The following is a 144,179-nucleotide window of genomic DNA, read 5'->3' as shown; positions in this document are numbered from 1 at the left end:
AAATCAGTAGTAATTAATACAGTAGTATTACATAGGTTGCATTGTCTATTCTTATTACACAAAAAATACACATTCAACCAATTTTTTTGCATGTCCTTCACACTGATTCCAAACATATTTAATGAGACATCTCCTGTCATTCAACCTAGCAGCTTTATACTGCTCTTCTAGTTATTTAAGACACTGTGCAAATTATAATAACCCAGATTTTCATACAGCAAAATAATCTTCTTAGTTGATTCTCCACAGGGTTTGTTTATTTATTTAGCCTTCTTTCCTAGGTCTTAAAATAATATAGATGGTAACCTCTTTTTCCACGTCCCTTCCACTGAAAATAAAAGGTATTATTTTCAAGAGACACTGAGTGCTGATCACAGAAAAATCCTTTCAGAAATGCTTATTGTTTATTCAGTTTTCAGATTCAGCATAGACACATAAGGTATTCAAATTGTGCTTTTTAATACTGATCAATCACTTTTAGAAGACTCTCTAATCTGTACAGTTATTAAGTATAATGGGATTTATTTCAATAAAGTTTAACACTAGGAATGAAAGTACATGTGGTAAATCCTATTTTAACTAAAAAGATGGGTTGCATTTCCCTGTTACTCTCTAATCTTCCTTTGTCAGGAACAACACATTTTCATTTGAGAGTGTTTGAGGGTTCTTTTCCTTGATGATCAATTTTAACGTTTGAAAGCAGAGTGAAGGTTGAACATCTCCCTTTGAAGTGAGCAAACAGGATTCCCATGAAGTTCAACAAAGGGAAGTTCAAAATCCTGTACCTGGGGATAAAAAAACCCGGGCAACATTACAGACTGGAGACCAACCAGCTGGAAAGCAGCTTTACAGAAAAGGACCTGGAAGTCCTGGCAGGCACAAAATTGAACATCAGCCAGCACTGCACCCTTGCAGCAGAAGAGGGCCAGGAGCATCTGAGGCTGCATTAAAGAAGCATTGCCAGCAGACTGAAGGCAGTCACCCTTCCCCTTCACTGAGGATGCTGAGACACACACGGAGTGTTGGATCCAATTCTGGGCTCCCCACTGCCACACAGACATGGAGCTACTGGAGTGAGCCAAGCAAAGGGCCAGGGAGATGGCAAAGGATTCACAGCAGCTGACATACATGAGAGGCTGACAGAGCTGGGACTGCTCACCCTGGGGAAGGCTCGGGGAGATCCTCTCCATCTGTATAAATACCTGATGGGGGCACCAAAGATGGAGCCTGGAACCTGGTGCCCGGTGACAGGATCAGAGACAATGGACACAAAGGGAAATGGAGGAAATTTCATATAGATATAGAAAAAAACTTCTGCTGGGAGGGGGCCTAGGCAGGTGGTGCTGGATCTACTTGCTGCCTCCCTTGGATCTACTCAAAACCCAACCAGAACTTGTCCCTGAGAAAACTACCCCAACTGCCCCGGAACTGAGAAGGTTGCTGGACTAGGTGATCTCCAAGAGGTGTCTTCCTCCAATCTCAGTGATTCTGTCACACTGTGAAATCATCCATTAACTGATCTCAGATCTAACCCCAGTCTTGCAGAATCTTACCCCATACAAAACTTCAAGACCAAGGCAATCATAGTGTGTCTCTACTAAAGAATATATTAGGATGATTTTTCAACAGCTTTAACTGACCAAAGATAGGTTCATTTTTATTAGAACTCTGCAGTATTGATGCTTCTTGTTCTATTAGACTTTCTGCACACACAGGGAAAAAAAGAAAAAAAAAAACAAAAGAGAAAAAAAGAAAAACAAAACAAAACAAACCACCAAAAAAAATAAAAGAGAAAAGAAAGAAAGAAGATAAGGAAGATAAGGGGAGGGAGGAAGGCAGGCAGAAAAGAAAGAAAAAGAAAGAAAGAAAGAAAGAAAGAAAGAAAGAAAGAAAGAAAGAAAGAAAGAAAGAAAGAAAGAAAGAAAGAAAGAAAGAAAGAAAGAAAGAAAGAAAGAAAGAAAGAAAGAAAGAAAGAAAGAAAGAAAGAAAGAAAGAAAGAAAGAAAGAAAGAAAGAAAGAAAGAAAGAAAGAAAGAAAGAAAGAAAGAAAGAAAGAAAGAAAGAAAGAAAGAAAGAAAGAAAGAAAGAAAGAAAGAAAGAAAGAAAGAAAGAAAGAAAGAAAGAAAGAAAGAAAGAAAGAAAGAAAGAAAGAAAGAAAGAAAGAAAGAAAGAAAGAAAGAAAGAAAGAAAGAAAGAAAGAAAGAAAGAAAGAAAGAAAGAAAGAAAGAAAGAAAGAAAGAAAGAAAGAAAGAAAGAAAGAAAGAAAAAGAAAGAAAAAGAAAAAGAAAGGAAGAAAGGAAGGAAGGAAAGAAAGGCATCACTTGAAAAAGAATTACAAACTTGGGCCACAAATCAGTGTTTGATGTTTACAAAGAGGCATCACAAATGTTGTTCAAGAAAATGAAAAACAACATGAAAAAAAGAAAAAACTAAACCCCAAGATGTTTCAAAGTTCTAGTTATGTTCACCAGTGGCAATTTTTCTTTTTAATGTTGGATCATTTATTCAGCCAATAGAGAGCTGATGAACAAAAATGCTGTCTCCTGGAAGGTTGGGAAAATAACTTCTTGGTGTCCTTTCAAAGGCAGGAAATTCAAAACCTCACTTCAATAGAAAGTGACACTTAATTAGGCAGCTTGTGTTCTTAGACACCAAAGAGAATAAAAGGTAATGTGAGATGTAAAGCTGAAAGTGAATCATGATGGAATTCATGTTTTTTAACACACCAGGAGGGATACAGGTCTTCAGCAGTGAATGCAATTTGCAATTTGTAGTTCCACAGTCTTCTTCAAATAAAGTTTTCAGTCTCAATTCTTACTTTTAGGCCAATGTGTCTGGGAACGCCATTACACCGATCCAGTTAGGTAAAAAACACCAAATACATCAAAATCTACAGCTATGCAACCACAACCCCTGCAGTTTTGAAAGGATACAGATGGGAGCACTTGTCTTACTGCAGATGATGTTCAGTGTATACCATTTGTTTACTGATGTATATTTCACAGACTGACAATTCTAAGTCAGTCTATAAAAATAAAAATAAAAATAAAATAAAAATAAAAATAAAAATAAAAATAAAAATAAAAATAAAAATAAAAATAAAAATAAAAATAAAAATAAAAATAAAAATAAAAATAAAAATAAAAATAAAAATTGCCATAAGTTAAGAATAAGGACATTTTTCTATTTCCTGACAATAGCATGTCCACAGCATCAATCCCTTCTAACTACTGACCATATTTTATAGATGCAATGATATCAGTGAGGTTATGTCATCCTATTAATCAGATTTTGATCTATGTAGTCCTTGTTTCAGTGCTTGGAGCATAGGAGTTGGCTCATGTAGGATTCAATCTGTATAACTTCAAACATTGTTAACAGTGGTTTTTAGACTTGTCAAAAGTAGTCTCTATTCATGGTGTGCTATCTATCTGTCCATCATGGTAACTATCACATAAATTAGCTTGCCTTTGGCTAAGCTTATAATATAACATATAATACAGCTTTTATATGGGCATCTTGAAACCTTCAAAAATTTTCCCTCTGTAAATATTAAATTAGTCAGAACATTGTTCCAAGATTGTACTTGATAATACTGGCTCCTCAGACAATTTTTTAGAAGAAATTAATGGAAAATATCAATGCATACATGAATAATGGATACAAATTACTTGAGAAGTAACTCATTTTGCAAAGAAATCATTTGACTCTTAGAGTGGAAATTGATAATTGTATGCAATACACAGTATCAGGAGAAAAAAATGAGCTAGTTCCACTAGCAATACAGAGACAAAATATTGCTTTTTTGTTCCTTCATGAAATTTGCTCCTGTGCTTCTGTCGACTTGAGAGAAGCTGACAGAAACCTCCTGTGAGCTGAGAGGCCTCAGAGAAGTTGGGCTCCTTCTGTTTTTAGCAGACGCTCCTGTTGAGCTGCATCTGGGAATTTTTTCCCTGGAAGGAACAAGGCACAGTCTCTGTCTGTAGCCCAGCCCACTATAGCTCTCCCTTTTCCTCCTGAAATCATCCACCTTGTCCCAGCCAGGCCCTTCTGGCAGACTCAAAATTTTGCATGGCAAATATCATGCACACTGGAGAACTGTGGTGATGGAAACTGTTTCTGCGGCCTACAGGTGGGGTGGCAATTCCTCCCTTGAGGTCTCACTTCACCTTTTCAGGATGAGATATGCAATTGAATTACTTCAGCTGCCCTTGAGACAGGCTTACTCTAAGCCAACATTTCTGTGGCGCTGATTGTGTCACCTTGGCAAAAATTAAATAGACATAATTAGTATGAAGAAAAGAAGTAAACCATGCTGAACTGTGACTTCCTCTCCAGACTCAGCTTTCAATCTGCATTATTAGATCCTGCACAAAAATGATAAAAGTAAATGGTTCTGCAGGATTTTCACATGGGAAACCATTCTGGTATTTTCTAAAGCATCAGGTTAAGATTACACACATTCTGCACTGAGGATTGTAACCTCCTGTTGCAAGGGAAAGAACTGTAATTATTTCTTCCAAGCCTGATTATTACATTCTGTGTGTCTGTGACTCATTAAGGAATACTGAGAGTAAGCTGCTACATATGCAAGACAGAATGTGTACACACATAGATATATACAGATATTGTTCAAACACATTTGTTACAGACATCTTTTGTGAAAAATCCTTTCTTTAGGATTTTTCCTTCTGGGAAGCTGAGGCCCCAGAAAAAGAATGTAAACACTGGTTATCTGCTGCTGTGAAATGCAACAGGCGCACCTGTGATTGGCCCATGTTGGATGTTTACAATTAAGCGCCAATCAAAGGCCAAGCTCTCTCTGGGACAGAATCAGAGAGAGCTCCTTTGTTTATTCATTCATTTTCTATTCTTAGCTTAGCAAGCTTCTGAGACTTTTCCTCTCTATTCCTAGTAGCATAGTAATAATGTAACATATATAGCATAAAATAATAAATCAAGCCTTCTGAACATGAGGTCAAGATTCTCGTCTATCTCTTCACCCCTGAAAGACCCTTGCAAGCCCTGTAACACACATTTACAAAGACATACAGTATATATGGAACAGGAACACAATGCTGCCAGTAGGAAAACTAGTGTTTTGCAGATTTTGTTTAATTTGCCTTTTAAATTGAAATCAGAGAGGCCACAGGTATGTATAGGTACCACTTACATTGCAATAGCTACCTCGATGAGGTAGCTATTAAAATTAAAATTAATTACTAAAACTAAAATTAGCAATAACACATACAATGTGGAATCTTAATTACTGTTCTGTAAAAAAAATCACTACATTAAAGAGCATGTTACTGTCATTATTCAGGAATTAATTTCACATGATAACATGTGGAAAACAGAGTGCAAAAGAGAGCAGGATGAGATAAGAAGCAGCAGCATTCCCTACACCACTATTCTGTTCTACTTCTGTTTTCTGTATGGCACATCAGGAAGTTTTCCCTGTATTTGTATGCTCTGTATGTAGCTCCCTCAGAATACCTACCTGGCTTTGGCTAATTGGAACATGAGAAAAGTGGAGTGCTTGACTTTGTGAATGGCAGTTGAAAATTGCTCAAAGGTAGTTTTTAACCAGTGACTCATTTCTGAATGGGCTTCAGGAGCTTGACCATCAAAGGAGGTCTTTATGTCTCATTTTATCATCCTGGGACTCTGAATACAAAGAGTTTTGCCTGTGCAAAGGCAGAATGACTGGTGAGACTGATGGTTTAATTTCTGTTCCTGCACCAGAAATACAGGTTGCTAACACACCAGGAACTTCTTCTCCTTTGCAATAATACTGGCATAATTTTGAGTGACAAGTAGAAACCATAATACTGCTACAAATCTCTCTGGGTTATTGAAGAGCACTAATCAGAAAATGACATTGCACAGCTGTTGCATTCCTGAAGTACTCTTCCCTGTTTACCCTGAGAACAGCTGTCATTATCTCCTGTTAGCAGAAACCCTACGCAAAGAGGGTCTTTAAGGCAGAAAACATCATGCCCAGCCTGATCTCTTGTTGTGGCAGCCACAGAACTTCCTTTGTGTGCTGAGAACACCTTACTCCTTTTGCCTCTTCCCACAGTATTCTGTGGAACACCCATATTCACTGGAGAGAAATTATTCACTATTATCAAACTGCTGGACACTTCTGAACCACGCTGTGGGTGGGGCTGCTCCCTCACAGCCGACTCACACACACACTGATGGTTTTTGTGTTGTCTGCACAACAGCAGGAGGCAATGACAACCAGCGAAATGGAACAACATAAAGCAAGCAAACAGGATATGAGTACAAATCCTACACCACACAAGATAACAGCATAGTTTGAGATAAAGCAGAGAAAATTCCCTATGGGTTCAACATTTTATATATGAGTAGAGGCATATTTAACTAATGAAACATTTAATAGGTTCATAAAATCATGGGGATTTGCTCTGAGCAAGACTGAAACACTTTACAATATTTTTCATTGTTCTTTTTATACATGCTGTTCTCTAGGTACAGTTCAAGATTTATCTTCACTCTCACTTTAAATCCATTATTTTAAAGGGAGGCCACTGACCATCCTAGGGGAAAACAAAAGAAAATCCCACCTGTTACTTTGGGCTATATGCTTTTAACACCGCCACTTGCTTCCTTACAAAAAAAAATATCCAGAATTTGCTATCGACCTATTTAAGATTAACTTTTCACAAAAAAATTCAAAATTATTGCATGATATCTGCTTGCAAATGTTCCAAGTCAGAGAAAAGGAGGTTCAGCAAAAACTCTTTGGTAGTTCAAAAGTCTCCAGTATCTAGGGCAAATTCAAGAAACAATTGCCTTGGAGGTTCTAGGTCAACCCTAAACAAAACCACATATTCACTCCCTTGTGTATTAAACTGGATTCTCAGGGATATTCACGTAGCTCCCTTTGGACTTTCAGATTCACCATTGTTGGGTCATGAAGATTCTCAAGAACCTTGGCCTGCTGTTAGCATGTCACAGAGGACAATTGACATGGCAAGGTTTATGCTCTCATCATTCATCACTGCTGAAGTAATTCAATTAATAAACAAAGACCCAAAGCAAGACAAAGCCAAAAGGCATTTATTTGTATAAAATCCCTGGATGTCATCAGTGGAAACTACCCTATTGTTTGGCAATGCTTTAAGCAGTAAATTTTAAAGTATTACTGGGTGCTCCTGGTGTTCCTGTCTCCCTTTCCATGACTGAGAGAAGTGAGATAGGTCCCATAGAGGATATGAACAGAAAAGGTATTTGGTATAACTGATCTGGCAGTCATATGATACAGTACTGCCTGCAAACACAGGATATTTTAGCTGTTCATAAATGTGAATGCATCCTAGGCTCTCAGAAAACCCCTAGGCTCTCAGAAAACCTGTGGTTACCTTTCTGTGTGAAAAATTGTTGGTTTGTTTGTCAGGTCTTTTTCCCCAGCACCAAATATCAATGATTTTCCTATTTGCCATGGCAAGCCTCTTAATCAATCTGGCACACTGCCTGCTTGAGATGGTCTTGAAGGTCTGGACTGGCAGATCTCTTTATGGCTGTGACCTGAGTGATTAATCATGTAGAGTGGCCATTTGCTGGGAGTGGGAAGCTTTTCATGATTGATGGAAATGGGCCAGGCTGGAGGAAGAAGCTGAGAAGGAACCAGATATTGGTTTGAAATCCCACTCATCCTGTATGAGTTAGAAATGCTAGTAATAAATTCCTCCTTCTCCTCTAGAATTTACTTGCAGTTCTACAGCAGGAGAAAGAGCAGTGAATGACAAATTAATATGGGCTAATGGACACAGCCTCTGAAGTTTCCTTATGAGGAGAGAAACTTCCATAAGCCTTCCTGTGGCCCTTGTACCAGGGCTGGAGCACAGAGATCCATCAGCAAAGAAATCACACCTGTATGTAAATACGAGCTCTTCTATGCATGGATTAGTTAGCCACAAGCATTACTTGGCTCTGTGCAGTTGCAAAGTCAGCTGTCAGAGGGAAGGTTTGAGGTGCTTTCCTGGCATAAGGGATATCCAACAGCAGACAGCTCAGAGCACATTCAGCTCTGCCTTTGGCGCCTGGGGAGTGAGGGGGCACTTCACAGAGAGATGCCAGGACATTGTTCCCATGGTCACCTGGAAGGCTGCAGAGCAAGCCCAGCATATCTCACCACGCTGTGGCACCCTATGAGGTGCCCATGGAACTGCAAGTGGCTGCTTGAAGCAGAGAAAGAAAGGTTAGATTATTCATGTCACACATACCCATCAATCAACCACAAAGGAAGCAGGGGTTGAACTTTCAGGTCCAATCCAATGATCATAGACAGTCACCCACAAGGTCCTGTGTTATTTAGCAGGTTGTGTCTCACCATCACAAGGAGCTGAGTTTTGCTTCTCTTCACTGCTTAGAGCCCTGGCTTAGGTATTGCCTCTGCCAATCGTGCACGCAATTTTCCTGATGTATCTTCAGCACATCCAAGTTTATCACCAGGTTCATCACCAGCATGTACTCCTGGTGTTCCTGGCATGCCTCTTGCTCTGTTTCTCATGTCTTAATCTAGTCCCCTCATTCCATCCAGTAAGCATGTTTTCCTGCCCCCACATCAAGCACCTAGAGCAGAGTTAGATTTTACATATTTCTTTCCTCAGAGGGCTTCTCCTCTGAAACTGTTTGTTATCACTGACCAAAGTCACAGTCCATAATTTCACACTGACTGGCCATATAACAGCATATCACCTTCCTGACCAGTTCCCACATCAGTTTCCTCAAAACCAGCAAAAAGTGGACAGGAAAACTGACACTGGCTCCCTCTAGCCCAAGCCTCCTTCAAGTCAGAGAGGTCCCACAATAGGAAAGGTGGTTCTCAAGCCTTTCTGTATTCATCATTTTCTGCAAACAGCAGCATAGCAGATGAATAACTGATGAGATGGGTACATATCAATAGCTGAGCACACGAATAAGTAAATAACAAGGCACATGCTTGCAAACCTCTGTCTGTCACTGCAAACATATCCTACCTGCAGAAGGTCACCTCCCCCCCATGCCTAAACACTATGCATTTCTCTGAAGTGGTTTAGAACTCTGCTCATCATACTGATTAGGTTTCTTGTCTCAGCACCAGATATCTCCCTAGACATCCTGGATGGTGAAGTTGGCAGAGATTTTCAACCAGGAATAGGAAACCTAAATACCTTTAATAATCTATTCTTGAAGATTTACATCAGACTTGGCTGTGAGCAAAGGAATTACACTTGAAATCTTGGTTTCAGAAAAAAATAAAGAAGATATTTTCATGTAGATCAGCATATAATTGATCCAACAGATATTGTATTTGGGGAACAAAAGTGACAGGCATACATTAGGACCTGTCACACCCTTTTATGTTCAGCCTCCCTTTTTCATGCCCCTTCCCTCTAGAGCTTCACCCCACTAATCACTATGCAATGCCACAGCTGTCTGGAAAAAGCATTGCCTGAATATAACAAGCAGACACATGAAAAATCAGTCTCAGTGGATGTTATTTGCTTTTGTGCTGCTTTTATTTGTGAAAATTCTCAGCTTTTAAACTCTGTACAGACTCTGTGACCTGGAGGCAGAGGAGAAATGGTAATGGAATAGGTCAACTTTTCTGTTGCTTTTAAGGAAAAGTTCTAGTGCTTATTGAACTGATGAAGTCTGGTTGCCTATGGTTATTCTTATCTTGTGGTTGATTGCAAGTTCTGATTAAAGCTTCTCCCAGGGAAGGGGCATGTTAAAGAGCTCTCTCCAGAGTAGACTCTCTTCTATATGAGTTCACTCTTCAGCCTTTAATCTGGATACTTCAAGAGTCTCCATCCTATCTGACTGGGTAATTTCAGAAAATTTATAAGAATTGAATTATCTTTGAATTCATTTATTTGTCTTTAAATCATCAAAAAATTCAAAATTTGTAGCTAACAACAGAGAAGCCCAGTATGATTAAATAAAGAGACTGGACTGAAATCCAGGCTCTCCTCCTTCCCTCTCTCATGCACCTGAACCTCATGCACATACACACATACACACAAAGAGGGAAGAAAATGTGTGTTTATGCCTTAACATATTTGATGAGAGAAACTAACCCTGACAGAGCAGGCTGTCCATCTATGCTATCACCACTGAGCTGCAGTGACCTCTGAAAATTTTCCTAACAACGTTCAAGATGGTGGGAATTCCTTTTGTTGCATCTTCCCCTCCAGTGACCTCTCCTCTGCCGCTTTCAAGCACAGGAAGGCTTTCCACTGCAAACATGACATCCACTACAAGCTCTGCTGGAGAAACCCCAGATGCCACCTGCAGCACCAAGCCCTCACGACCAGACCCACAAAGCTGAAGGATCCTCCTGTCAGGAAAAATACAATGTGACCTGGTGAAAGATAGAAAGGATCCTAAAAAGCTTTGCTTTATCTCCCTGTGTTTTTTGCTAGTCTGTGTCATTGATGCTTTATGTGATGGGAGAAATAGAATTTTTTTTTCAGCTAAATCTTGGATTTTCTTACCATAAAAATAGGTCAAGCTCAAATCTGGGGAGTGTGCCTTGGATACATTTGCTGCCATAAATCTAGCTGGTGTTCCACTGTTTGTAGTTGCAGTCTGCTAATTATTCAATCTCTTAAACGCAAGGCATTTCATTACAGTGCCAGTAGTAATTATTCACAAGAGTTGGAGTGCTGTCTCCATCCAGTGGTGAAATGTTAAAATGCTGCTTTCCAGGAGCTTCAGTTTTTCAGGCTTTTTTGCAAAGCATGAAACACATGATGTCTTGATTTTAAATTGCCTAGCTAGAAACTGGAAAACTTCCTTGAAAGACCCTCTATGAGACCTAAAAATGCACATTCCATATATTAAAAAAAACCTTTGTATTTTTACCATAAAAATCTCATCAGCAAATGCTGTGGATTTTAATTTTTATCCCCCTTGAGATTTCAGCTTTGTCTTTGAAAGCTGATGTTCTTCTGGCATTGTAACTGTTTCTAGAGACAAGAATGCAGATCTTCACCCACCTCCCTCGCCCCTTCCACCTCCAGTTTAATACAGCCACATCAATAACCTCCTCTTTGCTAATGTAAAAAAAGGCTTCTGGCAGTTCACATTTTTCATGTGTTGCAGCAGGAGAGCACTACTAAAGAGTGTGCAGGGTTAGAAGAATTAATGTGGCTTTGCCAGCAGAGACTCTGTAATTAGTCTCCTGGTTCTTTGCCTTTCTTATGCCACATTGATTTTAGCTGCCATGGACAGAAAAGAACAAAATGCAGGCAGATTTGGCTAGCAGCACCCAAAGGAGTGCCAGGTTTATTCCTCACTGTAGCAGCTTGTGCTTTAAGTCTTCCAAAGACAGGATGCCCCAGCCTGACTCTTACCTTGGCCTCCAAGAACACATTCTTGTTTTCCTTCTCTTTGTTTTTGGCCCAGCCTCAGGAAACATTCAGTCTCAGATTCTTCTCACAAAGAAGAGAAAAAATGTTGTTGTCTCAGCAGCACAACACCAATTTTATCAAAAAATGGTGTGAAAGGTTAATTCAGACAATAAATGGCCTGTGCCAAGCTCTCAGCAATATTACATTGACCTGCTTTTTGTTTTGTTTTGTTTTCCCTAATTGCTTTCAAGTATGCCAAGGCCTGGCTGATCTCCAGAAACCTGGAGCTGAAAAACTGTGCAAATCCATTTCTAACCCATCTCCTTGGACTACCCTCAAGGCAGAGCTGGCACAGTTCAGACTGTGGTTCTTTGTATTCTGAGGACACTATTGAAGCCTGTGAAGGTTCACTGTATGTGCTGTTTGTCTACAAAGCTGCAGTATGGGATTGGGAAGAAATCAATGTTGCCTTTCAGCATTTCAAACCCATGTATGGCCTATTTTCTTTTGAAGGTATGATAGCTCTGAAGTTGATAAAAAGGGTTGTCAGTAAAGCTGTGCCTGAGATATTTGGAGAGCCACTGCTGAATGCTCATTTGTTATTCCCTTCAGCTGCCAGGTAAACCCCTGATCCCAGAAAGTTTTGAAACAAGTATTTCCAGAAAGTTCACGAGTGTTTGGACCACCTCCTTGTTTTGGATCGCTTCCTAGATAACAGCATTCATTCAGATGGTCCTTCTAAACTGAACAGGACTGGTAAGGTACTACTAGCACACCAAGTTATGTATGAAAATATGCTGAAAATCTAGTTTTAATTTCTTGTTAGGTCAAAGTGCAAATCTGGAAGTACTGAGGATAATTCTCCTTTCATTATTGAAGTGCTAAGGAAAGATATTTGTTTTTACAAAAGGAAATCTATCTCAGGAAAATCCTTCATTTATTATAAAGCTAAGGTTTAAACAATCTCCCTTTTTATTTCACATGGATTTCTTTAAAATAGATTATGCAGTTTTTTGAAAAGATGTGACCTTTTGAAAAAATGTTCTCCAAGTCCCCGGGACTTTTCTCTGTCTCTTCCTGGCCAAGAGTACACCCCCACATACCAGCTCCCATCCTCAGGCTACATGTCAAGGAAAGCATGCAGGCTGGACTTGGATGGTTCCACTGGTCCTTTGAAGAAGACACTGAAGGACATCTGCATTCCCTAAACAGCCAGATGTTGAGAGTTGCCTCCTCTGCTTAGGAGCAGTTCTGCAAGCCTGGCAACCATGCTAATGGAGCCAGCCTGCCTCTGCATGGGGGCTCCTGCCCCTACTGCTGTTTAGACGAATCCCACATGAACCGTATTGCCTAAAGAAGATGCATATTGCAAAATAGTAATACAAAGTTATTGTCCCTGCCATTCAAAGATTAAAGCATGGTGCCAAGGAGGTGGTTTAACTCTTAATGAGAGCTATCAGCAAGTGCACATAGAGCACAGACTGCATACTGAACAGTGCATATTCAGTGGGGCTCTGAAGCAGGCTCTAGTCCCTCTCATCACATTTCATTTTTCACACTCACCTTCATTTTTCACCTTCTTTAACAGATGCATTCTCCTAAAAACTTGCTGTAAGAGTTACTTGTAATCACCGACCTGCATTTCTAGACAATGGGATTGTTCATAAATGTTGGACACTTGTTGATGAGACAGAGGCTGTCTATGACATTCAGTTGATTTCTCAGTTCCCAGCCTTGTACCCTGTGACTCACAAATCCCCTGGTCCCATCAGCCTGCAATGATCTGAGAGTTCTCCACCATACTTTACCTGGAAGTAACTCTGGCCAATTTACAACACCCCAGGGCAAAGGCCCTGAAGTGCCCAAACTCTCAAATAAGTCGCTCATATCTAAATCCTCTAGTCCATGGGATTACTCATGCACCCTTTGTCCAAGGAAAGAAAAATTAGATAATAGAAGTATTTTCATGGAAAGCTCCCTCTATCTGTTAAACTAAAACAAGTCATTTCTTCATTCTGGTTGAAGAGTTTCCAGACTCCCAGACTCCCACAGTTACTGTGGGAGTGCAGGGCTTTGCTTAAATCATACCAGTCTTGTTCTGAGTAACTGGAAGAATTGGCAGTGACCACAAATCACTGGATCCTTGTCTAGTTTTGTTTCTCAGATATGTCTCTTGCCCATCCCTGCAAATAACTCCAGGCTCAAGGTTAAGTGGAATTGAAGCTTTCCATGCTTATCCCCAGCACAGACTGCTGTGCTGACTGTCCCTCCAGGGATTCAGAAAGCTTTCTAATTCCTGCTAGAGAACCCCTCCAGAGGGATTTCTGTCCTTCCCTAGTCCAGATGACAGCTCTGAGGTAGGGTCTTGTAAATAGGTGGCAAAGAACAAGCAATAGCAACACTGAATGAACTTCCAAAGAATCCTCCCCCTGAACCTGTCTGCACATCTAAGGCAAAGTTTGCTGCCTGTCTTCAGGGTGCCTACTGTCGTCACTGTGCTGTTCTGTCCTAAGCAAAAATATGCTGAGCCTTTCCAGTATATCATTAGCTACAGGGTTGGTAAACATTGACTTTGCTCCTATGCCTGGGGGATTAACGTCTTACAATTGCAGCTTGTGATAAATAAATGAAACTTGAAGAGAAAAACAATGTGTTATCAGAAATCCTTGCTGTCAGGGCATTATTGTGCTGAGAGCTGGGATTTCTCCACCCCTGTTCCAGCATTTGCAGACTAGGACATATCTGTGTCTCTGGGAACTCGCTTCAGCATTGCTCTGCTGCTCTTTCAAAACAATCACTAATTCCAGATGGCTGGGGGACAGGACACCCTTTGGTCTGACAGCACTGCCATATCTCACAGCTGTGCACGGCTGTATCTGTGCTTACAGTTCTGCATCAGAGATAGTGACAGAGCACAGTGGTGCACAGTGCCTGGGAGGCCTGACAGCCACCACCAGCAGCACAAGGCACTCTGGTCTCTGTGTGTGTGTTCCATATTTTCCATACTCCTGAGTATAAACGTTTCTAGCAGACTGCAAAAAACGACCATAAGTAATGAAAATAGAACTCAATTTTCTCTACTGCTCATTCAAATATATTTGCCTTTCTTTTAACCCAATCTAATTCCTTCATTTTTCTCCTTAATCATAATCTATAGAATTTAGATTGTGCAACTTGCAGCTATCCATTGATTTTACAATCTAGCTGTCACAAGACCAGGCACAGTATCTCAGGTCATAAGAAATTGCCAATACGAGAGAAAAAAAGAGAACAAGACTAAAGTTCTTTCTTCTACTAAATAACATTAATGAATAACTCTAAGTGTGTAGTCAGAATTTGTTCTGAAAAATCACAGTACTAAAAGAGAATTAAGAGTGACAGAAGACAGACAGCTGTATCTGCCAGAAGACATCACATCAAGATGAGCATGAATATACCTGTAAAATTACACTTGCTAGAAGGCAGCTTACTAACAAGCTGGAAGGTGAGTACGAAAAACCCCAACAAAATTATTAATCAATTTAAAAATAGTATGGGATTTTAAGAGTCCTAAAACATTTGAATGGCTGCAGTAGCTCAAACCAAAGGTCTTTCAAGTCTAATAATCTTTTCTCAACTGTTCCATTAGCAAACCCCTTGGACAGTTAGCACAGGGTAAGCACATTTGCTGGTGTTCCCTTCTACTCCCCGTAGCTCCAAATATTTTCTGCTCAGGAAATTCCTGAGCTTGAAGAGATTTATACATTTATTAAACCCCAACAGAAAACTCTTCCAAGATTTGCCCAGTTTCAACTTGAACCTCTCTCATAGTCTTGTCATCACCCTATTTTTTGCAAATTCTGTAAGTCTACTACCTCTTGTATGAAGAACTGCCTACTTTCTTTATTTTCCTGGAACTGACTGGTCCTTGTAGCCCAAAAGACTATGAACAGTCAATGCCTATCCATGACCTCATTACCACTGATGGGGCCTGTGCATTACCCCATGGCCACTTCTCAAGGCTGAAGAAAGATAATCTACTCAGTCAAATCTCATACGCAAATTATTTCATCTAATTTTTCCTGCAGCTATTTTCCAAATGCCTTCCAGTCTTAACAGTGTCTTGCATATCAGGGGATCAGAACTGGCCAGAGTCAAAGGTTAGGTAAACCATGGATTTATATGGTGGCAAACTATGTTCTCTTCATTATTTACTCCTTCCTAAAATATGGTTTGCTTTGCTCATTTCTCCTAGACCCAGAGCTGATGTTTTCCTGAACCTGTGCCCTACAACCCCAAGGCCTTGCTAACAGTGATCATCACATCTAGGCTCATTAATTTTCATTTTACCCCATGAACATCCCCTTACATTCATCTACTTCAATCTCCACTTGCCACTTCATTGTTTAATCATCCAAGCCTCACTGGAAGTAACAATAATCACTGATATTGCTAATTTACTTATACAACAAATAAGTGTGAAGAGATCACCCTTACAGCTGTTCATTCCCATTTTTAATCCAACAAAATTCCAGAGGTGGAATTTCAAAAATTTCAAAATTTGTTCCCCTCTTACAGCAGCTATTTATAACAGTTTCAGGAAGAAGAAACACTGTCTCTCCAAAAAGATCAGCTTGTCAAATAATTATTTTTTTTTAATGAACAAAACAGTCAAAAAAATCAACAATTTTCTGGTCAGAATCACCTCGCATGTACATATAGGCTTGAAAAGGAGTAAAACCTCTAGGCATTTACAACAGAAACAAGCCTGTATTTCTAGAGTGTGTTAAGTGACTAATATATTTTCTGATCCTAATTTGTGTATTTGTTTGCCTGGAAAAGAATTGCATGCCTTAAAAAAAATGCACTAAAGATGGCTTGTTTCTTATTTCATAGAGGAGTGCTGCTGTGCCATGTAGCATTTCTGCGGTTCTTAGGCTTCATGGACAGCAAGTAAACAGATTTATGATATTGTTGGAATAGACTGTGGGTCTCATGAGGTGTGACAGCTGTTATTTTACAGTACTTAAGTCAGTGTGAAGTGACAGTCAGCCACCTACCGGAAATGCTACATACAGGCATAAATAATGTGTATCCACAGGAGTCCTGCAGCACATAAATGCAATGGTGCAGTCATATACCCTCTTTTAAATGCACTCTCCTTGGAAAATCAAGACCACTTACTGGGCAGCTGTGATCCTCCATGACAAATTTCCTATTCTCCATGCTTACCCCTTCTTTATGGCACAATCCACCGTTTTCAAAGATAGTCTTTTTGAGCTTGCAATTTATTCCATCCACATTCTTTTTAGTACACAGACCAATTAAATTACTGTAAATCCACAGATATGAAAATAACTACCTATGTCTTCTTCATTAAAGATCCATATATCAAAAATTACATTATTTTTAACATAAAACAGGGGTAGCTCCTGATCCACCTTCATCACAACAGAATAAAAAAGTTTTAAAAGAAGCACCTGGTACACACGACATGTCTTGTAACACAGCCAAAAACATTAGCTGAAGCAGTCTGTTAATTTGACACTGGTTCAGAAGGCAGGACCTGACTGAATAGAGTCAGAACAGCTTCATGATAAGAGTACAATGTAATGTATCAAGAAATCCAGCCTCTCCTCATGCTGTATATCAGATTATTTATGTAACTATGCACAACTCAGGTCAGGGCTCAAACGCATGACTGAATTATGAGCGTGCAATAAGCCACTGTGGGTCTAAGCAGCAATAACTCATGATAACTCCTTGCATTCTCATAGCCAGTGAAGGATACATAAGCTGATGCAAGTACTTTGAATCTTGGTAGATGCAAAACGTACCTAGAAAGTGAAAATAATACTCAGTTGTCAAGGGGATAACTTCATAAAGTGCCCTATGTTGATTTCATTAAGTGCCCATAAGTTGAAATAAATCTTTTTATTTTAGCAATCATAAATCTACCTGTGGAGGTATATCCAGCCACTTCCTTCCATTGTTTCTTACAGGTATTTATTTATCATTTGTTAAAAAGTCTGTTTCCCTCAACACAGAAGAGATTTTGTAAAACATTTACCCTGCTCAGGTCAACCTTCACACTCACCAAGGCACTGGTGTTGGGTTTGGTTGGGTGGGGTTTCAGGTTTGTTTCATCTTTAAGCTTCAAGGTTATCATGCTAAGAGCTGATTAGACCAACTTATTCTGCCAGGGATATTTTTTCCAACAATTTTTAGATTAAATTTATATCAGCAGATTTAAATGAAATACAATCTGTCAGCACCTGTCTCACTTTATGCCAAATTAGGTATCATTTGTCCTCCCACAGATGGAATAAAGCAGAAAACCAGTAAAAAACCTCATGTTACACATGAGGCTAACTCAACAGGATATGGGGAAAGACAGGAGGAAATTAAATGGTTTGCACTATTAAAAAAACCCCAAACCCATTTAAATTGGATTTGCAAAATAAGTTTTGTATGTATGGACTAAAGTCAATTGATAGAAATCTGTAAAGCAAGTAGAAACATTACTATAGCCACTGCCAAATGGGGAAAATACAGCAACTGGAGCAGAGTCATCAGTCATCAAAATCAGAAAAAAACCAGAGGGGAGTACATTGTAAGAAGAGGTGAAGAATATATGTGGTTTTGATAGCAATAACATTTCTACCAACAAGTCACAAGCTCTGCATTCAGCTCCCAGCAGAAGCAAGCTATATTTATGCTCCATCTGCAGAGGTAATGATTTAATTTATTTGTACACAAGAGATAACATCTGCACTCTGCTCCCAGCAACAGTCTGAGCCCTTCCTCTGCCCTGCCTCCCCACCTGTCTCCAAGTTTGAGCTACCAAGAGGTGGCAGAACCATCCACCCAAGCAGGCATTGGCTGTCTGACAGACTGAAGATCCATATTATTTTAAAACAAATTTCAATGCAAAAAATTACATATTAAAGCAGAAAGACTGAATCAAATTCATTGTTGGGATTCACTAAGCAATTTGGACAGAAAGCATCTTCTCCCTCAGCTGGAGCTCTGCGTGGTCAGCATTAAAGATCATGGTGCTGCAATGGATTCCCCAGCTTTAGCCAGGTGGAGTCTGGCAAACGCTGCTACCACACAGCTCCACTTTAAAATGTGAGTTCCCTGAAGTGCCCATTGCTGCACAGCAGAAGAGACAGGTATGGTACTACCGCCACGTGGGCATAACACACAACTTCTCATTTAGATCACCACCTAAAATCCTGCATATTGAAGGCTAAAAATCTTGCAAGTTCAACATCCTAAAGCAAAATGGGTTAAACTCTATTGCAACCTCCAGACAGCTCACTTCATCTTTCCTACATCAGTGGGAGATGAACAGATGATGGCAATAACATCCAACAAGTAACCACTAACACTTCATTTTCTTTCTTGTATCTAGATAAAATTTTAGTAATAAGTGGTGCTTAACAAGAGCATTCAGTGTGGAATTAGAAAAATCTTCATAAGACAGCAACACAAGTATAGCTTCAGGGTGTCTTGATGTATATTATTCAATATTCTATACTTCTGTTTCCTCTAAATCCAGCCTAACTATCTGGAGTAACAATAACAGTCTCTGCTTTTGTTTCTGGCTACCATAGGTACACTGGCCAGAATTCTTCAGCTTAATACATGAGATGTTACAGCCCACCTAAGACAGGTTCATGCTTTCAGCTCTTAACAGAGCCAGACACCAACACCACCAATCAACAGTGGTAAACAGTTCCACCACACCAGCACCACTGAGCCCACTGTCAGCACCCATTCCCAGCTGCCCATGGCTGGAGATCAGGTGTCAGGCTGAGCAAAGGTGTGTCTGACACCCCTCTCCCCTCATGGATGCCTTGGAGAGCAGCATCAGCTTTTGCCACACAACTCATATTCCCAAGAGACCAGCAACACAAGTCAACACAACCTCCAGCACAACCCCGTCCCTTTTTCAGCAAACACACAAAAAAATATGAACTAATACCAGAGTCACATTTATTCCTTGGTGGACAGTCCCAGAAGAGCTACTTGGACAAGACGGTCAGCCAGCTCCAGCTAACGTCTCAGAGTCTTGGCAGAATCCTGCAGCCATCCCTAGGGACCTGAGCATCTCCACACCATCGTTTGGCGCAACCACAACCTCAGCAGGAGCAACACAAGCAGTAATGTTCATTTCAGTGCCACTGTAGTTCATAAAACAGGTCCTGTTGAATCACACGCCACTGCATAACAGGTAACATGCCCCAAATTAAGCTCTGGAGTACATCACTTCAAAGCAGATTTCTTGGGCTTTGGTATTGTTTTTTTTATTATTGTGTCCATTTTTTGCTTGATTTTGGAAAAGGTTGTCGTTTTGAAAAACTTTTCAAAAAAAGGAACTGGAATCAAGGATGAAGCACTGCCATAGCCTAGAATTGATTCAGACCTGTACCAGGAGTGACTGACACTCAAGGGATATCACAACTGCAAAGGGGCCTGCACAGAGCTGGTCTCTGCCCATTCCTAAGGAACAGGTGCCCACAGGACTGAAGCCAGCAGCACGGCTGTGTGAATCACTCACTATCCGAGGGCAGACCAGTCAGCCTGAGCCACAACAGCTGCCAGAGCCACACAATCCTCTGAACAGCGTTTTATCCTGAAAGGAGCCCCATACATGGCACAGCCGATAAACTCTATGCGTGGCTTTTAAGTCCAACAGACACTTCTAATGAGTCTTCAATTTACAAATAATTTTTAAAAACCCCTAGATTCCTCACCATAAAAATATAATGCAGATCATACATTGTTTCTAACACTTTTAGTCCTCAAAATCTAGGCTTGCCTTATTAAGATGACAGTTTGCTGGGGTTCCAAGGAGGATGATTCTAATGAGAAATGGCCAGATGAAACAAACCAAATCCCGAAATTTTCACACCCTCCACCTTTTACAGATCAGACCCAGAAAACAAGAACTTTCAAGCACCCTTGTGAATTAGCACAACAGCAACTGATCTTGCCTTCAGAACCTGTGATTCCCTGTGGCACTCCAAGCCTCTAGCACTGGCCACACTGCCCTCACGCCCCTCAGCAGGGCAGAGCACAGACAGTGACCCATCAGCTCCAGGCAGAAGCTCTCAGCTCTTACAGCCACTGCTTCTCAGAAAAAAAGACTTTTGCACAGGCTTTTTTGCCTGCTTTGTTTAAAGGCATAATTTCTTAACTCCAAGCCATTCCAAACATGTCCAAAAAAATACAAATCAGGTGAAATTGACCAAATTTTTTTCAGCCCCACTCTCTGCTCTCTGACAACTCCACCACCTCATTCAGGGAAATTGCGGTAGTCAAAATGTTCCATAAAACACAAGCACCACATAAACCACTTCAATTTGGTTTCCCATCTATATCTTGAAGCAAAAGATAAAAAAAGAAAAAAGACACATCACACCATTAATTTTCACATGTTTAATGTAATGGCACTCTAATTAACTTTACAGTACTTTTATCTCCACTAGATATTGTGTTGCAAAAGTATAATGGGAAGAAAACAAACATAAAAAACCACTTTGATGGTAGTTTTAAAAACTAAATCATTTGGAGTTACATATGCATAAATTACTTTCAAAAATTGATCAGGATTTTATTTTTCACCCTTGTCTAACAAAAACTGATTTTGTTGAGTATTTTCGTAAGATTTGAAGAGAGATCAAAAATGGCACTTAAGAAACTCTGAAGTCAGGGATGTCATAAGGTTATACCAGGACTTCCGCTGGAGCCTGCCATGAAGCAAACACTATAAATAGGGAAAGAATGTGCAAGAGCTCCAAATAAGTGAGAAGCACAACATGTTTTGCAAGCTTGTATTCTGAGGGCCATGAAAGTGAAGACTCTTGGCTGAGGAAAGCCTGCCCGAATTTCCCCAGCTAAGGCCTATTCCAAGTAAACCCATCAACCACAGGGACAGCCATACACTGGTTTCTGCGGATTTGACCTTGGATCAACAACAAAAACAACCAGAAGGTGATTTGGAGAAGCCCATAGAAATAATAGAAAGCATTTGTTGTTTTTCCCATGACAAGTAATTAAGAGAAATAATATGAAAGCAAGTTAAAGTAGACTAGGCAGAAGTTTTTTTAAGGTGGATCAGCTATAAAAATAGCAACATTACTGGTTTTCTTATCAGTTTCATACTTACTTACACTTTAAAGAGATCAGGAAAACATGTACACTTTGTACTAACTTTGGAGCATTCTTAAAAGAGGGGAAACTAGTCCAGAAGCAGCCAGGACCCTTATTTTCACCCTTAAGTTCAGCCTGAAAGATTGTGGACTTTTATAGTCACTTAAATGACTTGAGTTTTGGGGGTGAAATGTGTTTCATACAATTGATAGTGTTCGTTTTAGCTTTCACTCCCTTTAATTCAGAGTTCAGGAAGGGACCTAAGTGAATTGCTCATTCTACTATTTCCTTTTTTTTTTTTTTTAATTAAGAAAATATTCAGTCAACTAAGAAAGGCATTAATATTTTACCTGTGCATCCCACTTCTAGAGTCGCCTCCCACCAAAGGACATTCACAAATACTCTCATGTTTAATACTTAATTTTTGTGAAAGAAAGTAATTCATAACTTCAAGTTAATAATTTGTTCACTTGGATGCCCATATGATATAAACAGATAGTTTAATGGGCAGATAGTTTAATGAATGCGCAGGACTAATGGAGTATGTTAAAGAAAATAAATGCAAAAATCTACAGAAAAGTACAACTTTTGCTTGAATCATATATTAATTGTACAGAAGAAACAAAAATCTCTACTTACACAGAAAAGGGTGAAAAAAACAAGCACACTCAATCCATCACTTTTCTTACTGTAAGAATATTGCACATTCCGATAATGTTGCACAAATTACTGGCTTTTAATAAAAGACCATATATGAGGTATTAGTCTATTAATAAATAAAGAAGAACACGGAAAAGGAAAAGCACTTAATATAGCGCAACAATCCATTCCAAGGATTAGGCAATGAAAACAAGTGATAATATGTACACTGGAGGGGAAGGCCAAAGTTCCTTAACAAATAGGCAGCTTTCAATATCTATCCAAGAAGCAAAGGGTTAAACCTCTTAATAAAGATTTTAAGAAGTCAAAGCCTATTTAGAACACTGCTAGTTAAAATGCTTATTTTGCTCATGCAATCAACCTGAAAGGTAAACTCTTACTTCCCAGTTCTAAATGGACAACCAATTTAACAAACTGAACCTGTATGACTAGTCAAACAGAAGATACTAGTTAAACTAAGCTACAACAGAACTCTTTGATTGGCATCAGCTGAAGTATTTGGGGATTTTGTTGTGCAGCATTTTCTGGTGGTTTTTTCTTCCTTTTTAGTTTGAAGTAGTTTATACCGGTTTTGAGTTTCCATGGTGCTAAAATCAATACCCATTAGTGCTGCCCTTATTAGAAGCTTCCAGCCCCACAAGGCATTGGACGAATACAAGGATTGCAATCTTCAGTTTTACTCTGCAGTTAGGCTAAGAATTTACCTCTCAAATCACAACACTGAAAAAATTCCTGCTGACAGGTAATCAATCTGCCAATCTAAACACTGTAGCTTTTACTAAAGCCCTTTCAGGAACACCATGAATCTGTAGACAAGCTTATCCTATTGAAGTTCCTAAGATCTCAGAGGGATATTTTAGTTCCATAAAGTGAGTTACAAAAAGTACATTGCACACATGTGGTAATATAGTAAGAATAAAACCAGAGTGTTTTGGGTGTGCCCTTCCAAATCTTGCCAGAGAGATATTTGTGTTGTGGAAGGAGTGGGAAAAAAAAAACAAAACAAAAACTTTGTGTGCACACAAACTTACATACATGAATATCCCTATGTTCCCTAAATAAGTCAAGGGTTATTCAAATCCTAAGATGGTTTCAGGCCAATTCAGAAATCAAACTAATTCCTACATCACTCACAGTCTTCACATATTCCCTTGCTATTTTTCCAACTTCAAAAAGCAAGGTTTTTACTAATACTTTTGCAATGCTAGAGAGAGTAACAAAGACCCAAGGAAGTTATATTTCTGCTGCTATTTTGTGTAAATTATGTAATTTGCACAGTAAATCTGCATCAGGTAAAAGCTGCAAGTGCAAAATTGGAAATAAATGATTAAAAAAAAAGCAGCACATCAAAATTAAAGTATCTCCTCGGCTTCAATCCACACACAAGTAATTCAATCAGTCCTGAACTGGCTTACATGAAAAAAATTATATTACATTTCTGAAATGAAAAATATATATCTTGTGTTCAAATTCAGGGAAAGTGTTTACTAATCTGAAATATATATATAATTTTTTCTGTCACATGAGATTATTTCTCTCCCATTCTAAGTAGTTGTTGACACATTTACTTCCCAACAGCATGTTGTTTCTATTCTGAAGATTAATTTCATCTACAACTTCTTTATAGCAGTTTAAGTGTTTTTTTAGAAAATACAGTTCAGAGAATTTCTTCCATGTTAGCACAAAACCAAGAAAGACTATGAAGATGCTGAGTAAAGAAGAAAAGTTTAGAAGAAAGGAAACATTATTGTCCAGAGCAGTCGGTGTATGTGGTAACCATGTTTCCTCGTCTCTGAGTGACAGTCCTGCAGTGCTTGCTGGATCCATGAAACCTGGCATCAGTTCGCACCGCGTGTCTGTGTGCATTTTCAAAGTCACTGAAGGAAAACATTTTCTCCATATTTTCAAACACATCATCAAACAGTCCACCTCCAAAAGAAAACTCTTGGAAAGAACGTCTTTGCCGGTTATGAGCCTCCCGATGGCCTCGGAAGTGATTTTCAAAGTGCTTTTTTGACCGCGAGTTTTGACTAAACAGGTCAAAGTCTTTGAAGAGATCGTCAAAGTTGAAATTAAATGACTGATGGAATGGACTTCCACTACTTCCTCTTCCTCCGTGACGACCAAGCTGATCATATTCTCTTCGTTTATTCTCATCTGACAATGTTTCGTATGCTATTTATGTTTAAAAAAACAAAAAAAGTTACAGTTCATTTCCATTCAAAACACCAGAAAAGAAAACCATACACAAACACAAAGAACAGCTTTCTCTCCCACTCTTCCTGAACCGAAGAAATTTCAAACAAGACTTTCATTCAATGTTCAAGCCCAATCAAGAGCTCTACATTTACTTACCTTTCTCCAAACCAAAATAAACTGCATCAAAATAGTTACTTACAATAACAAACACAGTTATATTATGAGGATAGGTTACACATAATACAACACAGTTTGACTACCAATACACATTGGCATTTAGATTTGAAACAAAATAACAGTGAGAGGTGGTGATCAGAAAGCCTGAAGGAGGAAGGATGAGTCAGATGTTCTAAGGACCTGCTGCACTCCTACCACAGAAACACAGGGCAACATCTGCAAAGCTACTTGCCAGCCAGCAAGTTCCAGATACACCAACAACATAAAAACTGAGGAAATAAAGAAAATTCATTTCACCGTGTGTCAATTCTTCATTTTTCATAAATTCACACAAGTTCAGCAATAAACCTAGATTTCATGACTGGATATACCCAAAATGAAATTAGATTTCTCTCCAATCTTTGGTTTAGAACTACAGCTACTGGTATTCCAAGGCAGAAACTCTGATAGAAAATACACCCATTCTGATAAGAAAATATTTTAAAAACTCATTTTCTTACCTGTCAAAGACATGCAATTATTCTATATAATTCAATATTTAGGAGTTCCTACTTCTTCCTGTAGTAGGTGCTAACAACTGCAGTGAGTATCTAACGAGGCTGTCACTCCCTTACATTATATCACTAACCACTTTTCTTTCAAAACAACTCCTCTGCAGACAAGAAGGTAAAAGCCAGATATCCCATTTAGCTTAGTTAAGAGAACTACACAAATAGATGGATGTTATACCTGAGTCTACAGGGAACAGAACTGGGTATACCTTATTTTTCAGGAGGTCTTTCTGTTCTTGATTATCCACTTGCACCATTTTATCACACAATACTTGTAAGTGTTATATTTGTAGGATCACAGACAGTTCAAGTTAGACATGACCTCCGTCTCTACTCTAACCTCCTGCTCTAAGTAGGGTCAGTTATGAGATCAGACTAGGTTAGTCAGTGCTTTACCCAATCATTCCTCAAAAGTGCCAAGGCTGGAGACTGCACAACCTCTCTAGGTACTCTGTTCTAACACTGGCCTGTAGAACAGATTCAGAGAATTGTTAAGATTGGAAAAGAACTCTGAGATCCTCAAATCCAACCATCATCCTCAAGGTGAAAAAGTTTCTCCCCATAACCACCTGAACCTCTTGCCCTGTTGTCTATGCTATTTCCACCATGACCCACTGAAGCACCCTGCTGTGTGTTTTCCAATAATCTCCCCACAGTAGCTGCAAGGTTGCTGTTAGGCCCTTCTGAAGCCCTGGTAGTAATCCTGAGCCACATCTTATGAAACAGATCCTAGGGCTAAAGCTGTCCTACTACCGAGCATTTTTTGTGAGAAGAAGAATATGCCAAAAGCCTAATAAGCAGAAACGTATAAACTGTGTAAAAGGCCTTCCTATGTGCAAGAACACAGAAACAACTCAGATTTTGATGCTTGATATCTGACAGCACTTAAGTGGAAATCAGAAAAAAAAAACGCTTTATACCTCTTATACCTAAAAATGCACTTAGGTTATAGATAAAATACATGTATCGAATTATGACCATAGATAGTATATATTACCTTCAGCAATTTCTCTAAATTTCGCTTCTGCTCCAGGACTCTTATTTTTGTCAGGGTGGTATTTCATAGCCAGCTTGTGAAATGCCTTCTTAATCTGGCGGTCAGATGCGTTTTTTGGAACTCCTAAGATATCATAATAGCTCTCTGTAGCCAGAATTAATTCCGTTATCATTAAAATGCAGAGAGCAAATGTGAAGACAGATTGTGTAGTGGCCATTTCTCCAGTTCCTAAAAAGAAAAGGAAATATACTTGAAGAACAAGTTGTTTTACATTCCAGAACAAGTTAGTTACAGCTGTAAGCTGGCAGAGGAAGACCAGCATGTTACAGGAGTCAGTGCCAGACTTGTAAGCACACTGCTTTACACCTGTCAAACTCCATTACACAATTTTCATATTCACAAAACACGTAAGGAAAATACTGCAAAGTGACATTTCATATACAGAGCAACCACTTTGGTGTTTGTCTTTGTTTTACATTTCACTCATCATTGTCATACAAAGTTGCAAAAGTAAATACACAGCACATTTCATTGCATCTAACATTTCACACTGCCATACCTGAACTAGCTGTACATTAATCTTGAGTTCTAGGACCCCAAACAGAGTAGCTCTGACCAGTAGTGACCCTGCTGGAAGAGCAAGTGACTGATTAGCTGGTGCAACAACAGGAGCATGAAAATACAACTGGCCTGGAGATGGCTGCGAGGTGCAGGAAGACAAGACTATCAGACACTCGTGCTCAGCTTCAGTTTGTTTAACCCACCTAAGGTGAACATGATAAAGAGCAGCTCATTCACTTCCAAAGTTCAGCCAAGTAAAGCACACTTTCCTCTATTTAACAACAGCCTGGCTTAGCTCATCTGCATATCAGATTGCTTTATAAAGAAAACACCTACCATATCTTTGATATCAAAGAATTCAGCTGATAAATACCACTGCATGGAAAGGTTTACATATGAAACCCTCAGTGTTAGAACTGAAGGCAAAAAATGTCTTTTATACAAGTATCTTCAACAATAATTAAAAGCTGTAATTCTTTTTCAACAACTCATGTGTCAAAAAAATATATTTTGAAACAAATATATGAGAACTTAGGGGAAAACTGTGGCATATATAATGACTTAAAGAAACAGTTCCATATTGCCACATGATGTCTCACGATTTCCATGAAGGACAGAATGAGCTGTTCCTACCAGAAGATGAGGACAGATAATATGCCTGTGCATATTATATTTAAAACACAGAGTGCAGAAAGGCAAATGTTCAAAGACAGAATGCTGGCTGAGACCTGACCAGAAGGATGTACAACAAGACCCTGAACATTCCAGATGTATCATGTCTCCCCCACCAGATTACACTGATTTAAATGTACTGTAAGAACAACTCAGAGACGATTGATGTTACTTTCCTGAAAGTTGAATAAACAAACTTACAGTCTGAGCACCATTAAAGTCAGAACACTTTTTCTAGCCAGCATGGGATCCAAAATTTGTAAGGTAGAATTCAAAACCTTTGAATACCTAATACATATGAAAATTAAACATTTATGTGAAAGTCAATTCCCTCTAAACAAAATTAAAAGCAAGAACCAAAAATGGAAAAAAGAATACCATTTCCAATAGGCAAGTCAGGGGCCTAAAATGAATGCTGTGAGACAAGAGCAAAAGGCCTGCAAGATTAATCTACCCATGCCCTCTTAAGCATTTATTTGGCCAGCAGCCTGCATGATATCAAGTGTTAAGGGGCAGCAGTTGAAACAAATTGTATTTTGATCAGTGCGCTTAGATACCAAAAGGATAGTTCGTTCCAGTATTCTTCATGCACAATATCAGACATATTTTTAGTACCAAGTTTTCCCACATACCTTCTCTCACCACTTCACTAACCTGAAATTTTATGACTTGGGCACTAAGAACCACACACATGTACATCCTTCCATGTACATGTACAGGCTTTCTTCCTGTTTGTGCTTTACAGATGCAGACTTATGTGTTCATCTCACACACGTGATTGTTTTAATTTACTTCATTAGCCCACACCTGCATCATGCTTGCATAATCACTGCTGCACTCTCCTAAGGTCAACCATCCTGCTTCTGCTACTGAACACTGAAGAGCTAAAAGGAACAGCTCATGTCCTCCTTAAGAAAGGGCAAACCCCTCTTTCATAACTCATGAGAGCTGGACATCATCAAGTTAGTCCTTCAGGCTTTCTGCTCTGGCTCACCATCTCAACTTGTATTAATTCTGATAACAAAACACACCTGAATTTTTCTTTTCTTACAGTTCTTTACGTAAGGAGTTCTGTAATGAAGTTCTTTGCTATATTTGATTTCTAAAGCATATTAAAAAAACAGGACTCAAGTTTCACAATTTTTTAAACTAGCAAACACAGATTTAATGCTGTCCTTGGACAAATCAATCAAACTCAAATTTAAGAATAAGATGTAAATAAAAACCAAATACAAATAAAACTACAGTATAAGCAGAATTTTAAACTTCACAGGGTTATCAGAGAGAGCAAGTGTAATATTTAGATACTGTCAATTATTCAATTCACTTTTTAGAAAACACCTATTTTATCTGCTGTCAGTATCTTAGCGTTGCTACTGCCAACGACTTCAGCATTGCCATTCCAAACTATTTTTACAAACCCTTTCAAAATAAAGTCTCTTAAATACTTTTTTTTGCTTATGTCTCTTCACCCTGTGTTTCTCAATCAAAAAGGGACATGTAAGTTGCACTTTCCAGGTCATACACTGCAGCTACTTAAGCCACCTTCCAAAATTCAATAAATTCTGTACACGTTAAGCTCATGCAATAATGAGCTCTTCTAATAATTATCTATGTACTTAATTTAGGTACATCTATCAATGAAGTAAGAGACCTTAGGCCACATAACAACTATTTAATTCTGTGGGGTGAGCAGGTACAGATCTCAACTACTATTCACCTTTGTATAAGAAGTGCACTGTCTAATGTTTATCCAAAGTACTGCAGAGGTAATAACAATCAGTTCTTCATTAGTTTATCAACATTATCAACAGCTGCACAATGAACGGATGTTTAGGGATGATGCACCTAGAATAAAACCTGTCAGATTTAGAAAATAAGAAACTACTTCATCTTTAACACAAATACCCTATTCCATCCTTCTTTGAAAGTAATTGACCAAAATCTTAGATAAATGCTTATATTCAAAGTCTCATGTACTCAGAAAACACAGAGCATCACTAGAGCTCTGCTACTGCTTTCACTACAGAATTGCGACACACTAACCTGTGGAATGCTCACGTCCTGTAATTATTTCTGCAAGCAATTTTCTAATAGTAATAAAGTTACCGAGGTCTTCCCTCGGTTCTCCTACCACGACTAATGTGATGAGTAAGCAAGTCTTCCAGTCCTCAAGCAGCTACGGGCAAGTCTGTCAAATAGAGGGGCTCGTACTTGTCTTGGCCTCTCCTATATTGACTCGAAAGCAAATACAGAAGAAGGTTCCTGAATCTTGCCCTGGAGCACAGGGAAACGAAGGAATCGACCTGACACCACCCTGCCTATCCAGACCCCAGAAGCCCTCGCTGGAGCCGGACGGCACCATCGGGTGGGGCCAGGCCAGAGCCGGGCAGCCGCTAACAGCCACATTCAGCGACGCTGTCCCACTCCAGTGCAGCCAGGCTGGGAAACACCAGGGCAGCGCGGCCCGGGGAGGCCCAAATTCCAAACGAAAGCTCCGCACGGCGCCTCAGCGGCCCCGCTCTGCGCTCCCCCGCCTAGCTTCCTACGCTACCCCCAAGCTTCCCAGCGCCCCTCTCCCGACCCGTCCGCGTTCGCCTTCACTCCACCCACTTCAGCAACCTTCCACATTCTCGGAGCCCTCAACCAGCGGCCCTTTCCCGCCGTGCCCACCTCAGCGCCGGCCGTGCTCACCTCAGCGCCGGCTCCGCGCCCCCGCCGCCCCTCAGCGCCGCCGCCGTCGTTCCCGCCCGCCCGCGCCCGGCGCTCGCGCAGTCCGGCCCCCCGCCGTTCCTACACGAAGCGCTGCGCCATTGGTCGCCGGGGCGCACGTGACGCGGTGCACGCGGCAGGTCGCAACCTCGGCGCCGCCGCCACCCGCCGCTGGGGGCGCTGTGGGGAGGCGGCGCCGCCGTCCCCGGCCGGCCCAGCCCGGCCCGGCCCAACTCAGCTCAGCCCGGTCCGGCTCGGCTCGGCTCGGCCCGGCCCGGCCCGGCCCGGCCCGTGGTGGCCGCCATGCCGCGGTACTGCGCCGCCACCCGCTGCAAGAACCGCGGCGGCCAGAGCGCCAAGGACAAGCGCAAGCTCAGCTTCTACCCGTGAGTGGGCGCGGAGCGGGGCAGGGCCTGGGCGAGCGCTGGCCGTGGCGGCGGTAGGGAGCCCCACCGCGGAAGTCAATGGCCGAAAGACTCATTGCCATGGGTGGACCGCGCTGGTGGTCGCCTTGGAACCCCGCCTGCTCCCGGGGGGCTGGAGGGAAAGGACGCTGACCCCTGGGGGAAGGGAAGGTGTAGGAATAAAGAGCGGACAGCTGAGGTGTAATTGCACACACCGTCCCTCGCACAGGACAGACGGACGGACGGAACTTGGGGGAGGGGCGATGACACGGCAGCGTCTAAGGACTCTGGAATAGGTGCAGAGGGTCCGTGAAGTGAAGAGCAAGGAGATTCGACTAAAAAATAGAATTTGCACTTCTGACTCTCTCTCGCTGCTGCTTCTGTGGAAGCGATGGTCCAGCAGGGCAGGCAGTAGGGGAAGCTTTGGCTTAATGGTGAAATGCCTTGTGTATTATGGTTTATATGCCAGGAGAAGAGCCAGGAAAAGTAAGCAAGTAAAGATAAAATGATTCCTTAAAATTGAACTTTGCCACTAGAATTACTACCTTACCTGTGCTGTGAGCAGAGGCATTGCTGGTTGTTTGGAAGCAGCTGAGTTAGCTGGAATTTAGCTGCTTCGGTTGCCAACACCACTTTATGGTGGCTGCATTGTGCTGTGCAGACTCTGCATGGAGCAGTCGCCGTCCCAGGCCTGCAGTAACCTCTGCCCCGTTGTGGTTACGTGGCTGTCGCTTCCCAGGATGGTGAGTTATAAACAGTATTTCACAATCCTGAGAGAAGCACAGTGCAGGTAACTAAATATGAATGTATTTGTGTAGAACAAAAGTATGGAACTGTTTGTCAACCGAAGCAGCTTAAGAAAATTTTGAAAAATAAATTTTACAATTAGCCTCAAAATCTGTTTTGGTAAAATTTATAGCTCAAACTAGGTTTCCTTTCAGTTTCTGATTAGTCACAGGTATTCCAATATTAGGAAGTCTGTGTAGGAAGACCTACACAGAAAGACCTACTTCGAAAGAAATTTTATTTTAGATTTAAGGAAAGCTTATTTCCCTGGCACATTTCTAACATGGAATGCATCATAAAACAATAAGTAAAATAATTTCTTTTCCCTTATGCTTTAGAGCATGTATGTCACATGGATAATCAAAACAAGTTTGGGCACTGAGACATGTACACATACATATTCAAATGTATGGCATCAGTATGGAGTATCCCAAAACTTAGCTGGTTTATCTAGCCTTTGAGTTGTGCTCCATTCTGAGTTTCATGCTCCTGTAGAAGGGGTGCTGAGATTTGATTTGTAGATTTCTCTTGCCTTATATAAGTGACTACTGCTGACATGAATTGCAAGTTTTATTCCCTTGCCTCTTACCACCACCAAAGTCCTCTGCTGCTCTGTGGCTGGGGTGTGAGCCCCTTCCAAACCCTTTGTCACCTAATCTCAACTGGCCTAATTGCTCTTCTTTGTTTTATTTTCACATCTTTGACTTGTGTAGTGATGGCAGCTGCTGCTAAATAAATTCTGTCCACTTCCTCTTTCCAGTTCCCCTTTTTTTGTGTCTTGTTTATGCTAGAGAACAGATTCTGTTGATTAGTGAGGAGTTGAAGCATGAGCAGATTTTAGCAAAGTTGCCTTTAAGCTAAAATAACTTTCACTATCAGACCCTTCTCTTGGTACAGATTATTTTATTTTCCATCTGAAGCTGGTTGAGTCTGGGTAGAGCAGTGGGTCCTGTGTGGTGAGGGTAACTGCAGTGGGAGCAAGTGTGCTCAAGGCCTTCTTGGAGAAGGCGTGAGTCATGACATGACCTTCAATGAAAGGAAGCCATCGTCTTCCTGGGAGACTTTTCTGGACCTCTGTAGTGACAGCCAGGCTAAGCTGTGTTACCGAGGAGCATGCTCTGTCATGCCTGCAATGCTGCCACTGGGTGTACGTGATCTAACCAGACAGGATTTGAAAAGCCTGAACCTCTAACTTGTTCTTCAGAGGTTCTTATTCCTTGCACTGTTCCTTGCATTCCTGCAGATACGCAGAGCTGGGTGCATCAAACGCCTGCTCTGTTTCCTTGGTAATTTGAAGACTTACAGGGCAAGAAATTCAAAAGATTGGGGAAGGGGTAAAGACATGCACCTTTATGCTGTGAATTTCAGCACTCTTTCTCTCAAAATCACCTGAGTTTGCAGTTTTGGAACACAGGGCCTGTGTAAGAGTCTGCTGCTATGTGTGGCTTTTGGAGGAAACCTGCAGCTTCTGGGATTTGAGGATGGGATCACAAAAGCAGAGATTTTTACTTTGTAATTATTGTTGCTCGTGATTCTCAGGAATATTGTTTTTTGAACAGTAATCACTTCACAGTGCTCAGAATTCAAGTTAGGGTTTAGTATCATATGTGGTTATATGCTAAAGTAAAATTGATATGCACCAGGGAAACATTTCAAGTACATTTGAAATACCCTGATACCTGACTGAGAAGAGGTGAGAGACAAGAGTGGTCTGAATGTTCATGCTCCTGTTACCATCACTTCTTGACTGTGCATGCATCATAATAAGCCTTTAATTTCCCTTTCATTTGTGTATTGCCTGTAATTAAGTAAATTACATGTAGTCACACATGTCATACACTTTCTTTTTAATTTAGTTCTCTTTCTGATGTCTGACCATTTGCATTTTTTTTTTTTAAAGTCCATTTTTTTTTCTATGAGGGTGTATACTCATAATTTGCCTTTTCAGGTAGGTTAGATGATTGAAAATTTAATTCTAAACTATAAAATATGATGTGGCCTCCTAACACTCTGAGAAAGTTTAATTGCTGAAACACAAAATACAGAAATGCTTTGCATTTGCATGCATTTACTTTTTGAACAAAATTTAAAACCTGTATTAGAAATATTCACGTTGCCAAATTATCTGATAATCCAAAGAGGAGCATGTATTAGGAGGTATTCTGTTAAACAGAAAATACTAGTTGTGTCTAGAAAGACAAATAAGCCTGAGAAATACTATTAATAAAATGAGAACCAGTCTTAACTTTGTTTAAATTATGTCTCAGTATTTCATCTCCCTTCAGCAGAACTGCTTTCTGAGCAAGTGTTGCAGGATCAAGCCTTTCAAAACATCTTGGCCATGGATTCTGAAACCCTTAGCTACTAGAAATCAGAAATTGTGCTTCAGAATTCCAGAGCAACTAGAAATAATGTATATAATGATTGGATTTACATGTACATGACATCCAGATAAGCATTTAATATTTGAAATTTTTGAAAAAAATTTATTGTAATCTTTTCTAAAGGAAGGCTACCTTCTAATATTCTTATTTAAAACAAAGAAAGACAACAATAACAGGGGGTTTTGTATATTTTGTATATTTTCTTGTTTGTCTTTTCGGCTGCTTTAAAAAGATTCTTTTTGGCGATGCAGAGAGATGGGGAGACTGACTTGGTGATCAGAATCCTGTTTTATTGTGGGATACAAGGCTTATATACTATTTTAGGGAGACTAGTAATGTGTACTACAGTGATTATGTTAAAATCACATACATAAACTTATGCATATAACAACATCTCTTGCTTGCAGAGTTTAATAGGATTTTTTTTTTCTGGTAAACCTGTCTGATTAGATCTTCTTTCTAGATCTAATTTCTTCTATCTAGATCTAATTTTCAAAGTTCCATTTGCTTTAGCAAGGCATTTTGTCTATCAATTCTTTATGCTAATAAGGTCCAAAGTACTCTCTGTGTCGTGCACCCCAACAGATTCCCACTTCATGACAAAGAGAGACTTGAGAAGTGGTTGCGGAACATGAAGCGGGATTCCTGGACTCCAAGCAAGCACCAGCTCCTCTGCAGCGACCATTTCACCCCCGATTCCCTGGACGTGCGGTGGGGAATACGCTACTTGAAAAACACCGCTGTGCCAACCATTTTCTCTTCCCCAGATGATGAGGTCATCTATTTCTATCCTTTTTTTTTGTTTTGTAGTATGAAGCTAACCAACTATTGATGTTATACAGATTGTCTAATCTGTCAGATAATTATATTTTATGTAAAAAATAGAATTCCTGTTCATCAGTACAGTTTGTCAGCAGGGCTGACGCAAAGCATGTGTATGTGATTCCATAATGTAAAGGAAGAGCAACTTCCCCTAGTTTGATTGGAGGTTCAATATCTTTTTTTAACTGGAGATTGCAGAAGCATTTACTATAGAAAATGTTAAATTTCTTATGAGAATAATTACTGTATCTCGTATCCAAATTCCCTAGAGTTTGAAAAAATCCCACAATAAATCAAATAAAAAACTCCACAGTAAGAAAAAAAAAAAACAAACCAAAAAAACAAAAAACCAAAACTAGAAACGCAAACACTACTATTGCTTTTACAGCTTTAAAATAGTATTTTTAAATGTAGAGCCTGAAGCATAGTTGTGAAAGATGCTTACATGAATTCTTGGGCCTCTGATGTAATTTTTAAGCAGTGCTCATCTAAGTTAGTCCTTTTGCAATACCATGCTATGAAATGAGAAAATGAGATCTGCCTATTTTTTTAATACTCCATGATCCATGATTTTCTTGTTATAAGGTGGTGATTTTCTTTTTTTTTTTTTTTTTTTTCTCCTCCAGGAAAAAGATTCTTCTCAGAACAGTTCACAGCAGGTACAGAAAAAAGACCAGGAAGAAACAAATGTGGTGTCAGAGAAAGTGTCTGTACCACTTGAACCTTGTACACCAAAGAAAAATTCTGTAATTGCACAAAATGTAGAGGAAAAAGCAGAAGTGGTTTGCTCAACTGCACTGAGTGAACCTTTACAAATTCAAAACCTGCAGCTTCCACATGAAGGTGGCTTTCAGGCAGACCATGTCATCCTTGACAGTTCATCTAGGCAGTACGTACATCAGCCTAATCCTGTTCTAATGACAGCAGCAGTCCAGGGCATGGAGGCTACCAGTGTTCATACTTCTATAGAGGATTCAGGAGGTTGTACAGCTACAGTCCTGCAGTTTACAGACTCTGACTGCTTGAATTCATCTCTGAAACTGAACAGTGCTTTAGGGTTGGTTACTGACTATGCAGTTGAGAATTCTGTCCCTCACGTGGTCTGTTCTGAAGTGCAGACAAGTGAAGATGCAGTTTTACTGAGTACAGTCACACAAACTATTGAACAGTTCAGTGGAACTGAAGAGTCTGTCATTGCTATTATTATGCCAGCTGAGAGTCCTGAAGAGCCTGAAAGAGTAAATACTTCTTGTCTGCCTGTTAAGGAAGAGTTTCTTGACACAGAGGAGACAGAAGTGATTGGATATGATGGAAATGAAATACTGCAGACTGAGCATTCATACTGCAGACAAGACATAGACAGAGATCACCTTTGGCAAAAAATTTCAAAACTCCACTCTAAGATAACTTTACTTGAAATGCAAGAGGTAAAAACTTTGGGGAGACTCAGGTCCTTGGAAGCTCTTATTAGACAATTGAAGGAAGAAAATCTGCTTTCTGAAGAAAAGCTGAAGTTGGTAGAAAACTACTTTACAACACTTGAAGTGACTGTGGTACAGTAAAGATTTTCAGTTGATGGTTCCCAAATATCTTTTTAACCTCTTTGACTGTACTTTTGGACAAATTAACTTTTTTCCAGCTGTGGTGTTTTAAACATGTAATGAAAATCATGTGAATAGCATTCTTTAAAATGTTACATCAAACAAAGCTAAGCGGTAGAATGTTGTCTGTAAAACATGACTGGCAAGTAAAATTAGAAAAAAAAACCAAATTGGGCAAGTTTCCTTAAATGTGTGAATCAAGTCAGTAAAATATAATTTAACCCTTTCTTAGCTGCAGGCTTCTCTGAAACATGCAATGCCTGCATTGGGGACAGCAGTAGAATGGACAGAATAAGCATACAGGATGAACAATTATATATGTGCATTGTCATATGCAGTGAGGTCAAAATTGCTCTTTAGTTTTCTGTTCCTATAACAATTCTTCTGATGGTTTTTTGTATGCTTTGATTTTATTAAAATTGTTTCTGCATAAAGGTAGTTTTCTTTCATTTGTTTCTAGAAACAAAAATTCTCATAAGAATACGGTTCCAGTGGACAGGCCCATCTCATTTTTAATTTTTTTTTGTTATGATTCAGCTCAAGTGGAAGGCAATCTTAATCACAGGTGTATTTGCTAGTTAATAAAAGGGAAAGCTCTGTTTAGTGAGTGCTTATATACCCTTAATAATACACTGAAGGAAACAATGTTTTGCAGAGCAGGTTGCTAGTGAAAGTAGCAGAATTTTACTTTGCAAGAAACAGAATTACCAAACTAGAAATTTACTCCCTTTTCCTGATTTTATTAACTATATCTCAGGCATGGGTTGTCACTATAGTAGACAGATATCATAATTCATTTCAAGGAAAATCATTTGCTTAAATACCTTCTGCTTATCCTGTCAGTGTGCCTTGCTGTATGTTCTAGTAGAGTGAAAAAGTCCTAGATTGTCTGGTTCCTGACTTGGCATCATAGCTGTGCTGGGTGATCCTTGTTACACCCCTTCCAGCTGAACTCCTGTAGTGTATTATAATCTACAACCATTAGATTGCTTGAGAATGGTTTTCTTTATTCAAAATGGTGTCATCCCCACCACCACAAGTTCAGTCTAGGATTGAAGCAAATGGTTCCTTTTCAATATTATTTATATTGTCTTTTACACACTTTCTAAACTGTTCATAAGGAATTGAGAATCAGTTCACACTAGCTACAAAGCTGGCCTCCAACTACATAATAAGTTCCAATTACAAAATTTTTGAGACTTGGAATATCTTGAAGTGCAGAAGTTGGGCTGCTAAAGCACAGTGCTGTAGGAGGTTAGTCTGCATTAGTAACCCCTGGATGAGGCTTGCTTCGTCCTGCAACTCGTTAACTTCTTTCAGCTTGAAGCACTGGCTGTTCTTGGTAAAATTGCTAAAGGACAAAGGTCCCTTACAATATGGTGAGTTATTTACCATGTCTCTGACTCACTCATTTTGCCCTCCCTGGAACAAGAGAACATTCCTCTTCTGCCTTGTGTGCTATGAAATCACAAGGGGTGTCCTGTGTACTGTGGAAACATTGCTGCTATTTCTGATCCCGTCTCAGGAACATTGTCCAGGTGTCCTCTCTGAACTGCACATTTTGTAATGTTTTACAAAGTAAGAGATCTTTCTAAGTGATTTACCAAATGCTATATGAAACTCCTAAATTATTTGGCAATTTTAGAAGTCTCATGAATATACTACAAAGCCTTTGCTAATGCTGTATATTTTAAGACTGACAACCCATTTCAAAAGTTTACTGTAGTCATTGAATGGCAGTGAGAACTCAGACATGGCAAAAGAGTTGCAATACCATGAGCTCTTGTCTCAGCAAAGCTCTATTCCCACCAAAATTTATGGGGTTTAACATGGGATTTTTATTGCTGATATATTTCTGCTTTTACTAGTGGCTTACAGTATTAAAATTGAGAATACTGTTCATGGCATAGATTTCTTTAAACGTGAGGGGAAATCAAAAATGCCACATTTCCCTTTCTTTTATGGAGTTTCTTGAGTTGACTTTGGCTGGATGCCATGTGCCCATTAAGCTATTCTATCTCTCTCAGCTGGACAGAGGAGAGAAAACAAGATGGAAAACAACTCACAGGTTGAGATAAGGCAGTTTACTAAAGCAAAAGCAAAAGTTGACAGACACACAAGCAAAGAGAGAGAAAAAGAAGGGTTAATTCGCTGCTTCACATTGGCAATGACATTGAGCCACTTCCCAGGAAGCAGCGCTTCAGCACGCATAGGGGTTGCTCCAAAAGACAAATACTGTGAATAAGCAATTCCTCCCCTTCCTCTTCCTTCCCTTAGCTTTTATATTGAGCTGACACCATATGGTATGGAATATCCCTCTGGACTACTTGGGTCAGCTGTCCTGGTTGTGTCCCATCCTGGGATCGTGCCCACCCTGGCCAGGAACCTGGGGAGGTTCCTGTGCTGATGCTGTGCCAGCTCTGCTCAGCTGCAGCCAAAACACTGCTGTGTTACCAGCACCTTTGCAGCCACCAGTGCACAGCACAGCACCGTGAGGGCCGCTCTGGAGAAATGAACTGTGTCTCAGTCCTAGATTATAGGCAGAAAAACTCAGTAACTCAACAAGCCTCTCACCAGGTCTACAGATTTCCCTTCAGAGTGTGTTTTGGATCAATGGGCCCAGCGTGGATAAATTCATTTAAAAGTATTCAGCATTACAGTTGGCTGTTGCTGCTGGCAGGAAGGAATGTCTGGGTGCTTCGCTTCAGTTATGCGCTAACCCTGAATTTATTTTAATTATGTGGGCTAATTATTACAGGTAAGGAGAAATAGCATAAACCCCTCTGAATTAGATTCTACATGTGCAGTGCAATTTCAGCGTTTCCTAATCATAGAGCGCAGCCCTGCACACACACAATCTTATTTCACTAAGCGTTATGGACACTTGTGCTATATGTTACTCCTTAGGATCCAGTGGAAACTGCTTCTGTACAATTGCAGCTCTGCATCTGAGTAGTGCACTGAGTCATCATTACTCCTTTTGTAATGTATCGGGCTTATCTTGATCCAAGTCAAATGTGCACGTTTATCTTTTCAATAAATATTCATTTACATCAATTTTTTAAAAAATCTTTTGACTTTCCACTTCCACTGATGTAACTAATTACTTCAACAGTATATATTTAACAGATGCAATCTGTTTTCTTAAGTCACCTGTTGAATTGTTCGGCTCTATTTCTTTTCCACTGTCTACTGTAGGAGTTTGGCATTTTCTTTCTCCAGGGTCTTTATTTAAATTCCACCAGTTTTATTAAATTTACCTACAAAAACTGGCATTCTGTCTGGAATAAACTGCTACCCATTTGCCATGATTTTCTATCTTGTGAATTTAGCACTCTCATTATGTGAAATTTATCTCTCATTCTGAATGCAGGGACAGCTACAGGGGATTTTTTATTCCTCTCAGACTAACAGCTGTCCAGAGTTTCTCTTTTGTGCTTTCTTGCATCAGAGGTGCAAATATTGACTGCACTCTTGCATGCATCACAAGCATTCCTTAGAAGTCTGTCTAGATCTCACATTCAATGTCTTTGATCTTTTTTTGCTTTTTTTACCACAGTGAATTTGTAATTATTCCACTTAAATCACTTGCCACTTAAACTCTCTCTGCCTGCCAATGAGAAGTGGTGAATGAATTCCATTTTTTGATTTGCTTCCATGTATAGCTTTTGCTTTCCCTGTTAAACTGTCTTTGTAATCAACCCACAAATCCCCTCACTTTTATTCTTCTGATTCTCTCTCCCCATCCCACCAGGAAGAGTGTGCAAGTGGCAGCACGGGGCTTGCTTGGGTTCTGACTGAGGTTTAACAGTGACACACACTTTGTTCCTGATTGCTTTATGCACAACTCGATGCCTCCTCTCCCTGGATGATGCCACTGAGCTGCAGGTCAATGTCATACACACAAATCCATGTCCTGCACTTCAGCAGATCCAGTGCTGCCTCAGCAAAGCTCTAGGACAGCTTAGCAGCCTTTCCCTGTCACTGAGATGGTCCAACACCCAGGGACTCCATCACACACCCAGGGACCCCATCACACACCCAGGGACTCCATCATCACATAGCCAGGGACTCATCACACACCCAGAGACCCCATCACATACCCAGGGACTCCATCATCACATACCCATAAACTCCATCATCACATACCCAGGGACCCCATCACATACCCAGGGACCCCATCACACACCCAGGGACTCCATCATCACATACCCAGGGATCCATCACACACCCAGAGACCCCATCACACACCCAGGGACCCCATCACACGCCCAGGGACCCCATTATCAAATACCCAGGGACCCCATTATCACATACCCAGGGACCCATCACACACCCAGGGACCCCATCATCACATACCCAGGGACCCATCACATACCCAGGGACCCCATCACATACCCAGGGACCCCATCACACACCCAGGGACTCCATCACACACCCAGGGACCCCATCACATACCCAGGGACCCCATCACACACCCAGGAACCCCATCACACACCCAGGGACCCCATCATCACATACCCAGGGACCCATCACACACCCAGGAACCCCATCACACACCCAGGGACCCCATCACACACCCAGGAACCCCATCACAATCCCAGGGACCCCATCATCAAATACCCAGGGACCCCATTATCAAATACCCAGGGACTCCATCACACACCCAGGGATCCCATCATAGACCCAGAGACCCCAACACACACCCAGGGACCCCATCACATACCCAGGGACTCCATCACACACCCAGGGACCCCATCATCACACACCCAGGGACTCCATCACACACCCAGGGACCCCATCATCACACACCCAGGGACTCCATCACACACCCAGGGACCCCATCACATACCCAGGGACCCCATCACACACCCAGGGACTCCCTCACACACCAGGGATCCCATCACACACCAGGGATCCCATCACACACCAGGGATCCCATCACATCACCAGGCCAGGGCTCATGCTGGCAGCATTGTCTGCACTCCATGGATTCCTACAGCCACAACTACTTAATTATGACAATGGCAGTGGTAAGAGACTGCTTGGCAGAATGTGTTATTTCTAAACCCACTGAAAAAGTGCTGAAATTTCTTTGCTCTTAGACTTTTCAACGCATTAAAGTCTTACTCATAATGACAGTAGAGCAATGAGATCCAGAGCTTGATTTTGTGAGAGATTGCAGCTGCACAGTAATAGGCACCACAAAAGACCCACCTCCTTTCTGGGCAGCCCAGGAGACAATATGAGCAGCAGAAGGAGTTTTTTAACCACTCAGGCAGAACTGGACAAATTCCACATCCAACACTGAGGAAAGGCATAAGACATAGGTGAATGATTGGTTCCTTTCCATGGATTCCACAGGCAGGAAGCTTCTTGCCATGTAGTAAGGCTGGAGCAGAACCAGCAGCTGCACACTGGGGCCTGGTGAGACGCTCAGGGAAACAGGAGGAAGGAGTGGGCTTTGCACTGGCACTGGCAAAGGTGCTCCTGTGGGACGTCTCTGCACCACTGCAGCACCAGCTGTGGGGGCTGTCCCCCTCGTTGTGTTCCCAATGCCAGGCACAGCTCAAAGCTGCAGAGAAAACCGAGTCATGCACTGGATGTCATGATCTGCGTGCACCAAGGCAAGAGGGGAGAGAAACAGAGAAAGGGAAAAGGGCAAATTACATGCTCATGAATTACTTTAAAAGGAGCTTAGATTTGGACAAAATATATATTATCCTTTGTTCATTTATGAGACAATTTTCTAACTTACTAATACTAAATTTTTGCAACCTCAAGCAGATCTCTGTAAATGCTTTAGAATTTTATTCCCACTTACAAAAAAATCACTGCTCAGTTTTCTCCTTCACTAGAACCAGTGTAATAGATTTCTAATTTACCAGACCATTCACTGCTGCCAAGATATGAGTTTCAGCCAAAAGATTTTCCACAAAGAAAACAGTGAGAGTAAAGCATCTAAATAGACATCTTCCAGTAAACATATCTCTTGGCATTGTTAAATATTATGGAGTACATTGCAAAAAGTCTATCACTGTTCAAATACCTGCCTTTCCTGTAAAGGACTGACACTTCTGATGGCACAAGAGCAATTTAGAAGCCTTTTTCATAGCTATTCAGAAAGGATGAACTGTAGAGATGCCTACGGAATGTATGTACATTTCTATATTAAAAAAATATATATTGCATATTACTAAAGCAGCAGTGCTCCCTCTAAACAGCAGGTGGTGCTACGGGATCACTCTGTAGACATGAAACTAAAGTATTTTATTTTAATTCTGTTTGTGATTAAACATCTGCAAACAGATTAACTATGCGGGGTTTGGAGTTTTTTCCTTAATTCATATGCATGTCTAAATTTCAAATGTATCTTTAATAAGGAAAGGTAGCATATGAACAAAACAGTGTGACATTCTCTTCAGTCTTACAGAAATAAACCTTCAGACAGGAGGAAACTAATTTATATTCTGAACATAAAACATTAAATTCGAGAGCCTTCTGCTCAAATAAATGGCAAAAAAAGAAATGTATTCACTGTCCTTACGTGGAGCATGATTGCATTCCTCATTTGTTGAAATGGGTCAGTGATTACTGTTCGAATCCCACAAACAGTTTAGTGATGCTTATTTGCATATAAATCAGGATAATAGTGTGGGTGTTTAATCACACCCTTCATCAGGGGTGTCTGGTTTGCTGCTCAAGTACTGCAGCCATGCTTTTGAGACTGGGAAGATGTGTGCACAACAGTTTATGTGTGGCATAATCCCCTCTGAATTTTGCTGAGAATGTGCAACTTGAGATGATCAGAATAGGGGAGTGTTGGTCATACAGATTCAAGTAAGTTTCTTCCTTTCTTCATTGTTACTTTCAAAATGTTAACAAATATTTGGGCATTACAGTAAAGGTTAGAAGTACACATGTGATTTTCTGAATGAAAGGAATGGGGCAGCAGCAGTGGCACTGCAAAACCAGAGAGTGAAGGGATATGTGTCATGGCAACCACTGCCTTCAAAAGCATAAATGATCCTCAAAGCTGGTGGGGCCACGTGTTGCAGCTTTTCTGAGTCCTTACCAAGTGGTGGTCAGCCCCTCCACCACAACATCCTGAAAGAAATCTTCTTACCTGACTCTGTATGTCTCCACCATGAGCTGCACCACAATTAAGTGATATTTTATATGAAGAAAAAGAAATTAACAAAGTAAATGTCTGTTCGTCTACTGAATATTGTCGGGGGATGTTCTAGACAGATATTTCAGATTTAGATAGATACATCTATTTTATAGTTACCTAATATAATATAAATACCTAAGTTCCCTAATATAGATCTCACCTGTTTCCAAATGTAAATTACTTTTAGTTCTCAGACAGGGACTAGTTAGAAAGACTGAAGTCTAACATGAAGGAGTGGGGCACAACAGTCCTTCAAAATTGTGCCTCAAGTTTCCTGTACAGCCAGTGACAAAATGAAGATCTTAGAAAATTCTAGAAGGGATTTTGCTCAGATATTTCTTTTGTACAGATACAATCCTTTTTTTTTTCCTTAAGATTTTGAGACACTCCTATCTCTGTAAGAAATTTGTAGGAAAGTAGGAAAACTGATTCACCAGGGGCTGCCTTAGTCAAAGTATGTCGAAAGCCGAAGTCTTGGTGCTGCAAAACACCCTCACAAGGTGCACATCAGTTATGAGAGCTCTGCCCTCCTCCATTAATTGCACAAACTGGTTGCAGTCTGACACATTTGACCTCTGACAGCCCCTCGGGCCTGAAAACAAACTTGTTGCTGCTCCAGCTGCTCTCTGGAGTGCACAAACACCACGAGGGGTCCTTTTCAGCCGTGCCTGCTTGGGTGAGCCCATTATAGAGCACAAACACCAGCAGTCTGACCTTCGTTCCGAGCCAGTAGACTAAGAAACCACTAGGCTTTAGGAGCTCTCAGTGACAAGAATAACTACTGATTGGAGATAATAAAGACATGAGAGGGATAGTTTCACAGCAACCAAAATATATAAAGCCCTTTAGATCCTATACTTTGCAGCATCTGTTATTAATCTTACATGAAATGTCTTTATTCAGTGTTTTATGTGGTGAGAAATCCTGTACCATGTAAAGCTGGCTCTAGCTGGAGGGAGTTACAGACTATCTCCTTTTTAATACGTTCTCCTTTTGTTTTGGCTAGACTAATTTTCCTCTCAGTAGCTGGTATAGTGCTACTGAGACTGTAGTCATTTTTTGGATTCATCATGAATAATAATGTTGATATTATTACATTGATAATATAATAATAATGTTGAATATTGAATAATGTTGATAACACGGTGATGTTTTAATTGATGCGAAGCACTGCTTCACAGTCAAGGCGTTTCCAGTTTTCCATGCTCTGCTAGGGAGGAATTGTACAAGAGGCTGGAAAATTTGAAATATTTCAACTGTTCTTATCTCAACCCACAGGTTTTACCTTTTCTTTTTTTCCCAGTTATCTCTCCCATCCCGCGGGGAGCCAAGGGAGGGAGCGAGCAGCTTCATGGTGCTTAGCTGCTGGCTGGGGTTAAGCCATGGCATGGAGTGACAGCCCCATATTGCCTCAGTGCCCACTGACAGACTATGAATACTCTCAGAGCACTGAATTAACCTCCCCAGGGCTGGCTCCAGCACACTGACAGGCTGTTTGCAGGAAACGGTGACTGTTCTGCTGCTGACAGATAAGGATGAGTACAACTCATGGCTCTTTTCAAGCCAGAGCCCCAGCCAACATGTGCAGAAAGGCATGCCCACCTCACTGGCAGTGCAGCAGCCCCTCTCTGAGCTTCAGCTCTCTCTGAAGCCTCTTAACAAGGTGGGGACTCTCTCCCAAGGAGCTCAGCCCCCCACCTGGCACAGAAACACTGCATTTCCCACTGTGAGGAAAGCACACAGTGAAGGTTTGGCTGGCTCAGAGGACACCTGCTTTGACCTGAATTACAGCTCAGGACTCCAGCAGAGACTTTACGAAGAAGCAAAACCGGGACTGATGCTGGCTTATATTCCTTTATTTCCTCCCCCTTGCTGTAGTGAAAGATGAACCAATAATCTGAGGCTCTGAGACTTACTGGGGTAGGAAATGCTGCAAGAAAAAAAAATACAAATAATGAGCACAAAACTACATTTTATTTTTGAACATTATTAGAATCAATAAAATAATCCCAATTAGATTTAATTAGATTTCTACTTAAAAATATATTAGACACTGACATTATCTGAGACTTGCTACAGAAATATGAGCTCAGCCACAGTTTTGTTTGAAATGACTAATTTCACAGCTTTTAAACATAAATCACCATAATGATATCACAGTCATAAATCCAAATGAAATTGTATTTTACATCTTTCACATTAAAACCATACTTTTGCTTCTTCAAGTGTCCATTTTGTGAGATTTCAATAAATTTTATTCTTTATTTAACATCTGAAATGAATTTACAGCTTTTTCAATGGAGTTTGGTGTGCACTGAAGGATTGCAGACATTCTTTGTTTACCTTTATTTATTGGTTTTGTTCACCTTTTGCACCAATCTCATTTCAGGACTTCAAAAACACAACATCCTATTGCAAAATCCCTCACCAGACTGCCAGGAGCCTGCTGCTTGTAACAGGCACTGCTTACAGCCTCCATCTCTTTGTCTTACCACAAGCTCATATGTTAAATTTGTGGGGTGCAGATATGCCCATGGCTTCTTGCACTGAAATCCTCAGCTTCCTTTAACTGCACCCTGCCTGGTAAGGTCAATTTTCTTCCACCAGCGAATGTAAATAGATTAGGTGTTGTCTTTTTCAATGAGTAGGACAGCTTTTTAACCTACTTTATTTAAAATTAACTCTCCATTACGTCTAAAAGGATTTTGCTTATAATAATCTGTCACTGTGGGGGTCTGCAGCTTCAGCTCCCTCATTGTTGAGAGTAGATAATATATGGAAATGGAAGAAAAAAGGCAGACTACAAACACAGCTATGGAGCTTTTCTAGGTATTTGATCTGTTTCTTCAATAAATACAGATTTTAAAAATTTGCCATCAACAGCTGCATAGATAATATAATAGTGGCAATCATTGATCTAATCCCCAGAATAAGAGACATAAAAGATGGAAAGCTTGTGGGAGTCACTGTGACAACTGCCTGTTCTAAACACCTGCAGGTTTTTAAAATTTTGTAATTACTCACCACAGGAAAAAAATAATCTGACAGTTAAAGAAATATTGCACATTTCTCAAATTATGTTTTAGCCAGAAATGAAAGTTTTGCTTTGGGTTTCAAATAAGTATACTTAAGAACAATTTAAAGTATGAGGTTTTAACATAAGCTTAATTGCAGATGAAGTGATGCTGTGAATGTCATGAATTGGTATGAACACAATGCTGAAGTGAAGGCAACTGATACAGAGGCAGAAGAATTCTACTTTATCATACTCACATGCACACACCAAAAACTCTCAAGATACTGTACTCACTTCATAAAGCAAAAAGATATTTTAATAATGTTGTCAAAATAAGTCCCAGACACACTACTATTTTCTCCCTGTAAGCATGAAAACCCATACATTCTCGGTTCTCAACATTTATTGTAAAAATACATTTTATTGTTTATACAACCAGTTTTTAACAATATAACATGGAGCAGTAATGAAATATTGTATGACAGAATAATATGTCCTGCCTTTTCATTCAGCACTGTTTCTAAAATTGCAGTATTTGATATCAGTATTTTACATTTGACGGGATCAATAACCTTCTGGGAAATACCCCTTACTGTTTTCTAATGAGCAAATGGATGGATTTTGAAACAGAAAGTTTATCTGTTATCAAGTTATCTTCCTGAAAAGCTGTAAATGGGAATGTACAATTTTAAATGAATGCTGACACCTGCACAACAGCCATGTTTCTGCAGTTCTCCAGAGAAAATGCAGAAGCAAATAACATTTCAGAGCTTCAGGAATGTTAAAAGCATTAAGCGACTGTTCATTCTGATTTTCTTCCCAAAAGGTTTATGATTTTCAAGGGATATGATTAAGACCATAAACAAAAGTAGAGTCATGAATTTTAAAAATTTGAATCAACCCTGATGTTCTTTGTTCTCCACACAGACCATTTCCTGTCCTTTACAGCAAAAGCCAATTTCTGTTATGAAGGAAATTCCCTGAGCCAGGCTCAGGCAGGCAGCCCTGTCTTAGATCCCCAAGCAATGTGAAGACTCACCAGAGACCTGGTCAGATGTAGGACGCTTCTCACTGAAGTTGCTAAATGCACGGCTCTCTAACGTGCCCCACAAATTTCCACTGCACTTTCCCCCAGCTCCCTTTCTCAGGGCAAGATGTAGGTAATTCCAAACATATAGCTTTTCATGTTGCTGCACTTTGCTCAAGTATTTCTCTTCCTTAAGAAGAAGCTAAAGACTAAAGGTTGCATTTTCAAAGTATGTAGGTGTTACACATTGGGCTGCCTTTACAAATCATGCCACTAATCTTTTCTATTCTCTGCAGGTCCAAGATGCTTGGCCAGAGGCAGGAATTGCTGTGCCACAGCTGGCAGTGTGTGCCAGTGCCCTGGAGCCACAGCACACAGCCCAGGCACACCTCTGCCTCACAAGCAGCCCCCCAAAGGGACAGCAGTAGCTGCTAAGAGGAGGTGACACAACTTATATAGACTCAGGTCTGGGAAGATGCTACAAATGCTGAAAGAGAGAGAGCTGATAGCTGTGTCACCTGGCATGGTGTAATAACAAAGCACTCAGGCACTATACTCATTAAATAAATGCTGACCTGAAATAACAGAAGAACTGGCCTCAACATACTCAGTGCTTCCTCTGAAATGCTACTCCTTCTTCTCCCTCAAATATGTCAGAGCCTGCACGAAATGAAATTCCCAGTGAATTCAGGATGACCAGAGCTGCCTCCCAGCCAGCTGTGATCCCTTCTTGTTCCAAAGGGCTTCAGAGCAACCCCAGTGAAGGACAAATATTTGCTCTCAGTCCAGTCTATTGTCACATCTGATGTTGAAAAAAGTCGCTGTACGGTAGCTCCCAAAGGAAAAAATGCAAACTTTCCCTTCCAGAGTGAAAATATTTAAAACACCAAACTAGTAACCTACCACAAATACCATAAGCAAAATGCAGCTCTATAAGAACAGGAATCCTGGCAAAGATGACCCACATGCCTTACACCATTTGCAAGCTACATTATCCCTTTATTGCCAACTGCTTATTTTAAGAGCAGCTTCACCAAATCACAAGTACAACATGCCTTAGGAATCACACTTTGTCTTTATTCAAAACTCCTAAGGGGTCAATATTGTTCTTCTAAATGTTATAGTAGTAATAAATACTCAGATGATTTAATTCCATGAATATCCTGTTTCTGTTTTAATTTTTGATGCAAAGGGCAACAATGCTCTTAAAACTGATTAAAAGCTTTGTAACTAAAAACATTGGGTTTTGATTTGAGCCAAAACATAAATCCAATATAAAAAAACAGAAGAGAAGAGGAACTAACTCATGATCCTGAAGGGACTATGAAACATGCTATAAAAATACTTTTAAAGGGTTTGAGAGAGTGAGGGCCAAACTAACACAAAACGTCAAACTTTGACCCACACTCCATCTCCCATGACCCATCACAACTACAATATGACTGCCCACTGGCTAAATTTCCATCACTATTATGAAGGGAGGATGGCTCAGGGGTGGTAGACCCTGCAAACACAGCCAGTTCTGAATCTAATAGAAGAATGAACTAAAAAGTAAAAGAAAGATGATTTTACCACCCCTATTGTATAGCTCTAGAACCAGACAAGGATGTGAATGGCCTTGGGAAAGCTGAGAAAAGACTCTACATCTTCCAAGCTCTAGACCTAGTTAAGTATCCACGCACAAATTACAAAACCATAAAATCCCTAAAATATGGATTCTAGCAGGGCTCTGGAGGTCACTTACTGTGGTTCCCTCTCCCAGCAGCCCCTCCCCTCCCAGCACCGAAGCAATGGGATTGTCCAAGCTGGGCAGCTCCCTGCCAGGAGCAGCGGGAGGGAGCACAAGGGTCCTGGTCCTCGTGCCCACAGCACCACCCTGAAACACTCTCCCTTCTGCCAACAAACACTGCCTGAAACAAAAGGCAATTGCCCCCAGTTATAACTTCTGAATATAATACTGGCTCAAAGATGTGCTTGTGTTCACACAGGAATCTAAAGACCAGGCAGACATTGTTCTATGGTGGAAGCCTTTTAAATGACTTTTGTAATAGTAGTAGTAGGAGTAGAAGTAGTAGTTTTTCCTTTGGTTTTGCTACTGGTGAAAATTTGTCATCAAGGGAGAAAAAAAGATATGGAACAAGAATGACAATGATTCCCATCCATGTCCCAGTTGTACTCTAAGGCTGCAAAAATGCCATTTTTATTTTAAGATTGCATGAAGAGCTCTGTTTCTGCTGAATAGGAAGTGAATCATCATGATGCAAAACACCAGAAATAATGGAGACAATGCACTGTACTATACCTTCTCCAGTTAGGGTGAAATGCAAAGAGAAAATGTACTCTAGTCTTCGACACAGCTTCTCAGAATTACAGAAAATACTTTAGTGCTAAGAGTTTACTTTTGCTAACTTTATAATATTTCTGCAATTCTTTTATCATCCTTCCCATTGCCATATTTAGCAGGAAATAGTAGGTGAAAGGCTGGAAAACAAGGGGGCAGCAGAGCCTCTTTCAGGCTTTGAAGTTACAATGGCATTGGAGACACCCAGGATGATTAAGGGAAATCCAGGAACATCCATTTGAATCAGTGGCAGTGGAACAGCATAATCCCTCCACACTAAGCCCTGCTTTGTTTTCAGATTGTGCTGCTGATCCTAATGAGAAATATCAATGGGAGAGTAAAAAGGGGCCTGGATATCAGTTTATATTCTTTGGAATAAACAGGGCCATTCCTACTTCTGATAGCATCCCCCAGGGCTGCCAGTTGCCTCTAAACTCTGCTTTTATTGGCCAGTGTCTGAAATCAGTCTCAGAAGTCAATCACCGAAATTGTCACCAATCATTTATATCAGTATATATGTATATATATTTCTGTACATGTCTAAGTTTGTTTCCTCACAGGTAAAAACACCAAGGAGTATAAAACCAGAAAGCCAACCTATGAGTGCCATTTTACAGGCTTTGTTATGGATTTTGACATACTACTGTGATTCAAGGCAGTCTCAGCATACTCTGATTAAAAGTGTGAAAATATGTTCTTAGGGAAGAAAAGTGTCAGATCCTTTCCCCAGGGAACTTGAACTAATTGGCACACTGTTTGCCCAGGAATGACTGAAATGTAACAGAGAACTTAAATTATAAAGAAATATCTTGTAATTGATAAATCCTCCTATTTCCCATATGCCATTCCAGTTATTTCACTGGGTAACACACTCACAGCTATTAATAACTTTGAACACTTAATTCTAAAGCAAACCTCTGCTTTTAGCAGCATGGCAATTACAATATGCAAGCTGTCTCACTTGACAGCCTGAGCTGCCCTTGCACAGTCTGGTAGGCTGCAGACAGACACTATTTTCCGCACAAAGAGCCTTTCTGCTTGAGCAGCTCCCATCAGACATCACCACCAGCAGCACACCACGATATCCAAGTGAGCAGCTGCCACTATCATCAACTCAGCATGGTAATACCCAAGCATAAGGAGCAGAGAGGAGCTTACAACCTCCAGCAGGCCAGGGGATCTGTACCAGGCTGATGTGGCTAGGCTTTAGCTTCTGACAATTTGCAGACCCCTGGGAGATGCTGTTTCAGTGGGCACTAATTATATGCTCTCTTTTGGTTGAATTTTCACTGAGAACAAACTACCTTGCAGATATCTTGGCCCCTTGTGTAAAATTTCATTTATTTTCTAGTGTTTTTCTCTATTCTTTGCCATTGCCATTTAAGTGTAAATAAAGTTTATACTATGAAGAGGGGTACCTAGGGAGTGCCCTGTTATTTTCTTCACCATCTCAAAATGCTTTCCAGGATCAACTAGGAGTTGCTGACTTGCTAAGACTTACCACTACTACATTTTCAGCTAATCTTCTTACTTGGTTTCCCCAGCTGTCGTCATACTGAATGGGATTTAATTTTTGTAGCAACTTGCTTATCTTTGAAGTCAGTGTTATGCCTTCATAAAATCCTTTGTGTGCCAAAGATTAGAGGAGCCATTCTTTAGCCTGCTCAGCTTGTGCAGCTCCTGTAGGCAACCTAGAGAGTCCTATAAAATCACTCTATCTAGAAACATGTTAATTCTGATTTGATAATCAAACATGCTGTTCAGAAGCCCAGCTTAGCCAAAAAGGAAATCAAAACAGTTTTGGACACTGCTGAAAGCAACCAATATTTTTTAGAGCTGAGGGGAAATGGAGATCACTTTTGACTACCTGAACCAATGTTATTCTGGTCTCATTCTACAGTTTTAACTAATTTGTTTTCTCATTGTTCCAAAAAACCCCCGCTACATTCACCCCACTACATTCTGCATTATGGATCTTACCCTTGTTTTAGTCTAATAGACATGCTGGAAGACTAAAATATAAACAAGAGTTCTTGTAATATATTTCCATTCTAACATCTAAAGGCAGATTTGTTATTGAAAGAGTTACTTTATTTATCTGGCTTACAACCTGGCTTACAACCAACCAGTTTCATGGCTGCTAATCAGAGTAGAGCAGCTGCCACCTTCAGAAGAACACGTGTGTGCCAAGATGTCTGCTGACTGCTTTGTAATTTCCCATTACAGCTCCACAGGCTGCTGAGTCCTTCCTCTTGCATCTGAATCTCATGACTAAAGAATAACAACTTTCTGAAATGAGAATTTGTAGATCCAAAGTGTTATCCACGTTTTAAAAATTGTGTTTTATAGCATTTTACTAGATTTTGCATTAATTCCAGCACCCAAGTTTTCCCCACCCCTGAAAAGTCCCAGCATTTGCTGGCAGCAGAATATGCCCAGCAGAGGCCAGAGAGGGATCCATCTGTACATGGAAGGGAGAAGACCACTCATGGAGACCTGCTCCAGCTGGTGTAATAGGCCATATGGGTTTTTTCCACACGGGTCAAGCTTTGCTTTTGTGTTTAATCTGGTGTCACAGACATCTTTTCATAAAAATCCTTTCTTTAGGATTTTCCCTTCTGGGAAGCTGTGGCCTCAGCAACAAAATGTAAACAATGGTTATCTGCTGCTGTGGAATGCAACAGGTGGGTCCGTGATTGGTCTCGGGTGGATGTTTGGATTTGCTGACCACTCACGGCAGAGCTGGGTCTCACTCTCTACCGAGAGACAGACCTTTGTTATTCATTCCTTTTCTATTCTTAGCTTAGCTAGCTTCAGAGAACTTCCCTTCTATTTCTTTTTAGTATAGTCATAATGTAATATATATCATAAAACAATAAATCAAGCCTTCTGAACATGAGGTCAACATTCTCGCCTCTCTCTTCATCCTGCAACCCTTGTGACCACTGTGACAATCTGGACCATTTTTTTGTTATTTGGAAAAGTAGTGGCTTCTCAGTAGTGGCCATGGAGATATATATTGAATTGGTTGAAAAATCTGCAGTGTATGACAGGTTTCTATCTTACAGGTATCACACCATCCAGACATCAGTAACAACAAAACACATAACATAGAGGGAAAAGATTTAGTGACATTTTTCCATTAAATTTTCTGTAGAGCAGGCATTCCTCTCCATAGCTTACAAATGTTTGAACTTATCAGATGTAGGGCATCATGCAAGGAGGTAGAACTTTTTTAGAACAGGCAGTTTCATGAGACTTGGCCAGAGGACACTGTGGGTACAAGCAGTCAACTTGGCTCAGGAGGAGTTGGATGATGAGGTGGAAAGGCACCATCTGGGCACCTTCCACTGCTTGGACTCTCTCAGTAAGCAAAACACATCCAGAAAGGTAGGAAGTGTCATCTGCATTTGCCACGGTCTTGTGCTTTTGACCCTTGTTGAGACAAAATGGCAGGCTAAGTGGACCTCTGGCCTGAGCTGCTACAATCATCTGGTGTTCTGACATTGATTTATGGTAATTATTTTAGTACCCTCTAAGTTATTATTCAAATGTGGGGAACCTAAAAGACCTTTGCATACATTGAAGTTAATAATTATTAATAATGCATTGTTCAATACATTTAAGGATTACTCCAATGGGACTATTTGTGACAATGCATGCAACCTTTAAAAGAATATTTGTAGGACAAAACTTGGGGGCATGTCTTCCATACTTTTTAATGAGAAAAAAGTCACTTCCTTTATCTGTAAGTATGACAGCAATGATTCTGAAGATGCTTTGTTAAAGAGCCATAAAATATAGCTTCATTTTTCACAGGAATAAAAATTTTGTCTTGTTCTTGTATGCTTTAGAATATGGAAAAAAGTGTTGTGTGCATAGCGTTAAATCCATTGTGTTGTCATAAAGTCTTCAAACTGGCAAAACAGTTATCACTCAAAACTTGAATCAAAAATAGGCAGAGGAAAAAAAATGGTGCCATCAAACTGAACAGCTCATAACTATGTAGTATGCTTTCACTTCCATCACTTTCCATGGAAGTTTAACACACAACCATTGGGATTAAGGTTTTCTGTCTCTCTCAGGATACACCCTTGTCAATTTTCCATGTATATTTTACTTCAAGGATGCAAACTCAGTGAAGTAGCATTTGAAGTTTGCTACAGTCACTTGTAAATTCCAAGTTGTGTTTTCACTTACTTTTGCTGACACAGCCTATCATGAGATAGGAAGATATGAAAGAACTACTAGCTAAACAAAATATTTTCTGTGATAACATTCAATTTCCTGAGGAAAAAAGCTTATCTTTTCTTCCTAAATGTAAAACAGGGCTAATATAGACCATAAAAGAGTTACTGTCAGGGAAGAATATAGCCCCTAAAATCTGCTTTAACAAAAACTGACAATAGTCTTGAAGATCAATTGCAGATATAAAGAAAATAAAATAATTCTCATAAAATTGGGAATACTGCCTTCTTTTGCCTTCTAACCCCAATCCACAAAACCAACCAGAAAAGCGTGCACCACTGGGCATTATTTGACCACCCACTCCCACCACAGCCAGCCATGCTGGGCATTGAGGCAAGTGGCAGAGTGACAGGTTCCCTACAGACCCTTCCCCATTACTGGGTGGCTTCATCATGCCAGTAAAACCTTCAGCACCTTTCAGAGCAAATGTCCTGCTCCCTCCTGCCTGGGGGCCTCTCGCCTCTCCATGGATCCATCAGCTGCAGGATGTGGTCCCACAAGGCATCCAGGTAGCTCCAGGTCACACAGTGCCCAGGCAGCAGACCCTCTGAGCCCCCTGCCTTTTTACTCTCAGCATTCCTCAGCTGCTGTTTGTGCAGGGGGATAGAATATAAGAAAATAAAGATAGTGTAGAAAGTAATCTCACCCCTAAGGAGTTGCAGCTTGGCCAATTAGCAAAGATTAGGAACAGGCCTGACTTTAACAGGTCACAGCTGTAACCAATGAGAAGAAGAGTGCTATAAAAGAGTGGGATGGCTGGTTGAGAAGGGAATTGGAGTCAGTTGGCTGCTTTGTGAAGAAGAAAGAGTCAGTGCTCTGAGGAGATGCCCATGAGAAACACCTACAGGAAGGTATGAAACTTTTGTGATAGGAGCCAACAGAATGGAACTCCTACAGTAAGTTGACACCATGTGTGTGTCTCTCTCATACTTGCTTATACTTCTTTTTTTCATTCTTTACTTTAATATTGCATTTTGAAGAGTCTTACAAAATTGGAACAGCATAAATAAAGTCAATGGGTTTTTTCTTTATTATTCCCTTCATTTTTCTGTCGGATCACTCACAAGCAGTTTTTGCTGCATGAAGGAAAGGACTGTACTTTTGCTTTGCATCTAAATATCTCATCTTTAAAATTTTAGTCATTGGTTTATACCACATTAAATGTTCTTTGAGATTCTTCTTGAATAATCTACTTTGGCCATAATATATATTTTTTCATTTACTGTGTTCTCACATTTAGAAGTATTTTTCAGCTTTGAGGTGGGTCTTCATTTCAAGCTGTTGAAACTATATCTTACCTGAATGAGATATAGGCCAAAGATTGCAGTTTCAAGGAACATTTTTTTGATGCTCTGAAGTGATGACAGGTGCTAAGCAGGTGCTGTCTTTGATCTACCATTCTTGGCACTTCCTTAACTTCAAGTTAAAATAAGAAAGTTACTCTTTGCTCAGTAATTAAACAGTAACAGTTACCACCCAAGTGATTGACAAACTAGATTTATTTGGCAAAACAGAAGGTCAAGTAAGCAGGTAAAACTGCTTTACAGGCTCAATTGCAAAAAACCAGCACCACAGAAAATTGCTTTCTGCTATCTGTCCCACATGCATTCAGGGAAATAAACTTCTGGTTGCATTTCTGGAGGTAGAAAGGGTTGTGATGAACATATACGTGAATCTTTCAAGGGTTTATATTCCACAGAAAACCTTTCTGACAAGGTCCTAGATGTTTTGTGCCAAGTAGCAGGTCTTTTGTCAGTCATGCAAAACTGACTGCATTTTGCAAGAAGGGAGATGTCCCACCATCTGGGACATGCCCCATTAACAAGGACTGATGATAAATGATGGAAAGTGGCTTGCTGAGCCCTTCCACCAGCTCCCTCAGTGCCCTTGGGTGAGTCCTGTCTGGCCCCATAGACTTGTGAGTGCCCAAGTGGCAGAGCAGGTTGGCACTTTGTTCGGAATTGCAGGGGGCCTGTTCTGCTCCCTGTCTGCCAGTTCAGGGGGCTGGTTTCCCTGAGGAAACTCATTCTTTCTGTTAAAGACAGAGGCAAAGAAGACATTAAGTACCTCAACATTTTCTTTACCCTTTATGGCAATGTTTGTTGTCACATCCAATAAAGAATGGAGATTTTCCTTAGCTCACCTTTTAAAAAAAACCACTTTCTATTCTCTTTCACAGCAGTGGCCAGATTGTTGAGCTTTTGCTTTTCTGATTTTCTGTCTATGTAATCTAGCTACATCCTTGTACTCTTCCTGAGTTGCCTGACCCTTCTTCCAAAGGTCATAAACCCTCTTTTTTAATCTGAGTTTCAGGAAAAATTCCCTGTTCAGCCACGCTGGTCTTCTGAACCAGTTCATCTTTCAGCACATAGGGATGGCCTGCCCCTGCACCTTTAAGATTTCCTTCTGAAGGTATGTCCTGGCTTCCTGGACTCCTTTGTTGTTCAGGACTGTTTCCCAAGGGAGTCTCTACCGAAGTGCCCAGAAGAGGCCAAAGTCCTCCCTCTGAAAGCCCAAAGTAGAGGGTATTTTGACCCCTTTCCTTACTTCACCAAGAATCAAAACTCAATCTTTTAATGGTTTCTGCATCCAAGAAGGCCTCTGACCACCGCATCTCCCACCACCACTTCTCTGTTTATAAACAGCAGGTCTAGTGGGGCTCAGTTACCAGACGTGTCAGAAGTTCTCTTCCACACACTCCAGGAACACCCCAGGCTGCCTCCTCTCTGCTGTGTTGAGTTTCAGTTTTGTGAAATATTAGCCAGCAGTTTATAAAACACTTCATCTACTGCTTTGTCATGGTTGGGTGGTCTATAACAGACAGCAGGGTGTTTGTCTTGTTAGCCTTCCCCCAGTCCTTACCTAAAACAATTACCCTCCTTCTTTCTGAACAGCTATAGTTATAATGTGTGGAGGTGACTGACTTGCTCTGGGCAAACCCCTGGATGACCTTCACTGCCATTTCCCCAGCCCTCAAGTGCCAGAGCTTCATATCTATTACCATACCTGGGGTGATGAGGGAAGCTGAGAGGGCATAACTATGGCAAAAGTGATTTGTCTGTGACTATCTGAATCTTTCAGAGCTAGAGGAGATATATAGCAGCAGACCTGAGCCAAAGGAAGCAGTGGGTAAAATTTACTTTATCTCATGCATTAGTTTGTTTGCTTCCCTGCTTTCTTGCTTGCGGTTTTTAAAAATGTTAACTAGTGGTTTTAATATGGAAACTTGTGGTTGTTAGAAACTTTTAAAATACAAAAAAAATATTCTTGATAAAATGCCATAAATTATCCTTAGCCAGAGTAGTGTGAAGAAGCATGGGAACCAGCTTGTTCTGCCCCGCCTGCCTATGCTCTGGTGTGGGAAGTTGCCAGGGAAAGAGAAACTGAGCAATATTACAAATTACCAAAATTGAGTTCCTCACCCAGAGGTTCCAGACTCTTATAGTGCACTCCAATGTCCTTTCTTTGATGATGCTCAGAAATATAAGGGATAAGCCAACAGGGAAAAATGCAACAGAAGATTTACAGCTGTCTTCATGTGTGAGTTGCTTTCCTACTTCTTCTATTTTCCACCTTTTTATATCTTTGAAGCCAAAAAAAAGAGAAATAGATCTTCTAGTTTAAGACCCCACATGTTACAGTTTGATAAAACTACTCATTCTGCCAAAAGGAGAGTGTGGGTGTAAATCAGAGTGAGCAGCAAATCTCTGCAAAGGAGATTTCCTTGTTTCCCACCAGAGTCTTGTGTTTCTGGGACACAGTTCAGCAGCTGGACATGTGGGTGCAGCTTAGCATTCACCTTGGGAATTCCAATATTTGATTTGCATACATCTGTACACAGACTGATTTGGCGAAGGAGACGCACATATTAGAGCAAGGGAAAAAGCTGGTTCACAACATTTTCAGAGTGTACGATAATCTGGTTTGCAGTTCTTTTGGTTCCTACTCACAGATTTTTAACATCCTTGTGATCGATTCCAACGGTTCTGCTTTTAAGACAGCTAGAGAATGTCTTTTATTAACTCAGTGTATTTGAATGGGTGGTTGTGGTTTTTTATAAGAGTTTTCTCTAAAGCTTTACCTTGCAAAAATAGCAGCAGCTGCTATTTAGTCATCTGATAAAATGAAATTCTGATCTTTGCACCCTCATGGCTGTAATGCTCTAGAGGCAAACAAGAACTAAGTACAGAGTTCTCCCACCAAACAGGGCTTGGCAAGATATTGTCCCTTATCATACCTATTCAGTGGCAGCACAGGGACAGTATTTTGCATCATGAGGAGGTAAAAGTAGTTATGTCATGTGCCCTGGTGTTCTGTTTGACCATTTGTCATCAAAACAAATTGCTGCAAAGCATTTTATATATAAAAACATTGGAAGAGATTTGTATCCAGGCAACAGTTGTAAGCTACTAGATAAATTGCCTATTACTCATTGCTTGTAAATTAGTTCCAGCTAATTTCTCCTAGCAAACAAGGGCTGCAAAGACCTGATAAAGGGAAATGATTAAAGCACATTTTAGGCAAGCTGACAAAACATTGTTTTACCAGATTCTGGCCCTAATTTTCCTGTGGATTATGAATCTGAGGAGGAACCCCGTGTGGTATTCTTAAAAGTGCTGCAAATTCTGACCATAGCAGAGTTGCTGATGAGGCCACAGGTTTCTTGTCTGTAGATGGAAATGCTGCCTGTTAATTGCACCCTTAAAAATTATAATGATAATATTAAAAAAAGGATAAACCAGATGAAAGAGAATCCCAATAGAAAAGAAGGAATAAGGTGAGTACAGGCCCCCATGGCTGTAGGAATGTGCCCCAGTGACTCCAAAAGTCACTGCCAGATACCAGAATTATGAGACCAGAGTTGAGGATTTTATCATAAACTGAGCACAGCTATCTCTAGCCTCAGTACATGGTTTGTGGCAGATGTCTCCAGAAGACCGAGAATAACCCACAGCAATTTAGAAACCACTGTTCTGTTTGCAGACCAGTCACTGGACTTTGTGATCACATCTCTAATGGGAGTAAAATGAAATGGGAGCTGTTCCTTGGTTCTGAGACAAATGCTACAGTGCAGGTATAGACCTAAACCCTCTGATTACCTCCAAACAAAGCAGTTATGTAAGCATTACATAGAGACCAATATTAATGTACTATCATATTATTAGATATGATTAGTATTAACACATTGATAGATTTTTTTATAGCTATATAGTAATTATTATCTATATGGTAATTACTAATAGTATTAGTCTATAAAAATAGTATTTCTATTAAGCTAGTATATAAATGTGTGTCCCTTATATAAATATATTTATATTTACAAATATAAAATATTTACTATATTTATTATATTACATTTATAACCTATAATAATTATAATATTATATTTATAACATATGACATATTTAATAAATATTGTACTAATTATATTATATTTATAGCATATAATGAATATATTATATTTATTACATATGTAATAAATAATATACTAATATTACTATCACACATACAATTTAATATATTGGCTTGGCCCTTTGCTGGTTTGTGGTAAGCACCTCAAGCCCAGAGACTGGGAAGCACTTAGCTGACCGAAGGCAGAACTGGGCCAAAGTCTGCAAACATTTTAGCAGATGGTGAGCACATACCAGAGCTCAGCCCTGGCCCTGTTAATGTCCTAATGCACCCAAAGCCTATAATTCCTTCAGCCTTAGACAAATGCCTTATAAAAGACAGATCTTCGCTTTAATCCTCCAGGATCAGTATGACTTTCAGGACACAGCCACCAAGAGCGCAGGAGGAGGCGCTGCTTGGACTCGTGGGTCTGGAGAGGGAGGCAGACTCAAGGCTTTTCCAAGTGACCCCATATTGCAGCTCTGGGGCAGGACTGGCATGGAAGGTGCCAGAGGTGAAGCACAGCTCATGGCCTGCACCTCCTGGCCAGGGGCAGCCAGGATGAGGATGCTCACTCCTCCCTAAGCCTGCAACACAATCACTGCCTCTTTGGGGAGGGCAGATCAGCCCTCTGAGAGCAGCTTGTCTGGAGACCTGCGCAATTAGTTTTTTAAAGGAAGGCACAGGGATCTGTGCAGCAGGCAGCCAACAGCTGGAAATCGGAATCCTCTTGTCTGCAGCTGGTGAATATGCATTTGAGGCTGATAGAATTTCAGAATATGTAAGAAGGAGCAACCGAGTGCTTCTGCATGTGTTCAGCTTCTTTATTTTTCTCTCCTGTGTTTAGATACTTTCATGTATAAGCTCTGTAGTAAAACTTTTTATATTGAAAAATGATAATTTGTAGACACTTTTGATAAAAAAAACCCAAAACCTTCATGACAAAAAATCCACTTCAATTCACATAAAAATGAACTTATGAAGGATGCAAGAAATAAGGGTTTTTAAAGTACTGGAAATATATTGAAGCCTTTTCTTCCCTCTTGAATTAATATACCATAATATTCACAATGAAATCTAAAAGTGCATTTTTTCTCTATTTAAAAACATTTCCCGTTGCAATTATTCAGGTATAATTCGTTTATATTTAATCTCTATTTATAAACCCAGATAAAATTGTAATGAGGGAAGTGTAATATTTATAGTAAGCTATTAAAATACAGAAAAAATTATTCACTCACAGAGACATGCTGCATCTCACAATAGCTCTGACTGTAATTAGGGCCTTTTAACATCTGATTTTTAAAAGCTTTCTTTTCTTTTAACCCTTCAAAGTGTTACACATTTTTGTCTCCTACTAGTTCCATACAAGACTGTAATAGATTTTTACAGAGGCACATTCAAACATATACCAGAATCTGAATCAAAAAATATACATCAGACAAACCAAATCATTCCTGAACCTGAATTGATTTCTATGTTCCATGCCAATATTCTCAGTTATGAAACAAATATTTACATCTAAGTCCTGAAGTTAAAACTATTTCCAGTGGCTCTAGTAGGGTTTTGATCAAGTGTTAAGGAAAAAAACAAAACAAGAATAAATTCTCTATATAGTTTCACCCTTTTGTTTTTTTGGCCCAGTGAACACAGGTATGGCAGAACCTATCCACCTGTCTTCTTCCTTAATACCACTGGTGGTTGATATAGACAAGAACATCACTGAGCCATTGCTCATGGGGAGCTGTATTCTAGAAAGAGGGACTAACAACACAAACTGGCAGAGAAACCTAGGTTTTAAAAGCAAGATGCATAATTCACCTTCTAATCAGTGACACAGCAGTGTAATGTTTCTTGAAGGTCCCAAGAGCAACAGCAAAATCCTCATTTCTTCCATCAGTTTTAAAGACAAGAATGCCCTCCCAGCTGCAGGCTACTCTTTTAAAGCTGGTTTGGATCTTTTTCCTAGTTGGAAAGACATATTAGAAATACCACTCCTAATTTTTACTTGCTACTTCTCCAAGCTGTTGAGACTGGTTTTGCTGTTGTGTATGTTTTAGCTAATGCATATGTAGGGACATCTTTATCAGAAACTTTGACTCAGTTCACTAGCTTGCCATGGATGATCAATTTCCCTATCCTAAGAGCTAGATTTGCCAAAGAAGGGGGAGAAGGTAAAAATAACTACTTTGTTAAATAAGCCATAATAGTTGTTTAGCTAAATAAGATGCATTGTGCTTTGGAAGAAATATTTTTCCTGCTCTCACATTCTTTTGTTTCAGTTCTTTCCATTCTGCTTAGACACCAGCTGTGTTTTCTTCCTTTGTTATGGACTATTTTTATTGAGATCTTTAGTTTACCATCTTATCTGGCAATGTATCTGTAGGGCTTCCATGGCAGCTATTAAGCTGCTTTAGGAAATCCCTTCCCTTAAGCCTCTTCACAAAAATAAAACAAGTGACATTTATATAGATGGATGCTGGAGTTTTCCCCTCACGTTTTCCTTGGGAGGTGAAAAAAAAATTTCATCTTTATTCTGATAGGAAGAAAACAAAAGAAAGGTGGCTATAGGTGTGGACTTTAACCATCAAACCGCTCTCCAGGGAATAGTCAGGGCTGTTGATTTCATGTGCAAAAAAGAAGTCTTTTTACTGGAAACATCCCTAAATCTGCCAATATACATTTAAGGACCATAATTTTGATTTCAAAACAAAGATGGTAGGCTTTGAGGAGGAGGCAAGGAAGCTGAGGAGGAGTGGCAGCACAATTGACCCTCAAATTCATATTTCGGGATTTTCAGGGACCCACTCTGTACTTTGTGTATTGTGACAGTCTAACCTCCATTTGCCATTCTTTTTTTATTTCTGATTTCAACACGTGCACCAAGAAACACTTCTACAAAAATGTTGTTTTCAGCCTTTGCAACGTTCTTGTAAGTCTGGTAATAAATAACACACTAAAGCACAGGCTGCAGTATTTAAAACTTTTCAGGAGAGCAGTGTACCACAGTGAGGGGGTCTGTAGTCAGCCACAGGTCCTGAGTCAGGCTGGCATCCTCCTCGTGCTTGAAAAGTGGAGGAGAAGGAAACATTGAAGCAGATATCTGGCTCATTATTGCTTATGAAGAAAATCCTACAAGATTTCCAGTCTTACATTTTTGGGATATGGTTATGGTCTGTGCAAGCAGCTGTGCAATCACATTGAGCCTGACTTTGAAGGTTTCAGTCAGGAAGATCCAAGAAAGAAGTGAATGCTGGAGGCTGGCTGGGCGGGAGCCCTGTTTACTTATCTTCTTAGCCAGACTTTTCCCAGATCCCTGAAGCATCTATTGCTTTAGAGTTGACAGGGAAAATACCTCTAGACTGAGTAGTCCTAATCTTCTGTTTGGCACCTTCAAATGAATACAGAAAGGGAGTTAAGTACAACCTCAGTGGAAAGCTGTACTTTTAAAAGACTTTTAGAAGGCATTCAGGTGAGTTAAGGACATCTACTACACTTCTCTTCCATATTTGGCTGTTAGCAATCACTGAATCCATGATCAGGAGTATCAGGCATATGATGTAACAGGAATAATACCAAGATAGTCCCCCAAGAGGAAGGCCAGAATGAGCAAGCTTTCTGTGTAAATGAATATTAAGGAACAATTGTAGAACACAATTAAAGAATGTTTCAATATTTTATGGTTGGCTTGTGTGGGCCTTGACACACGCAAGGTGCCTCACACCAGTTCTCTGTGGTTCAGGTTTCTTCAACCACCTAACTCATAGCAAGGTCTGCAAAGTCCTTCAGTGGGTCTTGCTCTTACCTGTAATTCCCCGTGTTAAAATGAGTTCTTGTTTTGCTTACTTAGCAGAATAACTCAAGTGCACTTGTACAACCACAAAAAAACTAACTAGACAAAAATATTGCAATTATCCCCGCTGAAATAAAATATAAAAATTACACACCCTAAGTCCATAGAACCTCTTAGTCATGTATGGTTTCTTCCAGACATCCTTCCGAATAATGGCCATACCTTCATACTTTCCACATTTAAAAACATTCATAGCAGAATTAATCATACCATCTGGTTTAGATGACAAAAACCTTTTTAGATTAGAACATTTGGCATCTAATGGAGCCTAAATGACCTAACTGTGAGACAGTTGTCAGAATGGCGCCCATGTTTACCAAGAGTTGATGCAAATGTGAAAACAAGATGATGTGTTTTGAGCAGGTCAAATCCTTTGGTACCTGCGAATGAAGTCACATCCTTCTATCCATCCTGAGCAACAACAGGAGCAGATGAACTCAAATGAATTACTGCTCCTAAGGTGCACTTCAGCATAGGACAGGATCAATCCCTGCTGCTTCTGTGGAGCTGGATTGAGCTTTCTCCCAAGTACAGACTTGCCGCTCACAACATATTTTGCCCGTTGAATTTTGACCAGAGGCATACTCATACTCCTTTGTAGATATCACCCGCTTCTGAAACACAAGAGAAGATGTTAGCTCCCAAGGAGTGCTGCTGGCTGTTCACTTTAACTTCAGTCTGCAAGTCTCAAATGCTTCTAACCAGATCTACTGCATTTACCTTTCTGTATATCAACTCTCTTGTAAAAATAGCTTCTAATGATACTGCTGCCTCCCTTTTACTTTCCTTAATTGTGTGTAAGAATAAAAGGGAAAGAAAGAAGTGGTTGTTTGTCTCTTTGTCCAGCTCCTCTAGACACAACCTTTTAAAATCCCTTAGAAATCCCTCATACTCAAGTGGCTACATTCTTTTCTGCATTCAGCCCTAGCACTAACTTCTCTGAAATATGGGTTTTTTTTGACAAAGGATGTTGTAAAAATTATACACCACATCCTCAGATTTGCTTCAAATATTTGTTCAGAGTCATTGCTGTGGTTGTCCACAGCAAAACAGGATAATTTTAGGTCCTGCCTTTATTTACTGCCAATGGTTGCAGCCATTTGAGAAGTATCTGGACCCCACTGTATGTCACGGTTTATGAACAACAAAATGGCTCATTTACATCTAGATTCTGTCAAGGTGCATTCCTTCCTTCTGCCACTTCCTTTCACAATTTCCTTCCTTCCTTCCTTCCTTCCTTCCTTCCTTCCTTCCTTCCTTCCTTCCTTCCTTCCTTCCTTCCTTCCTTCCTTCCTTCCTTCCTTCCTTCCTTCCTTCCTTCCTTCCTTCCTTCCTTCCTTCCTTCCTTCCTTCCTTCCTTCCTTCCTTCCTTCCTTCCTTCCTTCCTTCCTTCCTTCCTTCCTTCCTTCCTTCCTTCCTTCCTTCCTTCCTTCCTTCCTTCCTTCCTTCCTTCCTTCCTTCCTTCCTTCCTTCCTTCCTTCCTTCCTTCCTTCCTTCCTTCCTTCCTTCCTTCCTTCCTTCCTTCCTTCCTTCCTTCCTTCCTTCCTTCCTTCCTTCCTTCCTTCCTTCCTTCCTTCCTTCCTTCCTTCCTTCCTTCCTTCCTTCCTTCCTTCCTTCCTTCCTTCCTCCCTCCCTCCCTCCCTCCCTCCCTCCCTCCCTCCCTCCCTCCCTTATTCCCTTCCTCCCTTCCCTTCCACCACTTCCTTCCTTCCACCACTTCCTCCCCTTCCCCCTTTATTTGAAAAGAAAATCAGATTTTCAAAGATGAAAAAAGTCATTTCTTGGTCATGACTGCTTGGGAAAACACTGCTACTCAAATTAATGATCTTTAGATCCAGGATCTTATTTATCAGGAGGTATTATTTTAGTTACTCCATGGTATCCTCATTACTGACATTACCCCACCAGATCTGAAGGTCATGTTAAAAATCAGCAAGGCTCCTTGGCTGACATGAAAACAGCCAGCAGATCACACCCCACGGAAACTTTTACAATGGATTCTGCTGATGTTGATGGAGATGAGCAAGCAGGAGAGCTTCCAGTTTATTTTTACTTCTTCTATCTTCAAAGTATTCATTGAAGCACATCTGTGTGTCTCTAAATGCACCACAATGTTGGATGATGAGCCTGTTGCTAGGCTACTAACAACGTGTCCCTTTATATGTCTAAAAATACATTTAACTCCTGTATTTAATGGTGGTGCTTCTTCTGTATTCTAAAGCACACATGATTATTGCACACCACCTTGAGGCTTCATGGAGATGAGTGTTTTAGTCCTTGTTATACAGCCCTGTTATTAAGATTGTTACAGATTCTGGGAGGCAGCATGAGTGTTCCTGGCTCCTAATTCATACATGCTGTTCTTTCCTAGCAAGCACAAGAAATAGAAGTGGGAAGGACTTTAAAGGTCAGATTACTTATCTCTCTGTATAAGGCAGGATCAACTAAATAACTCCTGGCAGACATTTGTCAAACAAGAGTCTGCAAGTTTATAGAGATGGAAATTCTTTTACCTCCCTAGGCAACCTAATCCCATGTCTAAATATTCCCACTAGAAGGTATTTCCACAATAGCCACCCTAAATTTCCCTCACTGCTCTTAAATCCATTAATGCTTTTATTAAATGCATTCATGGGTGCTGTCTGACTAGACATACTGAAAAAAACATAGCCAACAAGAGCAAAATTAGATACCAGGTCTTTTTCAGACTACAAAAAGACAGTTATTTCTAATAAATAGAATAAAGGCAGCTGCTGCTCCTGCTTCAGACTGAGATGCAAGTCTCTAAAACAGTTTAAAAGGGGAAGCTTCCATATGTTCAGCATTCTGTATCTGGTTTCTTCTCTTACTGTTGGAAAGAAACACCATAGGAGAGATCTGATATGAGTTTGGGGCTTTATTGAGGGAGGTCAATGTGGAGGCCATGCTGAAAATTACTGCAACTTTATTTACCCACTTGCTGCACAAAAGTACAAGTGAATAAAGAGTAACTCCTTACAAAGTCAAGGCCTTGGCTATTATTGGCTAGAGAACCAAGTGTTTGACAATAGAAGTGGATAATGAACAGGATCTCACAGCATGAGTAAAAGGGCAGATTTTCCCTACCACAACAAGGAAAACTGCAACAACCAGCTTCAAAGGATGCCTGCACAAAAACCCAGGTACGTGCAGGAGATGGATTTCCAACACTATCACTGTGAATAACACATTTTGAGCAGCTGAACCAGAAGAGGAAAGATCAGAAAATCAAGCAAAAAATATACAAGTGGTAGTACCAATGAAGTCTGATGCTTTATAGATTTGTATCTAAGGCATGGATTCTCTACAGCCTCTCCATCAGGCCAGCAGGACAATGTCTCTCCTCTGTCAAGCTACTGACATGAAACATGTAAGACCCTATCTTACTTTCAATAATTTGGTCAACCAAAAGATATTTCCATGACAGACAGGGATATTTCACCTGCTCTGATCAGGAAGGATTCCAAAATCAGGTCGATATTAAGATTATTATTCTGATGTTAACAATAAGCAGCACTTTGAAAATAGCACAATGAAATAGTATGGCATTTTAAATATTAATGAAAACCACAGACTCAAAACACATTAAAAGTGTTAAAATTAGTCCTTATTAATGAAAAGAAAAAATAAAAAAGCAAACTACCAAGAAAATGGCACTGTCTAGCTCTTGGCAGAGTGTCAGTCCTACCCTGGGAAATGACAAAAGAAAGTGAGAGCTCATACAGTGTCCAAAAAGAGAAGACCAAAAATACCATAAAAGAAATAAATGTGCAGGAAGATTTTAAGAGGTGAATGATCCTTTGATAGGACTCATTCAGGTTTTTTTCCTTTTAAAAGTGGCTAGATGGAATCTATACGAGAAAAGGTTCAGGATTAATTGGGGGTTTTACTCAGAAAAGACATTTCTTCACAGGAAAAAGAAATAGAAAGCTCAAAGCAATGGACTCTTCATTCTTGGTGTAGCACAGATCTCTCCAGGTTCACAACACTCACACTCCCCCATAGCTACACTTCCCAGGCTCTGTAATCCCTAAGTAATGAAAGCCCCTTCTGTTTGTTCACTAATTGTCCTCCACACAGGTCTCAGAGATGTGAGATTACAGCCCCCACTGGAAGGACATTGGGATAGAGTGCGGATCCTTTTTAGTACACACTCACTGAAACGTGCACATTTATTTTTAATCACTTTCAGCATGACTTATCGCTGGAATAGATCAGGTATATCAATGTTGTCTCTAATAAAGTCTTGTGTTAGTTGGAAAATAATGTCTTGCTGAAAGGGGCTATTTCTGGAGCCAGAATCTGGTACAAAAGGTGCGGGTGTAGCTTGAGAGTGACACAGCCTTGTAACATCACCTGGAAGGTTTGAACTGCACTCAGTCAGGCATATCATGAGCAGCACACCCAGATACCCATTCTTCCCAGTACTGACCAATAACAAACAGCTGGAGTTTGGGAGAAAAGTAGTATTTTCAAATTCCACAGCTGTTTCTAAACTGAGAGTGCTTTTTCTCTTGTAAAACACATCAGACAGACTTTAAAACATTATCAGTTATTATTATTGAATGATGCCACTGCACAAATAATGTCAAGTTTCATATGCACAAAGATTTAGTAGGGTGGTTCACAGCTGCTGCTGTACATCAATTACAAGAATGCAAGTTACTTCTCAGATAGAATAAAATCAGGATGATGGAAGGAGGGTTGAGGGAGGAGAAAAGGGAAAGGATAGAGAGAAAGCACAAAGGGGAAAGACAGAGAAAGACAGGGAGAAGAAGTGTGAGAGGAAGGAAGGAAACAAGCTGTACATGGAGGCAGATAGAAAAAGCAGCAACAGGCCTCTGGATTCTCTCTTCAGTGCAGCAGGTAGCAACACTGAAAATGTCTGGAAGGATGATTTCCATCACACTTTTCCACTTAGTACTTTCCATTGCGCTTGGTTCAAAGCTCCTGTTACTTGTCTCAGTTTATGATGATGTTGGTACTGATTGGAGCACGTTAATTAAGGATAAGTAATGCATAACCATTGTCTGTTAAGTTCATATGCACAAATATCATTGCATAATATTTCTCCCATCTTTAAACAATGCTATTGTCCTTGCTGTGATCTGTGTCTGCTTTCTCTCTGCTACAAACAAAACCTGCAAAGTGAGAGGAGATGGACGGAGGCAAGAGGGAGAAAAAGGAGCAGATCTCAGGCTGGTGGCAGCCACCTCCCATGGGAACCCAGCCTAACAACCACAGAGAGGTCTGCAGGCACCAATTTCTGTTCACAGACAGCAGAATAACACATGGGGAAATACTGCCACAGTGACTATGGAAAAACATTGCCCTGGCACTTCAGAGGAGATATTGTATCAGTAAATCTGAGATACAAAGCACTGCTGGCATACCAACCACCTTCAAATCAGAACAGGATTAGCAGAGAAAAGGTTGATTTTCAGTTTCTTCTGTGAGAAAGATTAGGAGCAAGAACATAACCCTGGAATACAAATATACAAAACAATATAAAGTGAACAAACAGTCTCTCCTTCTCTGATGGCAAAAAGAAGAAAAAAAGAAAAGGAAAAAAACAAGCAAAAAGTAATAATAAATGAACTTGCCAGCATACACCTGTGGAGTGATGCAGATTAAATATTGTCTATGAGAAGAAATCATTAATATTTATAAAGAGGCTCAGCAGCAGCTGCCAAAGGATGTAGGGAATGTTCAGGAAATTTCACACTGGCAATAAAAAGCGTTAGGGTTATAAGAATGGCAAGTTTGCATATGAAAGCAAAATACATCAATTTACTGAAGGTCTTGTAATATATGTTCCTCCACTGGCCCAGTATTCCTGCACTGTGAGCGAGCAGACATTACTTTGAATAAACTATTGCACTGAGATGTGACAGGTTTGGTGACTTGGGAAATCATTCCTGGGAATCTTTAGTGAAGTCCTGCAGAATATATCAGGTAGTTCAACTAAAATACAATCAAAATGAGTCCACAGACAAATCTTTCAAAAGAAAAATTACTTAGGCAGTAAAAAAAATGTGCAAGATTGTCCCCTCTTTCCTACAGAGCTGCTTCTTGTAACAGACAGAGTTGATGAGCACTCAGATGAGACTCCCAAAAGATATGAAGCAGAAGGAATATTCTCCTCTATAAATTGTTCCATGCAGTAAATTTTATATATAGAACTTTAATAAACTGAAAGTACTGAAAAGATCTTGCTGTATAAAACGCAGTGGGAAAAAAATTTGTTCTGGTGTGAAAGTCTGTAGAAGTCACAAAGAAAAGCAGCTGACAAAAAAGCTGAAGAAGGGGTCACTTCGTCCTTGCTAACATTTTACTGCGCTTGAGTGTCAGGGTCTTTTTATTAATGAAAAATTAAATTAATGAATTTATTAATGAAAAATTAATTTCTATGTTTCTAGAAGGCTATAATTTTTCCTATACAAACTTTTCATTTCCATTTAAACATGTCTTAGCAATAAAAAGGCACAAGTCATGCATGGGCATTTCCCCTGGAAACAAACTAAGCCTGACAGAAAAACATGCTTTTGTGTAGCTGGACATTTTTCCTGCCTTACCTCCTGTGCTGATACTGTCTGTTTCAGGCACCTGTGTTCTGTCCAAGGACCACGTTCTCACCTTGCTCTGTAGCCATGTTTTGCCCCCAGCATATCCCTCTCCAGACACAGACCTCAGGCTCCCCCAGCTGCACACCACTGCATCCAGAAAGGCAAAATTACTGACAAGGACATCAGAGTAAACTCCTCATTCTCCCTCAGATGAACACTATCAAAACTTGTATCAGAGAGGAATAATACAGGGCTCTTCTCAAATCATATTGTTTTCTGAGCTAGGGTCAACTGAAATCTGAATTAAATGGATTAATGTTACAAGAAGTACAATAAAAAATGAGTTGCTGTGAACATGATGTCTCCTTCAGAAAAATTTCAAGGCAAAGATAATTTTCATGTCTGACTAAAATGACTGGTCTGGGTGGCACAGTTCTTTTTTTTCTGAGACACCATGAAGAATGCTATAAACAATATAGAAATAAATAGATGCAGATACAGGACAAATGTGCAACTAAGAAATAGTAATATAATTAAGCTTTTTTCTCCACAAACAAATGGTATCAGACATGGGTTTTAATTGCAGTATTTTTAAGCAGATGGGATTGATTTTTTTCCCTATAGTGCATACACCTGACATACTTGAAAATAAAACTGTAATACCACTTTGACTTTCCAAGGTCCCCGGCAAATAGCACCCAGTGTCTATACACCAGGATGTATAAATTATTGTATTAATGGCACAGTGTCAGAGGCAAAGTAACATCTTAGATTTTGGAAGATCCAAAGTCATAAACCAGGAAAATACTGAGCCATCATTGACAGGCGTGAATTTGAAAAGATTTATACATCTTTTCAGGGTGAAATACACCCAAGCAAAGATGCATTTGATCCCTTTGTTACAGATCCTAAGATCCAATTGCCTTCATTAAATTTCATTTCCCCCACCTATAAGGAAGGACGTTTTCAAATAAAAGCACATACATTCAGGTCATACATACATCCTGTCAGTATCAATGAATACTTTATTGATAAACCCTCCTGCACCATGGAAAAATATTCCAGTCTCTGTGGCTTGGAATTGACTATATTTGATCAGAAAGAATATCTCCCAAAGAGTTTACAATAATTAATATCTCAATAGTGATGATTTGGCAATTAAGTTTTTAATCTACTAAATCTTGCTATGAAATCTTTGCTAGAGCAATAATAATTGAACTAAATGTAAATGACAGATCCACAGCTGATAACAGAAAATATTAGAAAAAAAAAAGAAAAGAAAACAAACATTAGTAAAACCAGAAAATCATCAGACTGTGAATATATTTTTTGGAGACTATGCCACATTTGGCTAGGTAGTGATGAGAATAATCTTGACACAAATTGCAAAACTGAGAAGGAACATCTCATCTGCATATAGTCCCTTACATACAATGACAGTCATTTTATTCCACTAAACACATATACACACAGACATGAATGCTAGACTACAAGAGCTTTAGGGCTTCAAAATTAAATGGATGAATGGGCTAGCTAATCTGCATAATCATAATGCACACCATGACACACATATTGGTAGACAACGTAGAAGCCTGTATCTTTCCTGTGCCTATAAAAGAGATTAAATTCAATGTATGATTGCTACTATTTTTTCTGAGATCTCTGTGTCATTTGACACATAGACAGAGTTCAAAAGCTTACTGTTTGATGATCAGCTTAAAGCTTGAGGTGTTACACACCAATCAAACTTTGCATTGAACATGGGAATTCTTCATAGACTTCCTCTGTAATATTTGTCTTTCCAGTATATGAGCATTGTTTGCATATAATTGCCTTTTCACAGCATCCTGTTGAGATAGTTGGTGTTAGGAGCCCTCCTTTAGAGATGTGGAACTGAGGCACAAGGAGAAAAAGAGGAGAAATAGGCACTAATTTTCAAAGCCTAGTTTGAGTTGCCTGAGTTTTTGAAGTATTTACCATTGTGCAAAAAGTTTTATCTATAAACCATGCAACACACTACTTATGCTACAGCACAAAAAGGACAGATGTTTTTACCCATAAGCTTTTGATGTTATTTCAGATTATCTGAACTTAGACCTTAAAGTGTAATAAGATAAGAACTAAAACCCTCAGTTCAGCCATGGCAAGTGAGTGTAAAGATCTGAATGTCGATCAGAAATGCCCAAAGTGGCCTGTGCTGCTGAGGAAGGCATGATCACATTGTGTACTATTTGGAGTTTCCCAAAGGTCGTAAATCTCTTGGCTAAACATATTCAAATATAGTTTTGTGCTGTGTTTTCCACTGTGTTCTAGTGGGAAATGATTAAGGAATAAAAGGTTGCCTGGGAGCCGTATTTTACTCCACTGTTTTCCTGCAGAACTTTCAGGGAGAGATCTCAGCCATAGTCTCACTAAGGACTGCTGAGGAAGCAAGATAAGTCTACAGTGATGCATATTCCTATGTGAAGAGCCAAAACCTTGCATTTTATCTGATTTCCTAGTCCTAATTAATCACTAAACAGCAAATCCTCTACAACAATCTACAACACTTAAAACATCAGTAGGTGGTGTTCATCATTATTTTAAATTCTGCACAACAGCCTAATAATAATAATAATGGTAGTCAGAAATAAAATTATAGTTATTGCTTTAAATGGTTGACTGCAAAACTTTAATTATACAAGAAGAATTTTCTGCCCTTTTGAGATAAACTCTCAGGGTCTAAAAATGATCAACTTGTGTGGTTTCTTTTATTCTCAATGACTTCTAATGAAATGTTTCTAATTAGAATACTCAATTCAAATTCAAATAGACTTTAGTGTTCATCATTACCTATAAGACAGGAAATATTTTCAGATTATAACTGTAGTTGCAGTTTCTAGTTAAATTCTGAAACATTATATATCATATCTATGCAGTTCATGTCAGTGCCACAGGCTAATAAATAGTGTATTTTGGGGTGTTCATTGCTTTGGGCAAGCTAGAAATTTAGTCAAGCTTTAGGCATTCAGTTTCTAGTTAAATATAAGAAATTGTTTTTCTGTTATTCATCACCCATGCAACAGAGGTATTTATGGAATGTTTTAAGGAAGATTCTTTTCACACATGGGAGGTACTCCTATGGATATTCTACTCAAAGCCAAAGAATAATTGTTCGGAGATATGGCAATCGAGGGCAGATTTGGGCTGCAATAACCACAATGTGGACCCTGGAGCGATTGAGAATGCTAACAGAGTTACAAGTGCAAGAGTATAGGAAAGATGAAGCCAGACTCTTCCAGAAGGTATTCAGTGATAAGATGGGAGGCATGGGTCACAAGTTAAAATAAGGCAAATTCTGAGTAGATAGACAGAAATATTTTTAACTCTGAAGGTAGTCAAACACTGGAACAGATGGGCCAGATATTTTGTGGAACTTCTGTCCGTGGTCCTGAGCAGCCCACGATAGGTTGGACCCACACTGGGTGTGGGACGAGCCCAGATAATCTCCAGGAGGTTTAAATTATTCTAAAAAACTGTGACCCTGGACTTCAAGATTAGTGGAGTTATGCTTGTTCAGGGAAGTGTTAAAATGGTTGTCCTGGAAGGCTCTTCTCACAGGCAAAAATGCCCAGGGAAGCTCGTTGATGTCAAGAACAATTTCCATGATGTGGTAGTGCAATTAATCCTGTTTTTTAAGAAAATAGGTAGACAGAGTAGGAAACCAGCTAGCCTAAATTCCTAATTGAGGTAAATAATTACCAGACTGATGACCAGAAAGAGGCAAATGCCACACATATCTTCAAAAAACCTCAAGCAAGAAAGAGAATTTGGAGAACTATATGCTGGTCAACCTATCCATAACTCCAGGATGATTCTAGAGTAAATTGACATGGAAGTCATTCTACATGAGATAGTCTCAAATTAGTTATGAGAGCTGAGAGGTGAAAGAAAGGAAAATTATTATTCCCTGGAAACCGAGGCACCAAGTGACTAATGATTTCTTAATTTTTAACTTCTTAAGGGTTGTGGATGTTTAGTTCCCACCAATTTAAATAGAAGCTGGGTTTAAAAGCTTGAGAAAAAGCTCTGTAAACCCTACCCTGATGGGATTCCAAAAAGCCTCCTTGAAATTCAATGTATCTATTTTTTATAAGCATTTGAAGTAGCATTTACATATGTGCCTGTGCCATATCTGTCTGAGCACTCTCTGGCTTTCCTCAAGCAGCCTGCACATCATATTTTTGCTTGAGTTGGATTTATTTCTACTGCTCTGTAGAATATCACATAATCCGTTTGCATAACAGTGTGTAAATGTTTTGGGTAATATACAGGCTGAACAGTTTATCCTTATATACTTTTCCAGACATGGGCCCTGTGAACCATTCAGCGTGGTCTATTGACTTAATTTTCTAAATGTCATTGTCAGCTGTTTTAGATTCATAGGACACCACAGGCCAAATTTCCACACAATTTCAGGGCCAATGGTCCCTGGGAAATTCTCTCTTGTTGGATATGGCTACTGTCCAAACTGGAGCTATAGGCAGGCTCCAGGCTCCACAGTCACCCATTAGCCCTGGGCAATCCCAGAAATACTGAATGCCAAAGCTGTACCCACTCAGCCACTGCTCCTCACACATTCGTGCATAGATAGGAGACTTCAAGTAGACATGCACAAAATGGACTTGAAATCACAAGGAAGTTTGCCTTTTTGGTTATCCAATCTCCCAGCTTCGCTCTTTCCTCTCAGTCAAGCCTACAATCCACACAAGGCATTACTGCCTGGAGTATGACTCTCATCTGTTTCCACAAAAACCCCAGTGAAGATTTCTTTAACACTGACAGTCAAATGAAGTGAGCATCTTCGTGGTGCGTGCTTAGATTAAATGAAAGGTAGATTATGAAAAGACATTCAAAAGTTAGAAGGCTCCTCTGTTTTGAGCTTATGATCTAAGGCTTAGACTAAGAATTACAATGAAGACAAAAATATGGTAAAAGGCAGTCAAAAGACAAAGACAGACAAAAGAATCTGATTGTAACTAGTTTGACTTTAAGCTAGTAAATTGAAGAACCTGTGGGTGGAAGGAACAAAGAAAAATAAGTAGCAGAAGCAGCCTCATTTTCCTAAACAAGCCTTGGCTGTCTGAGTGGGAGGGATATGACTGGGTGGACTTGGCAGTACTAGGTTAGACATTGGACAGGATGATCTTGAAGGTACTTTGCCACATAAAAGGATTCTATGATGCTGTATAAATCACCAAAGTCATTATTTTTTATGTTTAAATGCAATAAAGGCTTAAAATACTTATCATACCTCCTTTGTTCACAATTCTATCACAAAGAAACAAAGGCAAGGACAAGGAATGATCTGTCACTTGGTTGTCAAAAGGATATAGCCATCTCAGTATCACTCCTCCATTTGTAAAAATTTAGCCTACTTGTCAATCAGTGATAAATGAGTCCTCTTTTAAGGCTATCTGCCCCCATAACAGAAAATAAATGTTCTCTGTCTCTCTCTCCTGTCATGTCTTTTCTCACCAAACATTTAATCTTATCCAGACAAAAAGCTCACTTTTATCATCCACAGTATTAACTTTTCTCACTCAGAATTATGTGGAGGTAGCATGCTTTCCAATCCCTAACCCATCTTGCTGTTATTTTGTGCAATATTGAGACACCTTTTAAAAGAATTATATCCCTCTGTGTGTGTAGCAGAGAAGTAATACAGGGCAGCTTTAGAAAACTGTATTAGTCAGCTAACCTGCCTTTTCTGTCTGAACAGTTAACAGAAAGGTGATTTCTCTGGAGATGACCTCCAAAGATTCAAGATTGTCTCCTGCCCCTTCCCTCTATTGTGCCCCTAACTGCATACAAACCCTCCCAGCTAGGACTCCTGTGCCACCTCTTCCCCAGGGCTGGTGCACCCTCACCAGCCTGATTCTCCAGCCATCCAGGCATGGTCATTTGTCCATGTTGTGGATGCAAGGACACCAGTGTGGAGATAGGAAGGGTGAGGAGAGTGTGGTGTCCTTATCCCCCCACCTCAGTCAGATTGTGTCTGGGTTCATACCTAAACTGAAGGCTGGAGCCGAAATCAGAACCCCCAGATTCAAGAGCAGAGCTGTGGCCTAAATTAGTTATTGGCTTCCAAAATACATGTCAAGCAGCCGGATTTTTTGGGGCCATATTCAGGCAATCAGGCACAAAGAGTAACTCCAGAGAGTTGAATGTTTTCACTTTATTCACTAAACTTCCAATCTAGGAGTAGGGAAGTAGCAGGCCAGCAGTAGTGATGAACTAGCTCTGAGAATGCATCCAGACCAATCATCCCATTCTGAAAAATCCTTGCTGACAAAACCCAGAAATAAATAGAAATAGCATAAATTGCAATCTGAGAACAAAACAAAACAAAAGGCTTTATAGAGCTGAAGGATCTGTAAACGATTTTCCACTACATTGTCAGAACTTTGCAGTATACTAATAAATAATTCATGTAACTCTAGTTCAAATGCAAAAGTAAAGAATAAGTCATGATGTAGTCCATTATAGCAGGAAGCTTCTTAACTGTTTGTGTATTGGTGTAACTTGAGTGTGCTTGGGAAATATAACAAGCAAATATTATGGTTTTAATAAGTGAAAAAATAGACTATATAAGCTTCCTTAAATTCTCCATAAGTAGGTCTTGCCTAGTTACAAAAACAGGGATTTGAGTTCAAAATAAAATGGAAAAACTTTACAATCTCTGCTGCTCACTCTGCTAGACAAGTCCCTGAGCAACTTGAACTAATTGTACTTATCCTGAGCAGGGTTTTGGACTCTATCTTTTCCAAAGGTCCTTTCCAACCTAAATAATTGTATGATTCCATGATACAATATCCTCCTCATTTAAAGACAGTATAAATCCTTGGGTTTTTTGTGGGCATGTGCCTCATAAAGGAGCAGTGTCCAGTGCCAGATGAAAAGATTTCCGGAGGAAATGATTGCATGTTGCAATGCAGCACTTACCTCTCAGTGATGTGCCTGTTCATCAAACTATGATGTCCCCCAGGGGATGCCTTTCCTGTGGGAGGAATATCAGGCCATTTTCTTTATTATAATATGAAGTATCTGTGTGCTGAAAATTACAAGGGTCCTCAGTTCATACAGCTAGCAAGTCACTTGGTATAACAAATTTCAAAACATGAAAGCATTATTTATGCCCAGAGGCTTTTCTATATTGTTCTTCCATAAGAGATTTATGATTCAGCAATTGCCTGGTTATTAAGTTCTTGCTCATTTGCATTTGAAGTCCAAGAAGTTTAACTTCAGTATTCTTTTTTACACAATGCAGGTTTTATTAGCTATTCAGAAAGACAGTACATCTAGCAGAAATATCCTTTGGAAGCTCAAGTGGCTGTAACAGTATAAAGGAGGCACAAAAACTGACACAGACCTATAGTTCTAGAGGGGTTACAATGCTATCTATATTTGCAGAATACCCACTCAGCTCTAGTCTTTTCAAGAGCTGGTCCAAGGTTTGGGGTGTGACTACCCAGACAGTGATCTCAGATGATTTTGAAATCTTTGCATACCCAGTTCTTTTTTGTTTGGTAACACATTGGGCCAACAGTTTTCTCAGATACAGAATTGAGTAACTAAAGCATTTTTTTAAATAGGACATTGAAAATAATATTGAGATCAATTCAAAACAGAAAGACTCTTCCAATTTATTGAAAAATTAAATTGACTAATCATGTTTAATTTTTTTAGGTGAATCCTTATTTATTTTTTTCATAAATTGATAGTCTTTCCATGAAAACTGACCATTTTGTCATAGCACATTTTTTTTCTTATGCTTTTTTAGCTGAAGCTTTTCCATCAACTTTTCACTTAACTTGAATGAAATTCCCTAACTGATTTAATTGTCTCAGACAAAGCCAGCAAACAAAATCCATATTAAACTCCTCATAGATTGTGAAAGAGGAATTTCCAGTGACTCTTCTAAATTCCTTTATTATGACACCTACAAATATATGAAAAGTCAGTACTTCACATACATTTCTCTGGCAATGTTAAAGGAAAGTTAAAAGTAATCCATATCCCAAATCTGAGGAATAACCAGGTATGAAGGATGGAAGGCAGCTGCCCTGATGCCTACTCAAACCTGCCCATTTTCCTCAAGCAATCACATGCTCGACCACGAATCTACAGCAAATATCCAGTCCTGCTACTGGTCTTGCTTGGACCAGTTGTTCTGACTCCATCTGCAGCCAAGGCTCAGGGTCTCTGCCTCCACACCAGCTAATGTCTGAGCTTACTTGTGATTTCCACCATTATTTCTTGCCATCTTTATCTCTCCTTGGTGGTGGAACTGGGATGAATATCACTAGCCATCTACTGATTGCTACCAAAAAAATCTAACCCATTCACAAATTTAGGGGTAAAACTACTTTGCACAGTTCACTTTCTTCAAACAAAGATCAAAGAAAAGCCTTCAATGTGTAATTGGATACTTACTGCTTTGAGAAGCCTCTGCTCATCTAATTGCCATTCCATAAGACAAGTATGGCGTGCTTAATGAATACTTTTACTTAACACCCAGTTCCTTTGATATAGGCTGGCTTGTTAGGATATTAAAATTACATCTGAGACAACCTTACTAGCTCCATGCTCTTCAAACTTAGTAGTTCCCATTTAAGAACAATTTATAGAAGAACTAATGTTTTTGATATATGATGTTTCTCAGAACAAGCCACCAATCTGCTTTTCCAACAGACATAAATAAATAATGAGATTTACATGAAAAATTGTATTTGAAATTATGAAGCTACGTTGAACTTCAAGTGCATCCACTGATATCCCTGGGCCCCTTTCTGTTTATTCTCCATGATTATTGTATTCACATTTTATAGAATATTTTAAAGGCTCTTCCTCCTATTCCCCTGTCTCATTTTGTTTTTTCCTATCCATTTCAATCTCACTGTTTTCATATTCAGGTAGACAAACAAAAGGACCTCTAAGAATATATTATAACTGATTTGTATTTAAAATGATATCTGTGAATTAATCTCTGTTCTTCAATAAACAAGCTGTTCTTTTAGACTTACACTTCAAAGGCTGCCTTTTCTAAAAGGACACCTATCTTGGCCTCTTCCTCTAACTACATCACTATGGGTATCTAAAATACATATTGTATATTGCATTGCATTGTCACTTGAAGATACAGAGCTGCGGGTAGCTGATGAAGGCATAAAAGATTTCACTCATTTACTTGCTAGAATTAATTTTAGGTAATGTTATTTGTGAGGTATGGTTTCGTATCTGGGCTGAAACTGCTGAAGCACAGAACAGCTGGAAGCCTCTGTGTTCGATAGCTCATGCATAGAGTGAAAAGCAAACAAACTATGTTAAGAAAATGGTCACACTTTCAGATTACTGTCTTACTGAAAAGAGTCCATAATTTCTGTATTTGGCCACCTACTAATGTGGTATTTAGTCTTAAAAATGTGAATATGATGTGGAAGGAATGGTTTATCTGTTTGTAAAGCACTCAGTAGAATCATATTTAATAGACTGTTTTAAACTTCTTTTTTCATAGTGTATGTGATAAGGGGACAATGAAAAAAATTACTGGTTTATATAATAGTCTCTCCCTGTCTGAAAACACATTAATGTGGATCAGAAATCTACTTATATGGCCACATATCCCTTGCCAAAGAATAAAATGTATATCACCTCTTCCTCCAGATATTATGCAGAGAATGCCAGGGACTCGAGCAGCCCATGAGGACAATTCACAAGGGTTTTTTCAGACTTTTGCATTACATTGAATCCTAATGTTTTCATCCAGACCTAAGATTAGGAGACCCAAAAGATGGCAGGCTGTTGTCACTCACTAGATACTCATTGGCTCTGACATTATGATTTAGTCATTGAAACTTCAATTTTGAACAGAACACCATGAAACTTCAGAAAAAATTCTCAAGACTTAGGAAAAAAAAGGTACCAGTTGTCCAAGCAGCAATCAACTTCAAACCACAGACATTTAAAAAAAAGTAATATAAACAGCTTAAATTTTGAATTGTTCTTCTACCAAGGGGAAAGCTGTAAACTTTAATAGTTATTATGTAATTTGTAGATGTTCTCATGGGCGTAGGAAAAAATTGGCACAAAATTTTTTGCAATTGTGTCATACAAATTGGCCTTGTTCACTGACCCTCAAACCTACATTTTCATCTCTCTTATAGTTTTGCTGTTCTGTATCATATGTGCTGCACAAAAGCTTGGCTAGTAGCTGCCTGCTGGCTGCCATCTGTGCTTCCTTAAATGTATCTGCTTGGTATTGAGGCAGGCTGCAAATGTGGCACTCACTTACACTGCAACCCAACAACTGCCAGCACACGTGGATGTGGTTGTGCTAATGTCACATAGCATGGAACTGGCTCCTAAACATCACTCTGCATGTGACACAATAAAGTATTTGACAATATTGTTTTAAAGCCTACTCAAGGACAAATAGTCCTATTTTCCCCAGAGACCACAAAGGAAACCGCAGATTTCCACATAATGCACCCTCTTGCCAAAACATGCTTTAATACAGACAAATGAGACAAACTTTTGTTTATAGGGATGTTGTATGATTGAGCAATCATCATGTTTGCACTTTACTGTATTTTTATTCTTGTAGTAAGTGGTCTAGTCCTAAATAGCCTAAGACATGAAAAAGCTTTTTAAGTGCCTTCTCCTGAGTGGCAATTTCTCCTGAATGGCAATTTTGCTAAGTGGAGGATTTGTTTGTTTCTATGTCTAAATGTGCATATGCACAAATCAAACCATTTTTCTGATTTATCATGTTCATTACATGAAATACATTAAGCACATTCATCTGTGGATGATCTTTCACAGTCTGAGTGTGCAGCATGTCTGGGGGTGGCCAGGTTTGCTGTCAGGACTTGTGACCCTGCAGAGAGCCCACACTCCACCAGTCTGTTCCTGAAGGACTGACTCTGGAAGGGATCCTCACTGAAGAAGTTTGTGAAAACTGCAGCTCAAGGAAAGGACTCACACTGGAGAACTTCATGAGGGAGTGTCTCCTGTGGCAGAAACCCCATGCTGCAGCAGGGAAACACTTGTGAAGAGTCCTCCCCATGAGGAGGAAAGCGCAGAAGTGACAATGTGTGATGGACTGACCACAACCCCCATTTCCCTGCCCCCTGTCCTGCTTGCAGGGAGGAGTGAGACAATCCGGGTGTGAGGTTGAGCCTAGGAAGAAAAGAAGGATGGAGGGAAAAAGGTGGGGCTTAGGATTTGGGTTTTTTCTCATTACCTTTCTCTGATTTTGATTGGCAATGCACTGAATTAATTCCCCAAGCTGAGTCTGTTTTCCCCATGACAGTAAATGGTGCATGATCTCTCCTAGTCTTTATCCCTACCCACAAGCCTTTCATTCTATTTTCCCTCCCTTTTCCAGCTGAGGAGGAGATAGAGTGACTTTGGTCACTGCATAAACAGACAGGGTTAACCAAACAGTGAAGTCTATATATTTTTGCCACTAATGAAAACTCTTCAAAACACTTACATTACCTTTGACACCAGAGAACTGAGACACTTTAAAATAACTTGAATTAATAAAATGAACATATTAATTTTGAGAGTTCTGGAGCAATTTGTGAAGAGCTGAATTTAAAGAAACAGAGCTCAAAATAATTTTCAGAAAAGAATTTTCAGAATTATTTCTTTTTCATTTTTCTATTTTTTTATTACAAGGTGAATAAAAATTGAAAAAAATGTGAAATTATACAGTGCCAAAAATTAACTAGGAAGGTAAGGGACATTTATACACTACCAAATTATGACACTTTCTAGCCACTTAACATACTAACAATATATTTTCATGATGTTCAGTGTTAGAGAAATGTTGAAACTTCTACAAAAACAGCACTGCTTGCACAATTCCTTTCTCTTACAGATGCATAGTGTTCATGAATAATTTGAATGCAATTCAGTTCTGAGACTTCTGTCTGAATCAACTCCACATTTCCCTCCAGGACAAAACCGCATTCATAAACTTGTAATTGATTTCTTAACCTGAAGGCAGAGAAAATATTTCATCTTCAGAGCACAGTTTAAAAAAATCAGAGTATTACAAGATGCAGTTTGCATCAAATCACAAGATTAAATTTTAACATATAAGCATATCTTTATCTGGCATGAATATTTTTATTGTAAAATTATGGACTTACCTTAGAAATTGATTTATAAAACAACATTCTATAGCTTTCTATGGATAGTCCTTTTGTGCCTCCAGTTATTTTATAGATGGTGCACATAAAATATTGTATTTATTTTAAATATCAAAGTCTCAAGTTAATTCTTTGTCTTCTATCAATGATTTAATTCAATCTTGCACCCTTGGCACAGTGTAAAATTCAATAGGATTAGACTAATTTTACATTTATGATATTCCTCTCATCTGCTTTAGTTTACAGGAAAGAATCTTTATTAAAGGAAAATATGAAGCTACTGAATTAATAAGCTAGCTACTCAGTCTGGTTTCTTAATTTCAGTGACTGAAAATCTAATTTTTAAGTGTCCCTCAGGTAATTAATACAAAATTCAGCTCTTCATGGTCCTTGCTTAAATTGCAAGTAAGATGAGTTCAACTGTCTCTTTCTTAGCAGAGCAAAACCTTTATCACAGCTTAATTCCATTCTCTTGCAGAATCATTTGGGAGCAATGCCAGCAGTATCAGACTAAGGTGACATTGAAGTAAAAGGAGTCAAAAGATGAAGATATTTACACATCTATATGTTTTTAAGTTGCAGAGATGCAACTATGTGCTGTGTCTTCCTTTTATGCTCATGGAATAAATAAGAGGTGCAGGTGGGGAGAGTGTTTGGCCACAAAGCACCACTGCCCTCTGAACTCCTGAAACAGGCAGTGGCGCCCCAGCAGGACTTGTCCACAATGATGTCAGCTTCCACACACTGATTGCTTGTTTTGGTGTGTTCATGCCCAGCTGGATGCTCAATGCATTGTTTCATGACACAAAAAAAGCCCAGGAAGTAGCTATGGATGTGCCTGTGCTAGTGCCTTCAGTGTGGACATGCACCTGAGATGCTCTTGAGCACTCTGCCTGTTTGTGTTCATATCTCCATGGGCAGATAGCCTTGTTAATAACACAAATGGTCCAGTTCTGGTCATCTCTTTGTCTCACAATATAAATCCAGAGTGCTTCACTCTTACAGTATGCAACATTAGCTCATGAGCACTCCTAGTGCCATCTTACTCCTGCGTGGGGAGCATTTGGGAGGGAAATTTCCTAAAAGCTGTGTACAGAACATGCTGGGCATGCTTCATCCATGATGCACAGGAGCAGCTGCAGAGCAGTCCTGTGGCAGATCTGTGGCATTAACCCGGTGTGTTATGCACATGCTTGCTAACATTCCAGCAGGAGGGAGGTAGAGATCAATCTCTTTTCCAAGGTAACAATTGACAGGACCAGACTAAATGGCCTCAAGTTGTGCCAGGGGAGGCTTAGATTAGATATTAGAAAAAAAGCTTCTTCACTGGAAGAGTTGTCAGGCATTGGAAGAGGCTGTGAATGGCAGTGGTGGAATCACCACCCTTGGAAGGGTTTAAAAGGCATTTGGATGTGGCATTTGAGAATAAGGTTTACTGGTGAACATGGTGGTGCTGGATTAATGTTTGAACTTGATGATTGTGGTAGCTTTTCCAACCTTAATGATTCTATGGGTCTATGAGCCCAGAGCTCACATGTAAGGACCACAAAATCCAGCATTAAATCTTTGTGTTAATGCAAACAAAACAAACCCAAATGCTACAATAATTCTTTTAACCTCATCTTTCACAGAAAATGCATTGAACTCCAAGATTCGGTACTCACAGAGGCTGAGCTAAAAAATAACTTCTTTTCTGAGGTTTTTCTTACATATTTTTTGGGAAGAGATAGTTAAAGATAAACATATATCATCTCAGAACATGAGCCTTGTCAAGAAAGGATCAGGAATATGAATCATATTCCCAGCAGACTGTAATTTGTATTAGATGTATCAATAGGCAGTGCATTCAAATCATGACTCTGCTTACCAGAAGGCTTGTGTTCTCCATGAAAAAGTACCATTTTTCCTATCAGTAAGTCACAAGCTGGAGCTACTTAGCATGAAATCATTTGAGGTCAAACATCTATTAAACACATTTAGACAAGGGCAAATATTTCCAATGCACTGTGATAGCTAGCAGATAATTTACTCCTAGCATCTCTTCAAAGGTAGTGACAGAGACAATAACTGAACTCATGAATAAGGTAAGGAATACAAGAACAGCATCTGAAAGCAAAAATTTTGGTTTAGTATCCAAGTAAATGTATAAACATGAAACAAATTTTTAACATTTTGTACCAAAATTCATCTCAAGCTAGTTTCATGGAATTCAATACACAGCAATAATATTGGAACTAAAAAAATTATTTTTATCCTTTTAGCTAAATAAAATAGCAGCATCATATATGAAATGTACACTTGTGATTGAGATCATGGTTCTCATATTTCAACTTCATAACTGGCCTACATATGTCACACAGTCCTAAGTTTGTTTTCTTTTAAAATTTTTTGCAGGATATATGATGATTTCATTTCAATAATAGTGATGATGGTGATGATCATGATGATGATCACGATGAGGGAAATCATAGCAATGATGACAAGAATATCACATATTTCTTGGGTCTTAGTATTTATTACTACATCTATTGTCTTGAAAAGTGGTCACTGGCATGTAAGGAGATGTCTTTCTCGTTATATCCACCTCCTCAGCCATAATTTCCAGAGTTCTTCAAGTTAAAATATTTTTGTTTGGCCTTTTTTAAACATCATCCCCAGATGGCAATGTAATATTTCCTCCACAAATTCCTACTGATTCCTGCATTACCACAGAATTCAGAAGATTTGTAGCTAAAGTCTGGGTAACGCACAATTTGAACAATTTTGGTATACTGAAATGGATGCAAGAAACACAAATTCAAAATGCTAAAGATCATTCAAAGTGTGAGCCATGATATAAAAAAGCTCCTGATGAATACAATAGCACTTGGTTTGCTCTGTATCTCTAAGAAAAGATTTGGATGGAAAGGCAAGAAGTCTTTGCTTAGAGTTTCATTGCCCCCAGAGTTCATTATGGAGCTGGATGATATAGCTCAGTTAAAGTAGTTGCTACAACCTACTGGCAGAAAGCGTATGCTTTGGTCTGCTGCAGTGGCAAAAAAGGAGGCACGAGGGAATGGGTATGGCTGCTTAGTTTCACTCAAAGTCTGTTTTTAATTTGGCTCCTAAAGAGTGAAGTTCAAATTAAAGACAATTTTTGGAGGGGTTGTAAAAATGCCCAGAATCTGCCCCCTCAACGAGATGACCTTTAGAAAGTCCTCAAGTGGTTAACACAGGAGTGTCATATAAACCCAGGGAAAAGACAGCTTCTGTCCTTTTGTTTCAGAGAGGCAAAGTGGAGATAACCTTTGCTACCTTAGCAAGAGATTAAGGCAGGTAGTTTGGGAAGTATTTTGCAGATCATGAAGTTCTACCAGGGACCAGGAGAGCAGAGAGGGACTTGTTACTGGGCTCACATAGGGCTGAAGATGTACAATTTGGAATGGCAGTCAGAGTTTTCATCTGGTAGGATAGATTACATCAGTTTCTATTTCTGATTTTCTGACAACATGATTTCCTTTCAATTCAAATCTTTATGGATCAGCTATGGATCATCATAAATAGATCCTCAGTAGAGAATAAATTATTTGTGGCTGCATTACTACAAGTAACACAATTCCCATTTGAACTGCTTTCAATCCTGTTTTACTGCTGTATGAGCAATCTGTTTCATAATCATGGATGTTTCCTGTAGATAGCCAGGGCATTGAGGCCCAAATCTCTATCTTATGAAGTCAGAAAACAACTTTCTTTTTTCCTTTTTTTCTCTACTCTAAGGAATCCAACCCAAAATGAATTTTCCTAAATGAACTGATTAGCTGGGTCATTCTGCTCTGCCTTTGCCAGTTCATGACACCCTTAAGCCAAAAGTAGCTAACACTCAGAACCTCTTGAGGACCCTTTTGTCCTGGTCATGTGTTTGACACTAGAGATTACAGCCATGTTTGGCTCACAGAATAAACCCTGCCAGCTCCAATTTGTGTCTCCGTATCACTCTGCCAGTCCTCCCCCAACAATGTAGACACAGGAGCAGTTTATTCCACTCGATAACTCTTTCTCTTGTGAGAACTAAATGATCAAAGTGAAATTGTCAGGACATTATTTTGGTACCATCTTTAAAATTTCTCAGCATTATTTCACTGTAAGATTTACAAGATTATCATGTACCACTTCTGTCTTCAGTATTCACCATTTACAAGAATGTAAACTGGGACTGGCTATGAAAATACATAAGCAGTTCTGTAGAATAAAGGAATGATCAAAATATTCTGATAATAATGCAAAACATGTTGGGAGTTTCTTTTTCCTATAATAAATCTATACAGAACCAATAGATTACATTGTCTTTCATTCTTCTTATCTGTGCCACAAAGTATAAACTACTAATTTTTAAGCAAGAATATAATTCCTTTTAGTGAACTGTGCCTTTCTCAAGTAGTAACAAAATCATGGAAAATAAAAAAAAAAATCCCCACCCAGATAACCAGAAAGCATGTCACAGTGCCAGCATCAACAACATAGTCATTCATTTCAGGACTGGGAACACTAGGGGTTTTTTTACTCAGAATTTATTTGTGTGAGAAAACAGAACCTAGGCTTTGATGAGAAAGGCTTTCATCTGATAATTGGATTTTTTCCATTTTTATGGGCCTCCACAGTGTTCCTAAGGACTCGTATGTTTGAGTGAGTGACTCTCCCATATGGGTTAAAAACCTTGGCCAGACTACACTGTTGTGCCAAAGTCAACCCTCTCTCTTAATGAGATACTGCAATACCTGCTGGAAATCCAAGTGCAGTGAATTGAAAAATATATAGTTCAGATGAAAACTCAAAATATAAAGTAGAACAAGGGCACAAGATGTTCAAATAACAACTTCCAAAGCACTGATGGATAAATTTACTAAGAGAAAAATTTTATTTTTAAATGACTTTTTTTTCCAAGAAATAAGAGAAGTTCTGAAAGGTGCACATTATAAGGACTTTTTAAAATAAAAAGGGAAAGGAAAAAATTTACCCAAATGAATTTCTCATCATTTGAAAATGAGTTTTGATGGAAAAACAGTGGGCCTGAACAAAACTCCCCACTGAGACTGTTAGTCAGTGCTACCCATGGGTAGGCAGGGCAGGGCATGTGGAATGAGGACATACATCTGGAAAATGCAGCCCACTTCATTTTCCTAAGAGAAATAGCTGGAATACCTGTGTTCAAATATCTCCTGAGAGACTGAAACTACAAGTATCTATAGCCTGTAGTTTGCACTATAGTGCAACCTTTAGTTTTCTTTTTAGGAGCAGGACTGATGTCAGAGGAAGGAAAATGAAAAAATCAGAAAGAAAACACTTGAGAGACAAAAATATAAGTGTTTTGAACATTACAGATAGTGAAAAATCACCATTGAACTTCTGAAGTTCTGATATTTCATTCACTACATGATTAAAATATCTGAGATAAGGGACAGTTAACATTTCTCTCAGAATTTTAATGAACACGTCGAGGTACTGTTATTTGCAAAATCCAACTCTACCAAATTATTTATAGAGCTGGCAACAAATATATCAGCAATGCAGAAATGAAAATAGTAGAATTTATACCTTTAAACTTCTACCAGAGATCAGATCAGGTGGTGTCAAATGGCACAGACTCCACTGTAGCATCTGAATAGAAGTCTGTGGCTTCCACCAGTTCTGGATCTGGATGACTCTTTGCACACAATCTGAATGCCTGTTTTCTTTGCAAATTAGTGCCTTTTGAGGAGTTTTGCTGCCCATACAGTAGTGAGTGACACAGGTGATTCCTTGAAGCATTTCTGTTTTCAGTTCCTTTCAAGTCTGCGTATTATGCTGTGTAACTAACTACAATCAAAGGAAACGGAAAAAACCCCCCAAAAATCCTACCATTAACCATTGGATTAAGTCAAAAGGGAAAACTTCACTTAGAGCTACTTGACTGAAAGTCTTAGGAAGTCAGTGAGTGGCTGTGTCAATATCCTATCAATAGAATGGATTGTATCTTGTATATTCTTACCCCTGACATTCACCTGAGTTACAGATTTGCTCTAACAGGAAACTTTTTGTGGGGTAAAATTATTAACCACTAATTGAAGGGAGAGTGGAAAAAAAAACCAGCAAGAAAAATCTACCAGCTGTAATTATAGTAAGACCTTCATACAAACCCTTCCCATTCCTGCTCTGGTACTACCTTCACCCACCTTCTTCCTCTTCCTAACAGATACAGACCGGTACTTGTCAGCTGAGCTGGGGCACCATCTTTTCCCATTATAAGGAACAGCAATATTTGGTTCTTGTCCTTATCTCGTCTAATTATACAGAGAATAGAAATCATTGAATATGCAGTCATTTCAGCATAAATTAACCCGAAGCATTACTATTCACCATACAGCAGAATTTCTCACTATGTGATCAGTATTTAGTTAAAATCAATATTTCTTTGACTACAATTTAAAGAGCATTAAAACCCCACAATTTTATAGCTTTTCTACTGAAATTTGAGAGTGCTAGCACTCAGAGAACTGAAATGTGGTGAAACACAGTATCATGTAGACAGCTTACATGTCACCAGATGTAAGTGCCACAGAGTCCCTGCAGATCCATTCTCACCTGAAAGGGCCTTGCTGATATTTGTTCCATATTCCTCTGATCAGATTGCAGACATTGAAAGGAAATAAATAGCTACCTGCATATAACACCCACAAACCAACAAACAAATGGCATTTGAAATAAAGATATGCAGATTTATTTTTACAGCAAAGGGAAATATTTGAATTTGAACCTAAAGGGTTCAAAGAATATAATAAAGAATAAAATAATAATTGGTTCTCTGTCAATAAATCTCATGCTAGAACAAATGGGTCTGAATGCCAAATGAATGTGTCTCTCTTAGCACCCACTTTTATTTAGAGTATGTATATGTGTGTGTATGGGGTGTGTGTAGGTGTCCAGTTAACTGCTTACACATCAGGAAATGCATGGAAAATCAAATCCCATGGTGTGAAGCCAAAAAACCTGAACTGCTGTTATGCTGCTGATACCTGCAATTCACAATGGAATTTGAAACTGAAGTAGGGGTTCAATGTCACGAGCACACCAATTTTTATTTTTTTTTAATTATATTAAGCTGCTTGGCATTTTATAAATGTACATAAAGAGTTAATTTAAACCAGGTGCTAGTAAGAGCTGGCAAAAGCTTTTTCTGACTTTGTGCTGCCTTCTCAAGATTTGTGATTGTCCCTCAATCACACCAGAATGATGAACAATTCATGGTTCACTCTGAAAACATATTTAAGTTTAATTAGATCAGGTTTCTTTTTAATTACGTTTCAATTTGTTGAACCAGTTAGTAATAAAATTTTACTTTTTAGAAATCCAGAATCACAGATGGGGAAGTACTTCAGAACACAAAATATCTAAGATACTTTTATGTATCTTTGTCAGTCTTTACAGGAATTATAAGACAGTGGTGATTGAAGCACTGAGTCAGGCTCGCACAACACAGAAACTTTCTGAATATGCTACAGAACTGCAGAGAAATATTTTTTTACAACAAAAAACAATTTTTTGGCTTCCTTATCCACAAAATAAGGGATGATGGTAAAATATCAATATGTCTTGTGAACAGAGGGAATGTAACAAAACAACAAGAAGCCCTCAGCAGTTATGCAGAGGTACTGTTCTCCTCAGGGTCTCTGTCTGCGAGATGAATGCTCCCCGTGAACACGGATTCCTCTTGAGCCGAGGTATTCTCCAGCTGCTTGCTTGTGCAATGTGGAATCTGGCCACAGAAATACATGTAAATCCATGGGTTGGCACAACTATTTAGATTGCCAAGGAGCATTATAATGGTGAATGCTGAACCTAGAAGAAAGCAGTTAAAGGAATGAGAGACTAAATAAAGCACTCTTATAAATATAAGTCACATTTTCTCAGTCTGCTGCTTTCTGCTCTATCTATTATTATGCTAAAACCAATCTAATATTAGGAAATTCCCATATCAATGCAATTTGAAATTGCTGAAGGTATAAAGCACACTTTATTGTATGCATTCAGAGTTAAATAGTTTCATATAGCTCTTTTTTGATGCAGTTGCATTAATTTTAAAAGTAATTACTAAGCTGTTAAACAGATACAAATAAATACAGGTATATATTTTGATATAAATGTATGTAGAATAAGACTCAAATTCACACTGACAGGAGGAATTCTTAAAACAAAGTTCAGAAACTACTGTTTTTATCAGGCAGGACTATTATATTTTTTCCTCTTTTTTTTTCCTCTTTATTTAGACTAGATGATTTTAAAGTCACATATAGAGTCTGCCTTTCACAAAGAGGCAATAGCATAAATTTGAAAAGCCCATTCTTGTTTACAACATGGTGTTTGATAACTCTCTCAGGCTTGCTTTTTTGCTTTATAAACAGATGGTTGACAACTTTTGGTTGTTTCATAGTTTACTACAGAGATTTCATCAATACGATTTCAATAGTAAAAAAATCAGATGTCTCATAACTCCACTGTTCTACCCAGTAAATAAGAAACAATTTTATTACTTTGAATAGTCAATTGCTTCTTTTCACCTCAAGAACCCAAAATACTGCTATTATACCTAAAACCTCTAAAAGTCTGAGGCTTTGCTGAAGCACACGATACTTTTCCCCATGCTGTTCATGAATCTTAAAATTGTTAATCACTCCAGACACACACACAAAGCAGACGCATGATGTTTTGATCACATAACACAAGAAGCTCCCTGTATGTAACTAAATATAGGAGATAATCAATCCAGGTATTTCTTTTTAATCCTCCTCAAATGACCACACGTAACCTTTACACAAAAGCAAAATGCAAACATAAAGCACTCGACAGCAGTGTGCCAGCCTGCTCTGCAGCTGTGGCAGAGGGAGAGCATCTTACCTTCGGTCAGGATGCTGGGGAACCACACAGACCACAGCTGGGCAATGAAGAAAGGTGACCAACACAGAACATAGGCAACAACTGTCACCACTGTCATTTTTACTGTCTTGATCATAGCCTTTGAAATACAGTTCACACTGCTTGCTCGGGATGGCAGGACTTGATTCTGATTTGTTGCTTCACGTTCATTCTGTTTTTTCACGTTTATATTTCTTCTGATTATTTTGCAAATCTTGACCTGGCATGTGATAAGGATTGCTGAGGGAATGAAGAATATAACTACAAAAATCCAAGTCACGTATGCCCTCGGCCCCCAGGGCTGAATAAATTCACCCCAACATTCAAAGACACCTGGAGATATTTCAGTCTTAGAAAAGATAAATACCTGTGGTAGGCTAAGAATCAGTGCTATAGACCAGCTGCTGCAAATGGGGATGTTCCAGAGAGCTCTCTTCTTTTGGAAAGTGACCATAGGGTAGCAAACAGCTTGATATCTGTCCACTGTCATGACCACTATCATATAAGTAGAGGCAAACATGCCCAGCAATTGTAGATACTTGATAATTCTGCACAAGAAATCTGGCCCTATGAAAACATCTGTAATATCCCAAATGAGCTGAGGCAGCACTTGGAAAAAGGCTACCACTAAATCAGCAATGCTGAGGTGAAGCATGAACACATACATCCTAGACAGCTTCTTTCTTCTTCGCCACAGCACGAGAATGAGAATGAAATTGCCCACAGACGCTGTCAGAAATATGACCCCCAGCACAGCAATCTCTACTTGAGCTAATTGCTCGTCTCTTTCTGGTCTTCCAATAGGATCTGACTGATTTGTCAAACTCAGGAATCTGTGAGGAGGAGGACTCTCGGTCTGATGTGTGTTATCCTGCACAGGAAATGAAAAATTCTTCATGATGCACAGAAGCTACTCACGGTAGCTGCCACTTGTGACTGAGGTTGACAGCAGTGAAGCACTGGCTGGCAAACAGACCAGCCTGGGTTCCAGTTTCAGGGTATCTTCGAGCAAATCTTCCTGCTCATGCGAAGTAAAGCAGTGGGGCTTGGATCGTGGTAAGATTCTGCCTCTTGCTGGCATGCCAAAAGGCTTTATATAGGCTCCAGCAGACAGAGCCTTATGTAACTGCAGAGCCCTCGGGTAGGCTGCAGGGACAGCAGCCAATGGCAGAGCGAGCCACACAATTGGGGGAAGATATAAATAAAAGGCAAACTTCAGAGGCTCAATGTGATTCAATTACTCACTTCAGTCAAAACCCGAACTTGTAAATAGCTGTGGCCAGACTCGCACTCAAATGCCCTTACTCGGGAGAGTTCTTGCAAAAATCTGTCTACGCAAACCAGAGGAGCACACTTTAGGAGAAGTGGGAGGAAGGTTTATACGTAGATAAAATTGGATCCCTGAGCACATCATAACAGCAATCTCCAGGCTCCTGGGGCATGACCACATCCTAAATGCAGCACAGAGAAAGAAATACATTTTTCCATAGCCTTTTTTTCCTTCTTCTCTCTTTTGAAGTCACGTGGTCCTAAAGTAAAATGAAAAATATTTGTACTGCCCTAAAAATAATATTTTTATTTCAAAACATGGTCAAGACTTAGAGTTTTTTCTCAGCAAAATGAAAAATAACACATGTGAAATAAATTACTTGTAATGGGACTGTGAGTCTACTGAGAATTTAATTAAAAAAAATGTGAAAATTCAGTGGCAAATCCAACTAAGGAAAAGGTCTCTATGATGAAACAATACACAAAGGTCTCTATTCTATTATAGTGCTGAAGTCTGTGAGATCATTTTTCAGTATCTAAACCTTTTCATTTTTGTAAATGTAAATTGTGTCATGAACACAGGAAATTCATTGTTCTTCAACATTCCCATATGATTTTGCATTAAGTTTGTGGCAGATAAGAATAGAAAATTTAAACTTATTTCTTTTTTTTTTATCTCTCAGCCTGCCCTCTTAATCACAAAAGAGAGAGATTAAATAAAATTGATCAGTTTAATAGAAAAATAACAGATATTTGTACGCAATCTTACTTGAAGCTAGGGCACCCATATCCTTCTGGTTACAGTCAGGACACTGGTAGTTTGAAGTCTTTCTCAGCAGGAAACCAGTAAGGTGAAAAGCAATATCCATGCTGCATATATAGTACATAATACTAAACCTAAGCTGATGAATCACTGTGATCACAATTATATTAGAAGACCAGCTCAGGAAGCTCACAGACAGACTACCACTTCTATGCCACTAAAGGTTTTCATGTACCAACAAACATGAAGGGCAAAATTCATAAAGAGGATGCTGAGGTAGACTACAAAAGTTTGGAAAGCCTACATGACCTGTTCTTTCTCCCTCTTTCCCCCTTATCTGCCACCAGGCAATGGATGTTAATAGCTCATGAAAGGGTAAGACTGTGAGAACAGACAACAGAGAAGCTGAACAATCTCAGGAAGCTTTTCCACTGACAGCAGCTGTAAGTATCCATTATCTAGACTTGGCTGCAGCTGCCTGAGTCTACAAAAGCTTTTCTCTAAGACTGTGTTGCAAAGAGTATGAATCACAACAACTTAATCTAATATACCTGATTTTTTTTCCTAAATTAAGGCCTATTTGTAGGAAACTTGGATTCCTGAAGTTGTTTCCTTTTAGTTTTCCCCCTCAGTTTGGAATCTAGCTCAATTAGTGGGAAATAGGCATAGCAAGACCATAAGGGAACAAATGGGATTGCTTTAACCCTCACTCTCCCTTCAACCAGCAACTTGCAGAAGAGTAACTAAATTGACCACAAACAATAAACCTCTGGAAATGCTGCTAATAGCAAAAACTGTGCTGGAGAGCAGCTGGGCTGATCTCTGTCTTTGAGGTAGACTAATTTTAAGGTGTGTGCTTCAAAATCATTTACCTTGACCATCTTCACTCCATAACTTGACAAAAAGGCAAGAGGGTTCTTTATTCTTCCAGCAAGATATGATGTAAACACATCCATCTCAGCAGAGCTAGGATTAAGTGGGTTGAGACAGGAACATGTTGAACAGAATTTTAAGTTTGGGGTCAGGCATGGAAGATAAACATAAATTTATATTTCATTATTATATTTCAATATCAAGAAATTATATGCAAGAAGCCCAGTATATGCAACCAAAGTCAATTCTGGGATAGTGTTGGAAGACTAACCAGAATAACATAGTTATTTGTATGATTTTTCACAACACATAAGGTATGGATAGACATATTTCAGGCAAATGTGTTTTATCAGCTATGCCTAGTATGGTCCAACATGATCCCTGGGAACACACAACTCTTCCTCAGTCTACATACACAGCACACAGTGTCTGGGCAACAGCCCAGGTGTTGGATCCAGATGTGGACACAGGCTAAAGGGCAAGCACACTGTGAAACAAGTAACCTTCTCTATGTTTATTAAAAGGGTGGTGGCCTTCCTTGTTAAAATTGTCCTAGTGATGTAAGACTCTATTCCATCTTGCATATAATTAGTACAATATGTGTTAATGGTTTCATAGCTTTATGATTGTTCCCTTTTAATCTTTTTCATCCATGCAAGTAGATAGTCAGGATAATGTTAAATTGAAATTTAATCCACTCTGGGAATATAACTTGCTGAAAAAAGAAAATTAGGATAATCGGTGAAAATGGTTAAGCAGTCTTAGCTGCTCTTTTATGCCAATATTTTCCTCCCATTGCCCAGCCTTGCTTCATTGCAAACTGTATCTGTCCAAGTTGAATTCTTTTCCTAAATTACTTTAATTAACTTCTGCTGAACTTCTCAGGGTGGACTGTCATCTAATGTTTGTTAGTTAGCTAAAGGGAGAGATTCAGCTCACAGATTAAGACTCCAATTTAGCTATCTGATCTGAATTTCAGAATCACATAGCTGCTCAAGGCAGGGAAAATACTGAATTCAGAGCACTTTACCCAGGGTTTGTCCAGTCAGGTCTTGAAGACCATCAAGAGCTTAGAACCCCAAACCTCCCTGAGTAACTGGTTACAAATGCTTATTTCCTTTGTGAAAAACCTTTCCTTATGTGTCACCAGACCCTCCCCTTATTCAGGCCACCTTCTCTCATTCTTCTGGCATAACTTAAGTAAAAACCTGGCTTGGACCTCTTGCCAGCACCCTCCTAGGCACTGCATGGGCACTGTTAGTGCCTCTGAAGCTGTCTCTCCTCCAGGCACACGAAGATACACTGAGAGCATTGTGGAAAATGTTTTATTCAGGGAGTTAGTGATCTTGAACAGTTCATGTCTGTTCTACTGAGCCTTGTACTTAAAGCCTGTGCTGACAGTGGTGAATATTTTGAATTAGATGACATCCCAGTCTGATTGTTTGCCACACAAAAGAAAAGGCTCCACATTGTGGGAAGAAGGTGGAACCCCTCCACATATGCCATCTGTGCAGGGGAAGATCCGTGTAATGTCTCTCAGATACTGCACAAAAACAGAGTTCCCAGCATTGGAAGGGACCTAAGATTTCCTCACTATCCATATTTCAGGGGTTTACCCTACCTTAAGGAAACAGCTATTTTACTATCCCCTTTATTGTTGCACCGCCTGGTGCAGAGTACAAGCCCAGCTCACTCAGTCTCCCTCACTAGGCTACATCTTCCAGCCCTCTGATCATCTTCACAGTGCAATGCTGAGCTCACTCATGCTCATCAACACCTCTCCTGGGCAGGGGCTCCAGAGGAAATATTCCATATGTGGTGAGTGGGGTGTGCTGAGCTGGTGGGGACAAACACTTCCCCTGACCTATGAATTCCACGTGACCTGAGTGTGTGTCAAGTCCCATCACAATCTTTGCCTTCCAAAAACTGCATGAATTGCAGTGCATTGCAGATTATTTTTGCCAAGCCAGGTGAGGAATATATGTGGAAGCAGGAATATATGCATTTTAGGGTTAAATGCCTTCAACCAGTTTCTAAAACTCAGAAACTGTTTAATTTTTGACAGACAATACTTATTAAATACAACTTGTGAAGGAACAGGTCTGCAGTCTTTTACTTTGGAATGGATAAGTGAGTTCTAAAATGTTCCTATTTAAGAAAAGATCAAGTGGGAAATATTGCTGTCTGCTTTTGATGTAAGAAACCCAGGTCTGCCTCTTTTCTCAGTAAGATTCTGCAGATGTGAAGAGCTAGTAGACTATCATTAGTGCACTTGACAAGTCATGAAAACCAACTAAGAAAAACAAACTTTTGCATGATTTGCTACATATTTAGAGAATCTTAGAGAAATCAAAAAATATTTCCTTACTGCTGATGTGATTCTGTTTACTTTCAAACATTAAAATGTACAAAGAGCTTCCATAGGCCTTATAGTGAGAAAAGGACTAGACTGTTCAGTAAAAGACTCAGTTACCAAGAAGATGATAGAAATATTTACTTCTTAATACTTTTTTACATAAAATACTTACTTAGTAGTATATTCTGGGGTAGATAAAATGAGTCGCTATAGCATTGCATTGAAATTGCCCGATTGATAGAGACTACATTTGAGGAGATGTATTAAGTAAATATGTAAGTAAAAGATGTAAATACATATCAGTAGCATATAATTTTATGAGAACTGCTTCTGGAAGTAGTGCAATGGATAGCAAATGGATTCTTTACTACAGGATATTAGTAACAGTTACACATGAATACTGTTCAATACTTAGCCTGTAGCACAGATGCATTTACAGCAAGGTAGGTCCATATTTTTCACTAATGTAATTCTGCTTATTTCCAGAACATGATGGACAAACTACTTTGCTGTAAGTCTTTTTTACTGAACTAAAATTATGTACACCTTAATGATGCTGTACAATCTCCTACAGTTCTGGATTCTTAAAAAAGAATCCCACCATTCGTATAGTAGTTATATTAATATACAAGGTTCTTTGGACCCAACTTAACAGTACACTTCAACCTTATATAGTTAAAAAGTTACATCTAAAGGCAATGTGCCTAGAGAAGACAGAGACAAATACATCACAGACATTATTACAGACAGCATATAATGAGTCATGCAGTGTAGGCAGCTACCAATGCCATTGTCACCACAAGGAGACACAAAATGATAAATAGCATCAATAACTTTATTCCTCAGAAAGAGTTAAGCTTTGATTCAGACAAAACCATTTCTGGTCAGGAAGGAGAGCTCTTAGTGAAGCCAAAAGATTATTAGAAAATGTCAGGACAACCCGAAATCTCATCCATTTCCAGTCAAGATGAACTAGACACCACCCTTAACTTTTCCAATCAATATCATAATGAACACAGGACAATATTTTGTCCTGCTAGCGCTGTTTATACACCAGAAGGGAACTGTGCACATCTGTGTTTGGTGTACGTGTTATGTGCATGTAAACACTGCTCTCCTGCACACACATGACCTGGATGTCTGCCACTTTATAAGAAACTCTGTTCATTTCCCAAATGAGTAAATTAACTGTGTATTTAAAGGAAGAGGGTATTGCTTTAGTAAGACTAAAGGCTACAGCAAATAAGGCCTATACAGCCTTAGAATGTAGGACTGCAACACATCAAACAACTATACTTACTGTTAGGCAATATTTTGGAACAAGACCTTTCTAAATTGAGTGCATCCTCCAGTAGGAATTAGCTACAGGAATGAAAGCCAGAGAGAAAAAAAATGTGTATGGGCCCCCTGTGACTTGTAACTAGGCATATCCCAGATACTCACCACAAAACAGCACCACTAACTACGCAGAGTACTACGTGCCTCTTTTAAATACCTAGGGAGATTACATCTGAAACAATAACTTTTAAACCTGTTTTAGTAAGAACTTTATTATTTGCTATTGCTGACCTCATTCACTAGGTAAGTTTCTGATTTTACAGCTGTTAGTGACAGCAGTGAGTGAGGGTGCTACTGGGTCCAAAGCCTGGAACCAGTTTGCTTAATTCATGTTCTTATTATGGTGCTAGAATTATCTTCCACAATTTGTAAGTCATTCTCTAAGTAATGTTTCTTTCCTATTGGTGCTGTAAAATGTCATGCAACTTTAATAAAGTGTTTACTCATAGAGTACAGAGCTTTTACTCTTTCTCGTACAACTTCCATCAGGCTATTTTAAGACAGAAATAAATAATTATAAATCAGTTACACAGGCTTCTGCCAAAAACTCTCTTTTTCATTTTCAGCATTCCAGACAGTCTGGGTTCTCTATTAGGATGTTAAATGGCCTGAGAGCTCACCTGCCACCAGGGTTGTGGAAAGCAACTGACAGAAAAGGAGCTTCACCAAGGCTAGTCAGAGTGAAGAAAAATGGAGAAATATGTGTAACTTTAGGAGAAGGAACTATGATGAACTGGTTTTGATCAAGAATAACAATGCACTTTTTCCACAGATATGAAATTAAAAACATAGCTTTTTATTAAAGGAAAAAATGCTAAGATGGTACCTAGTACAATAGAGAGAGGTCCAGAGCAAAGATCAGCCATATCAATAACTTAATTAAAAGACAATGTAAATAAAAATGACAGTCAGTGTCTCCAGAAATACTCAGTAATCAGTTGCAAACACTATGGACAGTGAATTAACACCAGCAGACCTAAAGAGACCCTGCATTTTGATCTCCTTCCATTTATGCAAAAAAACCTTGGGTGACACTGTGGAGGGATAGAATGTAAGAGAATAGTGCAGAAGGCAGTCTCACCCCTGAGGAGCTGCAGCTGCACCAATCACCAAAGATTAGGAACAGGCCTGCCCTTAACAGGCCACAGCTGTGTCCAGTAAGAATGAGGGTTACAAAAGACTGGGATAGCTGGGTGGGGAGAGAGATTGGGTTTGTTGGTTGTGCTGTGAGGAAGAAGGGGTCAGTGCTGCAAGGAGGTGCCCATGAGAAATCACCAAGAAGGTATGGAACGTTTGCAATAAGATGGCAACATAGACACTTGCACAATCATACACTCAACCAGATGCTGCAGTAACAAAATTCACATCTATCACTTTCTGAGTGATGAAAGGTGACAGAATGACTCTTATGATAATCACAGGGGACTGAAGAGGAATTTATAATATGACCTCCAACACAAGTCTGAATTTTAAATTCTAAGTAATCAACTACATTATTCATACCTAGTTTATAATTATTTGATTGGCATACTCTTGTTTTGGCAGATAGATTTCTAGAATGCACAAGAGGGCAGAGACCATCAGCTATGAGCAGTGTAGACACAGGAAATCAAACACTGTGGAAGAACGACGAGGTGGGATTTGGTGGCATTTGTTGCAGTTCTAGTACTGTGTATGCACATCACAATTAGCTAGGAGAACTGACATTTTAGACTAAGATTCAGAATCTTGGGGATTCTGACCCTTATGTTCTAGAGGATGTATCTGGGAGAGGAAGCGGATAACGATACAAAATATTCACTGGCTTCTAGGTGAACTGTTTACATAATATTTGGCACACTATAATATTCTATGAAGAGGGTTGCTCCCTTAGCAAACATGTTACTTACACATTATTGTCTAAGATTCAATGACAATAAGGAGCAAAGCAGCCTGATTACTTTGGGTAACTGAAGCAAGTCAAAGATACTAAGCAGCTGCAATCTAAGTCTTACATCATTTGCTCTTTGGATTTACAGAGGACAATTTCACAATGATGTGACTACCTGGCAAGGACAGTTTTTTTTTAAAGTTTCTCTTTTATTTGAGTTGCTTAACCCTTTCTAAGGCTTCTAGAATTTTCAGCTCTTTGAAGAGAGCAAAATATTGAAGTGAAGTAACAGATAAAAAAGCAATATGAAAATAATGCAGGAAAGTTCCACTTGGTTATTTTCAGTGTTTTTGCCAAAAAGCACATCCAAATGAAAGGTTGCAGAAAGATCCATGCTGTCACAAGCACATGTTCAATCATCTTAGTTCTGATTACTTAGAGAATTTTCAGTGAATGTTCATTCAAGCTGGCAATTAACTATTCAATATTCTATCCCTGAAAACAATGAAATGTTTTCCCATTTTTGTCTGCCATCTAGTGTTAAGAGGCAGAATACTTGTGTTTGCAAAGCCTAAAATATTTGCTAGCACTACATATTTGCTAGCTTCTGTCCATGTCATATTATGCTGATGAAAATACAAAACCGTTTCCTCTACACCCTTATTAGTAGAATACTGCTCTACTAATATATGTTAACTTGTCACACTGCTTTGAAATACTTGGGTTTTTTTAAAATTTGAGTCTCTTAGCTGATAGTTTTATATTTTCAGAATACCATCCATAAACAATATGACAAGTAAAAAGAAAATAATGCTATATATAAAAATGCTATTCATATAATAGCTTTTTATCAAACATATAGTGAGAGCATGTGCAAGGCTATTTTCTCAAAATAAAAACTCCCTCATTTCATAGATCAAGAGTGAGATTCCTAGACTGACAAATTTTGGAACCATTATTTCTGGTAAATATCCAATTTTTATCAAACTGCCTCATAACCCATTATGACTCTCCCTCCAAGCAGCAGTCCAAGACAAACATACAGCTATGAATGTTAGAAATAATTAATGGCATTGAAAAGTATAGCATGCATAAAAATGAACACAGGTAACTCACCTGAATTTTTGACACCACAATACTTTGGCCATAACATGACAAAAATCACGTACACCAAGCAACTCTCTTTCTTTAAAACAGGAAGATTCACCACAACTGATGTGTAACTTGATTTACGAGTTTTCATCCTACCTATAAAATCATGTAGTAACAGGTATAATGAGAAAATGTTTTGAAAGCCTTTGATTTTTTGGAATTTAGTAGCAGAGAAAGAATGCATTAAAATCAAACCACTCTCAGTGTTGTCCTAAACTGAATACAATCATGTTTCATGGGACCACTCTGAAACAGCTTGAGTGCTGGGTATGCAACCTAGTAGAGATCAACAAAAACCCATCAATAATAACAACAACAGATTTCTCTCTTGATACTTCCAGGGAAAATACTGAAATGGAAGTGTTTTTCAAATAGCCTATATACATCCTATTAAAATTTAAATAATATTTCCAAATCATTTAAATGAGATTATATCTATATTAAGTGAAAACAACTACAGAGGTAGCTTCTGTCTGAATACCATATGTGAACTCTTCTCTCTTATCTAAAAACTAGGTATTTAGTCAAACACAATGAACTCATCTTTGACTACTAAGACAGCTTATAAAATCAATCTATTTTTAAATATATTTGAGGTAATTTCTTCTTAATGTCATGACTACAGTAAAGTGAATACTCAATTGGCAAAACATTTGAGATGATGCAAAATTTGTGCCTGGGAATAGATATATTTATCTTTTCCTGTCCAGTGTTTTTCAGTTATTTTGTATTGTTTCATGGTTGTTTTGAGAAGCTGATGGATCACACACCTCTGAACATGCCAGATCAGACAGGTCTGCCCATCCTTGGGGAGAGCAATATGGCAAGAACACATGAGTTTGTGATTGGGCCAGAAATGTGAAATCCTTGAATCTTTTCCTTAGTAATGGTGTGAATCAACCACCATTCATTGTACATATCCCAGTGGTGAGACAAATGTCTGAGCAGGCACAGGAGAGAATTTTACAATGAGATTATGGGATAAAGTGTGACTGTTAAGGAAGGATGTACAGCTAAAAGGGATCAGTTGCTCCTAGCTCAAATACCTTATTTGCCAGTCAAAGGGAGGCAGGATGTGCCCTGGCAGGATGAAGCTTATCATGTCCAAACTTCCTTCTTACTGAAGTTGTAGGTCTTGTTTTGCCTTAGCTTTTGTTGCTGTAAGAAAGCAAACCACCCTGCTTAAAGCCAGCTCAGACTGTGGCTTCAGATGGGTGACTGCTTCTGAAGTCATCTGATGAGAGGCAGCTCGGTTCAGCACACTGGCAAACACACTAGAGCCCTGGGGCTTACAGGAGAGCAAACGCACCCAGGGAAGCTGCTAAAGCTGACACTGCTACACATTCTAAGACTATCTGTACTGTGTTGCTCTCATAACAGCATTCAGGCTTTTACATGAAGTAACTCGTACATCAAGAGGCAGTGAAACCTCCCTGCTTAGCTGCATCTGGCACCTAAGGCAGACCCCACTTGAAGTATTTGGTTTAAAAATAAGCTTAAGCATATATAATGAAACCCTGTGAAAAATTAAAGAAGACTAGATAAATCTTGAAAATGTAAGGATACCACCCCTGGATGATACAAGCGGATGTGTAGTAATCTACAAACAAGGCAGGCAGACCATACCAGCAGAACAGGACAGAAGGCAGCAACTCTGGAAACATTAAGAGGGAACAGATGAGCACCTGGGTATGAACTGCCACTGTAATGTGCAAAAGGATCCTAATCATACGTGGTTTGTGAGTAATTTGTGGCCACTGAGTTCTTCACCAAGGAAGTTACATGCCTTGAGTGTAAAATTGTCATTGCATTGGGTTAATGTGATAAGGTTTTGGTGGGGAAGAATGGGGAGTGGGACTACAGGGGGGGTTTCTGCCAAAAAGCATCAGAAGGTGCCCCTGTGTTGGAAGGTGTCCATTCCAGCAAGCTCCAAGATGAACCTGTCACTGGCCAAAGCTGGGCCCATCAGCAATAGTGGTAGTGCTCTTGTGATAACATATTAAGAAAGGGTAAAACTTCTGTGCAACAGCAGGTGGAAGAGAGGGGTGAGAATATGTGAAGGGAACAACTTTGAAGGCATTTGGGTCAGTGAAGAAGGAGGGAAAGGATGTGCTCCAGGTGTTGGAGCAGAGATTCCCCTGCAGGTCCACACCAGAGCAGGCAGGGGCTTATGACCCCATGGGAAACCTGCACTGGAGCAGGCTCTTGGCAGGACCTGTGGCCCCATGGAGACAGGAGCCCACACAGGAGCAGGTTTGCTGTCAGAACCTGCAGGAGACCCACTCTGAGCAGTCTGTTCCTGAAGGACTGACCCTGTGGAAGGGACCCTTGCTGGAGCAGTTTGTGAAAATTGCAGCCCGTGGGAAAGACTAACACTGGAGAAACTTGTGGAAGACTGTCTCCTGTGGGAGGGACACCACGCTGGAGCAGGGGAAGAGTTGAGAAGTCCTCCCACTGAGGAAGAAGGGGTGGCATAGACAGTATGTGTTGAACTGGCTGCAGAAACCATTCCTCATCCCCCTGCTCTGCTGTATGGGGAGCAGGGAGAGAACCTGAGAGGGAAGTTGAGCCTGGAAAAAGGGAAGGATGGGAGAAAAGTTTTAAGACATGATTTTTTTTCTCATAACCCTACTCTGATTTAATTGGTAATAAATCCAACTAATTTTCCCACACTAAGTCTGTTCTGCCCATGATGGTAAATGGTGAGTGATCTCTCTCTGTCCTTATCTCAATTCACAAACCTGTTCTATTTTCTCTCCCCTGACCAATTGAGGAAGTGAGTGACAGAGTGACTTTGGTGGACACCTGGTATCCAGATAGGGATGTCCTGCTCTGGGAGATGTGGTGAATTTAACCTGTGCAATTTATAAAAAATACATGATAAAAATTACAATATGTAAGGAGTATAAATTTTCCTTTGAGGAATAAAATTCAAGGCAAGAAAATTAATTTACTTCTTTATTAGTGAGGAAGAACAGAAGCAGACAACTGGGATCTGAAACTGTGTGACATGACCTTCTTAACCCTGATGGTAAGGCCTCCATTGTCCCACCTGAGCACACAGTGCATCCATCCTCTCTTACAGTTGACACCTGAAGTTTTAGCAACTTCATTAAAGCTGTGTTTCAAGCAGGCCATGCAGGCAGGAATCTCAGGGCCTGCTGCTGCTTTGAAGTCCAGCTGGGGAAGACCAAGGTGCCCCCTAACGCTGTCCAACCCATGAAAAACATGCTGTCGTTGTTGCCTAACCATTAAACAGGAGATCGGGGAGAACATATTCCCAAGGCACCTGCACTGAGGAGCTACAAAGGCTGGGTAGGGACCCTCCTCTTCCCAGCCCCTTGCTCCCAGGGACTCCACAGGGTGCGGCATCAAGAGCCCAGCGCTGGCAGCAGCGTGGGGCACAACCTGCTCCGCTGTGCCCGTTCTGAAAGGCAGACACGTCCTGGGCTGCACCGAAAGCAGCGCGGGCAGCAGCACGAAGGGACGGGATTCCGCCCCTCTACTCCCACCTGCACCTAGCTCTGGAGTCCTCACCATAAGAAGGACATGGACATCTTGGAGCAAGCCCAGAGGAGGCCCGTGAAGCTGGTAAGGGAACCGGAGCACCTCCCCTAAAAGGACAGGCAGAGAAAGTGCGGGCTGCTTTCTGGTCCTGTGGGGACCTCAAGTACCTGAAAGGGACTGACACAGAAGGCAGAGAGGGCAGAAATTATAGCGACAAGACAGTGAGAAATGGGCACAAATTGAAAGACGGGAAACTGAGGTTAGATAGTAGGAAGAAATTCTTCCCTGTGAGGGTGGAAAGGCACCAGAACAGGTTGCTCAGGATGTGGATGCCCTGACCGTGGCAGCGCTAAAAGGGAGGCTGGATGGGGCTTTGAGCGGTCCGGGGCCCGGTATCGCTCCCCGTCAGTTCCACTCCCGCCCTCAGCGGCCCCGCCCCGCCCCGCCCCGCCCTCCGCGTGCCGCGCCGCACGTCGCCACCCTCACCCGCGCGCGCGCAGGCGCAGCAGCCCCGCCCCGGCCCCGACCTCGCGCTGCCCGGCCCCGCCCCGCCCCGCGAGCCGTCTCGCGTCACGCGCGTCACCCCCTGAGCCGCCCCCCCCCCCCGGCGGCGGCGGTCCGTGGGGCGCTGCCGCGCGCCCCAGCTGTTTCCGGCGCGCGGGGCGGCGCAGGCGCAGTGCCGCGCGCCGCGGGTGTTGTGGTGCCGGGCCCCGGCGCCTCCCGCCCCTCCGCCGGGGCGGCACCGCTCGCGAGGGCGCGGCCCCTGCCTGCCGTTCGGCCCGGGCAGAGGGGGGAGGCGGGAGCCGCTGTCCAGCAGGTACCGCCTCCGGCACGGGCCGCGCCGCGCCGCCACCGGGTCGGGCCGCGTCTCCAGCGAGTCGTGGGGCAAATGAGGACGGGGGGAGCGGGATGAGCGCGTGCCGGGCACGCGGGGCTCGCTCGCGTAACGGGAGGTGGGCCGGGGACAGCGGGGCCTGGACTCGGTGCTTGTTTACAACGCCGCTCGCGGCAGCGTTTCGGGGAAATGGCGCAAGGCAGGAACAGCGGCCGCGCCTGCCCCCGGGACAGGCGGCGCCCCCGTGCTTATATAGCCCGGGCCGGCCTGGGGCCCGCAGCCCGGCTGCGCGGCGGTCACCCGGCGGGACGGGCACGGCGTAGGCAGAGCAGACTGTAAGTAAGGATGGTGCTGCCGGCGGGGCTTCGCCTCTGCTCGCACTGTGAAGTCGGCCTGCTCAGGCGTTGGCCTGCGTGCCTGCCTGGCAGCCCTTCTCGGCATTTGTCACGGGCGCTGGAGAAGCCTGGGCTTGCTTTTCCGGCCAATAATGGTTTTGCTCCTGCCATATCAGCACAACTCTGGTGTGCTGTGTAAAACGCTGCTCCGCCAGTTGTACCTTTCTGTGCAGAGTAAGGAGTATAGCCTGCCCTTGGCTCTTAAGATGGGCACGTTTTGTTGAACTTTGATCAACACTTGGTGTCACTTCTCCCCTGTGAGGAATTCTGCTAAGGGGTGGTAATATAATGACATTTGAAACGTTGTGTCTGCACAAGATAATTTGCTGATGAAACTGCAATCAATTTTCTATATGTCATTAAGTACTTTTGAGAAGTGTCACATATTGCTCAAGAAGAGCTTAAACTGTCCTTTAGGGAGTACTGTGTTGAAGTGTTGGGGTGAGCCACCAAATGTCCTGAGCAGTGGATTTTCCCATGAGATTATTTTATTTGATTTGAATGTTTATCTGTCTTTACCAAAAGAATACAGAACCTTCATCTGTTTTAAACACCTCTGTGATTTTAGTTTAACTTGTTTCTGGTTTGGGGTCTCCATTGTTGGTTTTAATTTTTGTTTTGTTTTGGTTTTTTTTTTCAGACAACACTACATTACGGGACTTACTTATTGACATATATTTTTTTGGAATGAAGTAGAAAGCAACATAGAAAAGGTGCAATTATTTATAAGTTATGACAGTTCATTTATCCTTGGATGCATATTTATTCTTTTTGATTAACCCAAAAAGTCTTTGGTGGAAGCAGAGAAACAAATACCTGTGTTTCTGTAGACCTAAAGCCTGCTGGAGGACAAATCATGCTGCACACCTGAGAGTTTTTCATACAAGTCAGCCTTGGGCCAAAAGCAGAACGTTTTGGTATAACAAGTACATTAGTAGCCATGAGTTTTTATACTACAGAGTTTCCAAACTTTTAACTTCTTCTTCTAAAGGACTTGCCAGGGTGAGCATTCGCATGTCACGAATTAAGAGTACCATAGAATCTGTTTCGAAGGCAGTGTCTGGCACTCACAGTGAGCTGGTGTCACGGATAGCTCGATTAAAGTCCCACTCGGGTACTTTGGGTAAAGCAAATAAAAGTAGTGCAGATGCAAATAACATCAGCACAAATCTAGAAAATGATAAGCAAGTTACAGATGTCAAAACTCAGGACGATTGCAACAGAGGCCCTGCAAAGAAATCCACTTGTGCAAGTGAAAACTTGGAATCTGTGTTAGTAGGTACAAACGGCGCTTGTCAAGATACCCCAGAAGTTTCAGCATCTGCTAAAAGCCACCTTTTTCATGTAAGCTACTTTTCTACAAATTTTGGAGAGACTTACAACTTTGTAGCTGATCATATCAACTCTTACTTTAACAATTCTGTTATGGAGCATGGAAGAAAAAAGAATTCTTTATTACAGGACTCTGAAAGTGAGGAGAGGAATAAGCTTGATTCGTCAGCAAATACTGTAACAAGCGAAGAAAAGAGAGTGAATTCAGCAGGCACTTTAGCTCCTGAAGCAGAGATCTTGGGTACTGAAAAGACAAATACTGCTCTCCCAGTTTCCACTAAAAAAAGTTTTACAGACTTTCTTTCATATCCCAGTAACAGCGTACAAGCTTTTGTCGACAGCTATATTGGAGGGTTGGTTCCAAAGTTAAGATCTGATACAAAAGTTGTTCCACCAGAAAAGAGTAAACAGCAGGAACAAGAAGTGTCTGAGAAGAGTGATGAGGACAAAGTAAAAGAGACCAAGACTGCAGAAGAGAGGGAAAAGCATCTGTCTCTTCAGAGAGAAAAGGCAAGTCTTTGTTTTGTGTTAATTTATGTATTATTTCTGTGTGTATGTTATACAAGTGTGTATATGTGCTACACTAGTGTTTATACCTATATATTTTATACAAGTGTGTATATGTGCTGCACTAGTGTATATACCTATATTTAAGCATAGACACGCACACATTTACTTATGTAAGTCAGTATATACCCATGAATATACTTACATACATACATACACATACTTCTACTTATATATAAGTATATATGTGGTGTTCCTGCCCACAGCAGGGAGGTTGGAACTAGGAGATCTTTAAGGCCTCTTCCAACCCAAACTGTTCTCTGATTCATTCTGTGCACTTTTATAAATGAATACATATATAAAATGAAATAGATTTAATCTATATGTATGCATACTATAGGTAAACTTACAAACATATATATGTGCTTAAAGTAGATATAGATACATCTGTGTTTTAAGTATTCATTGTTTTATGCAGGTATAGATCTGTTTATGCAAGTTTATATATGAGGAGTGTCTAAGTATGTGTGTGTGTGTGCCGTAGGTACATATATTTAGTTCATATATGCATAGAGTCCATAATTATAGACAGATCTAATTGTGGTATTTTTTGTAGTTATAGTAATTTTACAGTTTATGGTTTGTTAATGGTTTAAATACAGAGAGTTCCCTTGAAAGTCCATCTGAAAACATATTGACCTATTTGTTTGGGGTATTCTTGCTGTAAACTTGATTTTGTTTTCTACTAAATAAAGAATCAAAAGATTTTTGTTGACAATTTAAGCAGTGCCTACTTGGAACCTATAGGAGCTCTCTAGTACAACATGCTGTTCATTGCTTCTGAGAAATCTTAAAATAACACTTGGAAATTAGTCTTGACAAATTTTACACATTTCTCAGAGTAGTTTTATGTTGTCTGTTTGTCTTCTTTAGATCATTGCAAGAGTGAGTATTGATAACAGGACTCGAGCTTTAGTTCAAGCCCTGCGGAGATCTGCTAATATAAAAGTCTGCATCAACAGGGTTGAAGAACTGACCTATCATCTTCTAGAGTTTCCAGAGAGCAGAGGAGTTGCAATTAAGGTGCCAACAGTTTTTATACATACATAAAAATCAATCTGACAAATAATTGATACAGAACAACATAAAACCTCCTTCTGTGCTTTTGTGGACTAGTCGTATTTCCTGTTTGCAAGGATTGTAGTTTGAGTGTCTCTTTTTATAACATTTTAGCTGTTTGAAGCAGATTCATATACAAGCTACTGTGAGTTTAGCTAAAGGCTGTTAAGATTGCAGTGTTTAATTTAGAAGCATACGGCATGGTCATGTGGATAGGTAGTATAGCTTTTTCCAGTGGTAGATAAAGGTCATACACTGTGTCCCCTGTGGCAGTTGACCAAATGGGAATGTGCTGTACAGTTGATCTGTAAATGCACAGTACTTTCTATGCTTGTTTACATGCTTTCTTCCAAGAGAGGTGGCAGGAGAACTGTCACATAAGTTAATGCAATCTAGTCCTACTTGTTTTCTTCCCTGCATTGAGAGGGCTGGAGATGGGTGGTAGACTATTCTAGAAGTACTAGCTAAATCACAGCATTTGTCAACCTTGTGTCTTTTTCCACAAGATGTGACAAACCTGTGAAACAGATTGTAGAATTTCTGGAAGAAGTAGTCTTTGGGAATGGAGTGCAGGGCAGATGAATCATCTGGGCAGGGTGTAGGTCAGGCATTCACATAAATATATGTGAGTTACTTTATTATGGAAGAGTGTATTCACTACTCCCATTTTGATTGCAATGCTGTGTATCTTTGTGGCAATGTCCATTTAAAAAGTACTCTGTGTGGGAAAGCATTTTAGATTTTGTTTTGGTATTAGTGTACTTAGAAGGCATTTCTTGTTTTGAAGCAGTGCAGTACTTACTAAGCAAATCTGGGGTTTTCCCTGTACTTGGTATGCCTCATACTCGAGTCTGCACTTGGCTGATGTGATAACAAGTCAATAAAACGAAACTGGTACATGTAGCTTTCCTAGCTATTAAAAATATTTACATAACATCTTGCTTGTTTAATTCTGATAGGTAGTTACTATAGCAATGAGGTGTGTACAGCATAATATTGACATCTTTTCTTTCCCTTGTTAGAGAAAAACATGGGTAGATACAGATTTGAAGACATTTTCTTCCAACTTTAACTGGTATATTACTTCTGTGCTTTAATGCTGTGCTAGTAAATTTAAGAATGGATTCTTTTGGTTTAAACATATGATTAGAATGAAATATCCTTGTATTTATCAATAGGAAAAATTAATCTCATGCCTGTTGCGACTGAGACAGATTAATGATGAAAGTCTTCAGGCTGCTGTTAGAGAAACTTTAGCTCTGATTGGCTATACAGACCCTGTGAAAGGCTGGGGAATTCGAATCCTCACCATTGATGGAGGAGGAACAAGGTAAAACTTCTGGGGTACTACATACTTGTAAGCTTTTTCAGACTGTAACTAGAAGTAAAATTCCAGTCTCTCTTTGATAGATAAATGCCCAAAGAGGCAATTTATGAGTTACCTTTCTGTCACATTTGACTATCTAAGGGATAGGTATTGTTTTTCTATGCATTTCTGCTTGAATGGAGTTTGTTTTGCTCATTTTGCCATACATGTTATCTCATTTTGCCATTATTACATGTTTGCTCATTTTGCCATACACAGTTATCTCACTCTATCCCAACAGAGTTCACACTGCTGCACTCCAGATACTGTTTTGTGATAAAGAAACACAAATCTGATGGTCTCTAACTAATCTCTCCCATTATTTCAGATACATTGAATCGAGGCCAAGCAAACCTCATACTGGAAAATACTATGCCCCAAGGGGCATTATATAGCCTTGATAAGACCAAATTTAAGTGCTGTGTAGTCGGAATGCAACTAAAATCTGTCCTTAGTCTACATCCACAGAAGTTGATCACCTCCCAAGCCTTTGCTGTAAAACAATATGGCTGTAACTGTTGAATACTATTTTTGGTATACCTGAGCATGTCATTCATATTTATTATTCATCATTCTATTTCAACTGTGTTCTGCAACTCTTTTATTTCCTGAAATACTCAGGATTCTTACTGTTGCAGTTATTCAATTATAATTAGTTATAATGAAGCTAAAGGTGATTGAAAAATTATTAAAGCTATGTATGATAAGACTGCCATTGTATGTGAAGGGGAATTTTGTGTTTCAGGGGTTTAGTTGCACTTCAGACTCTACGGAAACTAGAAGAATTAACTGGAAAGCCGGTTCATCAACTTTTTGACTACATCTGTGGCGTAAGCACAGGTAATTATGAAGTCACAAGTTGGAGTTTTGCTATCAACATCTGAGAATAAATAGAGATTTTTCAGTTTCTGACTTAGAATGTAAGCTGAGAAAGTACATTTGCGATTTCTAGAGTCTTTCTTTTTGCTTCTGAAGAAGAACTTTGGGCAGTTCATGACAAACTTTTGGCTTTAAACTGATTTGTTATTTTTTCAATTTATGTGAAATCTTCAATTTGCACATAGAAACAGTTATTTTAGGTATTTATGGAGCTTTACAGACTGCTATGGTAATAGTCCTCAAGAACTGGTGCTGAGTCAGTCATGTTTCCTTTATTAAGTTAGCAGCAATGTTTCATCTTTATTAATTATCTGCCAGAAGGACAGAATGTGCCTGTAGCAAGATCTTGAATGATCTAAATTAGAGGAAGTGGTCGATGCTGTGGTGTCCTCCCTTCGTATGGGTCTGTACAGGCTGGAGAAATGGCTTGGCAGGTTCAGAAAAGCCAAGTACAAAGCCCTGTGACTGAGGTGGGCCGACAGCCTAGAAACCAGCTTTGCAGGAAAGGACCTGGTCTTGTTTGGAACAGGTTGGTTGTGAATCATCACTGTACTCTAGAGCAAAGAAAGCTGACTACATTGGCTTGCATGATGAGATGAGAATGTACCCAACAATTGAAGTATCTCTGTTTGGCCACAAAGGTCTTGTTATGGGCTCCTCTAGAAACCATTAATCTTTTGGGTGTGTTTTTCTACTGGGTGCATCTGGCAGAGAGCCAGGGGGCTGGACCTCATGACATGTAAAGGAGAGAGTGCAATAACCAGGTTTATTTGGCCTTGACAGGGCTAAGGGTGGGCCTTTATCCTGGTTCAGCTAATGGGAAAATAAAGAGAAGATGGATCTAGAATAATTTTTAAGGTGTACAGGGGTAGGAGAAAAGCCAACAGACAAGTTGCAGTATGGGAAGTTATAATTAGATACGGGATTATGTTTTTCTTGCAGGGATGGTCAGACGCTGGAAAGAGTTGCCTGTTCAGACTTTGTAATCTCTGTCCATGGAGATGGCTGAGCAAGTCCTGAGTAACCTATTCTAATTATACCTGTTGGAACAGGAGGTTGGACTAGATGATGTCTACGGGCCCCACCCAGACTTATTTACACTCGTGACTCACTGATAAGTTACTCCTCCCTAGAAAGCAGGAGACTCCAAAGCATTAGTTTCTCCTTTAAAGACAGTAATCTCCTTACGAAATTGTTAGACAAGTAGCAGCACAAGTATGTTTTCTAACATAGGAGGTATGCTGTGGTTTATTAGCTCAGTTTCCTTTAGAAACCCACATTCTTCAATTTTTTTGTTATACTTATATTCGATCAGAAGCTATATTAAACACAGATCACCCTGAGTAGATGAAGTATGTTTCAAGAGATTTGCTTAGTAGACTAAAAATAGCAGAGGAGAGTGTTTAGGTCTCCTAGACTGAATTTGTTTGTAGCCACAATATAGTTCCCTGCTTTATATTTTTAATACTCTTCCAAATAAATCCTTCATTAGTTAGTGTAGCAGTAAGTGATTTCTTTGGAAGACGGTTTCCCTACAAAACACTTCTCCAGTGTTGTCTTCAATGAATAAAGGTGTTTTACCTTGGATAGAAAGGCCTTGTGTTCTTACTTTACTCCCACTACTGTCACTAGAACTAACTTGGTTTTTAATTCTTCCTCAAATTTTGAAATTTCTGAATGCCTGCTAGTAAGTACTTAGCATATTCTTTTAAATTTTGTTTACACAATTAAGCTTTTATCTGCAGTTGTCCAGTTTGCAATAATAAATGGAAAGATGTGTCTGGGTGAGGTGTGCATGTCTGCCAGCACTGCTGGCAGTTCTGTTTGTATTGACAGTACATATGCCAATAGTCTTGCGGTTGAATGAATTGTGCTTTACAAGAGTGATGGATTAAGTGATAGGAAGGATGCTTCTTGCACACTGCACTTCTCTTTTCTGCTGCAGTTTTTGTATTTCTTGCTATTGTTCAGCTGTTTTGCCTTTGAAGTTTGGAAATGCCCTTGCTGTGAATTCAGCATCACTGTCTTTGTGGTTACCTTCCCCATGCTTCTCTTCATTGGGGGATCAGAGGGTATAAATGCAGGCAGTCACAGAGAAAGATCATTGCAATGATCTGCATACTTTGAATCTGCTCACCAAAACAGCAAATGTATGTTATTGCAGAACTGTGCTGGAGAGTTTAGAAGAGAATGTGGCAGAGGATTTGCATGGCTCAGGAAAATGGTGTTTCTCTGCTGCTAGATGTTAAGTCTGCGTTGAATGCAGGCATCTGGTGATTTGGCAATTGAGATTGTTTCTCTTGATGAAACTTTGTGTCAAGTAGGCCCAGGTTGTCTTAAGGATGTGAGCTGCCTTTTAAGAAACTGAGACCATCAATCCACTAATGCTCAGCTCTCGCAGTTGGTGGGCACTGTGAGAGTGAAAGAGGGCTTGGAAGTCATGTTTCTTTTAAAACCTTCTGTAACTTCCTGCATGTAGTTTTTTTTCTGCACATGCATTGTATTTTTACTCTCTTTTAAAAATTGGCACCTTTTAAAATTAATTTATTCAAGCCTATGGCATTTATTTCCAGATGGAAATAATTAGGACACATAATTTTTTCAGATTCTTAATTACATGTTCTAACAGTATGGCACAACTAGATTTAAAGTTTTGTGTGTCCCTTTTAATTTAATATATTTGAGAATTGTAATAATGCATTAATTGTATTTTTCCACAGTTCTTTTAAGGGTGTTTAGCAGCAATGCTTTTTGAGTGCTGTTATTTTGTTCTTGCAAGGGTAGGTCATAATTTTTGTTAGGGACACACTAGATGGCAGCATGTATGAAACTAGATTATAAATGGTTGGAACCAAATGTAATCCAAACTACTGAAATCTCCTTTGTTTTTGCAGAATTTTCTTAGAATATTTTTCTGTTGACTTAAGAGTTTGCATGGTAGCAAATAATGCTCCAAATAAATTTTTAGTACCACAGCAAAGATTTCTCTTACTCATTTCTCTTTCCAAGTAAAGTAGTAGATTTCATTAGCTTTCTGCCATATGCTTGTTGTAATCTGCAAAATGAAATAATACAATGTTTTAACTTCTCATATTTCTGTTTTTGAAGATTGACTTTTTCGGTATTGTGTATGTTCTTTTAAAACATGGTTTGTGATCTCTGAGCAGGAATTTAGTGAAATAAATGTCAGTTGGTCTTGCTGTTTCAAGACAGATATTCTGTTAACCTATGAACTGCATTAACTGGTAATCCATCTTTGTAATCTTACTCCAGGATACGTTTTTGTAATATTGCAAAATATTTCTTTTTTTCAGGAGCTATATTAGCTTTTATGTTGGGGTTGTTCCATATTCCCCTGGATGATTGTGAAGAGCTGTACCATAAGTTAGGATCAGATGTTTTTAAGCAGAATGTCATTGTTGGAACAGTCAAAATGGGCTGGAACCACGCCTTTTATGACAGTGATATATGGGAAAAAATGCTCAAGTAAGTAAAAGATAATCAGATAAAAAATAATTAGTGCAATGACTGAGTGCATTTGGTTTTGTTATTACTTCACTGGTGTGCAGATTCTTAGAACAACTAGAAGGGATTAACATATACACTCATTCTTTTGAAATAGCTGTTTTCATATTTACCAAGATGCTGGAAGCTTTTAACGTAATGATTTATGTTTCTGGGGAATAAAGTAAGCTTTACTGCACTGATTTCTGATTATATTCCTGTATGCTTGCCAGCTCTGCTAGATCTGACTCATTACAGATTTACTACAAATTTTACTAACCACCTGCTGTGCCCTTTTTAGTAAAGGAGATTAGTGAGAAATGAAATAATATGCTGTAGTAGAGATTTTTAGTGTTTGCTGCTATATTGGAGGCCTTTGTCCATTGCCACTTTCTTTGAAAGGGAAATGAGCTGTAAGGGTTGCAATGAAAAATTATCTGCAGTGTCAGAGTTGCCCGTGAAGTGTATTCACTTGCATTGATGGCTATTCAGGAAAAACCACTAGAAAAATTATTATATTACAGGTTTTATTTCTTAGTTTTATTAATCTGTATTTGTATTGGTAGTTCAATTGTTTATCATTTTTAGCAAGCTAATGTCATAGCTTCCCAACCAGCATAAGTTGACTCTGCCACTGTAAGAACTGAACAATCTTTTCTGAGAGACAATGTAAAATGGTAAAAGGTTCCTTCTGATAAGTAATAACAAGTTCCTTTGGGAATGCAATTACTGTGTTTTATGGGATTAAAAGAGTTTTTATGACTTAATAGTGGGACTACCAGTAGTGTCTGAATTTTAAGCTTCTTACTTCTTTGATGAAGTGGAGAAACAAGCTTCTAAGCACTTCTTCTCTGTGCTCTTGTGTATTTTTAGAAATAAATACATTTATCAAACTAATATCATTAGATTTTCTTCTCAGGTATTTAAGGGGCTTTTTTTAGAAATTGGATTTTTCTCTGTCTTCCCTCATTTCATTGCCCACCCAATTAAATTAAGTCTTGTGAAAGTCACAATAACCTAATGTGAAAGTATTTTACATGGCTTTAATTAAAATACTATTTTTTTTTTCTGCAGCTACATGTAGCACATGAGGGAGGTAAAGAACTCCTGTGCAATAGACAAAAGCAGTCAATTAATATATTATCCATGGAGTAAATTAAAAAAGAAATGTGCTGATCAAAAATGACTTCTTGGTCACCTGGAATGTTGAAGGGAGATGCTATGCCTGCCCAACATTTTGTTGAAGGGATTCCTGGAGGCTTCCCTGTGGTGTGGGGGCCTGGAGCTGAGAAGGGATTTGTAGGGTTATATAGTATCTCTTTACAGCAATATTGAAGGTCAGGTCTAACATTGTTACAGCACGGGGAAACTGCTGTATGCTTTATTTTGAATTTGAAAGCTTTACTTGTGCTCTGTGTGTTTTTGTAGTTTAAATGGTAACTTGTCAGCCTTGCTTGAAATAGAGACAATCCATTGACAGTGTACAGACTTGTAATGTGTGTTTAGTCCTACCACAGTATCAGTGGTGGTATTGTCTGTCAGAAGGTATTCTTGCTGAAAATAATTCAGTTGATATTTCATCGGTTTAATGTTCTGTGCATTCATGGGGTATATTATAACTTGCATTTCAGAAAATGACAGCTAATTTTGGCTAACTGACATTTCATTCAGAGTACTTTAGGAAATTGGTTTCATATGTTCTATGTATGTCTGTTTTAACTCTTATGTATTTCTTGAGTAGCAATTTGAGGACTGGTTTTAATGATTTACATTATGCAGAAGATTTTACTTACAACATATCAGTATATATAATGCTATATTGAATGCATTTGTAAGAACCTGGCTTTTAGTTCCAAATTTTCTCTTTTCTTTTGACTGTTGTTGACATATAAAATTTTCTTCTTGCATGCTGTCTTAAGAAACTACTGGAGAAATTTGGTGAGCAGCTAGGAGTTTTCACAAGCTAGCTAAAATCTCAAGTTGGGAATTTATAGTCTTGAGAAGCAGTCACTGTATGAAGTGTAGAATAAAAATTACATGTTCTCCTTTGGCAGGAAAATGGATAATGCATGTGTTTGGGAATACAAGTAATAATACTTCAGTATTTGTTTTGCAGAGTGAAATATAAATTGGCACTGCTCTCTAGTCACTAGATGGGTAACACATTCCATACCAGCACATGGTATGAAAGTCTCTTCTGTAGATTTGGTAAAGATGTCATAGTTTTCTCATACTACTGTTGCTGTTAGAAGAGGGTGAAAGTTACAATTTTGCCTTTTGCATTGAGTGCTCTTTGTCCAAAATGTTTGCATCACTGCTGTAGCCCATTAGAATGTTTCTTCCGGCATATGGTTGACAATATGTTCTTCATAACAATATTGAAATAAGTGTTGCAATATTAGTGACTTGAAGCAATGAAAGAGCAATGTTTGTGAAAGAGACTCGTTGTTTTAAGTAGGTCATGTCTAGAGGACATAGGTCACAGACACAAAGTAGATAAATGGAAAAACAGGATGGCATAATAACTGATGAGTGGAAAAATGTAAAATGCTTACAGGATTTAAAGTAACTTTAATATCAAAAGTGATTTGGGTTGTCACGGGCAGTTTAATGAAACATCTGTATGCTTGTGGTCAGAGAAGATGATTCAGTGTGTGACAGTTGAGATTGAAAATACATAAAATACTACAGTGCCATTATATTAATTTACAATACAGTTTCATTTAAAATATTATTTACAGTCCTCCTTTCCCCATTTTAGAGAATATTTCTGTTGCAAGATTGGGGAAAAAGTAACCAGTGTCCTAAAGATAGCACACATTAAGTGTCTATCATTAACAAAAGCAAATGAGTTAAAGTGGTAATTTGAGATAGTAAGGCATCTTGAGAATTACCAGTTTCTTGTTTTCTTTGAATGAAATAGGGGGGGAACTATTCAGTAGTCCCCCTGAATAACAGGGGACTATTCACTTTATTTTTTAACACAGTATGCGTATAAACTGTGGAATTACTTCTGCTGTGACTTCATAAAAGAATATTAAACAGTGAGACAAATACATTTATTTAATATGCAATTACAGTATTAATGGTAGCAACAGAACTAAACTATATGTGGAGGTGATACTAAACTTTTCTCCTTAGACTGTAATGTCTGAAGTTGCACAGTAGTTGAAAGGATTTCTTGTACCTACTCTGGAGTATCACTTTCTGGCCTTCATAGAAAACAGGATGTGATAGTTACTCAGTTTGATGGTTCCCATAATTAAGCAGAGGATATTGCTTATACATTTTTTTAATCTCTGCATTCAGGGTTTGGGAAAAATACCTAATACAGACATTGCAGAAACAGATGAAAGTGATGCAAATCAGTAGATGGCTTTGATATCTTAGCTCTGTCAGTCCCATTTCTTTTATTCCTACTTCATGGTTCCATGTGCCTTCATCTCCTTCTGTAATCAGTTAATGAGTGCAGATGTCACTCCTCCCCTTCTGGCTGGTGATTCTGAGACTAGAATCAAAGCAAAAACAAAACTGTGCTACACGTACAAGAATTGTGTCAGCAGGAGTTTTCCATCGTAGGACTGGAACCTGTCCGCCTTCTTTCCTCCCTGTCAAGGACATGTATGCAGCCATCCTTCAAGCACAAATAGCCACTAGAAGAGCAAATTGTCCTAATTGCATATACAGTCTACTGTCTGCATGGAGGACTGCTGCTGTGGTAGCCTTTAAAGCTTCTTTTGTCTTCTGACCTGAGTAGATAGATAGAGATGTTGTTTTTAACAGTGGAAGTGCTACTCCCTCCTGTCATGGGTGCAAGCTGTAGATGAATGATCTTATAATAACAGCACATGGAATATCTTTACTTTAAAAGTGTGGCAGTATAGAAAACCATAATTGCAGAGTAAGACAGATGCACCACCAGTGTTTGGGAGGAAGAAAGCTTGCTGATTTAAAGGAAAGCCTGTTTGGAATAATTACTGGTGACCACCCACTCTCTATTATACCTTTATACCTTTATTGCAAGCAAATCAAAGTTGAAGTAGATGGTGAGGTGAGATCACTGACTAGTATGCCAATTTGCTTCAGTCTCCTCTACTGTGCAGAAGGACTATCTTCTAGTTAACAATGGGAATGCTGACCCTGATATGATGAGAAATTAGAGTGCTGACCATTAGCATGATTTATGAAAATGTATTCGTGTGAACAAATATTACCTCAGAAGGAATGGTAAATGCATATTGGATTACTGTTATGGAAGACTATATGTAGATGTTTTAACTTTCTTCTAAATTTTATGGAATCACATCTTTCTGTAGCTTTTGTTTCTGTAACTACAGAAGAGTAATTTTTCATTACTGTAGAACCACTTAATAAGGATGTTGCCTTTTTGATTCGTAAATGTGGTAAAGTGTTTTGTCTAACTATGTAGTTGAGTAATCGTAATGATTTATGGTTAGGTATGTGAACTGAGTAATTTGAATCAAGACCTCATCAGTCACTCTTCAGACTTACTTCCAGCAGGCTAGAAGGTTTGAAGTGTCGGTGCATTGAAGTCACTTGTATAAATGGGATTGTTAAATTGAAATACAAACATTGGTTCTTTTAAATGCAAAGGTCTCAGAAATAAGGGTGATAAATTGTTTGTCTTGTTCATGCTAAATTGATGGAGCATTTTCAATTTTTTACACTTTTTTTAGAGAAAAAATGGGCTCAAATCTTATGATTGAAACTGCAAGAAAGTCCAAATGTCCAAAAGTAAGTACAATTTTCTAAGGTAAATACTAATTGTATATTTCACAAGTACTCTTAAGAGTTCTGAGTAAATTCTATACCTAGAAGAACATTGGATAGACAGCATGAGTGTTGAAGTGCTCTTCAGGCTTCTATATGGGATAACCCATCCTTTTAAAGGATAAAAATTAAGTAGGTTCTTAAATTTTGGCAGCAATTTCTGGTATTTTTGTTACTTGTAGTTGGAATATATTGCAGAGATTTTAAAAAACTTGTAAGCATAGAAATACTGGGTCAACATTTTGGTGTTGTGCCAAGTTCATTTTTATCATGTAAAAATTCTAGCGTCAGGAGATTCTGTCCTGTCAGCTGTGATCTGTGTTACTGTATTGGAAGAGGGCAGGGTTTCTTCTCACTTTGTTTGGAGTACCTGGTTTTCTCCATTCACATTCTTGGGCCCCAAGATCTCTTCCTGTCTGATGGAAAAGGCACTAAGTCATAGGAGGGGTGTTACATACAGCAGTATGAGAGTGAAAGATGAGAAAGCAAGGGTATTTTATTTTTGGTGAAGGATAGGGTGTGAAGAAAGAAGCGAAATATAATAGGATATATTTCAGAACAATCTGTAATTAACAGGTGTTTTGGTGTCATAGCACTATATTCAATGCTTTACTGTTAAATGGAAGATATTCCCATTTTTCTAAACATAGAAACGTGTGCCTTACTGACTGCGTTCCTAGTCCATGTCTAAAACAAGGACATGAAAAGGCTGGTGTGGTATGTTGCTTTCTGAGAGAGCAGCTATCCTGTGTTGACTTGAAAGTTATCTTTGAACTGGGATCTTTGGCTTCCTTCCATGTTCTTCAGTAATAAAATGTGAATATAAATAGAGCTAGAAACTAGCTGTTCCCACTAATCTCTTTAGAGTGCTGTCAGTGGTGGCACTCTTTACAAGGCACAGGAAAATCAAAATAAAACACAAAGTTCTGTGCTCTGCTGCTGCTAAATTCATTACAAGATGGGTTTTTCCAGAAGGTGCTGAGCACTTTGCAACATAGACTGCATCATGGAGTGTATATGAGTATTGTCAAAAATGAAAGCATCCTTTTAATAAGTTTTCTGTTACATTTTCTGAAGTTTTTTTCTTACTGATTCTGGTAGCGCTTAGAACTAAACCCTCCTTTTGAGAAAAACAGGAAACTTCCTCCATCAAATGATGGAGGATGAATCAGGCAGTTTTGCTTTTGCATTGTAATGTAGAAGTTACACTTTTGTTTTCTATGAGGATGAATTTACAGTGAATAAAATTATTTAAATTAAGTAGATGAAGAGTGAAAATGCATACAGTGATATCACAGCATCAGCTGTGCTGTTGAGTAACGTTTCATGAAAACACCCTACTCTGTAAAACAGTAAACAAGATGGAATTGGGCACCCACTTGGCTGCTGCAGAGTGCTGTTCTGGCAGTGCCAGCCAGGCTGGCTGCATCACCTCTAAAGGTCTTGCACATTCTAACACTCATCCATCACTACATGTACTTTCTCCTTGTGATTAGATCTGTAAGATACATTCTTTTTGTTGTCATAGTTGGGTTTTTTTCAATGGAAATACCATTTTGGCTTTTCACTTAGATGAACATATGTGATTTTTGTTACTGACATTTTAGTATCCTTACAAAAAAGCCTTGAAAGACTTTGATTCTTGTGCAGGAGAGATTCTTACTACAATTTTTAACTCCGGTTGCAATATAAAGTAACCATTTTCTTGGAGAAAGAAATGGATTGACAGTTCTGACATTCATATTTAATGACAGTGTTGTATTGCTGGTTACAGACTTCTGAGAATGAAATACTATTTCAAAAGGAAAAGTATTTAAAAATCACGTAGTTGACACCTGCATTTTGTTTAAATATTGTAGATATTTGTAGAAACAGACTAACCAGTGGAAACAATTGATTGAAGGTTTTAAATAGCATTTTACTTAGGGATTTGAGTCTCTTGTTTGTGTTTTACTTTCCCTTTTAAAATTTGGCTAGACATTAAAAAATGTAAATAAATAATGAACCGAGTAAGATTCCAAAAGTGCTTTAATGTATACATTGAATTTCATATGGTGGGAAGCTTTCATTCTCATATTATGGTTATTATCATCATATATAACTGATTTTTTTCCTCCTCATTTGCTAGGTAGCTGCAGTAAGCACCATTGTAAACAGAGGAACACCACTGAAAGCATTTGTGTTTAGAAACTACAACCATTTTCCTGGCATTAAGTCCCATTATATGGGAGGCTGTCAGTATAAGCTGTGGCAAGCAATTAGAGCATCATCTGCTGCACCAGGTTACTTCCAGGAATATGTTTTGGGCAGTGATCTTCATCAGGTAAGTTGAAATCTTCTCCTTGAGTAAATATTTTCCAATTTTACACCTGAAAAAAAACATGGTCTGAATCTCTGAATCAAAACTAAGCATATGAGTTGGTAGTACAAAGGAAATCTACGACAGATGGAGTAAGAAAAGATATTTTTAGCTTCTATAGCCCTTACAGAGCTAGAAAGGCTTAAAAATCTTAGTCTTCTCAATACAAACCTAAGCTATTCTGCTATTGCTTTCTTCTCTGTCTGGGATGAAACCTTATATGAGTTGTAAATTGCCTCTGACTTCCTGCTTGCAAATGGTATTTTGCTGAGCATTATTTCACTAAATAGGTGGTGTAACTTAAAAATCTAACAGTATTGTAAAATGTGAAAAAAACTGATTATACACTTCCGCATTCTTTTTATTAGTGCACAAATTCATTTTATGGTCTACTTTTTAATTCTTTCCATTGATAGCTTATTCATCTTTACCCTAGTTCTGAGCTAGTAAGAAGAGTAAGAGATGCCACAGAAGTAAGATTAAACCGAGAGGACAACTGCAAAAGAAATTCCCTTGAGGATAAAGCAGTGTCTCCTATCATCACTGCATGCTGTTTTATTATATTACAGCCTCTCTTGGTGACCCTGATAAGTAAAGAACAAAGCAAATGAATTTCTTTAGTAGTTTTTTAACCATGGGGTTTTAGTCTTTCAGTGCCCCTGTATTATTCTGCTGTTCTTCAGGTTTTCAAAGAATACTTCTTGATATGCATACTAATTAAAAACTATTAGTATTTATTTTAATAAATACCTGATTCAGATCTGTGGCAGAAAAGACTACAAAGGGTGACTGAACCAGGGACCTTCAACAAACAGAGCACGGGATTGACACTTAAGTTTAATGGAAGCATCTGTTGCATTTCTGTTGTATTAATTCATATGATGGCAGTAGTCTCAAATGCTGGAAAACAAGTAGCATGTTTTGAGTAATAAGATGTACCTGGATCACATACAGAATTTCTGATGGTGTCCATTAGAAGTGTGTAATATCCTTAGCATTGTAATGTTCTTGAGTAGTAGTGAAATTTAAAGGCTAACAGATAAATGAGTGTAAGATGAAATAGAGAAAAATTCATTAGATTAAGAGGTGGTAAAAAAACACCATGTGTACAAGCAAACAAACAGCTAGAATTTTATCTGAATAAAGACAGCATATTTCCATATTTTGATTCAACATTTATAAGGTGATGAAATAATTCAGCTATCTAAAAGCTGCATAGAAATTAAGGGGTGAAGGGGAAGGGCTCAGGTTCAGGCTCAGGAAGGGAGACTCTGAAGTTTCTTTCATTTTATTGTTTCCCTTTTTCGTTTAGGACACTCTTCCTCCCTCCCTCCCTTGACCGCCCCACCACAACCTTCCTGGTACAGTGCATCTTGTTAGCCTCAAAACATTTTAATCAACTACTCTCTGAAATAAGCAAATAAGTTTTGACAGGTTTTTAGAACTAAAAGTGGAATAACACATCAGATTCCAAGCCAAAGCACTGCTTGAAATCCTGAAGTGTGTTCGTCTTCCATCTGGACAAGCAAAACTGGGAAGGGAGCTGCTTTAGCCTTGGGAGCTGTTCCAAGCTGCTCCATAACTGATTGGATGGGTCAGTGTTAACCTATGTAAAGAAGTTTTCTTTCTCTTTCACCTTTCCCCCCTTTCTTTCCTTGAATTGAAAGTACTTGGAAATTGATCTGTGCTTTTACATGAAGGATAGTTGAATAAACAACATGATTTTGCAACTTCTACACAGTGCTTTACACAGTTCTTCATCTTAACATAGTTTCTGAATTGCCAGACTTGTGTGAAATGCAGTAAGGCTGGTACTTATTTCATCTATTTCACTTTTAAGTCCAGTTTGCTGGACTAGGGAGTGTATAATTGGTGTCAATAGAGATCAGATTCAGTATTTTCAGATACGCAGAACTGGAATAAAGTCTACTTATTTTTTTCCTTACTCAAGAGTCTTTGGACAAAGCCCTTTCATCTGACCTTACAAACCCTGTTTCCCAAGTTCATCATTCTTCTCTGTTTTATGTATTGTAATTATTGAAAGCTACTGCTTAGGATGTAATTCACCTTTCTCAGCCGTAAAGAACTAAATATGTTCTCAGTACTGAAACCGTTTATTGTAGTAGAACAAGTGCTAAATTTTTGGATTCAAACTTTTTCATATAATCTGAAAAATCTCTTCTCCCCAGCCAGGAATGTTTAAATATATTTGAGTTCTTATAGAAACCACCTTTCATGTCTGACATGCTTTTCTTTCCCCAGATTACATTTTTCTTACCACTTTTCTTGCCACATCTCTTTTTCCATAATTATCTGATTTGTATGGGGGGTATTTGGATGTCCAGGTACCAAGTTACTACTTGGCAAATAACTGTCTTCATGCAGCTTTCTAGCAGAGATTATAAATCCACTGCACACTCTGAAACAGCCTTGAATTGCCTTGTTTTAACCCTGGGGTAGGAGCCTCTGTGCATGTAGCAGACTGCTACTTTTATTTTCCTGGGAATTAATGGTAGCTCATAGGAAAAAGCAAGATATTCAAGAGTTTTACCTCTGCTGAAATAGTCAACATGAATTGAAAGAAATACATAAATAAATATAAATATAAATATATTTTAAACAAATATATTTTGAAATAAATAGAATCCCAAATGCAGCCATATTCCTTCTTAAAATAGCTTTCTTACCAATATGTTAATATTGGTAACTTTGTTCTTATAGTTCATATCATAAATATGGGAATAGTAGATTCTTGTTAAGCTTCTTTATTCTGAAAATGCACTGCAAGTGTAATTTTAAGTTCCTTGACCAGAAGTATATATGTAGTGTATATGGAAATTCTTGCTCTTTTCTGTATGTACACTGCCTAACAGATTGAACTGCTTTTGAACTACATGAATAAATGAAACATAACATTTAGATGTTTTTGATAGTACTGTGATTTTTGAAAAGGGCATCAGCACAGTGTGCATTAAGGGTAAATAATAATTTATGCCAAAGGCTTCAAAATTGCAGTATAGTGTCAGAAAGATGGTGTTTTAAGAATTTTTTCATTGACTGGGAACTTCCATTAATCATCATAATCTGTTTTCTGAACATTAACTGTGCTAGTTTCTTACTAGTTTATATATAGCCTCCCTCTGAAGTGTTGATGTTTCTAAACAATTCCAAGAACAGAGTTATCCAAAATGTATGTGAAAATTCAGAATACTAAGTACAATATTTGTTTCCTGGCTTTCAAGTTTGTGACTCTTTAAGCATTATATAGAGACCGTGTTCCATATTTATATAGAGACCGTGTTCCATATTAGCTTTCAGTTGTGCATTTAAATGAGAATGAGAAACACTCTAGCAGTTCATCTGGCTGAAGACTCTTCAAATGTGTGAAAATACTTATTTTGATAATGGAAATTTAGTGGATTTTTTTATAGTCATCCTGCATATTCATGTCTTATGTTATCTAGCTTTTATTAGAATCAGAGTCCTTTCACAAACTGGGTGAAGTAGCTGAATGAGAGTTATGTATAGGGTTGAGATGAATTCTTAAAGTTCTTAGATATGACTCCAGATGTCTGTGATGGAGTCATGGCTGAACTGAACTGTTGGCTTTGACTTGCTTTTCCATAATTGTAGAGTTACATGTGTGTGTATTTGTGTGCACATACATGCCCTTTCACTGAAACATTTCACTTTGATTTCCTGTACTGGGCACTCTCAGTGTAAAGCATGTTATTTTGTTAATAAGGTAATAAATCAGTTTTACAGTTTTTCTGATGTCATTCTTTAGAAAGAGGTTTCTAGGTGCCTGAACACTTATTTGTGCTGCAGGTGAGCTGTTGACTTGGTTTGTTAAATTTCTACAAAAAGTCATCAGTTATTGCAAACAGCAATATTTACATTTGGGTCAATCATGCCATGCTGTCTGGTTCTGCTCTGTCAAGTAAGAGAAAACATTGCAGCTGTTGGTAGATGAGGGGAGTAGGATTAATATGAGGGGAGTAGGATTAATAGTCGTTGTGGTTCAAAAGAGGAACACATTAACATTCAAAGGGATTTAATCCCTGTAACATCTCCAGGAACCCTGCAAGTTAAGAGGGACCAAATCATGATGTTACATTGTAGAAGCTGTATTGCCACATGTTAATTCCTTTATTTTAAAATGTATTTTTGAAGTACTGAAGGCTCTTAACCTCAGTCCTGCTACATCCAGTGACATTTTTCCCCCTCTGCTTCCCTCAGAGGGGTGTTATTTCTTGTATCTATCTTGTATCCTTTTTGCCTTTTTTTTTTCTTGTACTGTGAAAAATATTTGAGGTACTCAATAATGTCACTTCAGTAGACAATAAAGTATGCTGAGGAAATTATTAATTAAATTCCTTAAAAGAGCAATTTAGAATTTAAGAAAATCATTATGCACACTTCATTTAATAGCATTTACAGTACAAACTAAATTTGTCCCACAGGATTAATTCAAAGGGCAGCAGGGATTGTGTATGTGATGGTGGTAAATTCAACAAAGCCACAGATTTTTCTCAAATAAAATACACCAAATTTAATGCAAAGGACTTGATCACCTTTTTCTTGATGGCTTCCCATGAATCCATTGTTGTATTACAATTCCATTTATTATAGTGCTGATGTTGATATATAATATTGCTCCAATAACTGTGTTTTCTTTGAGCAAGATCAGATAGTAAAGCAGTTAAATTGGCACCTGGTCTGTTAGTGGAGTTTTAATAAAGCAGGTGTAACAGGATGTGTGATGAGAATACAACCTAAAAATAAAAAAAATATATGTAGTACAATAATTATAACTAAAATTTGAAGTCACATCTTCATTGGAAAAAGATAATTCATGGTTTCTACATATTTTTCAAACTTTTATTTTTTTAGGTAACAAATCTGTAAAGCCAATTCATCCTTACAGCTTGTTACAGGAGAGGCCTTCAAAAGTGATTCACTTAGTGCACCCTACCCTAATTAGTTTTACATGGTAGCTTTTAAAATTAGATGCAAGGGTGCTTCCCAGGCTCTGAGAAGACATAGAATATAGGTCACATTGAAGTTCTTTTCATTCTTAGGATATGCCACGGTGATCAGTATGCAGCAGAGCTTATGCAGGCTGCAGTTTAATAGGTGTATCTTGTTCTCACAATGATAGAATCAGCTCTTTCTTTGTTTCTCTCTCTACTTTTTGCCATGTACGTTTGCCTACAGCAATCAAGGCAGTGTTGCTTACTGTTTAAGGAAGAGGGAATTTACTGGCACATGTAAGTTACATGGGTATCTGTGTTTCTTTTTCCCTTATGGATTCCATAGGTTTGGATAACAGCTCTGAAGGTGGACGTGCGCTGTGCAGTTTACCAGCCTTTGTGAAATTGCTGTGGTTACTGTACCAGTGGTATTTTGCAGAGCTGACTGCTTGTAAGATTCCCTGCAGGGGCTTGCTAAGTGACATATTATTGGCAGATTTGTTTAGTATAATGAAATTGAGAGTGTCTGTTGTTTAGGCATTTGACTTGGAAGCATTCTAATTTTTATCTCAGTTGTTTCAGAGTGATCTTTTCCTAATGTAGTCTTCAGAGGGCTTATTGAAAAGAAGAAACAAAACCTCGCTCTCAATAAGCTGTATTAATTGAACTATTTTTTTGCTTAGACTCTTGAGTCCATCTTCAGCAACGCTGTTGACCAGCTAATATTTGCTGTAAAACAAATTTTGTAAGGTCAGAGGAGGCTGCATAGAGTGGAGGATTGTGAACAGAGTCCATTCAGTAAGCTCTGTACAGACAATCTAGGTTCTACACTCATGTTCTGATGTTGCAGCCATTATTTCTTAAATCAAAAAGAAAACTTTTTCCGTTCTTTATAGTTTTTATTTTCTTAGGTTGTGTATTTGTCAACACTGACTTAAATGGGGCCATGTTTCTAAAGGAAATAGCCTTGTGATGTTCATTGCAAATAAAAGCCCAAGGATGTGGTGTGGTTATTGATAAACTTTTGCCTCTTCCCTCAAGGAAAGCTTGATTTTGATATATATAGTGGTCTGGTTTCCTAATGTGTCTGATGCTTAAAGAAAGACACTCATCTTTTTTTAAATTTTCTTAGTCTAAATACCTGAGTCTGTCTCAGTTTTTCAGAACCGACTCTGTTCTCTTGTTTATCCTAATGGTTTTCTGCTGCACCTGCTGCATTTGGAGTAATCTTTCTTGCAACTGGACTATTCAGTGTGTTTTTTGCATGAACCAAGACACATTTCACAACATTGAATGATATATTGGAGTCAAAATTAGCACTTCTAAATCAGAAACAAAATTCAGAGGCATTAACTTGGTCAGGCTGGAACCTGTGTTACAGTATGATGTGTTTCCTTTTTGAGAGGAAGATACAGATTAGAATACACTTGCCTTTATATGTTGCCTTGCAATTTATATGTTGGTGGTTTAAATCATTGTGTCATAGCTCCCTACTCAGAGCTTTTTCATGATGATTCTGATACCAACTGTATTTTGTCATTTAGCCATGCACTTCTTATTTAGGGGACTTGAGAAAGTGCAGAACTTTTCCTTCAGTCCTTATTCCCCATCCACCTGCCTCCACTGTGGATACAGGAACTAGGTAGTTCATGTCCAAATCCTGAATCCTTCATAGCAATTATCTTCAGTGAATTCACTTTATCTCATACATTTTGTCCTTTTAAGATCAAATCCTTTAGCTGCAAGCATACATTTCAGTTGCAGTGAAATGAAATGTAATGCTTGAGTCAACATGTAAAGAAGAAAATCGTCTTAAGAAATTTAGGTAGCTTGCATAATTCTATAAATAAAGGGCTATAATTGGAAATCCAATTTCAATTTGAAATTGCAATGAGAAAGGTAGAAATCAGTGGAGTCTGTAATATATTTAGATTTGACAGTTGACTGTAGAGTTAGCTTTCAGCATTGATTGTTATATGGTTTTGAACAGATGAATGACCAACATATTTTAAGTAACATTTTTAATTGATATATCCGATAATGAGCCACCTACATTCCCTATGGATCACTGCTAGTCTTTCTGTATTTTTCTCAATGCATTTTGAAGTTCCTGACATTTTACTGTTGTTTAAAAAGCTAGCAGCTAAAAATGTAGACCAATTAATTAGGAAAACTAATATCAATATGTAATAACAATAACATTGATCAAGTTACTGATGTAAAAACATATTGAGTCTAAATATTTCCATTGTTATCTTGGGAAATAAAATTTAAAGAATTTAGAAATTTTGAAAATTTAACATGGTCACATTTCACAAAAATTTGGCTATCTCCATATCTGGGATTCCTTGCTCAGTTGTAGAGGTTTCATGTTAATGTAATTGTTTGGTGCAGCTTTCTCCTTAGTCCAGTATATTCTGCCATAGCATATACAGTATTTACATGCTTCCTAATTTGAATGTTGTCAGCAAGGACAAAACTTCTAGACTTGAGTATCCTGGAGTTATCTGAATATAGCATTTTATTCAGACCCATGGGTTGGGAGATCTAGTTGGTTGTTTTGGTTTTGGGGTTTTTAACTGTACTGTTAACTTACCTGTGCTTCAGAGGTATCACAAGAGACCCTGAGTTTGGGCCTGTGTCTGGGGTCAGTGTAGGTTCAGCCATGGGCCCAGTTTTTATTAGGTTACACACTCTGATCTTTGCTTGTAATATCACAGCCAATTCATCATTTGGGAAGCATGGTTAAAATACATACTATTTTTGTGATTTTTGCTGTTGTGAGCCGCAGAATTAATGTCATTAGATCTGTCATGCACAACTTATGCTTTTAATGAAATCTCTGACAATATATTTTATTGCCAAACAATTCTTCCTTTCATAATGTCTACTAATATTTAGCAAACTTCCTCAGTACCCTGTACGGATACATTTTCTGTATCTGACATAAACCCATAAATTCAGTGATGTCTTCAGAGCAGCAGGTCATTTTCTGTGAATTAATGACTCACTAGGATGAGTTAATAATTCAAAATAATCACCTAGAAGTCAACCTCAGCCAGGCATTCATTCTAGTGTATGTAAAATATATTATCAAATATTTTGCTTTTAAGAGCAATAGTATTGGCAGTTCTTGGAAGCATTGATCATGACATTTGGGTGTATGCCAATTGTATTATGGTGTTGCTAGTTTTTAGGGGGAAAAGTTATAAATACTGTATGGGAAAACAGTTGAACTGAAAAAGAAGCTTTTCAGTAAATTTTCAAATGTTATTAAATTTATTCTTTACATTTTGTCATGTAATCTTAGTATCATGTCTCTCTGTAACTGCTGTGGCAGGAGATACAGCTAATGCACCTTCATATTTTCTTTAAAAAATAAAGAATGTAAAATAATGCAGTAATGGAAATTTAATATTGGTGTCATTCAATAATATAAATGCCACTGCATCTAATTTTCATATTCTGTACAAATGTTTTCTCTAGAATGTTTCCCAATGCCAGTTCAAGGGAAATCCCTTTTTCACTGCTCTCTTTATGACAAGTAACTTAAGTGTTTATTTTTCTAGTAACTTAAGTGTTTTTTTTATTTAAACATAAATCATTATTTTGAGACAGCATTTGAAAATAATGAGCACAAGATGCTTATTTCAGGAATCTAAAGGAGCACTCTGGCTCTCCCTAAATAAGGGAATTGGTTCTTTCTGTAATTGTTAGAAATTTGGTGTGTAGGAGGATGGCATTTATAGCTGTCACCAATTAGGGCCTCTGCTGGGAATCAGCATAGTGCAGAATATATTATAATTGTATGTAGTTGACCCCAGGAGTCTGCTTCTTAGCATGATTATAAAGCAAGGGTGAATCTTCCTGAATAAATTGGATTAAATATTTGTATAAGAAGACAACTGTAGGTCATTGTGTGCTTTATAAAAAATGACTGAAGTTATTTAAATAAGATTCTCACTCAAACAGCGAAGTGGAACCTACTGTTAGAATGAAGCAAAATCTAATTGTTCTTGGTCACATTTTAGACAGAGATTTGTTAGAAATATTGACACCACCATCCATTGTTTGTCAGCAAGATGAAAACAGTTCTGCTTCTGTCCTGTTTCATGTTTATAGAACTTTCTATATTTTGCCAAATAGTTTGTTAAGGAAAATAAAGATTGCCTGTCTTACTGGGAGCTTCTCTTCACCAGTTTCATCCTCAGTAATACTGCAATCAGTCTGACTGATTACTCCCAAGAAGAAAGCCATAATTCATGTATATTTCAAACATATTCGTATATATGCAACAGAACAGCATAGGGAGCTAGTTTATTGTACAGTTTAATCTGAATGTATAGATTTCTTTTTCACAAAGCACTTGTCAAAACCTGTAACTTTTTAGCCCAGTGATGCTTTACTGAGCAAGCCTTGAAGCTTAGGGTACAATTACTGACATTTTCATAATGACACTGGGTGCCCAGAGCAGTGAGAGGACTAGGCTGGGATGTGAATCTTGAAGTTACCTGGATTGATGGACCTTACCAACTTAGGTAGTGAAATAATTCTCCCCTTTCTCATTCCTGTCTTCTACTCTGAGGATGTTTGCTGCTACATACCTAAATGTATTGAGATGATTTTACAGAATGATTTTGCCCATTACTTCTGGGAAACAGAGTAAATGTTTTTAAAGCAGCTATTTTAGTTTTTCTAAGAAGTAACCCCTTATTACTGTGCAGCAACTACTCGAACTCAGTTGCAGCAACTAGACTTATCCTTAGGCTGCATATTTATGATATTTATGTTGACTTTAAGCATAGAATTTAAAAAATACTTTTCAGAAGTCCACTCAGAGTCTTAGCCTGTCTTGTCCTGTGATAGCTTTGTACTAATTCTGTCTCTGCTTTTTCACAAAGACAGTGAAAGTAAACAACAGAGCAAGTCTGTAAGAGTGAACTAAAATGCAAAGCATGTCTGCATAGGCAGTGAGGTGAAGTGGTTACTATGGAGCCAACAAACTCAGCTTCCAAATCTCAGACTTGGCTTTCATACACTATATATCCTTCATTCAGTGCTAGATTATTTTATTCACAAAGTTTAGGATAATTTAAATGAAACTGTGCAGCACACAAGGTGTTATACAGAACAGTTACAAGGCTCAACTTGAGTCTGACAGAATTAGGAAGTGCAATGAGAGCCGATGAATGTGGAGAATGTTCTTGTGAGAAACAACTGCTCTGCTGTGGTATAGTACAATTTTTGAATTTTAATACTTTAATTTCAAATAATTATTTTCAAAGTATTGACTTAAGTATGTCACTGGTGACTTCATGCCTATTTGCCATAATTATTTAAATAGGACAAGATTTTCAGAAAGTCCTTTGCTACCAGGCTCCCATGTGCTCTGGAATACTTTCTTGCAGACTTCCCAGTCTCTTTTCCTTCTGATTGTAGAATTTGCACTCATCTGTTTCACAGTGTTTAACCAGGCCTTTCTTTACCTCTCGAACTGTGCAAGCAGGGTATCTCCATCAGAGTTTTTATTGGAGCATTTGTTTACAAAAGGTCCATTTTTCCTGCTTTAAATAATTGAAGATCTCTAAGTCAAGTAACAGGGGGGAGCCTTGCATGATCATTTTGCAACTATCAAAACACTGATAAAAAATACTAGCTACAGCTTTAGACTCCTTGTTACCTACCAGAAGCTCTAAAAATATGGTTACTGTTGTATTAAGGAATTTTTGTGAAAAAATCTGTGTGAAAAAATTTCATTGGCTTCATCTGGGAATAAGATATTAAATAAAACAGAACAACTGCATATTTACCACCTGAAAAGCATTTGACAAAAGACTGAAAACAATGTCACAGTCCCTGAGTTCACTGCTTTTCTATCACTAGCAATTTTGCAGTTCTATTATTATTGTGTTCCATTTTAATATTAACTTACTTGATTGTTTCCATTATTTTTAATTTAGAAATATCTATTTTTTTATTTAGAAATTTTTAAGAAGCCTTTTTCTTTGCTGCTTGCCTGCCTGATGACATCAGGAGAGTTATGCCCCCTTTTCTAGTATCTCCTTGCATTAGCATTCCTACTCCAGCCCTTTGTGTTTGGTATACTGCCAGCAAATTAAGTGTAGAATGGTTTCGCAAAGTTCAGCAGATGAAGCAGTGTCTGGCACTTGCTGCTGCACTGAGCATAGCAGCAGAGAAAGGAAGGGATGACAAATATGTGCTTGGGAAGTGAAAAAGAGAGTTTGCAGTTGGATTGAGATCTAGCTAAATGAGAAGAGAGGGTGAAATGTAGGGAAGGGGCCAGTTAGTCCAAGAGAGAACAGAAAAAAAAGGGATCTGCCCTGTTTGCCCAACACTGAGTTCTGAGTCAAAGCTTGGGCCAATTCCACCTGTTGTGGATATAGGTCAACAGTTTAGTCATTTGTAGAGTTCCTGTAAGTTACCCTTTCTGTTAAAGATTGCAAGGTGTGAATCATAGACTCATTTATGTTAGAAAAAACCTACAAAGTCCAGCCATTTACCTAATACTGCCTGGTCCACCACTAAACCACATCCCTATGTACCACATCTGAATGTCTTCTAAATACCTTCAGGGATGGTGACTCCACCACTTGCGTCTTCAGTGTGTTCTGATATTTTCTGGTGAATACATTTTTTCTTAAATGGCCAACGGGAACCTCTCCTTGCACTACAAATTTTGCATTTTCCACAAGACTGAGACTGGACTGACAAAATTCAAATTCTAATAAGAATAGATTTTGAGATGTAATTTTGTTTAACAGCTAAAATTACATATATCTGTGATTCATGCAGTATTTCTTTAAATAGAGTGTAGCCTTAGGAAAACTAGAGGAGGAGGAGAGACCCTCGGGTGGTTATCTGGTCCAGCCTCCTGTTCAAAACAGGCTAAACCTCAAAGCTGGGTTGGATTGCTCAGGACTTTGCCCAGCTTAGTTTTGAAAATATCAAAGGATGGAGATTCCACAGATGCTCCAGCTCTTACTCTGTACTTTTTGAAAGAATCTGGGTATTTCTACTTTAGATAGTGGAACACTGTTATTAGCTTCCTCCTTGGCTTTCTCTTTTCAACGGGGTAAGCGAACCTACTTCCCTGCATCTCGTCTTGTATGTTATGTGCTTCAGGCCCCAAACCATCTTAGTGTTTTCTTTACTATACGTGTTCCAGTTCTTCAGTGTTTTTTAACTGGGTGTCCAAAGCTGTACAAAGTATCTATCCCTAGTCTGGCCCTGTGCATACTGAATAAAAGGGGATAAGCACTTCTCTTGATCTATTGGTTTTTCTTTTAGACCCAGTGTATGTCGATAATGTGTAATTTATTGAATATTCTGTTTGTATGGGCTCTGTGTGCACAGAGGCAGTACCATTCCATAGGGACATAGCTAACAATACAGAGGAAAGGAGTGACACATTGAAGACATTCCATCTGTCCAAGAGGAACTGCTAAACTTAATAGGAACCAAAAAGGTTTAGGGCTGTGCATAAAGTTGGCAATGCTTTGTAGAATTTGAATTGTAGCTTGAAGCTTATACTATAAGTGAAAATATCACTTTATATCAACAAGATTTTTTGCATGATCATATGTGGTATAAAGATCCTTATTTTGTTTTCATTATTTTGTTTTGAGACAAACAGGGATTGATGTTGCGTCTCTGTAGCCATAGATCAGATAAATTTGCCTTGTTTCTTCCAGTTGTTTAATTGCACACAAGTTCAGAGTGGCAAGAAAGCTCATGGAATCTAGCATGGATGAGGAAGCTTTTGTTAGTTATCAAGGGGCCAATAGCATCCTGGGCTGCATCAGCAACAGTGCTGCCAGTAGTCATGGGGGATGGCCCTTCCTCTCTGCACTGCTGAGGCCACATCTGGAGTGCTGTCTCTGGTTTCCCAGTACAATAGAGACATGAGTCATTGGAGTTAGTCCAGTTCAGGGCCACAGAGATGATTAAGGGACTCTTCCTGTGAGGAGAGTCTGATTCAACTGAGACTATTCAGCCAAGAGAAGAGAAGACTCTGGAAGGAAATGTGTACCAGTCAAGAGTGGGAGGTCTTCTCAGTAGTGCCCACTGGTAGGACAAGAGACCATGGTGTAAATGCAAACAGGAAATTTCATCTGAACACAGGAAAAATATTTTACTGTGAGGGTGCTCAAACACTAGAACAGGTTACCCACAGGGATTTTGGAGTCTCCATTTTTGGAGATACTCAAAACCCAACTGGACATGGCCTTGGGCAGCATGCTGTACCTGACCCTGTGTGAGCAGGGCAGTTGGACCAGATGAGCTCAATAAGTTCTTTCCAACCTTAATGACTTTCCAGCTCTTAAATCAAAGCTGTAGCATCTTGTGTAATGACTGTGTTTACGAAGTAAGGTTTGGCCAAGCTTAGCTCTTGTGATTTTTCTTTTTTAATTTGTTTTGGAATCTTCAGGTAGCGGTTGGGGTTTTGTTACAGAAAATTTCCATGTAATATCACTAATAAGCATTTCAAGAGGCAGATTTTTGATTAAGAAATTGTTAATATGTGTATCTGTCTTACTGAAAAGGTCTTCAAAAATGAAGGCATAGCTTCTCTAGAGATTCCAGTGAACAGTGCTGTTTCAGTATACCACTTGTATATAATGCAGCAGAACTGAGCACAGCCCGCCAGCTGCTCTGCCAGTGCCTGGGAGGCCAAGCTGGGAAGCTGCTTTATCATAAAAACAGATTCAGTTCAATTTCACAAAACTTGGAAATTAATGCTTGCGAGTTTTCATTGGTTTTGTATATTAGGGCTATGCTAGTTTATTTTACAGTTGCAGTTTCTTTTGTGGTCATATGTTATGTATAGTACCAATATTTGTATTTCTTGTTAATTTACAGGATGGAGGTCTGCTCCTAAACAATCCTTCTGCGCTGGCAGTACATGAGTGCAAGTGTCTCTGGCCCAATGTTCCATTGCAGTGTCTGATTTCGTTGGGCACTGGTCGGTATGAAAGTGAGGTAAAGACCAACGTCACACACACCAGTCTGAAAGCCAAACTGGCGAATGTTATCAACAGTGCAACTGATACAGAAGGTTGGTGTCTTAAGATATACTTGTACTGTGACTGTCTTCAATGTTATTAATGGTTCTTAGAATTATAGCTCCAATTCAGAGAACTTTTCAAACTTTTGTCTTTCTTCTTCTCTTCTCTACCAGCCCCATGAAACTGAATTGAAGCAGGTCTCTTTGTAACTTACTGTGTATAGTTTTAGTACCAGTATTACTATTTAGTACCAGTATTACTATTAGGATAAATATTTTTGCTTGAGCTTTAGGATAAAAGACATATTCAGGAATTAATTTTAAAATAATATTTTCTTATATTTTATTTGTTTTTCCCATAATGTAGAAATGCTTAGTAGTTAATATAGAACATTTATTTTCAACACCTTCAGAAAATATGCTTTTATACCTGTACTTTTCCAAGAACTGTACTGTATCTTCCAGTGCTGATGACTTCCATTGCTGTCAGGAAGAGCCAAGCATCTGTTTTCTAAAATAAATTCTGTTCCTAGATAGAAGTACACTGGAACTGTGTCACTAGCAGTTTACATCTGTTTTATTTTTGTAAACAGGAAATACTGATACACAGATAATTCCCCCCTCCCATTACAAAGGAAAGTGATACTGCAAAAAGCCAGGGAACAAGAAGTGGTCTTATGGTCTAGATCTTGCTGTATACTCTCTGTCAGCTGACTGTCACTAGTAGGAGAAAACTAGATTTTGGATTGTCTTTTTGCTTTTGCACAGCTGTGGAAAGGCAGTGGGAATTGTGGGAAGCAATATGTGCTGTCCACTTTCTATCAGAAAGTTTCATTGCAGCTGAAAAATGAAGCAAGAAATTTGAAAGGAAAAGGAAGAAAGGAAAGTTCATTGAGGAGACCAAAGGAAAAGAAATTGAAAGAGAAGAGAGTAGATTTGAGCAAATGGGAACTTGTATTACAAAGGAAAAAAGGGAGAGTGTTAAATAGGGCAAGAAAGACTGGATGTGGTAAGACAAGAACAGACATAGCTGAGTAATTTGCCGGAGGAGAGGCCAAGACAAGATTATTTCAGATTTACAAGAATCTTTTGCTTTTATCTTATACCTGATATTTTTTACACTTCAAACTTTTTATGTGACAATAAATGTTTGAAAGAATGGAGGAACGCATTAAGAATACAAAGAAGATAGAATGAATGCTGAAGGAAGTGATAGAAATGGAATTTTAAGTGAGCCAACAAAAAGATCTAAAGGGAGAAAGAAGCAGGTTATAAAAAAGAATATATAATTGCATTACATAGTTTTTTATTTTACTAGTTAACTGAAGTCATATAATTGAACTTGAATATTTTAAATGCATGTTAAATTCAAGTCTCAAATATGTAGTAATATATTAAAAAATATTAATAGTTGTAAACAAAATAAAGCTTTAGTCATACATATTTTTATTTTGAGATTGCAGAAGAACATACCTGTTGTTTTCATAATACCTACTTCTGTTAGTACCAAGTGTAACAAATGACAGGTATCCTGAAATGGGAATATGTAAGTTACATTCCTGCTCTTCAGGATAGGCTCTTGTTAAGGAATGGAATGTAATTAAAAATCTAGATAGCTACAAAGCTCACTTAATTGTCATACCAGTGAAGTTGTCTTGGAATAAAAGATGAATCTTTTCCAGAGTAAACAGAGCTACAAGGTCATTTACAAGTCTTCAAATGAGAAAGGGGTTTTGATGAGACAGTGGTAGAAAAATGTTTACTCAGCAAAGCAGCACATATTTACTCTTACTGTGTCATTCCAGAGCAGTTTTTGTTCAGATCACTTGCAGGACTGTTTGATTCTCTCGTGTGAATTGAACTGTTTTCTTCATTTGTTTTCCATACAGAAGTCCACACCATGCTGGATGCACTGTTACCTCCAGACAGTTATTTCAGATTTAACCCTCTTATGAATGAAGACATACCTCTGGATGAAAGCCGTAAAGAGAAACTCAATCAGCTGCAGACAGATGGAATTCGTTATTTAGAACGAAATGAAGAAAAACTGAGAAAAGCTGCAAGAATATTAACACAAGAAAAATCAGTTTTGCAGAGGTTTCAGGACTGGTTAAAATTAAAGGCTGACATGTATGAAGGCTTGCCGTTTCTTTCCAAATTATGAATAAGTAATACATGAGAGATAAATGTAAATCTTGTTCCAGAAAATCCATTTGGTACTGTAAAGGCAGAACGTTGATTCAGGGTAAATAACATCTTTGGAAAGCTATCAGGATTCCGGGAAAAGCCATTCAGGATGGCTGTTTCGTGCACACTCATTACAAGGTTTTAAGGTGTCAATTACTCTTGGAACTAATGAATCTTTCTGTTGCTCTACTTTAATTTCTAAAGTCAGTAAAACTGAAAATTATGGAAACAATTGTGCAATGCATTTTTGGGTGTATGTGCTATGATTGTGGCAGAAAACCTTTATTTATCAACTACCAGGCTTATTCAGAGTTAATTAAAAAAAATCCTCATTCACTTTAGTGTAGGCAATATACCTGTTAGGCTCTTATGTAGGCAGTGAATTTAATAGAAATGTAATATTCTTGCAAAAGCTCTGCCTGTGTTAATTGCACTTTTGCATATGAAAGGTAACATTTAAATTTGTTTTTTTATTTTAGTGGATTTTGTACATAACAGTATTGAGTCAAATGTTTGGATGACTATAAATGGCCTATTAAATTATAGCATTAACTCATATTTTTAGAACTTTCTGCTTGTTGTTTTTATGGGAATAACTTCAGATTGATTAACTCTTTATTTGAAAGTAATCCCAAGCCCCAAAACTTCACTTAAGCAGCTATTCCAGTTACAGGATGAAGGAAATAAAATATTGAAATAGTTCATATGAATGAGAAAGTTTCTTAGGGAAACTTAAGTTTTGGGTCCAGACTTGAGGTATAGCTCTAGTCAAGAGGAAAATTAAAACTTGCAGCATCAAATTATATAAATGCCGTTTTGTCTTCTAACTTTCATATGTGCATTCTCCTGAAATTATGTCATGGCTGTGAAGTTAACATTTGGAACTTAGTCCAGGCCTATCGCCCATTCCTTTGGGCATACTTCCTGCATATGCCATGAGGGATGCTGTGAGCTCTGACAAGCCAGTGTCTCAAACAGCATCTTCAACAGGAAGGTACATGGGAGTTCTTCAAAACAGTGCTGTGAAATTTGAGGTAGAGACAGCTGCTGTTGCATGTTGGCACGTACCTGTTAATAAGATTGTTTTCCAGGTGCCTGGGGGAATGTTTGTCTTGTAGTAGACAGCTACAGTGCATGAGAATATTGACTGGATAAAATGTAAGTTCTATGCAGTAGCTAAAGCATCCAGTTTCACCAAAATCAGTGCATTTGTCACTTTGCTGTTTGGAACTAATCACCTGCCATTATCTACTAAAAATAACACTTATTATGATAGTCACCTTCTGTACTTGTTTTAAAACATTGAAAATATTATTAGGCTGCAGTTTGGAAAGGAACTATGAGGCAGACAACTGAGATCCTTGGAGGTGCTACATCATATTCTTGACTGTGCAAGAAAACATTTGATTGAGATGTCCTTTTTTTTTTCTTTAATTTGATATATTTTAAATTTTGACCTGTGTCATTTTACTTAGATATTCATCCTTTTCATCCTGAGTTCTCTCCTTAAGTTTGCCACACAAGGCAGAGATTTATGATCATAATCCAGCTTTCATTTATACAGCCTCCCTTTTGTGTGACAGTGATCACAGGCGTTTTCAGATGAGGGAAGAGATGAAAATGTTGACTCCATGTTCAGAAGGCTTGATTTATTATTTTATGATATATATATTACATTATAACTATACTAAAGAATAGAAGGAAAAGCTTAATCTCAGAAGGCTAGCTAAGCTAAGAGTAGAATGGAATGAATAACAAAGGTCTGTGTCTCGGACAGAGAGTCCAAGCTAACTGGGCTGTGGTTGGCCATTAATTGTAAACATCCAAGATGGGCCAGTCACAGACACACCTGATGCATCCACAGCAGCAGATAACCATTGTTTACATTTTGTTGCTGAAACCTCTCAGCTCCTCAGCAGGAAAAAAAATCATAAGAAAAGGATTTTCATAAAAAGATGTCTGCGACACTTTTGCATTCCAATTACTAAGAACTAAATAGAGGAATAATGAGATCAAACCTTTCCCAAAGGTGTGAGATGATTTAAGCATATAAAAAAGAAATGTCAGCATTATTCTGATAGAGGTACGTTGTACAGAGTTAAACCGTGTTGCACCATAAGTCGAAACAAACAGTATCAGGTGGTCTCATGTAATAACCCACATTGCACACGCCCCTGGCAAAGAGAAAAGTTACAGCATCATCCATGAGATATCAAAGGCATTATTCTGAATTCATAAGTTTTCAGTCATGGTTTTTTGGGGCAAGTATTATCTAAGGAAAACATGTACCTTTAGTGAACAAAATTATAACATTTCCATTTAATTTCTTTATATAAATAAAACCTCATGTTCTGAGGGTTTTATTTCAAATAGGGTAAGATCTGGATTTGTGATGATACTGTTTTTGCTGGAAGCTGCTGTCATATCTTCATTCACCCCTTTTTCCCTTCTATTGCCATAACTGTATTTTTCTTAAGCGTGGCTTTTAAAAGTACATGTGGAAATGAGTTGAGCTATAGAGTAATTAATTCAGACTGTTTTAGGCCTCTATGGTACATTAATTCACAAGGTGCTCGTATTGAATGCCTTCAAATTAACTTGATCCTCAGTGTTGCCTGTCATCAGGGACTAATGAGATTTTTCTCCTCTGTAAGCCATTTTAAAATGTGGAGATGCAATAAGTATTTCACTTGAGCTGCAATTAGTTTTCAGTTACTTCAAAAAAAAAAATCAGCAATTTGTCAGAAATCCTAACTACTATGGATGTGTTCCTGCGGCACTCTATATAAAGTAAAATTGTTTTCAGGAAGTTTGAGGCATTGGCTGTGGAACACTGCATGATACTTCAACAGCAGAAAATGGAATAAGAACTGTAGTGGAATGAGGTCTCACTAATTAAGAAACAGGATTTTAAATTAAAGGGGTTTATTGATAGGGAGTAGAGGAGTTAGCACTGGGTCAAATACAAGCAGGTTTTAAGTGATCTTTGTGATGGCCTGAAGAACATGATAATTCTCTTCACAGGTGAATCTAGGAGGGATCATGAGTACTTTGAACTATATGATTTCAGTGCAACATGGATTTGAGAAGAGAATAGACTAGAATGAAAAAATGCCTCTGAAGAATAAAAATGTTAACAATGGGAAAAGGAATACTCTACTGCAGAAGGAATACTCTACTGCAGAACATCATGTTAAAGGAATCCTGCTTTGAAAAAGTACCCCTGGGAATGCTGTGGTGCTATCTGGTTAAAAAACTGAAATTGGCTCAGTAGTCACAGCTACTAAAATAACTGTATCACTGCACCAGAGAATTCCCCAGACAGGAAAATTTGAGCAAACTTCAAAAAAAATTAGGTAAGTGTGAGTTTTGAATCTAGAATAAGCAATCACAAGAAGACAGTAAGTAGATAAGCATTCTGGGTAACTTGTGCAATCAGAGGCAACTACAAGCTTTGTCTGACCAGACGAGTGTTACCATTTAAAAATGTACTGTATCCTGAAAATAAAATTAGGAACTTTATTGGTGTCTCTGCCCACAGCAATGGGGATGATCTTAAAGATTATCTTTAAGGTCTCTTCTTAGAGAAGAACCAAGACTTTCTATGGTTCTGTGATGAGTTTAGGCTTTAAAAAGTGAAAATATCATATTTGCAAAATTGACAAAATGTCTTTGCTCTGATTTTGAAAGGCAGAAAGAAAGAGTCCAGACTAGGAAATGAAAAGGAATAGGCATAAAATAATCTCCCTTTATGCAAAGTCAGAAAGAGAAAAGCCTCTTAGCTTTTCTTAGATGCCTTCTTAGGTCACCTCTTAGTTTCTAATTATCTATGCAGAAGGAGATGTTAATTGAAGGAAGTTTCATTACCAAAGGAAAGAAAATAAACTTTTAAATGTCACTTTTAAGCTACTTCCTGTCAGTGTCCATTCCAGCAGTAAAATGAAGATACTGATTCTATTGCAGAAGCTGCAGGCAGCCACAGTTGACTATAATTATAGTTTTGGTCAGTGCTATTAGAGAAAGAGATATTCAGACTAAAACAGATGCAAAGAAGGGCTGCCAAAAGGAAGATTAGGAGAGTGTGGTTTGTTTCATCCAGCAAAACAAGGGCTCGATTCAGGGAACCTGCTGCTGTTTAAAAATACTTCAAGAAGAAAAAGATCACAGGCTAAGGAACAACACTTGCATAATACCAAAAGTGCTCAAACTTAGCAAGTAAATTTAACCTGAAAGTAAAAGGTGCTAAACGTGTTTGGAGCAAGGTTACAGAATGGCTACACAGAATCAAAAGAGCAAAAGAAACTGATTTAATGTAAATTTTAGAAATCGGCCTCCTGGAGGGGGTTCTATAATGCATTGTGCCTACAATCCATGGCCAACTGAATCCCTCTAACCTATGTGGCAGGTGAGAACTCATTAATCCCTCATATATAACAGAATCCATAGGCTTGTGGAAATGTCTAACAGCTTCTTCCCTTTAGTTCTAATAGATAAGGATTATGTCTTGCCTTTGATCCGTTACTTGTATTTCATTTATTTTGCTTTTCTTGCTGAGCTGGTAAAGGGAGCTGATACAGGCTGAAGTAATACAAGAGAAATGAAAGGTGAAAGAAAAATCTGGTATGTGCTTACTATTTATTGGCCACATTAATTTTTCATCAGAGATTAAAGTACTTATATTCTGCTGGGTGAACAAACAGTGCTGGTTTTCTTACATTACAAGATTGTTCTCAGAATGACAAGTATTAAATACAAATATAATCTGTTGCAGGGGAGGATGTGTTAAGGCCTCATCTTTCAGCTTAAGGACTGCACCCAGGCTGGCTGTGATACAAACACATAGACTTTTACATTCAACTGCATAAGGCAAGATAGAAAACCCAGTTGTCTGAGATTTTTCACACTGTTGCTTAAACAGGGAGTCAGATTTTCAGGCCTTGCAGAATTGGTCTGTTTGAAGGACAGTTTGCTGCTTGAAGTAAGATATATTCTTGGTGCAGTCATACTAATTTACAAAGAAAAATAAGCATGCCAAATGCCTCTTCCTCAAACTGCAGGAACAAGAGGAGTAGGCTCTTTCCTTGCTCCAGCTGCTGAGCAGTGAACTCAAGGAGGTGCTGCCCCCCAAATCCCGTGCTCGCTGCTCAGCCTCCTCATTCCCATACCTGCAGTTGTGTCTGCTCCTGCTACGTAAGGGGGAGCCATTAGCAATTTTCAATATACTGTAAAAATTAAACAAGAAATGAAATCCTATATTACTTACATCCCTGGTAATGCATGTTTAATTTATGGAAACAGTTCAATTTTGCTTTTTATTTATGATTTAATTTTATTTATTAGTTTCTTACATCAATATCATTAACAGCTATTTCCCCATATGGTTGCAATAGCATAAAAAGTACACAGGAGCATTTTGATATCTTTACCTTTCAGGAAGAAGCTGTAATATAACATTTTCATGTAAAACCACAGAAACAAACTGGAAAGATAACTAATACCTTTGAAGTGCAATCTGAGTTCAGCAAAGTTATGCTGTTAGCATTTAAAAGCTCTTTTTTCTTTTTAAAGACCTTGGAAACTGGAAAAGGAAAAGATTTTTGTTCTTACACCATTATTTTGTAATTGAATGCTATTATAATCATCACACTAATACCACAGGGAAATGGTCTTCTAGAATGTCTCAAAATTTGGATAGCAAATGTCCAAATGTAACTCCTTAAAAATATGACATATGTCCAGGGTATCATTTCAACTAAAGGTGCTGTTCCATGCTTCCTCACTGGCTGGTCTGTGGAAACCAGAAATATGGTCCTGTCATTTTGTAAACCTCATTTGAATGTATTTTCAGGTAAGTGAGTCAGGCAGTCAGAAAACTTGTAACAATGGGACAACAGGACCTATATTGCTAAGAAAAAAGAACCAGGAATGTTGGAGAGTTAACAAGCTGGGTAGGGGATGTCTTTATTGTCCTACAAGGAAAAGTAGGTATTTCAGGTACTGCTTAATATGAGGAGTCAAAGGCCAAAATCATTGACACTGCTAAATCTGACTTCAAAGCATTTCCTTATAGAATCTACTAAGACATAAACATGCCATAACTTCCAAACTTGAGCACTGTGTCCATTCCAAGCTGGTCTAAACAATCTGGTTATGAATACATTAGGAAAGCCAATAATATTTCTATAGCAGAGTAAGTTTTAAATAATTTGTACTAGATATGTCAGAAATCATTGGGAGGAGCTGCAGATTAGTAAGGAAAACTTAGATGAGATTGCCAGGAAGCAAGTATGCTCTGGACAGCTGTTTATTGTGTGGGTTTATACATATATATATATATATATATATATATATATATATGTGGTTTTGTATATTGGAGATAGTAAAGAAAAAAACAAGACAAAATACTTCCAACATGATGTTGTTCCCTTATATTTGATGCCCAGTCTGTAGAGTGCATCTACTTCAGATAGAGAGAAATGGAAAGCTTTTCCTCATCCATTGATGAGGAAAATGCAGGGCTTAGCATTCTGCAGCCTCTCAGGAAAACATTACCTCATTTCAAACCAATACATTTACAGTAGGTGCATCATATTCCACTTAAAAGAAACACTGTTAAAAAAGAGATTGGTTTCCTGAACTGCATTTATCCAGCATGCATTAGATCATGACTGTGTGATTGCTGCTGTCTTTTGTCAGTATGAGTTGGTCACTGGTGTGAGGTGCTGTCTCTGTGGCATGCCCAGAAAGAGCATCATTCCCACACTGTTTGTGCTGCATGGGAGCTTGGTCATCCTGCAAATGGCCCTGCTGGCACGGGACACTGCAGCTGCTGGACACGGGCAGCAATTGGGCATTCAACAGATACTCCTCCTTCCCACTGGAGCTGGAGCCACTTCACATTAGTGGTCTTTCTGACCAGTCAGGCCTTTAGAAAGCACGCAGAACAAGATAGTTCTCTTTCCATCTGGAGATAATGAGGAAGAAGA

The 144,179-nt window shown here is 38.9% G+C and overlaps 4 protein-coding genes and 1 long non-coding RNA gene across 8 annotated transcripts; 3 read left to right on the top strand and 2 right to left on the bottom strand.

The window, feature by feature from the left end:
* Nucleotides 1-20,779: 20,779 nt before the first annotated feature.
* On the bottom strand, nt 20,780-30,068 carry DNAJB9 (DnaJ heat shock protein family (Hsp40) member B9). Of its 2 annotated transcripts, none has more exons than XM_058804768.1 (4): nt 30,020-30,068; nt 26,652-26,719; nt 26,093-26,320; nt 20,780-24,343 (listed from the first exon to the last, which is right to left on the bottom strand). In XM_058804768.1, exons 3-4 carry the CDS (start codon nt 26,307-26,309, stop codon nt 23,913-23,915), a joined length of 648 nt encoding a protein of 215 aa, XP_058660751.1. In that variant the 5' UTR covers nt 26,310-26,320; nt 26,652-26,719; nt 30,020-30,068; the 3' UTR covers nt 20,780-23,912. The 2 variants fall into 2 exon arrangements, with proteins under 2 accessions (XP_058660751.1, XP_058660750.1); XM_058804767.1 differs by having other exon boundaries at nt 26,652-26,722; nt 30,020-30,057.
* Nucleotides 30,069-30,216: 148 nt separating this feature from the next.
* THAP5 (THAP domain containing 5) lies at nt 30,217-36,468 on the top strand. 2 transcript variants are annotated; one of them, XM_058805354.1, is made up of 4 exons: nt 30,341-30,423; nt 31,103-31,231; nt 34,197-34,386; nt 35,060-36,468. In XM_058805354.1, exons 1-4 carry the CDS (start codon nt 30,341-30,343, stop codon nt 35,993-35,995), a joined length of 1,338 nt encoding a protein of 445 aa, XP_058661337.1. In that variant the 3' UTR covers nt 35,996-36,468. The 2 variants fall into 2 exon arrangements, with proteins under 2 accessions (XP_058661336.1, XP_058661337.1); XM_058805353.1 differs by lacking the exon at nt 31,103-31,231 and having other exon boundaries at nt 30,217-30,423.
* Nucleotides 36,469-54,617: 18,149 nt separating this feature from the next.
* On the top strand, nt 54,618-62,235 carry LOC131558129 (uncharacterized). The gene is made up of 3 exons (XR_009274781.1): nt 54,618-54,691; nt 58,824-58,914; nt 59,595-62,235. It is a non-coding gene; the product is annotated as an uncharacterized LOC131558129 (long non-coding RNA).
* Nucleotides 62,236-88,768: 26,533 nt separating this feature from the next.
* On the bottom strand, nt 88,769-91,691 carry LOC131558191 (arg8-vasotocin receptor-like). Its single transcript, XM_058805816.1, has 2 exons — nt 90,776-91,691; nt 88,769-89,719 (listed from the first exon to the last, which is right to left on the bottom strand). Exons 1-2 carry the CDS (start codon nt 91,689-91,691, stop codon nt 89,520-89,522), a joined length of 1,116 nt encoding a protein of 371 aa, XP_058661799.1. The 3' UTR covers nt 88,769-89,519.
* A 12,846-nt stretch (nt 91,692-104,537) lies between these two features.
* On the top strand, nt 104,538-137,749 carry PNPLA8 (patatin like phospholipase domain containing 8). Of its 2 annotated transcripts, none has more exons than XM_058804619.1 (10): nt 104,538-104,738; nt 105,792-106,993; nt 107,924-108,073; nt 109,288-109,439; nt 110,221-110,315; nt 113,669-113,840; nt 118,556-118,613; nt 120,778-120,972; nt 134,862-135,057; nt 136,896-137,749. In XM_058804619.1, the coding sequence occupies exons 2-10, from the start codon at nt 105,884-105,886 to the stop codon at nt 137,168-137,170; spliced, it is 2,403 nt and encodes an 800-aa protein (XP_058660602.1). In that variant the 5' UTR covers nt 104,538-104,738; nt 105,792-105,883; the 3' UTR covers nt 137,171-137,749. The 2 variants fall into 2 exon arrangements, with proteins under 2 accessions (XP_058660602.1, XP_058660603.1); XM_058804620.1 differs by lacking the exon at nt 104,538-104,738 and adding an exon at nt 104,841-105,091.
* The last annotated feature ends 6,430 nt before the right edge of the window (nt 137,750-144,179 follow it).

Source organism: Ammospiza caudacuta, chromosome 5 (genome assembly GCF_027887145.1).
Source record: "Ammospiza caudacuta isolate bAmmCau1 chromosome 5, bAmmCau1.pri, whole genome shotgun sequence".
Classification (NCBI taxonomy): domain Eukaryota; kingdom Metazoa; phylum Chordata; class Aves; order Passeriformes; family Passerellidae; genus Ammospiza; species Ammospiza caudacuta.
Note: the sequence above shows the minus strand (reverse complement) of the source record. Positions and strands in the feature narration are given on the sequence as shown.

Excerpts from the sequence above, each read along its gene's own strand:
- DNAJB9 (XM_058804768.1), bottom strand. The coding sequence starts at position 26,309 with ATGGCCACTACACAATCTGTCTTCACATTTGCTCTCTGCATTTTAATG. Across the intron at positions 24,344-26,092 it reads ATTTAGAGAAATTGCTGAAG|CATACGAAACATTGTCAGAT; the intron begins GTAATATATACT and ends AAACATAAATAG.
- THAP5 (XM_058805354.1), top strand. The coding sequence starts at position 30,341 with ATGCCGCGGTACTGCGCCGCCACCCGCTGCAAGAACCGCGGCGGCCAG. Across the intron at positions 30,424-31,102 it reads CGCAAGCTCAGCTTCTACCC|ACTCTGCATGGAGCAGTCGC; the intron begins GTGAGTGGGCGC and ends TGTGCTGTGCAG. Across the intron at positions 31,232-34,196 it reads CTGAGAGAAGCACAGTGCAG|ATTCCCACTTCATGACAAAG; the intron begins GTAACTAAATAT and ends GCACCCCAACAG.
- LOC131558191 (XM_058805816.1), bottom strand. The coding sequence starts at position 91,691 with ATGAAGAATTTTTCATTTCCTGTGCAGGATAACACACATCAGACCGAG. Across the intron at positions 89,720-90,775 it reads CCCCAGCATCCTGACCGAAG|GTTCAGCATTCACCATTATA; the intron begins GTAAGATGCTCT and ends GCTTTCTTCTAG.
- PNPLA8 (XM_058804619.1), top strand. The coding sequence starts at position 105,884 with ATGACAGTTCATTTATCCTTGGATGCATATTTATTCTTTTTGATTAAC. Across the intron at positions 109,440-110,220 it reads ATTGATGGAGGAGGAACAAG|GGGTTTAGTTGCACTTCAGA; the intron begins GTAAAACTTCTG and ends TTTGTGTTTCAG. Across the intron at positions 120,973-134,861 it reads TGGGCAGTGATCTTCATCAG|GATGGAGGTCTGCTCCTAAA; the intron begins GTAAGTTGAAAT and ends GTTAATTTACAG.